The sequence below is a fragment of the Staurois parvus genome, unplaced genomic scaffold (genome assembly GCF_062004578.1).
Source record: "Staurois parvus isolate SC_StPar_1 unplaced genomic scaffold, SC_StPar_1.0 ptg000173l, whole genome shotgun sequence".
Taxonomy (NCBI): domain Eukaryota; kingdom Metazoa; phylum Chordata; class Amphibia; order Anura; family Ranidae; genus Staurois; species Staurois parvus.
In genome coordinates, this window is record NW_028317969.1 from 6,864,746 (window position 1) to 7,008,924 (window position 144,179).

Sequence of the window (144,179 nt, forward strand, 5' to 3'; positions counted from 1 at the left end):
GTAAAACAGTACATTTATTACCGGCTCCATCTAGTGGTCAAATTTGATATTGCAGGCAGGACAGACATAATATATTCTCCTGCTGGAGGCAAAACAAACACAGTGCTGAATAAAAAGGAAATGTCCTGGTTGTGAAGGAGGTAAAACCTTCTGGAGAGCAAGTGGCTAAAATAGAACAGCGTACACCTAGCCAGAACAATAAAAGGCATTTTTTTGTTGCTATAGATTATTGCACCTTGCTTTGTGTTTTTTTTTTTTGTTTTTTGTTTTTTTTTTTATTAAAAAAAAACAGGGTGGGTGAAACAAAAGGAAAGAACAGATAAGAAGGACATATAATCAATGTAAGATCGTACAGAAAACACAACGAATTGTTAGGCTATAGATGGCAGAAGGTTCAAGCCTACCAGCGATGCTGCCTGTAGGAGATGCAAAAAAAAAAGAAAATCTTCACCCAACATGTGCTCTGATAGCTGGCTCTTTCTCTCCCAGTCTCTAAGATGGAGTCTGAGCTCCCAAGATGCATCTCTTTCCTTTCAGAATTATGGGAATTTTTTTAATTACTCTTATCTAAACAGACTCTAGTTTCTGTAAAACAGTACATTTATTACCGGCTCCATCTAGTGGTCAAATTTGATATTGCAGGCAGGACAGACATAATATATTCTCCTGCTGGAGGCAAAACAAACACAGTGCTGAATAAAAAGGAAATGTCCTGGTTGTGAAGGAGGTAAAACCTTCTGGAGAGCAAGTGGCTAAAATAGAACAGCGTACACCTAGCCAGAACAATAAAAGGCATTTTTTTGTTGCTATAGATTATTGCACCTTGCTTTGTGTTTTTTTTTTTTGTTTTTTGTTTTTTTTTTTATTAAAAAAAAACAGGGTGGGTGAAACAAAAGGAAAGAACAGATAAGAAGGACATATAATCAATGTAAGATCGTACAGAAAACACAACGAATTGTTAGGCTATAGATGGCAGAAGGTTCAAGCCTACCAGCGATGCTGCCTGTAGGAGATGCAAAAAAAAAAGAAAATCTTCACCCAACATGTGCTCTGATAGCTGGCTCTTTCTCTCCCAGTCTCTAAGATGGAGTCTGAGCTCCCAAGATGCATCTCTTTCCTTTCAGAATTATGGGATTTTTTTTAATTACTCTTATCTAAACAGACTCTAGTTTCTATAAAACAGTACATTTATTACCGGCTCCATCTAGTGGTGAAATGTGATATTGCAGGCAGGACAGACATAATATATTCCCCTGCTGGAGGCAAAACAAACTCAATGCTGAATAAAAAGGAAATGTCCTGGTCGTGAAGGAGGTAAAACCTTCTGGAGAGCAAGTGGCTAAAATAGAACAGCGTACACCTAGCCAGAACAATAAAAGGCATTTTTTTGTTGCTATAGATTATTGCACCTTGCTTTGTGTTTTTTTTGTTTTGTTTTTTTTTTATTAAAAAAAAAAGGGTGGGTGAAACAAAAGGAAAGAACAGATAAGAAGGACATATAATCAATGTAAGATCATACAGAAAACGCAACGAATTGTTAGGGTATAGATGGCAGAAGGTTCAAGCCTACCAGCGATGCTGCCTGTAGGAGATGCAAAAAAAGAAGAAAATCTTCATCCAACATGTGCTCTGATAGCTGACTCCTTCTCTCCAAGTCTCTAAGATGGAGTCTGAGCTCCCAAGATGCATCTCTTTCCTTTCAGAATTATGGGAATTTTTTTATTAACTCCTATCTAAACAGACTCTAGTTTCTGTAAAACAGTACATTTATTACCGGCTCCATCTAGTGGTCAAATTTGATATTGCAGGCAGGACAGACATAATATATTCCCCTGCTGCAGGCAAAACAAATGCAGTGCTGAATAAAAAGAAAATGTCCTGGTCGTGAAGGAGGTAAAACCTTCTGGAGAGCAAGTGGCTAAAATGGAATAGCATACCCCTAGTCAGAACAATAAAAGGCATTTTTTGTTGCTATAGATTATTGCACCTTCATTTGTGTTTTTTTTTGTTTCGTTTTTTTTTTTGTTTTATGTTTTTTTTTTACTGGAAGCTGCCTACTTTTTTTACGTCCTTCTGCGCCTGATAAAAAATTGCACTAATCTGTGACATTTATTCAGGAATTGTCCTGCAGCGCCGTGTCATTGCGATGCAAATTCTGCATAATAACAAATGATAGAATGTCACTCCTTAGATATTCAATGTTTTCCTCCTGCCTTTCTCTCAAGAAATGCCGACTTGTACATCTGTACACAGATATCGCCGAGTGCTATAAAGCATTTTTCTCCGGCAGATTATGACATCTGTCTCCTGGGAACGCTTTTATCGTTGTTTGCAGAAGTTATTTATTGAAACTGCAAATCTAACATTACTGTCTACATGCTTGTCAATCTTCCGGCATTATGCGTTCTGACAGCCCAGAGCTATAGAACAGCTACATTGCTCAGCACATGTGTGGACATTGGTTGACACTTGCTTCATGTGCAGAAATAGCACCCTTCATTACCATCCTGAAGGATAATTCTAGGGACTGAGGGTTCATAGGCCTAGCCCCCTGTGTTCTGTCCTACTTCCATGTATTATTTTCTGTTGTAGTGACCTATATCTAAAATCAATCAATCAATATACATTGGATTATTATTGTTCTGTAGCATGCTGACACCTAGTGACTGTTTTGGGCTACTACAACCTGTTTACTATTTGTTTTGGTATTTTCCTCTGTCGCTCCCTCCTGTTTTATGTTAGTTAAAGTGTTACTAAGCAGTAAACTCTGTATACACAGTAAAACATGCTTGTTATACTCACTGTGGAACCTAAGGGGTCAATCCTCTGCATTGTGTAAAAAGGCTGTTTGATCCTTTATTATTTTTTATTTATTTATTTCAGGTACTTATATAGTTCCGTCAATTTATGCAGTGCTTTACACAAATATATATTGTACATTCACATTGGTCCCTAACCCTCAAGGGGCGTACAATCTAAGGTCCCTAACTTACATACACATACTAGGGACAATTTAGACAGGAGCCAATTTACCTACCAGCATGTCTTTGGAGTGTGGGAGGAAGCTGGAGTACCTGGGAGACCAGATATAGTGAATGCGGGGTCCTAGGAGACCAGATATTGTGAATGCGGGGTCCTAGGAGACCAGATATTGTGAATGCAGGCTCCCGGGAGACCAGATATAGTGAATGCAGGGTCCGGGGAGATCAGATATAGTGAATGCAGGGTCCTGGGAGACCAGATATAGAGAATGCGGGGTCCTGGGAGACCAGATATAAAAAATGCAGGGTCCGGGGAGACCAGATATAGTGAATGCGGGGTCTTGGGAGACCAGATATTGTGAATGCAGGGTCCGGGGAGACCAGATATAGTGAATGCAGGGTCCGGGGAAACCAGATATAGTGAATGAAGGGTCTTGGGAGACCGGATATAGTGAATGCAGGGTCCTGGGAGATCAAATATAGAGAATGCAGGGTCCGGGGAGACCAGATATAGTGAATGCAGGGTCCTGGGAGACCAGATATAGTGAATGCAGGGTCCTGGGAGATCAGATATAGTGAATGTAGGGTCCTGGGAGACCGGATATAGTGAATGCGGGGTCCTGGGAGACCAGATATAGTGAATGTAGGGTCCTAGGAGACCGGATATAGTGAATGCGGGGTCCGGGGAGACCAGATATAGTGAATGCAGGGTCCTGGGAGACCAGATATAGTGAATGCAGGGTCCGGGGAGACCAGATATAGTGAATGTAGGGTCCTGGGTTTAGGAACACTATAAAGTGAAGTGAAGTAGCATGATTTAAATGTCACATTTGGTATGAACCAGGGCTTAGGCCTCATGCATTTGTGCATATGAATAATTGCTTCACATATGCTATCAAATGCTATGCTGGCAAAAAAAATGCTCTAATGTTGCGGGATTTGTTTTACCCGTGTCTAAGGGCATATTTATGCACATATTGCATTTAGATGTGTATGAGCGAAAACTCATTCTATTGGCTAGATTTTTTAAGGGTGTCAAACTGGCGGCCCTCCAGCTGTTTCGAAACTACAAGTCCCATCATGCCTCTGCCTTTGGGAGTCATGCTTGTAACTGTCAGTCTTGCAATGCCTCATGGGACTTGTAGTTTGGCAACAGCTGGAGGGTCGCCAGTTTGACACCCATGGCTCAGAATATTAATTTATGCATGCAAATATTAACATATGCACGCATTTAGGTGCATTTAGATGCATTTACCCACATATGTGCTTAAATTATGCTGAAAAGCTCCTCTCTGAACTCGGGTTATGGAAATTTCTTTTACACACCTGAATACTGTTCTAAAATACATCTGTAAATGACAAAATGTGCCCACAGTATGCACATTAGATAACCTAGAGCTGCTTTCAGAGGCATGCAAAAAAAAAATCATACATGACTACCCTCCAGTGGGCAGCTTACCAAAGGAAAAAAAAAAACACACGCACCAATGGAAGGAACGCCAGACCAAAAGACAAGAGTCCAAATCAATTTATTGGTTTACACTAAAAAACAGCCATAATTTCAGGGATCAGAACCCCCCGCCCCTCCTTTCATCAGAGCTTCACTTAAAATAAGAACCTTGAATGGACTTTTGATTGGTCAGTAAATATACTAATAAAACAATTAGTCCATTCAAGGTTCTTATTTTAAGTGAAGCACTGATGAAGGGAGAGTTTTTGATCCCCGAAATGTGTTTCTTTTTAGTGTAAACTAATACAGTAATACCTCGGTTTAAGAATGCTTCGGTAATTTTCGGTTTACAAATGAAAATCCACTGAAAATAATGCCTCGGTTTACAAATTTTGTATGAATTTTTTTCGCAATACGAAGTGTATGTCAGTGCTGATTTTTAAATGCAATTGCTGGCTCTTTTTTTTTTCTTCACTATAGCTCACAGAATTAGCTGTCACTTTCCCCAAAGTTAACGGAAATGTTGTTTCTTTTAGGAAACTAAAAAGAAACATTGTTTGCCCCCCCCCCCCTTTCCTGACCTGCCAGGCTGCATGCTCTGAAAAGGGTCTGGTATGGATTTTGGGGAGGACCCCCACGCCATTTTGTTTAAAATTTTGGCGTGGAAGTTCCCCTCAAAATCCATACCAGACATGAAGGGCTTGGTATGAATGGGGGGAAGGGGGACCTTTTTAATTATTTTTTTAATTGCCGGAAATTCTTTTACATTCAGCTGTCAGTGGGGAACCCCGCTGACAGTGAAATATTAACACATGGTTGTCACTACTAAAATGCTGCATGACTTGATAAAATAACTCATGTGGTATTTGTTAGTGTTTACTTTTTTCTGATCTCCGGAACAGATTAATTGGTTTTCAACGCATTCCTATGGGAAATGGCGTTTCGGTTTAAGAATTTTTCGCTATAAGAAAAGTCCTGCAGAACAAATTAAATTCTTAAACCGAGGTATTACTGTATATTGCAGACATAGAACTAGAAATAGTGCAGCACTTACAACATATAATAATAATAATACACATAAAAAACAAATGAATAGAGTCCAGATATAAGAAGTCATATGTTAGATGCTAGATGGTGAAATAGCCATAGATTTTCATATAAATAGTACACTCTGTAGGTGAGGAGAAGTAAAATTAGAGCTGTGAAGGACCTATCCGGTGGTGTGCAGAAGGTTTAGCAGAAATGCAAACTCACCAGAAATATTATATGAATGCGCCTATAATAATATATCCAATTCGGAAGACTTCCATCAAATGAGGGGCCACTGGTCTGGTCAGGAGATGAAACGCTTCTTCCAGTTAGAAACAAGGATCCTCTCCAGGATAGTGAAAATGGTCTGGTCATGGAAAAAGTTCCATCCTCCAAAGTGGATGAAACTTGGGTCCTGAGGGTTAGGTGCTCATGATAGAGCCAAGAAAAAAGGGGGGTCTCATAGTGCAGTATGATATAAAGTACTTTAATAAAATTAAGATAGTGGTATAAATAATACACATACATGTAATAAAGATGATGATAGTACTTATCATCTAGTATAAAATGATCTGTGCTGGCAATGTTACTGACCAGTATGGTAGTTATAGTGGCCGCCGGACCTCCGTGATCCAGCGGCTTGGCGTCTCTGGGTGGTAGGGCTCCTCCTTAACGCGTTTCATATAAGTATATATCCTCAGAAGGGGTGATGCTTGACCCGCCGCTTGCCCAAAATCTCCTTAAATAATGTCAGATGACGCTCGCTCGTTAGCCGGCGCCATCTTGCCGATGATCAGATGCATTGGTGCTATTTAGGTTAGCGCTCGCTGGCAATATTTGTTTTGGTTCGTATTCTCTTTTATTACTGTATATTGATTTGGATTATTTTATTTTTTGGCCTGGTGCATCTTTTTTTTTTTTATTGAAGAATTAGGCTGCCCTTGAAGGGTGCTAACTCAGCAGGCAATGCACAATACAGCATTTGAAACAGAACATCCTGAATGGCTCAAGCGGTAATTAATAGAGGATCCATTTAGAATGACACTTCAATGCTCAAGTACAGTAGCTGTCAATACACCCTCACTGCAGCACACAAACTACCACAGTGAACCACATCAGAAAAACAGTGCTGGGATATCTTTACTGTGGTGGTCCACCTCCAATGCACAGGACATAAAAACAACCAATATGCACATATGTGGTATTGCTGCAACCTTCAGGAGCAGGAGAATTTATTTTGGGTTGTTTTTTGGTGGTAAGATATGGTAATTTCAAGAAATATACAGATAAATGTATTTATTTATTTATTTTTAACTAATTTGGGCTAGTTTTCATTTGATAAAAAAAAAGAAACCAGGCAGTATCTATTATCATTTACCACCAAAACAAATCCCTATCTGTCCTGAAAAAAAAACCCACTTGGATACACAAAGTGGTTGTGGTGTCAAAGTTGCTCATGCATGAACATTTATTTTTTCCCCTCAGTCACTAAGGGGCTAACACTTAGTTTGGAGAGATCTGTTATACAATTGAACCTGCTGCATATGCTCCATTCCATAACAGATCAAAATCTGAAAACATACCCATCCACATGCACATACACTATATTGCCGAAAGTATTGGTCCAGCCCTCCAAATCATGTGATTCAGGTGTTCCAATCACCTCCATGGCCACAGGTGTATAAAATCAAGCAAATGGAGAAACAGAAAAAGGGCGCACCGACCTAGTGCATTATCATTTAACATTTTTTTTGAAGAAACAAAGTAAGTATCATACTCACAATAGACATAAAGACAGGCATGTCAAACAGAACAATATGTATGATCCAAACAACATCTGAGTCCATATGATAGAACCCTGGATGACCAACTTGGTAACGCGCTTCGAGGACACAACCTCTTCCTCAGAAACGTGTTAGCCAGTTGGTCATCCAGGTTTCTATCATATGGACTCAGATATTTTTTTGGAAGATTTTTTTGGAAGATAAGGAACAAAATGAAAGTCATTTTGTTCCTTATCTTCCAAAAAAGAATATGATATTAAATCCTTGATTACATGCAATTCTACACATGTCATTTATGTTCTAGAATGCCCGTGCCATTTGAGATATATTGGGAGAACTGGGAGATGTTTAAAAACAAGAATAGGCGAGCATATAAGAAACATAGTAAAAGGATTTGATAAACATAGTGTATCCAAACATTTTAAATTGGTACATAATTGCGATCCAAGCTTACTTACCTTTTATGGGAATGAGATGGTAAAACCCCATTGGAGGGGCTCGGATTTGGTTAATGAGATTTCCAAGAAAGAGACGTTTTGGATTTATGAACTAAATTCGTTGCAACCATTTGGATTAAATGTCGATATAGATTTGAATTGTTTTCTCACAAATTTTTAATTATTTTAAATATATTTTTACATAGACAACTGTTTAAAGACGATATATGGGAGATTGTATGGTTTTTGTACAATTTCTGTATTATTTTTGTATTATTACTAGAGTTCCCCTTTATTTGTGTTTAATGTGATACTGGCCCTTTAAGTTCCCTTTCTGAGAGACAGTCTTAGAGGGTACTGGTTCGTTTATGTATTTATTTATTTAATTTATTTTATTTATTTATTTTTTTTATTGTTTCTCTTAAATTTCCTTTTTATTTTTGTAAAGTTTTTTGTTTGTGATGACAAATATATTATGTACATTGTATACCCTCTGTGGACTCCTGTCATCCATGGGGCGGCTTGTTTTGCGTGATTCCCCATTGATGCCAGCTGTTCATTTCCTGTGAAGTGAATATTTAATGAGGTTGAGACGTCTCACATCCATCCGCTCCGTGAGGACGTCGATGACGAAACGCGTAGGGCGGAGCTTGATTGATGTGACGTCATTACGTTTTTGGCTGCCAGCTACTGCGCATGTGCTGAGTAGCCAGGCTCTTTTATGTGATTGCTGTTATGCTGTTGATGCTGGTGTCGGCTGGGACACCTCTTGAGTAAGTGCAATGAGTACCTAATAAAGGAATTGGTTTTTATAATATTGCACCATGAAGTCTTTCTGTTTCTCCCGAGTGCTTGGCATTTCCCCCCATGGATACGATTGAAGGTGGTCTTTTCTTTTGGAGAAGTGGATTTCCAATTAAATTACAAAGTTTCTGATCCTGTTATTTGATCGATGAGGATCGGTGTGTTGCTGAGTTTTGGCTTCTGAAAATATATTTATGGATGATCTGCCATCATATTATCAAGGTTTTTGGTGAAATTCTTCAAGTTTAGACACTTTTTTTGCACAAAAAGTTTTTTTGCACTTAAAAGTTTTTTTGCACTTTTTTGTGGTATTGGCATATATATTTTTCTGGACTTATGATTTGATGATTTTTTTATATATATATTTTTTATATATTTATATACATTTACTTGCGCAAATTATTTACTAATTGGTACACTTTATATATGGTGGTTTTTTGCAGCTGGTACACTATAAGTAAGTCATATAATTTTGACCATAGGCGCTATTATTAATTTTTCTTAGATATTCAGCGTTGTCAGATTTCTCTTCCATAAACTGATATCCTAATAGCCTAATATCCTAACAAGTGTATGTCAGAATACTAGGCTATTCCTACTGTATAGTTCCTACTACTGTATTAGGATAATAGTTTAGGAAAGAGAAATTTGACAATACTTAATATAGTTTAGAAAACGCAATCGGCTCATTCATGACAGATCTATATACATGAATGTAAACTCTTAGATCCCTTTCATCCCGCTTTGCTCTGTTTACTGCCTGTTTGTTTACACCCAACTGTCCTCTGGTCCAATCCGTCTAGGAGAAGGGAGACTGATCCCCTTTCTTTTTTTTTCCAGATTGGACTGGAGGTAGATGGGTATAAATCGATAAATAAATGGAGCATATGCAGCAGGTGCATGACGATTGGTAATTAGGAGAGCAGATTTGAGTATGTAAGTGCTGCACCTGTGCCAAATAGACATGTGTTGTTCATTTTATTCCAGATCAAAATTTGGACAAAATTTTTGTCATTTGTCAATTCGAATGTATCCAAATTTCTATGTTACTATAGTAATGAATTTAAACATATCTAAAATAATTAAACAACATTTGAATCAAATCGTATTTGAATAGAATTGGCAAACAAATTTGAAAACGAAATCGAATTCGAACACAAATTTGAAATGTAAACATTCCGCTGGTTTTCTTCAAAGACTGTGGGGTAGATTTACTAAAACTGGTGCACTCAGAATCTGGTGCATCTGTGCATGGTAGCCAATCAGCTTCTAACTCCAGCTTGTTTCATTAAGCTTTGGCAAGAAAACCTGGAAGCTAGTTGGTTTGTATGCAGACCTGCACCAGACTTTGCACTCTCACGTTTTAGTAAATAACCCCCTGTGCGTATAGAGCATAGCCGTCTTGTGAAGTTCAAGTTTAAAATAGAATAGAATAAAACAGCACAGAATAGAATAAAATAGAAAACAAAACAATAGAATAGAACAAAATAGAAAGAATACAGTCATCTTCTGAAATTCGAATTTCGAAAGGAATAGAATAGAATAAAACAGAATAGAAAATAGAGAAAAAGAATATGAAAATTATTATTATTATTATACAGTATTTATAAAGCGCCAATAGTTCGCTCAGCGCTGTACATTACAAAGGGGGACAGAACATGTGACAGAACAATGCCAATATAATGCAAAACATGAGGGGATCGAGGGCCCTGCTCTTTCGAGCTTACAATCTAGGAGGGAGGGGATGGTGGCACAGGAGGAGATAGCTGTGGGGGATGGAGTGGTAGGAAGAGTGGAGGAGGTCGACAAGTTAGCAGGGGGTGGGGTAGGCTTCCCTGAAGAGATGGGTTTTCAGGGTGCGCCTAAAGGAGAGGAGAGTAGGTGATAATCTGATGGGTTGGGGCAGGGAGTTCCAGAGGATGGGTGACACCCTGGAGAAGTCCTGGAGGCGGGCATGGGAGGAGGAGACCAGGGAACTAGAGAGAAGGAGTTCTTGTGAGGAGCGGAGAGTGCGTGCTGGGCGGTACTTGGATATTAGGTCAGTGATGTAGTTCGGGGCAGTATGGTGGACAGCTTTGTACGTCAGCGTTAGGATTTTGAATTTGATCCGTTGCGCAGAATATCAAATAAATGAATAAATTAGTATAGAATAAAATAGAATATATTACAATAGAATAAAATAAAAAAACCTCAGTGTAGGAAAAGAAATCTGGTGGAGTGTGCAATCTTCAAGGCAAGGCAGCTGTTACAAACTAAATTGTGGGCAACGATGGGCAGCATTGTTGGGCACTGATGGGCACTTTTGGTGCTGCACTGATAATCAGGGCACTTCTAATCAGTGCCCTGATTATCAGTGTAGACGTCTGCTTTAAGTCCTCAGGCACCCGGGACATTTTGATAACGCTGGTAATATTAGCTGTGTAATGTCAGGTTAAAAACGTGAGTTTTTCAGCTTTTTTTTGTGTTTTTGCATTGGCGTTTAGCAGCGGTTTGCTGTGTTTAGCTGCGTTTTTCCACGTTTGCTGTTTTTAGCTGTTCTTTATAGCAAAAATATTTTTTTTGGTCAAAAAAGTCCAAAAATGCCGGTTTGTGGCGTTTTAGCATGTTTTGCTGCGTTTTTCAGAGTTAGAGCATTTTTACAGCTGAAAAAAACTCCTCTAGAAGCCCACTATTCCTGGGTTTTATTTCCAGCCAAAAAACATCCCAGCCAAACAACGCTGATTCCAGTCTCTGTGTGCATGGACACATAGGATAACATGCTGGGGGGGTTTACTGGCTGTAGAAAAAAAACATCAAAAGCCAAAAATAGCCGCTGTAAAAACGTCCCGTGTGCATGAGGACTAACAGTTTCCCGTTATCACAGTACTTTCCTCATGCTGTGACAGCGTGAGGAAAGTACTGCCAATAACCAACAAGTGTGTTTACATGGTGGTCAGCTGTGATTGGACACAGCTGATCACGTGGTAAAAGGCTGCTGTGATTGGCCCTTTAGTGTGTCATGTAATCAGCTGTGTCAAAAGGACACAGCAATCACAGAGAGCCCCAGTTGTCATATGATGCCCTCCCAGAACTGGATGACCACACATTCGTCTATAGCGCGGTCAAGAAATGGTTGAATGGATTTTAGTGAATTTCTGCAAAAAGCACAAAAAAATGTATAGGTGTGAACCAGACCTAAATATGAATTCCTTATGATGAAAAAACAAAGCAATATTCACACTTTCCTGAAAATGGTTGAAGTGTGAGTGGGTGCTGCAGCGACCACCGGCTGGAGACCAGAACAACTTTAAGGCAGGAAATATGTCACCAGCACTCCAAGGAGCTCCATAAAAGGGTCCAGCGCTTTATTGGATGATCACATCACAGCAAAAAATAGCAACATTTAGGAACCACGCAGGACCCCTTCATCGCAGGGGTCCTGCGTGTCTCTGAAACGTCACCATTATTTACTGTGATGTGATCATCCAATTAAGGGCTGGACCCTTCTATGGAGCTCTTTGGAGTGCTGGTGACATATTTCATGTCTTATGATTAAAAAAACGCATTTCAGCTGCTTTAAACACTTCCCCATCCCTCCCATGTATATAAACGGACGGATGGGAGCAGTGTAGGCACGGGTTGTCATTCATAAATGGCACCCGCCAATTTAGTCTGTGTGCGCTCCCTGGTAGCGTGCAGCACTGCGATCCGGTGCCCGCTGTGTCCAGAGACATTAGACCACCGATCGCTGTGCGGGACCTCTATGTGAGGTCCCGATCATGTGATCACTGACTGGCCAATCAGTGATCATATGAATAGTAGTAAGCAAGATGTCACTTCCTGACATCATTGCTTACTACTTGTGAAATTTGTGAATGATCACATTGGTCACATGGTACAATGCTATTCACAACAGCCTTGTACCATGTGACAAGCTGTGACCAATCACAGCTCTTACAGTAGTTCTCAATGGCTGCAAGAATGCAGCCAGAGAAAAAGATAAATGATTGCTTTTACAGCCTTTATGGGTGTAAAAGCAATCAGTGTAAAAAAAAAATAAATCTTCATCACCTCCCACAAGCAGTACAGTGTCACTATGGTGACACTTCACTGCTAGGGTGACAGTATGGAAAAAAAAACATAAATAATGATATAAAAAAATTAAATAAAAATGTAAAAAAAGTTTAGAAAAATTATAATTTTTGGTTATAAACTAATTTGGGTTATTATTTTTTTACTACAAAGATATATGAATACATTTTGGCCAAGATTTATGAAGAAAGATTATTTATTTGCAAAAAAAAATAAAAATCCCAGAGGTGAATAAATACCACCAAAATAACATTTTATCTGTCTCAAAAAAAATGCAAAAAAATTCATATGGGTACAGCGTTGCATGACCGCACAATTGTCATTCAAAGTGTGACAGTGCTGAAAGCTGAAAATTGGCCTGGGCAGGAAGAGGGTAAAAGTATCAAAACTTGAAGTGGTTAAAATGCCCATTTCACAGGAGGTAAAAGAATTTAAAAATGATAAAAATTTAAATATAGTGCCATGGTAAAAAGTCTAAGTATACACCAAAAAATGTAAATACGTTGATAACAAAAAAAAGGAATAAAGTTGATGCAGTGAGGGACTATCACTCTTAAAAATATAAAACTCATTAAGACTTGTATCAACTTGTGTGTTAGAATACAAAGCTGGTTAACATATGCAAACCTTCAACTAACTAAATTTAGCAAAATTGATCATATATTCCATATTAATTAATATGCGTTTTATGTACTGCGTAGTTGAAAAGCATCATTTGTACCGCCACATTATTTACATTACAATGGCCAGCTTCTAGTGTACATTGCAATTAACTGTAACAAACATATATAAAGTTATCTGAGCAGTTACTCCGCCTTGTATTTTACAAGTTGATGCACGTCGTAATGAAGTTCATGTTTTCCCCTGAGTTCAGATCCTTTATTTTTATTTATGTGAAAATGAGTTTTGCGCCTAGTTTATACATTTTTTAGACTTTTTTTACCATAGTACAAAATTTCAGTACTATCTTTATTTTTGTTTTTAGTGCTGATGAAGCAGATTCAAAGCATCCAAAATGCAATAGTAATATCATGAAAGGAACTAACTAGACCAGCAATGGGCAAACTACGGCCCGCGGGCCATATGCGGCCCGGCGGACCTTTTAATCCAGCCCGCAGCCAGGGCAGGCAAACATTGGCTGTCAGGATGTGTGTAGGCGGAGCAGCGTGACGAACATGAGGGGAGCTAGGCTCCTCTCACAGTCCGCCCTGAAGACCGGAACGGCGCGGGAACACGGCGAGAGGAACGCGCGGAGCAAAGGTAAGTGAATTGACACGGGGGACTTGGCTTACTACTTGGGGGGGAATAGTACTGTGGGGGATGAAATACTTTATGAGGGATGAATTAATATGGGGGATGAATTAATATGGGGGATGAATTAATATGGGGAATTAATTACTATAGGGGGGATGAATTACTATAGGGGGGATGAATTACTATATGGGGGATGAATTACTATATGGGGGATGAATTACTATGGGGGATGAATTACTATATGGGGGATGAATTACTATATGGGGGATGAATTACTATATGGGGGATGAATTACTATGGGGGATGAATTACTATATGGGGGATGAATTACTATGGGGATGAATTACTATATGGGGGATGAATTACTATGGGGGATGAATTACTATATGGGGGATGAATTACTATGGGGGGTGAATTACTATATGGGGGATTAATTACTATGCTTACTATGGGGGAATATTACTATACTTACTATGGATGACACATACACATCATTCATCTACTCTTGGTCCGGCCCCCGGGTCCAATATATGAACCCATTGCGGCCCTCAAGTCAAAAAGTTTGCCCACCCCTGAACTAGACTGATAACAAATGCTGTGGTGTGCTGTTGTTCTTTTGTTCCCTTTGCAGTTGCAGGCTGGGACACATTTTTTAAATGCATGTAGTGTAAGTAAATGAATTTGACCTGGTATCAGCCTATTTCAGTCCCTAAACAGCAGAGATGGAGTGTGAGAGGAAGAAACAATAAAGGATCATGTTGATTAGGAGGAAAGAGCTGAATGACAGAGAGATGAGCTCATCACTGTGCTACTTCTCCCTTCACTGTCCAGTTACAGGCTGGTGGTGGGTCCAGGGTGACCTTGACTTAAAGTGGATTGAATGTTACTGGCAGTTAAACTGATATCGCGCTCTCCTTGCAAGGGCCGCTGAGTTATCCCAGGTTCCTCTCTCTCTGTAGTGAAACGGCAGACAGGCACACAGCAGCAGTGAATAGTGGCTCAATGAATAGTCTAGGGCAATGGTCTCCAAACTGTGGCCTGGGAGCTGGATGCAGCCCTTTGCTCAACAAAAGTGGGGCATAGTTCCTGCCATTGGCACTGACAATGGGGCCCTATTCCTCCCTTGACATCAATGATGCTACACCATTCCTTCCACTGATACAAATGATGGTGCACTATTCCCCCCACTGATACCAATGATAGTGCACTATTCCCCCCACTGATACCAATGATGGGGTACTATTCCTCCCACTGATACCAATGATGGTGCACTATTCCCCCCACTGATACCAATGATGGGGTACTATTCCTCCCACTGATACCAATGATGGGGCGCTTTTCCCCCCACTGATACCAATGATGGGGTACTATTCCTCCCACTGATACCAATGATGGTGCACTATTCCCCCCACTGATACCAAAAATGGATACTATTCCTCTCACTGACACCAGCGAAGTGATACAATTCCTCCAGCTGACACCAATGATGAGGCACTATTCCTTTCCCTGACATTAAAGATGGGCCACAATTCTTCCCCCAATAGCAAAGAGAGGAAACTCTTTACTCCCACTGACACCAAGACATTTTCTACTTCTAATGGCCACAGTCCGGCCCTCCTAAAGTTTGAAGGACAGTAAGCTGGCCCATTGTTTAGAAAGTTTGGAGACCCCTGCTCTATGGGATGCCTTTTTTGTATTTATTGCTGAGTAATTTGGATAAGATAGGGAGCTGTGGGATGCTCCAGAATGCTGAACAGTAATAACAGGATGCCTTTCTCTCTGCAGCTACTTCTTGAAACAGTGCCCTCAATCATTTCTCATTGAATGGACAGCACTGAGGTTCCATAGACAATGCACCAGGCCAGGCAATGATGCACCAAGGGTTTAAATCCTCAAGAAGTTAGACGCCTCCCTCCTGCATTAGGCAGACATTTGAAAGTGGACTCTCCAGACTGATCCTTGGGTGTGGTACCCCTTCTTCTTTAGCCTCAGAGGTTTTTTTGAGTGGATAGTCACCCCACACAGCTTTGTGTTTGCTGGGACCTCGTTGATCTTCTTGGCAAGTGTCTGTTAGGTGGCCAGGGAGGGAAAAAGCCCTCCAGACTGGTTGCCTCTCCTCCTTGAACAGAATTCTGTCTGCTACAGCCTCAGACTATATATGTTCTCTCCAACCACCTTCTGGGCACACCTCCCCAAGCATTGCATAAATATTCAGACTGCTCCTTCCATCTGCTCCACTCCTATGTTCTGGAACTTTCCAGAAAGCAGAGAGATTAAAGATCCACTGATTACAAGAGCAGCACAAAAGAACAAAATTTGCCTGACAGCCTAGCTGTGGCGTGCTACATCAAGGACATCAAGTAGAAAAAAAAAATACAGTGGGGGATATCTCTAGACTGATCCTAAATATTGCAGAAAAAACTCTATTATGAAAATATCAACCACAACTTCCATGGTTGACTGTTGACCCCTTTCTCACCATCCTTTTGGTCAGTGAGGCCTCCTATTACATCTAATGGTGAATTGGAAGCTACTTGAGCATGTAAGCTCATAGCATCTAGATCAGTGGTTCCCAACTTCATTGAGATCAGGGCCTGGTAAAGGGGCTGAGGAGCACTGTGGGAGGTTGGAGGGCAAGACGGGACACTGTTGAAGTTTGGGGTTACTACGGTAGGCTGGGGGGGGCAATACAAGGGGTTGTAGGGCACTGTGGGGGCTGAAGGGCACTGAGGTCCACTATGGCAGGTTGAGGGACACTGTGGGAGGTTAGGGAACCTACAGTTAGCTGAAGGCCCGGTAGGAGGGATCGGTGGACCATGGTTAGGGGATTGAGAACCACCAATCTAGATAATAGCATTTGAGGAGGGCTACTAAGGATAGCACTGAAGGTGCTCTAAAGATAAATCAAGCACACCCCTTTGCACAAACTAGGGCATGCCGACTTGTATTGGGGAGAAGAGAAAAGTAATGTCTGGCCTGGTTTGTTGCATTACAAAATGCTCTTGGTCTAAAGCTGGCCATATACAGTATGTGACAACTTTCAGGCAACTCCAACCACTTTCATTTTACCTGGAATCAAACATACTGTAGGATACAAATTGGTTGCCTGTAAACAATCAACCTACCATAGACAAGTCTAATCAATGAACTTAACTCGACTGATCAAAATGGGCATATTTTATAAAAAAAAAATTGGAACCAAAGAACATCTTATATTTCTTCTCACATTGTAAGTTTGGAATAAAGTATTGAAGTTTGATCACTCTGAGCTAGAGTTGAATCATTGAGTAATTTATTTGTTTCCTTCTTAAATACTGTTGTGATTGATTTTTAGAAGACCCCCCCTCTCCCTCTCCCATTGATCATGCATGAGTGATTAGATAATTAAATAAGTTTACAATTGTGGCAATAAAAGGTCAGTTACCATTATGTGGTTTATTTAGAGAATAAAAATATTGGCATTTTATATAAACTTATTGACTGTCCACACTAAGCTTATGGCTTAACCTTTTCTTCTTCAAGAAAATGTTTACCTTTCTCCATTCAGAGGAAAACTCCAGAAAAATGCAATAAATAAAGTGAAAAAAATACATTGGTTTTGGTTGGACTTTTTAGTGAAAAATCTGTTTCATGTCTTTCTTCAGCCAGCGACGAGTTATACATTTTTTCCTGACAACTTTCTGCTTCTGGGGACATATTCATTAAAGTAGATGTAAGCCCTATCACTAAAATCCTTATATAAGGTTTAATATGTTAATCTACATTTTAAAAAATGTTATAGTTCTTTTTAAAGCTGAAGCTTTCAAAAATAGTTGTCCTGGCATGAAGGCCCTTGTTCTAGCACTTCCTGATATAGGGTGACAATACTGTACCTATGTCCCAACTGTACTCCTGTGTTGTCACCCTATCACATGGGCCTCTACTACAAACAACATTTTTATACACATTGCATAGGCATAGCCCATTGTTGTCACCATTGAGAAGTCCACCATAAGAACTTCCACGGAGCTATATCTGAAGTGCATGTAGACAGAAAATGACCACAAAGAGGTTACAGATGAGCAGCGCTGAGATTAAAAAAAAAAAGAAATATAGATTAAAACAGGTATTTTATTTTTTGAAAATGGTGATTGTTTATTATACATAGACTTATGAGGAAGTCAGGAAGTGATGAAACGTGTCAAGAGACGTGACGTCGGACGTTACACGTTGTCCGGGAGTAGCGGAGCGGCCATCTTAACTGAGGTGATATTGGTATTAGCATTCCCAGAAGCTGCTCGAGAGATGGTGTTATGGGAATATATGAGTTTTTAATATCATTTTATGTAAGCATATTTATTAAAGCCTGGATCTCATATCTACCCCACCAGGGATAGCACGGCCACCATCCCACCGGGGATCCCCTGCCCACCACCCCACCTGGGACTACCAGCCAGCCACCACACTAGGGACCGCTCGCCCAGCACCCTGCTTTCCGGCACGCTATTCCCTCTGGCGATGCCCCGGCGACTAATGGCCCACCACGACCCTTGAAGCCGCGGTCTCTCCTACCGGCCGCAACAGATCACGGTTGAGCACAAACCACGCAGGGCCGACGATCGGTACCGCAACGCCCCGCTCGACCCTGATGACGATCCTTCAACACCTTCAGCGCCTCACGACGCCGAGCCCTCAGCACCCGACGCCTGGCCTCAACAACCCCAGTCACCGAGCCGCCAGCATCACCAGTCGCCGTGCCTACCATCGCCCCCAGCCATCGCACCCTACGACCCCTCCACTAGCCGAACCACCGTACCCACTGAAGACATGCCACAGCACCCATGGTCGCCAGCTTACTGCACCCACAGACTGCTGCCAACCAGCTGCCGCCCTCCACCCTCACTCTACCCCTACAGAAGGACTCAAATGACTCTCCCACGGTAATACAGATTCTCCACACCACCTTGCCCTGACCTGTATCCCTTCACCTCCCCTGACCCAACTGTCACCCCACCCACCCCAACATGCCTCCTGCACTCCTCCTCCTCATTTTCCTCTCCACCATCCCAAAAATCACCTCCCTCTACCCGCCTACCCCCCCAAAACAGCTCTACATTGCCCCTTCACTTCTCCCCTCTCCCCACTACGGCACTCACCACCTCCTCCTGCTATTCCACTCCCCCGTCGACCCACGTGCCACCACTATCAGACCCACACGCTCCTACACTTCCCATTCCCATGCCACCTTCCTCACCCTTCTCCTTCTCCTATCTGCTGGGGACATCTCCCCGAACCCTGGCCCCTCGCCACCTCACCCCTCCTCTAGGGACCCCCCTGCTCCCGCCAGCTGCCGTAACCCCCTCAACCTCATATCTGTGCCCCTTTTCCCCGCATCCATCCCCCCTCTCTCGGTTGCACTCCTGAACGCCCGCTCAGTCTGCAACAAACTTACTGCCATCCATGACCTCTTTATCTCCCGCTCCCTTAACCTCCTACCCATCACCGAAACCTGGGTACAGGCCACTGTACTCCACCTCCCCTGCGGCACTCTCCTATGGAGGTCTCGTCTGGTCCCATTCACCAAGACTGAGCGGTCACAAAGGTGGTGGGGTCGGCCTGCTCCTATCACCGCTGAGCACCTTCCAGGTCCTCCCTAATCCTCCCTCCCTAACCTTCTCCTCCTTCGAGGCTCACTGTATCCGGCTCTTCACCCCCACCCCCCTAAGGATCGCAGTGATCTACAGGCCGCCCGGATCCATACCCCGCTTCCTGGATGACTTCGCTGCCTGGCTTCCCTTCTTCCTCTCCTCTGAGCTACCAACCATCATCCTCGGGGACTTCAATATCCCCATCAATGACAACAGCCTGGCTACTTCCCAACTCCTCCACCTAACCTCCTCCTTCGCGCTCACACAGCACACTCAATCCTCCACCCACATCATTGGGAACACCCTGGACCTCGTCTTCTCCCACCTCTGTACCCTCAACCAGTTCTCTAACACCCCCTTCCCTCTCTCCGACCACCACCTCCTCACGTTCTCCATCTCCCCTTCCGATAACTCCCCCCCCCCAGAGCGCCTAACCATCAACAGCCGCAACCTCCGCAACCTGAACCCGGCCCCCCTCCACTCAGCTGCCGACCGCCTACACGACAGCATCCTTCCACTGTCTTGTCCTGACCTAGCCACTAACACGTACAACGACTCACTATCAGCTACCCTAGACTCTCTGGCACCCCTAACCACACGCTACATCAAACCCAGACCGCTCCAACCCTGGCAGAATGACCACACTAAATGCCTCAAACGTCGCAGTCGCGCGCTAGAGAGACTATGGCGCAAAACCAGGTCCCCCCGTTCATTCTCCCTCTACAAATCTGCCTTCCTCACTTACACCTCCTCCCTCCACGCCGCCAAGCAGGCTTACTTCGTAAACCTGATTAACACCCTCTCCTCCTGCCCTCGCCGACTCTTCTCCACCTTCAACTCCCTGCTCTCCCCCCCCCCCCTCCTCCACTCAGTACCTCACTCACCGCCCACGAAATTGCCACTCATTTCCACAACAAAATTGATGCAATCCGTCAGGACATAGTCAACTCGCAATCTACCTCCCCACCTAGCCTCCCCCCCCCTATCTCCCCCTCATCTCTTCCCTCCTCTGACCTCGCAACCGCACTGCCCCCCTCCACACCCAAGACCCCGCTTACCATAACCCCACCAGCTCTGCACTCCTTCAGCCCTACTACCACTGAGGAAGTCACCAGGGTCTTCTCAGAAGCCCGCCTCACTACCTGCCCCCTGGACCCTATCCCCTCTCGACTCCTCCAGTCACCCCCCTCTTCCCTCATCTGCTCCCTCACCCACATCTTCAATCTCTCCCTCTCTACCGGCGTATTCCCCTCCCCCCTAAAGCATGCGCACATCACCCCCATACTCAAAAAGCCCTCCCTGGACCCCTCTGACCCAAACAACCTCAGACCCATCTCCCTGCTGCCACTCACTTCCAAACTCCTGGAGCGCTTAGTCTACAACCGCCTAAGCGCCCACCTAACTGACAACAACCTCCTTGATCCACTACAGTCCGGCTTCCGTCCCCTACACTCCACCGAAACCGCCCTCCTCAAAATCACCAACGACCTACTAACCGCCAAAGCCAAAGGCGACTACTCTGTCCTCCTCCTCCTGGACCTCTCCGCGGCCTTCGACACAGTTGACCACCCCCTCCTCCTTAATAAACTACTCTCCCTTGGCATCAGAGACACCGCTCTCTCCTGGTTCTCCTCGTACCTATCCCGACGCTCCTTCAGTGTCACCTACAATGGTGCCACCTCCCCCTCACTCCCCCTCTCTGTTGGGGTCCCCCAGGGCTCTGTCCTTGGACCCCTTCTCTTCTCCATCTACACCTCCTCCCTTGGCAAACTCATACACTCCCACGGCTTCAACTACCATCTCTATGCTGATGACACTCAAATTTACCTCTCCACCCCTCACCTCACCTCCACTTTCTCCGCCCGCATCACTCACCTCCTAAACGACATCTCTGACTGGATGTCGCTCCATTTCCTCAAACTCAACCTCTCCAAAACCGAGCTTCTCATCTTCCCTCCTGCCCGCGCCCCCCCCCCCCATCCTATCCATCACTACTAACATCACCACCATCAATCCCGCCCCGCAAGCCAAAGTCCTTGGAGTCATTCTGGACTCTAACCTCTCCTTCCAACCTCATGTCAAATCACTCACAAACACATGCAGAATCCACCTCCGCAATATCGCCAAAATACGCTCCTTCCTTACCCCAGACACCACTAAACTACTTGTGCACTCCCTGATTATCTCACGCCTTGACTACTGCAACTCCCTCCTCACCGGCCTACCCCAGTGCAGGCTCTCCCCGCTTCAGACCATCCTCAACTCAGCGGCTAGACTCATCCACCTCACCACCCGCTCCACCTCTGCCACCCCCCTCTGCCTCTCCCTCCACTGGCTCCCTATCGCCCAACGCATCAAATTCAAACTACTCACTCTGACCTACAAAGCCATTCACAACACTGCCCCTAACTACCTCACCAACCTGATTCCCAAGTATCACCCTACCCGTACCCTTCGCTCTTCACAGGACCTCCTTCTATCTTGCTCCCTGGTCTCCTCCTCACACGCACGTCTGCAAGACTTCTCCAGGTCCTCCCCCATCCTCTGGAACTCACTACCCCAATCCATCAGACTGTCACCTTCCCTCCTCACCTTCAGGCGCTCCCTGAAAACACACCTCTTCAGGGAAGCCTACCCCACCCTCACCTAACTGCTGCTCTTCTTCATTCCTCCTACCACTCCATCCCCCACAGCCACTTCCTCCTGTACCACTACCCCCTCCCTCCTAGATTGTAAGCTCGAAAGAGTAGGGCCCTATAACCCCTCGTGTGCTGTTTGTAGTTGCTGTAATGTTTCATGTCCCCCCCTCTATTGTACAGCGCTGAGCAAACCCTTTGGCGCTATATAAACTCAATGTAATGTAATGTAATGTAATTTTTTACTTGATATACTACACTATATGGTCCTCTCTTTCTTTATGAGTGATTGCCTATGGATGGCCCTGGGAAGTGTTGTTTCATTCTTGGAAATATGGGATAACCCGGCATCTTGTATAGCGTTTGTGGGATAATCTTGAGGATTGTTGGCTCATTGGATCATTCTCTTATAAGGCCTTTTGATCACGTATTTAGGGTAAGAGTATTTACTGTAGCCACATAGAAGTGTTCACGGAGAAGTGTTCATATAGAAGTGTACACGGAGTGCTTCACTATTTCACATGGTTTTCACAATTTTTCACATATTAGTGATTTATGTATATCTGGTTTTGATCACTGATTAATGGAGGATAATACACTATCTAGCTTTTATTTCATTTTTTGGAGGTATACGGTGGGAATGGATCATACTTTGGGATTATTACACTGAAGAATTACTTGGGAAGATTCACTGACACTAAAGAGAACTAATTATTTATATTTTTGGACTTTCAAGGGTAAAAGTGTGACTTTTAAGTGTCAAAATATAGGGTATCAATTAATTAATAGTCTTTATTGTTGATTTTTGGACACTGATTTTGTATTTGTTGTGTATTTTACAAAAACTACTGTCAGTTAGGGTTGTATATCTACTTTAAACACAATACAAATCAATTGTGAGTTATCACTGGATGTTTACCTTAGCCACTTGAGTACTAGTATTTATATACTTTTTCATGACCATACTATTTTTCACTTTGCAGTACAGTGATAGTTCAATTGGCAATTGCTGTACTTTTAATTAATTTTATATTACTTTTTTGGGACAGATAGAGCTTTCTTTTAAAGTACCGGTACTCTTTACTCTTAAGCCACTGAGCTCTATAAACAATTGACATTTGTCAATAGAATTAAATACTTGAGAAAAAAAATAAACACATTAGCCTTAAAGTGTATGTTACCCTAAATATTTCATTTTTCCATGTACGTGCTCATGTAGCACTACCCCCTTAGGAGTTGTTGAGTTTTGGGTCCCCCTATGGTCCTGCACAAACAGACAACACACATTTTCTTCAGATTTGCATTCCAACTTGCATACAGGAGACAGTAAAAGGTCCCTGAGCTTGGTTTTTAAGTTTTATTAGGGGTATTTTGACTTTGACAGGGAAAGGGGTATATGGGATTCCCAGTGAACAGTAACCTGAGGACAACTTCCTGGCAACTATGTACAAGTCTTTTTACAGCAAAAGATCTTTCTTGCATAGCTCTCCAGCTTCTCCTGGTTTACCACCCCAGACCCCAGATGAATCCTCTTCTTCATCCAGCTATCTGGAGGAAATACTGGGCAAGGAGATCCAGTGGCTGCCACTTTAAGTTGAAAGAGTCCCAGGTAAAGAGCTAGGTCAGGTTTCCCACCAGAATAATTTCCCCTTTACTGGCTCAGAGGGTATAGGATTACTTACTCTTCCTCTGCTGTGTGCTTGTTGAGTTGTTGGCTTCCTTCAGGCCTGGGCTGGTTCCTTCACTGATGCACAGGCGGTCCTCTCTCAGGGGACTCCTGAGGTAGAGTGATCCTCCTTTTCAGCACCTCTGCCTGGAGGTATGCCCTTTCCCACTGAGCCCCCTCCCAGGCCTCTGCATCTCAGCCTTCTCTACATCTTCCACACTCGGTCACTCTTAAGGGATGTCCTGACCCCATGCCAAGCTTCCTGCCTGCGGATTGGCCAAGATCTCTCAAGAGTGCAGACCAGCGTCTCCTCACTCCCACCCACTCAGTTCTAGAGACGTATCCAAGTTTCTAGATTAGGGGAAGGTGTTAGTGAGCTGAACTGCAGAGCGTCTCAGCCCTGACCTGGATTTGAATCCTTTGATTATCACCTAGGCTGCTACTCAGCCTTATAACAAAAAGATAATCAGCCAGCTGCCCCTAGCTAACTAGGAGGGTGCTGCACTTACATATGTGTTTTTTGTATAAATCATAATGTCTATCTTTTTCATGTGCTTTTTTCTATCTGAAGTACCTGGTTGATCCTGCTAGTCACCTAACTTCCTTGTTCTAAACTGACCACTCAAAGCACAGAAGCTGATCTGTGTGAGAGTGGTCAGTTTCACCCTTTGCTTGGCCATTCAGAGGTACAGACACACAACATGGGTGTATTTTATTTGGTAATTTATTCAGCCAGCACACCCTTGACCAATTACAGCCTATCTCTGGCAAACACTGTCACAATCATGCACACAGGGAGAGGTGCAGTTCTCCATTTTGCTCCAAATTTCTGCATTGTGGTATTTCTCTTAAACTCCTATGCAAACACCTGATGGTGTAGTATCGTGCATATAAGAGCCAGGCACAGGCTCTCGCTGTATTAAGAAGGTTTCATGTATCTCCTCATTCCCCTCCCTCAGGAATGTAAGCAGCATATGATGCTGAGCCCTGCCTAACAATTCTTTTGCCAAATAAGGTATTGGCTTGGCCGTGATAGGAAGATTCCAGTTGAGTTTGTCTTAGAAAAGAAGAGGTTTTTTTCTTTTGTGTTCAGTCAGACAAGTGAGGACATTGGCTCTGTGCCATCTAGCTGACCAAGAGTCTTGTTGGACCATCGCAACTAAGTGCAAGACCAAAAATCCTTTTTTTTAGCTCATCAGACTTGAAACTGCTTAACCCCAGACATTTATTTGGCAAGTACTTATTTACCTAAACTTCTTTCTGTTATCTGTTTGCTGTGCTGTTGTGCTCTGTATATATACAGTTGCAAGAAAAAGTATGTGAACCCCTTGGGATTACGTGGAGTTTTGCATGAATTGGGCATAAAATGTGCTCTGAACGTCATCTAAGTCACAACAATAGAAGAACACAGTCTGCTGAACATAATACAACACAAACATTAGATGTTGCCATGGTTTAATTGCACATAACATGTAAACATTCACAGTGCAGGGAGGAAAAAGTATGTGAACCTTTGGACTTAATAACTGGTTGACCCTCCTTTGGCAGCAATAACCTCAACCAAACGTTTCCTGTAGTTGCAGATCAGACCTGCACAATGATCTGGAGTCATTTTGGACCACTCCTCTTCACAAAACTGTTTCAGTGTAGCAATATTCTTGGGATGTCTGGTGTGAATTGCTCTCTTAAGGTCATGCCACAGCATTTCAATCGGGTTGAGGTCAGGACTCTGACTGGGCCACTCCAGAAGGCGTATTCTGTGCTGTTGCAGCCATTGTTTTGTTGAATTACTTGTATGCTTTGGGTCATTGTCCTGTTGCATCACCCATCCTCTGCGGAGCTTCAGTTGGAGGACAGATGGTCGTACGTTTTCCTGCAAAATGTCTTGATAAACTCTGCAATTCATTTTCCCATCAATGACAACAATCCTTCCAGGCCCTGAGGCAGCAAAGCAGCCCCAAACCATGATGCTCCCTCCGCCATGTTTTACAGTGGGGATGAGGTTTTGATGTTGGTGTGCTGTGCCTTTTTTTCTCCACACATAGTGTTGTGTGTTCTTCCCAAACAACTCAATCTTGGTTTCATCTGTCCACAGTATATTTTGCCAGTAGTGCTGTGGAACATCCAGGTGCTCTTTTGCAAACTTCAAACGTGCTGCAATATTCTTTTTGGACAGCAATGGCTTCCTCCGTGGTGTCCTCCCATTGTACTCCATTCTTGTTTAATGTTTTCCTTATTGTAGATGTGTCAACAAAAATGTTAGCATGTGCCAGAGATTTCTGTAGGTCTTTAGCTGACACTCTGGGATCCTTTTTTACCTCACACAGCATTCTGCGCTGTGCTCTTGCAGTCATTTCTATAGGATGACCACGCCTAGGGAGAGTAGCAACAGTGCTAAACTTTCTCCATTTGTAGACAGTCTGTCTTACCGTGGACACATGAACATCAAGGCTTTTGGAGATACTTTTGTAACCCTTTCCAGCTTCATGCAAGTCAACAATTCTTGATCGTAGGTCTTCTGAGAGCTCTTTTCTGCGAGGCATGGTTCACATCAGACAGTGCTTCTTGAAACCAGTAAACCCAAAACAGGTGTGTGTTTTTTAAGGGCAGGGCAGCTGTCAGCAACACATCCAATATCATCACACTGATTGGAGTCAAGGTTGGCTCACTCCTGGCTCCAATTAGCTCTGGGAGAAGTCATTAAGCTAGGGCTTCACATACTTTTTCCTCCCTGCACTGTGAATGTTTACATGTTATGTGCAATTAAACCATGGCAGCATCTAATGTTTGTGTAGTATTATGTTCAGCAGACTGTGTTCTTCTATTGTTGTGACTTAGATGACGTTCAGAGCACAATTTATGCCCAATTCATGCAAAACTCCACGTAATCCCAAGGGGTTCACATACTTTTTCTTGCAACTGTATATATATATATATATATATATATATATATATATATTGGTTACATCTTCTGTCTGTAAATATTCATACTGCACCCTTTTAACCTTTTGGTAATAAATCTTACTTTCTGAAAGTGTTGAATTGTTTCTATAGCTCCTAATTGCAATTTACGAATCCCTGCCTCTAAAAAGAACGCTATTCAAGCTGCCGGTACATTGATCTGTGGTCCATTAGCTGGAAAATCGTTGTGCAGGGTGCAGTTGGGTGTGGCATTGTTACGCACGTCACAGCGTGGTTTTAGATTGGCTAGTCCTTCGGTCACGAGTTTGGTGAGAAGGGCTGGGGTCTGATGCTGTGCCTGTCACAAACACCACTTCCCAATCCCTGTCTCTTGAACACACCCTCTGCTCAAGCACTGCCTGCATCTTGCTTGAGGCTGAACAGACTATGGAATACAAGCACACAGTGTGTCTGCACAGCGTCCTGTGACCGCACCCCCTCCCCCGCATTATCAGGAAGAAGTGCGTGGTCAAATGACAGAACCTTTTAACCTTGTACTTGTATTGGCTCAAAACCAAATTACTAAGATATTACCATGAAGTATTTTGTTTATTTGTCCATAGTCTTAGATTGTAAGCTCCCAGGATCAGGCCCTCCTAACCCTCTTGTATTGAACTGTATTGTCTCCCATTATATTGTAAAGTGCTGAGCAAAGCGTTAGCGCTATATAAATCCTGTATAATAATAATAATAATAATAGTCCTGATCATAATAAATAAAACAGGACTACAAAAAAACACATATCATTTTTAAGTAACTTTTACATGTTTGTAAACGTACTCTTCCTTATTTTTCTTGTATAAAATATAGATTTGCAGATTGACAAGAGCCCATAGCAGTGTATGCAAATTATTATTAATATTTTTTTTACACAGCCTTTTATCACTAATAAAAGAATCCGTTGATCCAGTTCCAGTTAGGTGCTTATTCTGCATATGAATGCTGTGCCTGTTCAGCTCTTCCCTACAGCGTTGTTGGCCCATGGCTTCCTAGTGTAGCATACTCTTTCTTTGCTTTCATTCATTTTTCTGTTTTAGACAGTAACACATCTGAGGAGTGATGAATAGTAAACATCAATGGACAACTTATTTTTTTTAGTAAAAAAGTTTTGCTTCCTGAAAAACATTTGTTGATTATGATAGATCCCTACAAAATGAAAAAATATATAATTTCAGAATGAAGCGGATGGCTGCACACTGAAGTGGGGAGATTCCAAAATCCAAAAATCTTTACTGAAGCAAAATCCACAAGAAAAACAGGATCTGAAGGAGATGTGTTAACGCGTTTCACACTAAGGAGCGCTTAGTTATAACACTATGGGGTTGATTTACTAAAGGCAAATAGAGGTATAGACTTCAGAGAGAGAGATATCATATTACCCCGGTACAAATCATTAGTAATACCTCATCTGGAATATGCAGTTCAGTTTTGGGCACCAATTCACAAAAAGAACATTGGGGAACTGGCGAAAGTACAGAGAAGGGCAACCAAACTGATAAGAGGCATGGAGGAGCTCAGCTATGAGGAAAGATTAGAGGAACTGAATTTATTCTCTCTTGAGAAGAGAAGATTAAGGGGGATATGATCTCCATGTATAATACATAAGGGGGGATATGATCTCCATGTATAATACATAAGGGGGGGATATGATCTCCATGTATAATACATAAGGGGGGATATGATCACCATGTATAATACATAAGGGGGAATATGATCTCCATGTATAATACATAAGGGGGGATATGATCTCCATGTATAATATATAATTGGGGATATGATCTCCATGTATAATACATAAGGGGGGATATGATCAACATGTATAATACATAAGGGGGGATATGATCTCCATGTATAATACATAAGGGGGGGAGATGATCAACATGTATAATACATAAGGGGGATATGATCTCCATGTATAATATATAAGGGGGGATATGATCTCCATGTATAATATATAAGGGGGGATATGATCTCCATGTATAATATATAAGGGGGGATATGATCTCCATGTATAATACATAAGGGGGGATATGATCTCCATGTATAATACATAAGGGGGATATGATGTCCATGTATAATACATAAGGGGGGATATGATCTCCATGTATATTACATAAGGGGGGATATGATCACCATGTATAATACATAAGGGGGGATATGATCTCCATGTATAATATATAAGGGGGGATATGATCTCCATGTATAATACATAAGGGGGGATATGATCTCCATGTATAATACATAAGGGGGGATATGATCACCATGTATAATACATAAGGGGGATATGATCACCATGTATAATACATAAGGGGGGATATGATCACCATGTATAATACATAAGGGGGGATATGATCTCCATGTATAATACATAAGGGGGATATGATCTCCATGTGGATGTCACTCCATTTCCTCAAGCTCAACCTCTCCAAAACCGAGCTTCTCGTCTTTCCCCCTTCCCGCGCCCCCCCCCCATCCTTTCCCTCACTACCAACAACACCACCATCAATCCCGCCCAGCAAGCCAAGGTCCTTGGCGTCATCCTGGACTCAAACCTTTCCTTTCAACCTCATGTCAAATCACTTACAAACACATGCAGGCTCCACCTCCGGAACATCGCCAAGATACGCTCCTTCCTTACCCCAGACTCCATAAAACTACTCGTACACTCCCTGATTATCTCACGTCTGGACTACTGCAACTCCCTCCTCACCGGCCTACCCCAGTGCAAACTCTCCCCGCTCCAGACCATCCTGAACTCAGCGGCCAGACTCATCCACCTCACCAGCCGCTCCACCTCTGCCACCCCCCTCTGCCTCTCCCTCCACTGGCTCCCCATTGCCCAACACATTAAATTCAAACTGCTCACTCTGACCTATAAGGCCATTCACAACACTGCCCCTAACTACCTCACCGACCTGATTCCCAGGTACCACCCTACCCGTACCCTTCGCTCTTCACAGGACCTCCTTCTATCTTGCTCCCTGGTCTCCTCCTCCCACGCACGACTGCAAGACTTCTCCAGGTCCTCCCCCATCCTCTGGAACTCACTACCCCAATCCATCAGACTGTCACCTTACCTCCTCACCTTCAGGCGCTCCCTGAAAACCCACCTCTTCAGGGAAGCCTACCCCACCCTCACCTAACAGCCGCTGCCCTTCCCTCCTCCTACCACTCCATCCCCCACAGCCATTTCCTCCTGTACCTCTACCCCCTCCCTCCTAGATTGCAAGCTCGAAAGAGTAGGGCCCTCTTACCCCTTGTGTGCTGTTTGTTGTTACTGTACTGTTTCATGTATTGTCCCCCCTCTATTGTACAGCGCTGAGCAAACCCTTTGGCGCTATATAAATTCGATAAAATAAAATAAAATAAATAAATAATGTATAATACATAAGGGGGGATATGATCACCATGTATAATACATAAAGGGGGATATGATCTCCATGTATAATACATAAAGGGGGATATGATCTCCATGTATAATACATAAGGGGGGATATGATCACCATGTATAATACATAAGGGGGATATGATCTCCATGTATAATACATAAGGGGGGATATGATCTCCATGTATAATACATAAGGGGGGATATGATCACCATGTATAATACATAAGGGGGATATGATCACCATGTATAATACATAAGGGGGGATATGATCACCATGTATAATACATAAGGGGGGATATGATCTCCATGTATAATACATAAGGGGGGATATGATCTCCATGTATAGTACATAAGGGGGATATGATCTCCATGTATAATATATAAGGGGGATATGATCTCCATGTATAATACATAAGGGGGGATATGATCTCCATGTATAATACATAAGGGGGATATGATCTCCATGTATAATACATAAGGGGGGATATGATCTCCATGTATAATACATAAGGGGGATATGATCTCCATGTATAATACATAAGGGGGATATTATCTCCATGTATAATACATAAGGGGGGATATGATCTCCATGTATAATACATAAGGGGGGTATGATCACCATGTATAATACATAAGGGGGGATATGATCTCCATGTATAATACATGAGGGGGGATATGATCTCCATGTATAATACATAAGGGGGGATATGATCTCCATGTATAATACATAAGGGGGGATATGATCTCCCTGTATAATACATAAGGGGGATATGATCTCCATGTATAATACATAAGGGGGGATATGATCTCCATGTATAATACACAAGGGGGGGATATGATCTCCCTGTATAATACATAAGGGGGATATGATATCCATGTATAATACATAAGGGGGGATATGATCTCCATGTATAATACATAAGGGGGGATATGATCTCCATGTATAATACATAAGGGGGGATATGATCTCCATGTATAATACATAAGGGGGATATGATCTCCATGTATAATACATAAGGGGGGATATGATCTCCATGTATAATACATAAAGGGGGATATGATCTCCATGTATAATACATAAGGGGGGATATGATCTCCATGTATAATACATAAGGGGGATATGATCTCCATGTATAAAACATACGGGGAAATATGATCTCCATGTATAATACATAAGGGGGATATGATCTCCATGTATAATACATAAGGGGGGATATGATCTCCATGTATAATACATAAGGGGGATATGATCTCCATGTATAATACATAAGGGGGGATATGATCTCCATGTATAATACATAAGGGGGGATATGATCACCATGTATAATACATAAGGGGGATATGATCACCATGTATAATACATAAGGGGGGATATGATCACCATGTATAATACATAAGGGGGATATGATCTCCATGTATAATACATAAGGGGGGATATGATCTCCATGTATAATACATAAGGGGGGATATGATCACCATGTATAATACATAAGGGGGGATATGATCTCCATGTATAAATACATCAGTGGTTCATATAGTGAACTCGGTGTAGAGTTATTCACCCTGAGGTCATCACAGAGGACAAGGGGGCACTCTTTACGTCTGGAGGAAAATAAATTTAATCTCCAAACATGGAAAGGTTTCTTCACAGTGAGAGTTGTGAAAATGTGGAATATACTCCCTCAAGAGTTGGTTCTGGCCAGCTCAGTGGATTGCTTCAAAAACGCCCCGCATTCTTTCTTAGATACACAGAATATAACTGGATACTAACATTTATAGGTAAAGTTGATCCAGGGAATATCCGATTGCCTCTCGGGGGATCAGGAAGGATTTTTTTTTTCCCAGCAGGAGCAAATTGGATCATGCTTTGCTGTTTTTTTTGCCTTCCTCTGGATCAACTGTGGGTATAGGATTATAACTTTTTTTTTTCTATAGTTGAACTTGATGGACTTCTGTCTTTTTTCAGTCGGACTAACCATATGTAACTATATGTAACTGTGCACCTTGCAAAGTGCAGTTGCACTCTGCAAGTGCAGTTGCTCCAGAGCTTAGTAAATGAACAGAAGCACTGCTGACTTCTATCATTCAATCGTGTGCAAGCATTAATGCTGTTTTTTAACTTGTAATTGCTACATGTACCTCACGTAAAACAAGCGCTGTAAACACCTTACTCAGAGCAGACAGCCATGAACCAGGATCACTATTAAAAGGCATTCCGGTAGGTCAGTCTCTGCGGGCACACAGGAACTGTACTGAGGATAATGAATTTAAAAGAGAAGCAGTTAAAAAGTATGACAGATTAAGAGAAAGTGGTTATTCACATAAAGTGATTAGAAGAGGTAAAAAGAATGCATTGTCAAAAAGAAGAGACAGTCTAATTAATCCACCTTCCTTCCCAGAAACAGGTGAGGATCCGAAGACCCCGGTTTGGATTATTACAAGATTTAGAGCACAATAGGGGGCAAGTTAGGGGTATTCTTACTAAGCATTGAAATGTACTTACTAAGTCCCCAGCTGTTGCTGAGATAATTGGCACATGCCCTCAGCTGGTAGCACGATGAGCTAAATATCTGTGGGACTCTTTAGTCCATTCAGAGTTTAGTATAAAAAAAAAACACAAATACCTGGCTCAGCAGTTTCCCCCTCCAAAGGGTATGCACGCATGTGGTCATTGCCCTATTTGTAAATATGTGGAAAAGACGGATGTGTTCACCAGTTGGGATCAATCAAGACATTATAAGTAGAGATGAGCGGATCGAACATGGCGAAGTGGAATTCGTTTCGAATATTGGGAAATATTCGATTCGCGACGAATCCGAAGATTAGCCAACTTCGGATGCACGAATCTAATTTTCCCAAAAATGGCGGCGACATGTGTGTCGACGGAGCGGGGATCTCTGGGAAGGCGCGCAGACAAGGCGCGCTGACCCATAATGCATTCATTCATGACATGTGATCGCATTAGCCAATCAGCAGCCAGCCAGCCAGCACTGTGTAATGGTGGAGCTATAAATCGCGGCCATCTTAGAATTCTCCATTAGCCTCCGGTCATTCAAGAGAGACAGACCTCTGTGTATTAGGGACAGAGTTAGGGCCAAAGAGACTTTAGGGCCACAGAATCGTTACTTAGGGACACAGAATCGTTACTTAGGGACACAGAATCGTTACTCAGGGACACAGAATTGTTACTCAGGGACACAGAATTGTTACTGAGGGACACAGAATCGTTACTCAGGGACACAGAATTGTTACTCAGGGACACAGAATCATTACTCAGGGACACAGAATTGTTACTCAGGGACACAGAATTGTTACTCAGGGACAGACACAGAATTGTTACTCAGGGACACAGAATTGTTACTCAGGGACACAGAATTGTTACTGAGGGACACAGAATCATTACTCAGGGACACAGAATTGTTACTCAGGGACACAGAATTGTTACTCAGGGACAGACACAGAATTGTTACTCAGGGACACAGAATTGTTACTCAGGGACACAGAATTGTAACTGAGGGACACAGAATCGTTACTCAGGGACACAGAATCGTTACTCAGGGACACAGAATCGTTACTCAGGGACACAGAATCGTTACTCAGGGACACAGAATTGTTACTCAGGGACAGACACAGAATTGTTACTCAGGGACACAGAATTGTTACTGAGGGACACAGAATCGTTACTCAGGGACACAGAATTGTTACTCAGGGACACAGAATTGTTACTCAGGGACACAGAATCGTTACTCAGGGACACAGAATTGTTACTCAGGGACACAGAATTGTTACTCAGGGACACAGAATCGTTACTGAGGGACACAGAATCGTTACTCAGGGACACAGAATCGTTACTCAGGGACACAGAATCGTTACTCAGGGACACAGAATTGTTACTCAGGGACACAGAATCGTTACTGAGGGACACAGAATCATTACTGAGGGACACAGAATTGTTACTCAGGGACACAGAATTGTTACTCAGGGACACAGAATCGTTACTGAGGGACACAGAATCGTTACTGAGGGACACAGAATTGTTACTCAGGGACACAGAATTGTTACTCAGGGACACAGAATTGTTACTCAGGGACAGACACAGAATTGTTACTCAGGGACACAGAATCGTTACTGAGGGACACAGAATCGTTACTGAGGGACACAGAATTGTTACTCAGGGACACAGAATTGTTACTGAGGGACACAGAATCGTTACTCAGGGACACAGAATCGTTACTCAGGGACACAGAATTGTTACTCAGGGACACAGAATCGTTACTGAGGGACACAGAATCGTTACTGAGGGACACAGAATTGTTACTCAGGGACACAGAATTGTTACTGAGGGACACAGAATTGTTACTCAGGGACACAGAATTGTTACTGAGGGACACAGAATTGTTACTCAGGGACACAGAATTGTTACTGAGGGACACAGAATCGTTACTGAGGGACACAGAATTGTTACTCAGGGACACAGAATTGTTACTCAGGGACACAGAATCGTTACTCAGGGACACAGAATTGTTACTCAGGGACACAGAATTGTTACGCAGGGACACAGAATCGTTACTCAGGGACACAGAATCGTTGAATTAAAGAGTATGTCAGACAACACGCAGAGGAGTGGCAGAGGAGGCAATGTTTCAGGAGCGAGCAGACGTGGCAGCAGAGGAAGGGGTCGAGGCAGCACTAGTCGCAGCCAGAGGCCAATGCTCCCGGTGTCATCCAGCGGTCGTGTCTCCACCGACAACCCTGCCGTCATCGATTGGTTGGCTCGGCCGTCTTCCTCTTCCCAGGTCACCTCTGACACCTACAGCCAACGGTCGGTGGGTACGTCAGACACAACCGTTAGTTGGCATGGCCCGGGAGCAAGCCCACTGAAATCACGTGTCCTCTACCTGCCGCTGTCCTTTGGTGTTCCCTCACCAAGCGAAGTATCGCATGCTGTGGGCTCAGCCCCACTGTACAGTGAGGAAGAGCTAACAGAGGGCGGTCAGGAACGGGGGGAGACATCCGCCTCTTCAGCAGCCAGGCGAAGAAGTACTGGCGAGGAGAGTGGCTCGGTAGCCGGTCTAGAGACAGGTCTGTCTCCTGACCCACACGCAGCCGAGGGGGCTAGTAGTGAGGCGGAGACCCTAATTGATGATGATGAGGCTGATCGCACTTGGCAGCCTCGTCGTCATCAGGCTATTGCTTCCGCATCATCAGGAGAAGAGGGTGCCAGCTTGGCAGCGAGCAAAACAGTCGGTGGGTTGCCCAGAAGGCAGCAGGGTCGCAGCAGTGTCAGTGGAGGCAAACGGCCACGGAGTAGAGCACCAGCTCCACTGCAGCCTACCACCACGGCCAGTAGTGGTGCCGGTGTGCACGGAGGAAGTAGCAGTCAGCCAGTGAGGAGTAGCGGGGGCAAAGTTTCCTACTCGGCGGTGTGGCAATTTTTCGTCAAGCCGCCCGAGGAAGTAAACGTAGCCGTATGTCGACTATGTGGCCAGAAAGTCAAGCGTGGCCAGGGGGCCCATGTTGGGACTACAGCGTTGCGTCAGCATATGCAGCGTCGCCATTCGGTGGCCTGGGAAAACCGTGATAAAGATACGGCGGTTCTGCCCGCCCCAGCCCCCGCTCCATCACCCGCTCCGTTACTTGCTCCGTCACCCGACGTCAATCGCCCTCTATCAGCCAGTCAAGGCTCCAACACCTCTGCTGAGGGGAGTTGTTGCTCGTTGGCATCTTCCGCTCGTTCAGATGCTCCTTCTCCTGCTACTCCTCTTCACAGATTCCGTCAGCAGTCTTTCTTGGAATCCGTTTCCAAGAGACAATAGTTTGCGAGCACGCACCCGACGGTGCAGAAGCTGAACGTCCTCCTGTCCAAGTTGCTGGTGCTGCAGTCCCTCCCTTTCCAAGTGGTGGACTCAGCACCTTTCCGAGAAATGATGGCTTGTGCCGAGCCGCGGTGGAGAGTGCCAAGCCGGCATTTCTTCGCCAAAAAGGCAGTGCCAGCCCTGCATTCACATGTAGAAGAGATGGTGGGCCAGTCTTTGAGCATGTCGGTCTCTGCCAAAGTGCACGGCAGCGCCGACGTGTGGAGCTGTAACTACGGTCAGGGACAGTACATGTCATTTACGGCCCACTGGGTGAACGTGGTGCCGCCACAGCCGCACCAGCAACTTGGACAGGTCACGCCGCTTTTGCCTCCACGTTTGCACGTCCTTGGTCCAGCAAAGATGTCCGCCTCTACCACCTCTTCTTCCGCCGTGTCCTCAGCCGCCACCCCCGTGCCAAGTCCCATTACCCGACCGGCATATCACATGTGCAGGGCGCAACGGTGTCACGCTGTGCTGCACCTAGTATGCCTTGGCGAACGTAGTCACACAGGGGAGGAACTTCTGAGTGTAATGAACAGAGAAATCGACAGATGGCTGTCTCCGCGCAAACTGAAAATCGGAACCATGTTGACCGACAACGGAAAGAACATGGTGTCTGCTCTGCATCAAGGAAGGTTGTGCCATGCGCCATGCATGGCTCACGTGTTCAATCTGGTTGTCAAGCGGTTCCTAAAATCCACCATCCCACTGCAAGACATCCTTAAAATGTCACGTAAACTTTGCATGCATTTCAGCCATTCCTACACCGCAAAGCACACCCTCCTTGAGCTGCAGCGGCAGAACGGAATTCCACAGCATCGCCTGATCTGCGACGTTGCAACAAGGTGGAATTCAACCCTACATATGTTAGAATGCCTTTATGAACAGCGAAAGGCCATCACCGATTTCCTGATGTTACAAGCGGATAAAGGTACTCCCCTGTGTAACTTAGATGTCAGCCATTGGCAGCTCATGCATGACACCTGCCGCTTGCTCAGGCCCTTTGAGGAGGCCACGCTATTCGTGAGTCGGCAGGACTATGGGATGAACGACGTCATTCCTCTGTTGCACGTCCTGGAACAAATGCTGTTAACAATGGCTGGTCAGGGTGCGGTAGACGTGGCGCACAGATCTCAACGCCACATGACCCCTGTGGGGGCAGGACAGGAAGAAGAGGAGGAGGTAGAGGAGGACATTGGTGCTCAGGAATTATTGAGTGAAATGGGTGGTTTTTCCACTCAGCAGACAGGAGTGGAGGAGCAGGAGCATCTGGTAGAGGAGGAGGAGGAGACAGAGGACCCAGACGCACCGTGGCAGTATGCTGTGGAGATGGAGGCAGGGAGTCCCTCGCATTTCTTGGCACAAATGGCCCATAGCATGCTCAGTTGCTTGCGTAGCGACAGCCGAATAATAACCATCAGACAGAGGGATGACTTTTGGCTGTCCACCTTGTTGGACCCTCGCTACCGTTCAAAAATGGTGGCCTTTTTCACACCTGCTGAGAGGGAGGCCAAAATAACGTACTATAAAAACCACCTATGTAGTCAGTTGGTCTCTGCCTTTGTGCGCCAACGTCCATCCTCAGACACTGTGGGCCCTGTGCGCTCGCGTTCCGCTGCCATGGCAGCAGGGGAGGGGTGGGGTGGTAGGAGCAGTGGCAGCTCCACCAGCAGCGACTGCCTCAGTCTGCAGTCGATGATGAGTAGCTTTCTTCACCAGCGCAGTGAGGAAACTACTAACCAGCCGCAGCAGCAGCAGCATCAGGTGGACCTGGAGCAGGACCTCAAACAACAGGCTTGGGCCTACTTGGACAGCACCCTGCCAACCGAGGTAGACAATCCCCTTGACTACTGGGCAACGAAACTTGACCTTTGGCCCCAACTAGCTGAATTTGCCCTTGAAAGGCTGTCATGCCCGGCCAGTAGCGTGGCATCGGAGCGCGTGTTTAGTGCGGCAGGAGGTATTGTAACACCGCGGAGGACACGACTGTCCACCCAAAGTGTGGAGAGACTCACGTTTGTGAAAATGAATCAGGCGTGGATTAGTCTGGATTTCAAACCACCAGTTCCTGACACAACTGACTAAATCCGCCATGAATCATGCCCCAAACATGTTATTATTTTTAACATAGGCCTCTGTATGGCCTTCAATTTAAGCTGCTTACGCTTCGCCACTCTGCCATGGGCCCCTGTACCGCCTCCTCTTGCCATGTGCCACTTTCAGGTCTCCTCACACTGCTGGTGGGTTCCATTTTGTCATAGGGTGCTGGCAGATTACGGGCCTCCCATTGCTGCTGCCAGGCCTGTAATCTGCCATGGGCCCCCGTACCGACTCCTCATGCTGCTGCCAGGCCCGTAATCTGTCATGGGCCCCTGTACCGCCTCCTCATGCTGCTGCCAGGTCCAGAGTGTGTCATGGGTCCCTGTACGGCCTCCCATTGCTGCTGCCAGGCCCGTAATCTGCCATGGGCCCCCGTACCGACTCCTCATGCTGCTGCCAGGCCCGTAATCTGTCATGGGCCCCTGTACCGCCTCCTCATGCTGCTGCCAGGTCCAGAGTGTGTCATGGGTCCCTGTACGGCCTCCCATTGCTGCTGTCTCCATCGCCACACTCTGCCATGTGCCACTTTCAGGTCTCCTCACACTGCTGGTGGGTTCCATTTTGTCATAGGGTGCTGTATGGCCTCCCATTGCTGCTGCCTCCACCGCCACACTGTGGCTCCACACTCTGGTTTTGGCCCCGTGACTGCCCAAATGAGTGAAGTGTGCGGTGATTCTAAGATCGACGGCACTCATCTGCATGTCATACTGACTGACAGTATTATTTCTCTTCCCCAGCAGACTCCAAGGGCATTTAAATTAAAGGTACAGTGTTCTGCACTAATATAAAGGCTCTCTGAAGCCTAGAAACACCCTTTTTATAAGTTAAATTCGCAGCGAATATATTCGACTCGAATCGAATTTATTCCGCGAATTCGGCGAATCAGCCGAATCGAATTTTTGAATACTTCGCTCATCTCTAATTATAAGATCAAGGAGTTTATTAATTGTTTTACAACGTGATTGATATATACAGTATCTCACACAAGTGTGTACACCCCTCACATTTTTGTAAATATTTGATTCTATCTTTTCATGTGACAACACTGAGGAAATGTCACTTTGCTACAATGTAAAGTAGTGAGTGTACAGCTTATATAACATGTAAATTTGCTGTCCCCTCAAAATAACTCAACACACAGCCATTAATGTCTAAACCGCTGGCAACAAAAGTGAGTACACCCCTAAGTGACAATGTCCAAATTGGGCCCAATTAGCCATTTTCCCTCCCTGGTGTCATGTGACTCATTAGTGTTACAAAGTCTCAGGTGTGAATGGGCAGCAGGTGTGTTAAATTTGATGTTATCGCTCTCACTCTCTTATACTGGTCACTGGAAGTTCAACATGGCACCTCATGGCAAAGAACTCTCTGAGGATCTGAAAAAAAGAATTGTTGCTCTACATAAAGATAGCCTAGGCTATAAGAAGATTGCCCAGACCTTGAAACTGAGTTGCAGCACGGTAGACAAGACCATACAGTGGTTGCTGAAGACAAGCAGACTAAGGACATGGATTACTGGAACCATGTCCTGTGGTCAGATGAGACCAAGATTTGGTTGAGATGGTGTCAAGCATGTGTGGCGGCAACCAGGTGAGGAGTACAAAGACAAGTGTGTCTTGCCTACAGTCAAGCATGGTGGTGGGAGTGTCATGGTCTGGGGCTGCATGAGTGCTGCCGGCACTGGGGAGCTACAGTTCATTGAGGGAATCATGAATGCCAATATGTACTGTGACATACTGAAACAGAGCATGATCCCCTCCCTTCAGGGACTGGTCAGTATTCCAACATGATAACGACCCCAAACACACCTCCAAGATGACCACTGCCTTGCTCAAGAAGCTGATGGTAAAGTTGATGGACTGGCCAAGCATGTCTCCAGACCTAAACCCTATTGAGCATCTGTGGGGCATCCTCAAATGGAAGATGGAAGAGCGCAAGGTCTCTAACATCCACCAGCTCCGTGATGTCATCATGGACGAGTGGAAGAGGACTCCAGTGGCAACCTGTGAAGCTCTGGAGAACTCCATGCCCAAGAGGGTTAAGGCAGTGCTGGAAAATAATGGTGGCCACACAAAATATTGACACTTTGGGCCCAATTTGGACATTTTTACTTAGGGGTGTACTCACTTTTGTTGCCATCGGTTTAGACATTAATGGCTGTGTGTTGAGTTATTTTGAGGGGACAGTAAATTTACACTGTTATACAAGCTGTACATTCACTACGTCACATTGTAGCAAAGTGTCATTTCTTCAGTGTTGTCACATGAAAAGATAGAATCAAATATTTACAAAAATGTGAGGTGTGGACTCACTCCTGGGAGATACTGTATGCTGGAATGCCCATGCAAAAAGTATTATATTGGAATGACCAAGCGACCGCTCTGAATACGCATTGGTGAACACATCTGCAGCATTAAAAATATAAAAAATAAAAAAATAGAGGAGGAAAGTCCCTCTGGCGACACATTTTGCAGCGTGCCATGATGGAAATCCAAATGGCTGAAATGTGAAGGGAATCTTTGTGCTTCATTTATCACAAAGACATGGGGCTTTAATACAATCCTCCTGCAGAAATAGAAGATGTGGATTTTCAAACTTGGTACCTTAGTCCCACAGGGCCTGAATGTAGAATTTAATCTACAGGTTTTCTCAGAACCTTAAATTCCTATGGAGTGCTAAGAAACTGGACTAATCCTCCTTAAAGGTAAATTTGTAGACTGTGGAAATTATCTCTATTTTATTTCTATCTCTTTCTTTTGTATATATCCTTCTTGGCTTTGGTTTTCAGTTATCATATTTTTTACCCCCAGCCAAAACATCTATTGCTTTACGAAATACATAGTCGTCCCTTTAACAGGAGATGTAAGATTATATATATTTTCTATTTATGAATCTCCAATAGATGATTTCAAATTGTGCAGCTCGGTTCTTACCTTGGCCCAATACACTGTGCAGTGACTAGTGTGAGAGTATGTGTGATTAGGCGGATGGGGGATATCTTGTGGTTAAGTGGGTTATTTACAGTCCACAGGGTATAAATACATTGGGTATACTGGTCCTGCCTATCCCTGAAGAAACCCAAGCTCATTGGGCGAAACATGTAGGATTCCACGTCCTCACGTATTTGACGTACATGACATCACCACGCACAGCGGCAGTTTTGCTTAGACCAGGGGTCTCCAAACTTTCTAAACAGAGGGCTAATTCACTGTCCTTCAAACTTTAGGAGGGCCAGAATGTGACCAGAGGGAGCAGAACATGGTATTAGTGGGGAATAGTTTCCCATTATTGGTATCAGTGGGAGGAATAGTGCCCCATCATTGGTGTCAGTGGGAGGAATAGAACCCCATTGTTGGTATCAGTGGGAGGAATAGTTTCCCATTATTGGTATCAGTGGGAGGAATAGTGCCCCATCATTGGTGTCAGTGGGATGAATAGAACCCCATTGTTGGTATCAGTGGGAGGAATAGTGCCTCATCATAGGCTGTGATGTTTTTATCATGGATTTAGCTTCAATAAACTTTTTGGGATTTTGAACTCTCCATACTTAGATGTGCCACCATCCACTTGATATATTGATGTTTCTCCAGTCAGCAACCGTATGTAATCATTTTGGTAACAGGTATTGTGTGGACCAACCTAGAGCGGTGCTTCACTTTTGCTCATTTCAGAAAGACTGCATCACGTAGGAATCTTGAGAATTATGAAATTAACTTTTAATCAGTATAACTTATTTAATCACATAATGCTTATGACACGTTTCATGAGATCAAAAGGGCCAAACGTGTTTGCTGCTGATTTTTTCACTCAGTGTCCACTGCATCTCACTGCAGTGCCCAACAATAGTCAGTCAGCATCAATCTGTGCATCTCAATGTCATGCACCTGCACACATTGTTTAAATTTTGGTTAAAGTGGTTCATTTTATTCTGCTATGAATCAATTTTATCATTAAATACCTTGAAACCTTGTACCTTTTTTGGCACTCTCATTGGACTAAATTCGGGAATTCCAAACTCTGGGTTCATTTTCTGTTTCTAAGGGCTGTCCTTGTTTTGTAGAGCAATGCAAAACTGGAGCCAGTGTGCCCAGTGAAAATTTCAGTGACCCTTAGAAAACCTGAATCCAGTGCCCCCTGTGTTCTTGGGTTTGAATTTCTTGTGGCATAACCTCCTAGCAGGAGTTGCATGTTGAGATGTACTGTATGTTTTCAGATGTTGGGAACCTGGGTCTCAATGTTCTGCATATGTGCAGCCTCAAAATCATGAGTCTGGGTTAATAGAAACTATAGGGAGTGTATAGTGAACCTGAGGAGTAGCTTTCCCAATTAATGCCAGGTTCAAGACTCAAATTTCTAAGCTGCAAATATTACCTACCTATTGAGATAAAGGATTATTTTGCACTTCAGTTATCCACAATCTGTTTGAAAAAGAGCCTGGAAGGTGGGAACAGTTCTCCATATGTGGTGGACCTGTCCTAAGATACTTCGCTTTTGGATAGGGGTCCACTCTCTTATACATTCAGTGACTATGGTCAATGTCCCCAAACATGCTTGGACAGCGTTATTGAATGCCCCAGTGGCTGATATCCCAAGACACTCACAGACTTTGATCCATTTTATGTTCCTAGCAGCTGAGATCACCATAGCGACAGCTTGAAAATGTCCAGTGACTGATCTGGCCTTGATGAAGCGTAAATTGACATGGATCATGCTTAATGAAAAAATTCTGTGTGTTCTCTGAGATAAACAAACTATCTTTGAAAAGGTGCGGAACCCTTGGCTCTCTTATCTACAGGTTCTGGACATCTAGGGGTGGCCCCAAGACCTGTTGCCATTGGATCCCAGGATGGATGTATCTTTACACTTCTCTTTTCTTTCTCTTTAACGACTTTTCTTTTTCTCCACTCCTTACTAATTTTTTCTATGTTTAAAGTATGTTGATTTCCGTTGTTGAGACTTTGGTCTCTTCTGCCCTTCACACATTCGTTCAACACAAGTGATACCTTTATGCCATGAGGTTGAGGTGATCCCATGATCTTATGCCAAGCAGCAAACAATTACCTGCAGAAACCTTCACAACTTGAACCCTGCTCCTTTCCACTCTGCAACTGACTAACTCTATGACAGAATCTCTCCCCTGTCCTGCCCTCACCTGGCCACTACTGTCTACAACAGTTTGCTTTCATACACACTAGACTCACTTGCTCCTCTAACACAAAGCATCAGGCCCCGACCATTACAATCTTGACAGACTGACGACACCAGAAATCTTAAACGACATAGTCGTTTTCTCCTTGGGCCCCTACTCTTCTCCATCTACACTCCCTTGGTCATTTGATAAACTCCCATGGCTTTAAGTACCATCTCTATGCTGATGACACACAAATCTATCTTTCTACCCCTCCCCTCACCCCTTCAGTCTCCTCTCGCATTACTAACCTAGTAAGCGACATATCGGCATGGATGTCACTCCACTTCCTCAAACTCAATCTTTCCAAAACTGAGCTCTTAGTATTCCCCCAGCCCGTGCCCCCTCCCCTGACTTCACCATCAAGATCAATAACACAATCATCAGTCCCTCCCCTCATGCCAGGGTACTAGGTGTAATCCTAGACTCCCACCTGTCCTTTCACCACCAAATCCAATCTCTGTCCAAATCTTGTAGACTTCACCTCTGCAACATCTCCAAGATACGCCCGTTCCTAACCTCGGAAACCACTAAGCAACTTATCCACTCCCTTGTTATATCTCGCCTTGACTATTGTAACTCCCTCCTCATTGGCCTACCTCATCACAGGCTATCTCCTCTTCAATCTGTCATGAATGCTGCTGCCAGACTCATCCACCTTACTAACCGTTCCGTCTGCCATCCCTCCCTGCCAATCCCTCCACTGGCTTCCCATTGCCCGAAGGATAAAATACAAAACATTAACAATAACAATAACATATAAAGCCATTTATAACTCTGCCCCAAATTACATCAGCAATCTTGTCTCCAAATATCACCCAAATTGTACTCTCCGTTCCTCACATGACCTCCTGCTCTCTAGCTCCCTTGTCTCCTCCTCCCATGCTCGTCTTCAGGACTTCTCCAGAGCTTCCCCCATCCTCTGTAACTCTCTACCCCAATTTATCAGACTATCGCCTACTCTGCTCACTTTTAGGTGAACTTTGAAAACCTATCTCTTCAGGGAAGCCTATCCTGCCCTCAGCTAATAATGGAATCTTCTACTCTTCCTACCAGTCCATCACCCACAGTTACTACCTTTTGTACCACTAGCCCCTCCCTCCTAGATTGTAAGCTCCAAGGAGCAGGGCCCTCCTATCCCTCTTGTATTGAACTGTATTGTTGCTGTATTGTCTCCCTTTATATTGTAAAGCGCTGAGCAAACTGTTGGTATTATCTATGTACGCCCATAGAGGCTAACCCAGGCTCACCTAATGGAGCTCAGAATTATACTCCTGGGTTGACCCGCTATGTTGCCTATGCTCATCCCATGGCTAATGCCCTGGGGTCCTTCTGGTAATGTTCTCAGCAACTGTAACTGCTGTTTATTTTTTTTGTATTGAATATACCGTAATACATATTCTATTAGTATGTATAATTTGTTTTTCAATGGTAAACCAACTTAAAAACCTTTGAAAAGAAAAAGAGCCTGGAACATGGACTCCCTAACCCATGAATCTCCAGTCCTTGAATCCATTTAGGTCAAGGTTCTTCAAACTATGGACTGCTACAATATGTTTTTCAGTTGGCTGCAAACCCAACTGGTTGGCAGGAGGTGGATGTGTTGGTCTGTGTATTCCAACATTGAGAGCAGTATATGCACTGTCAGCCTCAGTAGAGGATATTCCCACCCCCACTCTACCACCCCTGGTTGGTTGCTAGGGCCACCAGCATCCTAGCAACCAATTATGTGATTGTCCCACCCCCTGTATTTACATTAGGACCATTAGGACCAGACTTCCTCTGTCCAGACCTACTCTACCTCCCAGTTTCTGCCCTGCTGCTCTGCTACTGGAACGGTAAGGGATGACTCTGCTGGGTACTCTCAAGGGGAAAGAGGGGACTCTATTGGGAATTCTTGGATGTAAGCCTGCAGGGGACCTTCAGGGCAATACTGGGTGTAGGAAGGGCCTCTGATGGGCAGTCGTAGATGTAAGGAGGGAATCTGCTGGGCAGTCCTGTATGTAAGGGAAATTTCTGCTGGGCACTCCTGAGTATAGGAAAGGACTCTGTTGGGAAATCCTAGATGTAAGAGGGACATTTGCTGGGCAGTCCTGGGTGTAAGAAGGGACTCTGCTGAGCACTTCTAAATGGAAGGGGAGACCCTGCATTAATTTTTTATAAAACTGGTCTTTTTCGACCTGCGAAAATTTGTAAAATGTATGACGTGGCCCTTTGGAGACCCCTGATTTGGGTAAAGGTGTTGATCTTCCTCCAGTTCACTACCACTGAGTATACAAATAAAGTAGTTAGTATAGTGTTAAGGCTTAGTTTATGGCCAAACCCTTTTATATATAAGGGCTGGTATTATGTATTTGAGTTGTCACTAGGCATTAGGAGTTGGTTAAAGTCCAACTCTGGGCTCAGTTCCCCTGCCAATGGATCATGGATTTTTAATAATTACCTTTTTATGAAATCTACAGGCTAGCCCAGGGTTGTCTTTCTCTTTTGCTTTCTCCTGGGAATGGGCACTAATATCATGCTAATTACACAAATTAAGTACTTACACCTACAGGACTTGTCCCTCCCCCAGCCGGCAAAAGGACAGCAGATAGAGAAGCAGAAGACTGATTAGCTTATCTTTCTTTCTCTCTGCTCTCTCCTCCTATTGGCATGTTCTTGTGAGCACATGAGCTTAACAGATTGGTCGCCTGTTCTGCTTCTCCCTCTCCCAGGCTAAACTGTTCTCTGCAAGGGATTGCAGGAGGCTGTTAAAGTTGAGCTCCACTCAAAAGCGGAAGTTCCGCTTTAAGGACTGCTCCCCCACTCCCCATTAAGGATTGGCACCTTTGGGGGGCGGGGGGAGCGGGTACCCGAATTTGACAGATACTGGCTCCCAATTGCGGTCAGACCGCCTAGGCGTTTGGAAACGGAAGGTGTCCTCCCTCCTTCCCTCCCCGTAGTCTTCTGGAACACGTGACAGGTCCCAGAAGACTACAGGACCATTCAGGAAGCGCAGTGCTACTCACGCATGCTCAGTGGGCACCCGGCTGTGAAGCCTCAAGCAGTCACAGCCGGGAGCCCACACTGAGGATGCCGGCCTCCAGGAATCCAGGATGGCTGGTGAAACGGGCTGCGGGGGACACACCGCGGGACCGAGGGACAGGTAAGTGGCTGTTCTTTAAAAGTCAACAGCTACAGTTTTTGTAGATGCTAACTTTTATTTTTTGACAGGATGAGTGGAACTCCGCTTTAACTGTCAAAGCTTGGGTATTAAAGAACCTTTACAACATATGGATGGGATATTAACTTGTTTTCAGAGATGAAAAAATACCAGCACCAAGCTGTAATAGCCTAAATTTGCTGTACTTCCTGAATGCCACTACAGGTGAAACTCAAAAAATTAGAATATTGTGCAAAAGTTCATTTATTTCAGTAATGCAACTTAAAAGGTGAAACTAATATATGAGACTCATTACATGCAAAGCAAGATAGTTCAAGCCGTGATTTGTCATCATTGTGATGATTATGGCTTACAGCTCATGAAAACCCCAATCCACAATCTCAGAAAATGAGAATATTACATGCAATCAATAAAACAAGGATTGTACATAGAACAATATAGGACCTCTGAAAAGTATAAGCATGCATATGTACTCAGTACTTGGTTTGGGCCCCTTTTGCAGCAATTACTTCCTCAATGCGGCGTGGCATGGAAGCTATCAGCCTGTGGCACTGCTGAGGTGTTATGGAAGACCAGGATGCTTCAATAGCGGCCTTCAGCTCTTCTGCATTGTTCGGTCTCATGTCTCTCATCTTTCTCTTGGCAATGCCCCATAGATTCTCTATGGGGTTCAGGTCAGGCGAGTTTGCTGGCCAATCAAGCACAGTAATCCCACGGTCATTGAACCAGGTTTTGGTGCTTTTGGCAGTGTGGGCAGGTGCCAAGTCCTGCTGGAAAATGAAGTCAGCATCCCCATAAAGCTCGTCTGTGAAAGGAAGCATGAAGTGCTCCAAAATCACCTGGTAGACCGCTGCGTTGACCCTGGACTTAATGAAGCACAGCGGACCAACACCAGCAGATGACTTGGCTCCCCAAATCAACACAGACTGTGGAATCTTTACACTGGACTTCAAGCATCTTGCAGTGTGTGCCTCTCCATTCTTCCTCCATATTCTGGGTCCTTGGTTTCCAAATGAGATGCAAAAACTGCTCTCATCACAAAAGAGGAGTTTGGACCACTGAGCAACAGACCAGGTCTGTTTTTCTTTAGCCCAGGTAAGACGTTTTTGACGTTGTTTGTTGTTCAGGAGCGGCTTGACAAGAGGAATACGACATTTGAAGCCCATGTCCAGGATCCATCTGTGTGTGATGGCTCTTGATGCACTGACTCCAACCTATGTCCACTCCTTGTGAAAGTCCCCAACACTTTTGAATGGCCTTTTCCTGACAATTCTCTCCAGGCTGCGGTCATCCCTGCTGCTTGTGCGCCTTTTTCTTCCACATTTTTCCCTTCCACATAACTTTTTATTAATGTGCTTTGATACAGCACTTTGGGAACATCCAGCTTCTTTTGCAATTACCTTTTGAGGCTTTCCCTCCTTACGGAGGGTGTCAGTGATGGTTTTCTGCACAACTGTCAGGTCAGCAGTCTTTCCCATGATTCTGATTCCTACTGAACCAGACTGAGAGACCATTTAAAGACTCTGGAACAATTTGCAGGTGATATGGCTTAATTAGCTGATTAGAGTGGGACACTTTGAGCCAAGAATATTGCACCTTTTCACAATATTCTCATTTTCTGAGATTGTGGATTTGGGGTTTTCATGAGCTGTAAGCCATAATCATCACAATTATGACAAATCATGGCTTGAACTATCTTGCTTTGCATGTAATGAGTTTATCTCATATATTAGTTTCACCTTTTAAGTTGCATTACTGAAATAAATGAACTTTTGCATGATATTCTAATTTTTTGAGTTTCACCTGTAAATAGCATTTGGCTGGGATCAATATAGCAAATCAATTCAGCCACTGAATTTGCAACCTTCCCTTATAATAGGTATGCCAGTTTATATACCTGGTGTGCTACCTGGCTCTGCTCTTACTGACTTGCATTTGATCAGCTTCCTGTAGATTTTGCATTCCCGAAGACCTGGAGGGAATGCAAAACTTGCCTAATGGAAACCCCCCACCTTAAAGTAGACCTTCACCCAGGGGCGGACTGACCATTTGGACACTTGGGCACTGCCCGAGGGCCTGGGGTCAGTAGGGGGCCCCATGAGATGCCCCTGGTACCTTTTTCATAGGCTTTTTTGAGTTTGGGCAAGGACACAGGGGCCCCATGATCCCCTATTGCCCGGGGGCCCCATGAGTTGTCAGTCCACCCCTGCCTTCACCTATGCATAGCACTTTCTTTCTTCTACCTTCTCCCCCTTCCCTCTTAAGCATGATGAGGGATTATGACGCCATTTGCATTTTTATTCTGCCCAGCAAAAAAAAAAATTACACTTTAAAAAAAAAAGAGCTGAAGAAAATGCAAAATGGGGTAAAACGTGTGTAGAAAATGGCAAAACAAACTGCGAAAAGCACTGCAAAACGGACAAAAAGCAAACTGCATAGGTGTGAACGGAGCTTAAGAAATTTTAAACATTCTTGGGACAAACATAGATCTATGCTTATCCAAAACAGTAAAGAAAAAAAAAGTTAAAAGGGGCAAACTTAATGGACCACTTAGTCTTTTTTCTTATATCACTTTTCTATGCGTGTATTTTTTATTTACCTTTTAGTATTTCCCTGGCATTAGACATAAGCTGAGAAGAAAACAGATGTTTTAATCTTTCTCCTAAAACCACTCACCTACCCATTTACAGCTCTTTTGCATTCTTTCATTATGCAGAAAAAAAAAATATATATATATATATATATGTATATATATATATATATATATATATATATATATATATATATATATATTAGGAGAATTTTGATAAAAGGGAAAAAAATTTAATTAAATTTCGTTTCCCCCTGGTAATATGTCTCACAAGAATTGGATTAAATACCATACATTGTAAACAACATCACTGCTTAGTTAAATAAAAGAAAGCCTTAAAAATTCATATTAGCGGTATTACATTGTAACAGAATGCAGTTACTGTGGGCAGAGCAGGAACTAGTGAAGTGATTTTGGCCCACATGTTTCTGTTGCAAATTTTGTTAAAGGTTGATCATTCTTTTTAGTGGATGTTTTGGGATAGGCAATATACATACATTTTATATATATATATATATATATATATATATATATATAATTGTGTGTGTGTGTGTATATATATATATTTTTTTTTATTTGTTTTTTTGTATATATATATATATATATATATATATATTTGTGTGTGTGAGAGAGAGAGAGAGAGAGAGAGAGAGAGAGAGAGAGAGAGAGAGAGAGAGAGAGAGAGAGAGAGAGAGAGAGAGAGAGAGAGAGAGAGAGAGAGAGAGAGAGAGAGAGAGTAGAAATTAGTGAAGTGATTTTGGCCAAAACTTTTCTGTTGCATATTTAGCAGTTTTGCCATTTTGTTAAAGTTTGTTAATTTTTTTTAGTGGATGTTTTGGGATAGGCAATATGTATATATGTACATATGTGTGTGCGTATATATATATATATATATATATTTAGCAGTTTTGCCATTTGCAAAATTTTGTTAACTTTTTTGTTCATTTTTTGTGTGGATGTTTTGGGATAGGCAATATATTTACAGCTTTTTTACATTCTTTCATTATGCAGAAAAAAAAAAAAAATAAATAAATATATATATATATATATATATATATATATATATTTTTTTTTTTTAGGAAATTTTGATAAAAGGGAAAAAATTTAATTACATTTATTTGTTCCCCCTAGTATATTTATTTATTTATGTGTGTGTATATATATATATATATATATATATATATATATATATATATATACAAAATTTTGTTAAAGTTTGGTCTTTTTTTTTTTAGTGGATGTTTTGGGATAGGTAATATATATATATATATATATATATATATATATATATATATATATATATATATATATATTTGTGTGTGTGTAATTTTTTTTTTTAACATGCTTGAAAAGAACAAAAAGAAATGTAAAAATTGGCAACCGTACACACAACATCTTCTTAATTGCCTTATTTTCCTATTTGACAAGCATTTACTGTACTTTTAATACATATTTCAATGGCATTAAGAATAAGCTGAGATCAAAACAAAAATTTTAAATCATTCTCTAAAAAACACTCACCTACCCATCTACAGCTTTCTTACATTCTTTCATTATGAAAAAAAAAAAAAAACGATATATTTTTTTCCGATAGCAGCATTTTGATAAAAGGGAAAAATGTAATTAAGTTTCTTTGTTCCCCCCTGGTAATATGTCTCACAAGAATTGGATTAAATAGCATACATTGTCAACAACATCACTGCTTAGCTAAATAAAAGAACCCATAAAATTGTACATTAGAGATTTTATATTGTAGGAGATTGCAGTTACTTTGAGCTGCGTAGAGATCCGTGGGCTGATTTCGGCCCAATTTATATTGTCTCAAATGTATCAATTTTGCCCTTTTGCAAAATTTTGCTGAAAGAGAAATCCTGTCTCACCCATTGAGCTCGTTGAGAAAATTATTTTTTTTTTAAATTTTTTTTAGAGTTTGTAACGCTGGCCATATATGGATTGAATTTGGCTGGTTCAGCAGGGTCCCCTCGAATTTCAATCCACGTGTGGCCACTGTGCTTGAACAGAAGTCGATCTACTGATTGATTTCTGTTCAACTACCCTGTCAGATTTTAACCAACTCGATCTACGCTGCAGGATATAGTCTGCACTACCGATCTGTGCATTCTGGTGACAGTGAGATCTTCCACTGTAAGAATACAAAGACACAGAAGGGAGAATTTCCCCCTTACACCTCAAATGTGTGGATGGGGGAATTGGCAAGTGCAGTACAGCCAGGAGTTGTGCGGTGAAGTAAGAGATAATCAAAGGCAAACATGTTTGAACACTTTGGCTAAACTCTTAGCTTGGCTTGTATGTGCCCCCCATTGAATCACCCCTCAACCTAACGTGCATACGTAACATTTGTCATGGGCAGGGACGGACTGACCATTCGGGTACCTAAGCACTGCCCAAGGTCAGTAGGGGGCCCCATGAGATGCCCCTGGTACCTTTCATAGGCTTTTTTGGGTGTGGTTTGAGTGTGGGCGAGGACACAGAGGCCCCATGATCCCCTATTGCCCGGGGGCCCCATGAGTTGTCAGTCCACCCCTGGTCATGGGTCTACAGTCCAGTTGTGTGCCTTCACAGGTCCTATTCATCAACTTCGTGGAATGGATTCTGAGTGTTGCAGAGAGTGGCTCCAAGTAATAACTTGCCACTACTCTATGTTGGATTTTCACATGAGTGCAGGGTTTGGGGGGCAGGTTCTTGATGTCCTGGTTCAGGCTTTTTTTTTTTTTTTAAATGCTGAGAATTGATTTTTTCCCAAAACTAGACTTGGAGGAGGAAACAGTAGAGGCCTGGTCTGCAGAGCCTTCCAGCCCAATCTTAAGCTGAACCCACAGCAATTACCCAGGCTCACATGACTACTGGGAGCAGGGGCGGACTGACCATTTGGAAACTTGGGCACTGCTCAAGGGCCAGGGGTCAGTAGGGGGCCCCATGAGATGCCCCTGGTACCTTTTTCATAGGCTTTTTTTAGTTTGGGCATGGACACAGGGGCCCCATCATCCCCTTTTGCCCGGGGGCCCCATGAGTTGCCAGTCCGCCCCTGCTACTGGGAGTCAACATAAATTTAACTAACCGTACACTATAGCGTGCAACTATAGATGGCAACCTGGCAAGACGGGTGAGATGGAGACCATACCAATGACTGGTTACTTTGGTTTCATTACTAAGTATCAAAGTGGCTTGTTGCCTACTGCCTAAGAGACTTACATAGTTACATAGTTAGTCTGGCTGAAAAAAGACAAAGTCTATCCAGTTCAACCATTAAAAAAAAAAAAGTTATAATCCTACACCCACAGTTGATCCAGAGGAAGGCAAAAAACCCAGCAAAGCATGATCCAATTTGCTCCTGCAGGGGAAGAAATTCCTTCCTGATCCCCCGAGAGGCAATCAGATATTCCCTGGATCAAATTTACCTATAAATGTTATATCCAGTTATACTCTGTGTATCCAAGAAAGAATCCAGGACTTTTTTAAAGCAATCCACTGAGCTGGCCAGAACCAACTCTTAACCTCCCTGGCGGTTTTCCAGAGTGTAGCTCGGGGTAAAATTTCTATACCAAAAGCGGTAACCCTGAGCTACACTCGGGCTTACCTTGCGGCGCTGCATAGGGAGTCCCTGCAGCACTTACCTTTGTCCTTCGTTCCCACGATGTGTCCCCTGCAGCTTCCCCGGCCATCTCCTCCGGCCGATGCCGGCATCCGGTTTCTGTGTTCCAGTCCCCGTGACGTCGGGACGTACGGGCGCCGGAGGCGGCGGGAAATTTAAAAAATTTTAAAAATTTCATTTTTTTTTTTTCAATTTTAAATAGTAAAACATTGCTGTTTCATCCCATTTCACATACATTTTGTCCCGAGTGCTTTGTCCTGTGCCCTGCCTGCATTTTTACTGTTCTTTCTGCCTGGAAACTGAGAAACGTCCATGGCGTCCAAAAAGCGTCCCTTTACGTCAAAAGCGGTTTTAGACCGGCTAGAGAACAGCGATAGTAAATCAGAACCACTTGCAGAATTGAGTGATAATGATTTGTGGGGAAATTTTCCTAAAAATTACAGCCTACAATAAAAAACTATTTCCATACGAAAAAATGGTACCGCTTTCAGCACAAAAAATCGGAAGGAATCATACCGCTAGGGAGGTTAAGGTGGTTCTGGCCAGCTCAGTGGATTACTTTAAAACAGGAGGACTTGGAGGAGTGTGGAGAAGGCTTCGGGAGGTCTACCACACAGGTCCCTCAGGAAGTTGTCTGGGGAAGTGACAAGCTCCCTAGCACATTGATGGCACTTTAGGGGGCCAGCATTATTTTTTTTTATGCCCCCTGTAGGCAGGTGCCTACTGTTGGGGTGTATACTACCTCCTGTTCCTGGTTTGCACTGTGTTGTAATACATCCTATGTTAGTGAGTTTTTATGTGATAGGCTGCCCAGGAAGTTAGGAAAGGGTTACGTCTAGCTCATTCCCAGGTGTTCACGGCTCTTCCCCCTTGTGGAGGGATATAAATACAAGGGGAGCAGTCTCTCAGGGCTCTCCCCCTTCCACATGGGAAAAGACAGGAAGGAATGCCATGGAATTGTAAACCTGTGGCCTCTCTTTTGAAATTTGAGTTTTTGAAGATGTTTATACTTTTTCTATTTTATTCTATTTGATTGCTTTTGCCATTCTATTCTATTATTTTTTATTCTGTTTCTTTATTTTTCTATTCTATTCTGTTCTTTTCTATTCCATTTTTTCTATTCTATTATTTTCTATTCTATTCTAATCTATTCTTTTCTATTCTGTTCCTTTATTTTCTATTGTATTCGATTCTTTTCTATTCTCTTTTTTTCTATTTTATTATTTTTTATCATATTCTAATCTATTCTATTCTTTTCTATTCTATTTCTTTTTTCTATTCTTTTCTATTCTGTTCCTTTATTTTCTATTCTATTCTTTTTTATTCTATTATTTTCTATTCTCTTTTTTCTATCCTATTATTTTCTATACTATTCTAAGCTATTCTATTCTTTTCTATTTCTTTTTTTCTATTCTTTTCTATTCTGTTCATTTCTTTCCTCTTTTTTTCTATTCTATTTTCTATCCTATTCTAATCTAGTCTATTCTTTTCTATTCTACTCTGTTCTTTCCTATTCTCTTTTTTCTATTCTATTATTTTCTATTCTATTCTAATCTATTCTTTTCTATTCTGTTCCTTTATTTTCTATTGTATTTGATTCTTTTCTATTCTCTTTTTTTTCTATTTTATTATTTTTTATCATATTCTAATCTATTCTATTCTTTTCTATTCTATTTCTTTTTTCTATTCTTTTCTATTCTGTTCCTTTATTTTCTATTCTATTCTTTTTTATTCTATTATTTTCTATTCTCTTTTTTCTATCCTATTATTTTCTATACTATTCTAAGCTATTCTATTCTTTTCTATTTCTTTTTTTTCTATTCTTTTCTATTCTGTTCATTTCTTTCCTCTTTTTTTCTATTCTATTTTCTATCCTATTCTAATCTAGTCTATTCTTTTCTATTCTACTCTGTTCTTTCCTATTCTCTTTTTTCTATTCTATTATTTTCTATCCTATTCTAATCTATTCTATTCTTTTCTATTCTATTTCGTATTTTCGGTTGTTTTCTATTCTATTCTGTTAGTTTCTATTCTATTCTTTTCTATCCTATTATCAATTTTATTCTTTTTTATTCTATTTCTTTATATTCTATTCTTTTCTATTCTATTCTGTTCTTTTCTAACCTTTTTTTCTGTTCTATTATTTTCTATTCTATTTTTTTCTAAATTCGAATTTTGAAAGACAACAATATTCTTTTTTTTTATTGAAGGAATTATTGTTTTACATTCAACAAAACTTAACAAACCAATCCAAAGCACACAAAAAAGAAAAGAAAAATTAAATAAATACAGAAAAAGCCATAAAGTCTAATATATACTGTAACTTCTCAAATAGTAGTCTTACTCCTACAATCAGGGGCGGACTGGCCATTTGGGAACTCGGGCACTGCTCGAGGGCCCAGAATCAGTAGGGGGCCCCATGAGATGCCCCTGGTACCTTTCATTGGCTTTTTCATAGGCTTTTTTGGGTGTGGGCAAGGACACAGGGGCCCCATGATCCCCTATTGCCCGGGGGTCCCATGAGTTGTCAGTCCACCCCTGCCTACAATAACATAGTGAAGTCAAATTCACTGAATGGTATCAGTTAAGCTGAAATTGATCACTAAAAGCCATTCTTACTGAAAACAGCCAATAGAACGGTGAGGTATAACAAGTGTATGTCAATTGGTCAACCCACAAGAATACAGACTGGGAGCCAGCCCTCTGCTGTGCCCAGGGGCGGACTGACCATTTGGAAACTCGGGCATTGCCCGAGGGCCCAGGGTCAGTAGGGGGCTCCATGAGATGCCCCTGGTACCATTTTCATAGGCTTTTTTGAGTTTGGGCAAGGACACAGGGGCCCCATGATCTCCTATTGCCCGGGGGCCCCATGAGTTGTCAGTCCGCCTCTGGCTGTGCCTGCAGGTAAGGGCCAGTGTCACCCGCAATGATGACCTGTCTACCATTTAGCTTGGTATTTAATCTGTCATCACAGTGGCACATTCCTCATCTAAGCCCGGGTTCACATACGTGCAGCTCCATATATCGCATGTGATTCGCACAGGAACCGCACCGCTAGGGGCGGACTGACAACTCATGGGGTCCCCGGGCAATAGGGGATCATGGGGCCCCTGTGTCCTTGCCCAAACTCAAAAAAGCCTATGAAAAAGGTACCAGGGGCATCTCATGGGGCCCCCTACTGACCCCGGGCCCTCGGGCAGTGCCTGAGTTTCCAAATGGTCAGTCCGCCCCTGCGCACCGCATTCATGTGCAAATTACATACGATTTGTGTACGGTGTGATTGGAGCCGTCCATTATGTATTCATTATGCCTCTATTCTCACCGCACCCGCACCACAAACGTGCAGGACCCTTTTTTTGGTCCACACTGGAATCAGATCACATGTGTATTCACACCTATGCAATCTGATTCTGCACATCGCACCGCGTTTTGCAGAGCGCTTTCAGGGTGTTGTTAACATAACACAAACACCCGCAGCGGTTCGCATGAACGGGGTGCGGTTCTGATGCGGTGTGGAATTCGCACTGAAAACGCTGTAAATTCTGTACCACATCAGTGTGAACCAGGGCTAAAGCTAGTTAGCGTCTGATCTGTTTCGGCAGTTCTTTTTGTGGTGCGTTTTGGTTTTTTTTGCGCAAGCGTTTTTGCCTAGTTTTGCAGTTTTTTCCAACTTGTTGCTAGGCAGATTAAAAGGCAAAAAGCATCAAAAATCCACTATATGCATTTCTGCAGCGTCTCCATTAAAGTCTATTGAACCAAAACGCAATGTTTTGTGTTTAAGGCTAGGTTCATACCTATGCACTTTGCAGTTGATCCGTTTCTGCAGTGCTTTTTGCGGCGCGTTTTACGTTTTTGCACATGCATTTTTTGCGCTTCTTTTCAATTTGTTGCTGGCCAGAATAAAACGCAAAACGCATCAAAAACGCTCTACATGCTTTTCTGCGTGCATCTTCATTGAAGTCTATAGAACCAAAAACACAACATTTTGCGTTTAGAAAAGTCGCCGACGCTTTCCAAAAAACACACCGAGTGAAAACGCAGAGATGTGAACCTGTCCCATAGGAAATCATATCAAATGGACTGTAGTGAAGTTCTGCAAAACGCAAAATGGGATTGGAAGAAGCTGCATGAAGGGATACCAAATTCAGATCTTAAAAGGATTTTAATTGGTCATTATTATACAGCTGGTAAAGATAATGGACGCCTCTAGATTTCCATCCAGCGAAGCCCTGCAATTTACCTAGTTCTTCCAACTGATCCGCCTCCCAAATGGGGTGATACCCTGGAATCCCTTCATATCTCATGATTCGCTTCACGGCTGTATTCTACCACTAATACGCACATGTTGTATACATGTTCAAACCTGAATTTTGGACAAGATCTATTCTATTTTTTTCCTATTCTATTCTTTTATTTTCTATTCTGTTTTACTATATTTTATTTCATTTAGTTTTAGTCTATTCTATCCCTTTGTTTTCTAATCAATGTTAGTCTATTCTATTCTGTTCTTTTCCATTCTTTTTTATTCTATTCTATTCTTTTCAAAATTCTAATTTTAGAAGGCAGTTATATTATTTCTATTTTATTGTAGTATACTGTATTCTGTTCAATTCTATTCTTTTCAAAATTCAAATTTTAGAAGGCAGCTATATTCTTTCTATTTTATTGTAGTATACTGTATTCTGTTCAATTCTATTCTTTTATTTTCTATTCTATTGTTTTCTATTCCTTTGTTTTCTAATTTGTTTTATTATATTGTTTTTTGCTATTCTGTTCTATTGTTTTCTATTCTATGCTATTCTTTTTTATTCTATTTTAATTTATTCTATTATTTTCTGTTCTATTCTAGTCGTTTCTATTCTATTCTTTTCTATTCTATTCTTTTTTATTCTATTCAATTCAGTTTTATTCTTTTCTTTGCTTTTCGAAATTCAAAAGTCGGAAGACAGCTATATTCTAACACTAATACACACATGTTGTGTACAAATTTGAATTTCGGACAAAATCTTTTCTATTTTTTTCTTATTCTATTCTTTTATTTTGCATTTTATTCTGTTCTGTTTTACTCTATTCTATTCTCTTATTTAATTTTCTATTATATTCTATTATTTTGTATCCCTTTATTTTCTATTCTATTTTATTCTATTCTAATACTTTGATTTCTAATCTATTTTATTCTATTCTATTCTGTTCTTTTCTATTCTGTTTTATTCTATTACATTCTTTTCAAAATTCGAATTTTGAAAAACAGCTGCGTATTTTTCTATTTTATTGCTTTTTATTCTAAAGAATTCTGTTCTATTTTTTTCTATTTTATTCCTTTATTGTCTATTCTATTTTATTCTATGCCTTTTTTTCTATTCTATTCTTTTCTATTCTATTCTGCTTTGTTATATTCTATTCTTTTTGAAATTAGAATTTCAGAAGACGGCTTTGTTCTAACTCTAATACACACAGGCACTGAAGGAAATCAGTAATATTCAAATTTGTTTTCAAATTTGAATTTGTTTTTGAATTCATATCCAAATTGAAATTTTGTTTCATTATTTCAGATTCAGTTCAGAGATTCGGATACATCCGAATCTCCGCATAACGAAAAATTAGTTTGAATTTTGATTAAGAACGAAATGACCCACACATACTGTATCTAGTCCCGTCCACACCCTGGTTAAGCATTGTTTATATGGACTGGGCCAGGTGGTACCATTACTACAGTGACATTGGCCTGCAGGAAGCCCTGTGCAAGCTCCAGCTTCATCTAGTCAGAGCTTACATAGGACGATGGACCCTACTTCAGGTCCCCAGGTGACAGCAATCAGGCCTGACCATTGGAGGCTGAGGCACCCAGGGCAGCATCATGAGATGAAGGGTATTAAGTCAAATGCCCCCCCCCCACCCATATCCAGAAGTATTATATGGACTGGGCCAGGTGGTACCACTACTACAGTGACATTGGCCTGCAGGAAGCCCTTTGCAAGCTCCAACTTCATCTAGTCAGAGCTTACATAGAACAATGGACCCTACTTCAGGTCCCGAAGTGACAGCAATCAGGCCTGACCATTGAAGGCTCAGGCACCCAGGGCAGCATCATGAGATGAAGGGTAGTAAGTCAAATGCGCCCCCCCCATATCCAGAAGTATTATATGGACTAGGCCAGGTGGTACCACTACTACAGTGACATTTGCCTGCAGGAAGCCCTTTGCAAGCTCCAACTTGATCTAGTCAGAGCTTACATAGGACAATGGACCCTACTTCAGGTCCCGAAGTGACAGCAATCAGGCCTGACCATTGGAGGCTGAGGCACCCAAGGCAGCATGATGAGATGAAGGGTAGTAAGTCAAATGCCCCCCAAATCCAGATGTAGCAGGTATGTCCTGGCACCTACACAGAGCAGCAGAAGAGTAACTAGAGCTATATTCGAGAATAGGCAAACAAGGATAGAGGGAGGGGTAGGGACAACCGTTAGGTGCATCTGTTGCTTTGCCCTTCATGGATAATAGCAAGGATAATAAAGACATTACTATTAATTTTGAAGATCAATGACCTCCATAAAGGTGCCCATTCCAAGGCCTTGTCCCCGTTCTACGGTCACTGAGCATCTTGATGAATCTTGACATCCAATTTACAGCGGGGGGTACATTGTCCCATCTACACTCCCGCTGAATCAAACATGTTTTGTTCCTGCGTCCACAAACCGAACCCGGCGCATGCCATCACGATTTCCGTGTTTTATTTCTGTAATATGATGTTGTTTTCCTTCAATTTGCAGAAAACAGAGAACATCATTTTGCCAGGCTCTGTTTAATGTCAGCTTGGTGGCCCTTGATGGAAAGTGCAAGTGCACTGGATGACAGGCTGGAATTATGATCTATATAAATATTATATATCTAAATATTAGCTATGCACATTGGCGTGTGATACTCACTTACAGTCACTTTCCGGGATTTATCGGCATTGTGGCCGGTTCAGGAACATTAGTGATGTTCAGCTGCAGTACAAAACACTTCCAGCAACCATTCTTTAGGTGTTTTATATCTGGAGATTGCCGGCGGCCTTATTTCATTATACTGAATGCTCAAAAAGCATTTTTAAACCTGAAGTGTAACTAATCTTTTTTTTTTTCTTTTTTTTTGCATTAAAAGGAAAAATTCATAGTGATATAAAAAATGGGGGCTGACATAACTGACCTTCCTGCTGAAATGCCATCATGCGATCCTTCGACTGATTTTCTAAGGCTGGTACAAACCAATGCACATTTCTCCTGATGGATTTTTTCCATTGAAATGAATGAAAGTGCATTCAAACGCATGCTAATGTGCATTGACATGCATTGTTGTGTGTTTTTATTACGCATTTCAATGCATATTGTATTGTCAAAGCCTATCATAGCACACATCAATGCATATTAACCCCTTCACACCTACCAACAAATATGTGGCCCCACTGGACTGGGTTTTTTTTCCATGTATACCAGTCTTGGGTTTCAAACGCATGCTAATGCACATTGACATGCATTGTGTGTTTTTATTACACAGTGCAGTGCATATTGTATTGTCAACACTTATCATAGCACACATCAATGCATATTAACTCCTTCACACCTACCAACAAATATGTGGCCCCACTGGAATGGTTTTTTTTTCCATACATACCAGTCTTGGGTTTCAAACGCATGCTAATGCACATTGACATGCATTGTTGTGTGTTTTTATTACGCATTTCAATGCATATTGTATTGTCAAAGCCTATCATAGCACACATCAATGCATATTAACTCCTTCACACCTACCAACAAATATGTGGCCCCACTGGACTGGGGTTTTTTTCTGTGCCTACCAGTCTTGGGTTTCAAACGCATGCGAATTCGCATTGACATGCATTGTTGTGTGTCTTTATTACGCACTTCAGTGCATATTGTACTGTCAACGCATATCATCAATCAGGGGTGGACTGACAAGTCATGGGGCCCCCGGGCAATAGGGGATCATGGGGCCCCTGAAGGGGCGGACTGACAACTCATGGGGCCCCCGGGCAATAGGGGACCATGGGGCCCCTGTGTCCTCGCCCACACTCAAACCACACCCAAAAAAGCCTATGAAAGGTACCAGGGGCATCTCATGGGGCCCCCTACTGACCCCGGGCCCTCAGGCAGTACCCGAGTTCCCAAATGGTCAGTCCGCCCCTGGGCCCCTGTGTCCTTGCCCAAACTCAAACAATCCTAAGAAAAAGGTACCAGGGGCATCTCATGGGGCCCCCTACTGACCCCGGGCCCTCGGGTAGTGCCCGAGTTTCGAAATGGTCAGTCCGCCCCTGTCATCAATGCATATTAACCCCTTCACACTGACCGACAAACATGTGGCCCCACTGGACTGGGTTTTTTTTTCCGTGCTTACCAGTCTTGGGTTTCAATGAATGCCCTGGGTGCCATTCTAACGATCGGAACCCAGAAATCCTGATTCCGATGTCACCTGATTGTTGTGACAGCCTCTGGTGGCTATCACAATGATCAATCACTGTAAAGCCCAAAACCGTGTTTTCTCTCTCTGAATGGAGGAGAGAGATACATTGTATTTCTCTCTGTCCTTTTAGCCCCCGGTCACATCGGGTGCGATCTGGCATGCAATTTGTATGCCATGCGACCTGCTAATCGTATGCCAAGCCGCACCCTATTGTTCGCTACTAGAGCGATCCTATCGGCGCGGTTCCGACTTGGTTGGAGACGCACCGATTTCTAAAGTAGTACATGCACTACTTTTGGTTTCGATTTGCATAGACATCTGTATCAGATGTCTTGCAAATCGCACCTGAAATCGGCGGGTCCCCCGACTTTGAAATCGTGCTACTTCACTGTAAGTCGCAGCATTTCAAAGTCGGGCTTGATGTGAATGGCGGGTTAGAGAGAAAAAAAAAAGAAGTGTGTGTAAAAAATAAATAAATATAATAATTAAAAAAATAATAAAAAATATTGAAATAATACCTAGATCAAGGTTTGATCTAGGGCAGTGCCAGCGTTAGTGTTCGGGTCAAGGTCAGGGTCAAGGTCAGGGTCAAGGTCAGGGTCAGTTTATTTTTTAATCAGAATTTTTTTAAAATTTTTAAATTAGTATCAGTGTCAGTTAGTGGCAGAAAAAGCAAAATGCGCACTATTATTTCTGGGTCGTACTACGGGTACAAACAACAACTAACATACACACATGAGGTATCACTGCGATCGTCAAGAGCAGGAGAAATTATTTTTGGTTGTTCTTTGGTGGTAGGTTATGTAGTAGCACGTAATATACAGATACATTTTTTTTTAATTATTTTTTTTAACTATTTTGGGCCAGTTTTCCTTTGATAATAAAAAAAAATCAGGAGATGTCCGTTACCATTTACCACCAAATGAAAGCCCAATTTGTCTTGGAAAAAACAGATATAATTCACCTGGATGCATAAAATAGTTGAGATGATATGTGCGGTTATGCTAACACATGTCAAAGTTGTAAAATTGTGCTTAGGCGTTAAGATTTGTTTTACCCTTAGACAAGAAGGGGTTGAAGTGCATCATGGTGCATCTACATGACTTAGGATGCATCAACATTCTTCATGGCGCATGCTGATGCTCATCTTAAAACAGCTTTCAATAGCCACTTGAAGACCAGGCCTTTTCTGCCTCTTTTTTATATTATTATTATGCAGGGTTTATATAGTGCCAACAGTTTGCGCGGCGCTTTACAAATTGAAGGTAGACATTACAGTTACAATACAATTTGGTACAAGAGGAAACAGAGGGCCCGGCTCATTAGAGCTTACAATCTAGGAGGAAGGGTTGAGTGATACAAAAGGTAATAGCTGTGGGGGGATGATCTGATGGAGGAAATAAATGGTAGTTTACTAGGTAGAAGCAGAATAGGCTTCTTTAAAGAGAAAGGTTTTCAGGGATCATCTAAAGGTGAATAGATTAGGAGATAGTCGGACAGATTGGGGTAGGGAGTTCCTTAGCATGGGAGAAGCTCGGGAGAAGTCCTGGAGGCGAGCATGGGAGGAGGTGACACGGGAACTAGAGAGCAGAAGGTCTTGGGAGGATCGAAGAGAGCCTTCAGCTGCTGCAGAGAGAGCCATACAGGGGATCGGTTCCAGTAGTTGCCCCCACCCGTGTCAATCACCCTCCTTGCCCATATCTGATTCACCCAGCTGCCTAGGCCCCCTTGCTGGCCTGGGTCCTGTACAGGAGGACTGGTGGTACCCTCTTATCCACGGCCCTCAAGGTGATATATTAAAGACCCAGAGATATAAACCGCCAGTGTTAAAAGGAAAGATTAAAAGACAATTAAACCAGCTATCCTTTACTTATTCTCCCACCCCCTGAGTGCTTCCTGTCTTGGAAAATACCTTACCTCCCTCCCCTTTGTAGTGTCCCTCACTGTGTGGTCATGGTCGTCACCAAACAGACCTTGCTTGGTCCCCTTCTTACTATGTATGCACATCATGGCCCCATTCATTCATATAGATGAACCATACTCTGCTGGACCTCTAGAGGCCACCGATACAGTTCCTTTAAATGCTAATAGTAAAAAATAGAAAATGCACCTACATTGATTAAACAAAAATGTGCATTTATTTATTTTTTTTCCTTTGGTGCACGAAAAGCAATGCACAGGCTCCTACAGACTCAACCTCAGATCCATGCCAAGGTACAGACCTTCCATTATTAATGGACTATGTCACTGCACTTGTGTTCCACTGAGATCTACAAGTCCTTCTGCCACACTGGCAGATTGGATTTATAGCCTCTACATTTGCAGATTTAAATTTTAAAATATTCCAGAAGTCTTTGGGGAGAAGAACCCCAGTAAGCATGTAGGTGGGGTGCAGCATAGTATGATGGCAGTAATCAACACAGACAGGGGCAATAGAAAACTTGTACTGTAGTAATGAAGCCCCAGTTCACAACAACCTGAAGGGATGCCTGCCAACTGGGTACAAGCATGTTTTCTAATAAAGTGAAGATGACAGGTATCAGCCAGGTTGACAACGTCTGTTAAGAGACAAAATGTAGCCTTGCCATCTAGTGCCCAGATAGAAAGATGTCCAAAGAAGCTGCATCTCTATGCTTTCACTCCTGCCAGGAACCTTTCCCTACTGCTAGTACTGTTTCCCTACACTGCTGACTCGCAAAAGGCATGCCAACCCTAGGAGCCAGGGCCTTAAACAGGCTCTGTCTGACCCCAAGATGGCCACCGGAGTCACATAAGGCAAAAAGAAAAGCTAGGATAAGGCAACTAAAAAAGTTAGGATAAGGTGCAACAGGTATGACTCCTAATGGATGTTCATATAAATAAAGTCCATTGGAAGAGAGAGAGCACCAGAATGTAGTGAGCATTTGTAGCACCTAGGGCAAGCCTCTGATAGGAGTGGAAGCAGTTTCCAGATAGTAGTACGTAGTTAGGTAGCTATTCCACGTAGTAGCAACATCTACTTCCGGTGACGTCATCACACCTTGAGCCGCGTCTCATGTGCATTCTGGCCCTCCACCTGGCTTCTCTGCCATACACCGGCCAGCTTCCTGGAGACAGATGAGGGAATCCCTGTACAGTGGAGGACACGGTAATTAGCGGTGAAGACTTTTTACCATCCCTCCCAAGAGTAACACTCAGAGCTTGTCGTTCTTTTATGAATGTGAGTTGCTATTTTACCTTTTTTGTAATTAAACTTTTATCTACAAGTCTACATTTGGAGGCGCCTTTATCACTCTTCTGTTCATATAAGGCAACAGCATCCACTTGGTTGCTTTCCCAGTGACCCAAGAAACCATAGAGGAACTGTGTTCCTCCTGGCTTCCTCACCAGCTGCATACTGCTGAGAAGGAGCACCACCTGCAGCGGAGAAAGTAGATTGCATCTGCCTACAAGCGGGGATGGTGGATGGTTGAAGGGTTGGGGGCTATGGACTGTGACTGTGTTTTTATATTACATCTTAAATATGGGTATAACATAAAACATGGTCAAAAAGGCGGACTGTTTTTGTACTGGTCAAGCCCGCCTTTGCCTCCTCCAACTATTCAAGTCTCCTTATTGGTCTTCAGTGTAATAGGTGACCACATTGACCAACAGGAAGCCATTGAGGGTGGAAGGAGAAAGGCGATGCAAAACATTTAGGTGAAAACTCAAGATTCACGACTGATCATTATGACATGTAGTTTATACTTAAGATGACAAGTGCTTATTCCGTTTTTTAAATCCCCTTCCCAGTTTGATTTGCCCAGATCTGCGATAGGTTCACTTTAAATAAAATGGCCAGTGAGGGGACTTCAGATTCTGCTCAGGAAAAAAAAAATCAGCTAAACTTGCAAATTGCTGAGCAGGTTGTTATTACACAGCTTTGCAGGCTGGTTAGTTCATCAGGAAATAAAAGAAAGCAGCGTACTCGTGACATTACACGGAAAATCAATGCCGTATTAGAACATTTACTGGTGTTATTTTGTATTTATTTTTGTCTCAGGAAATCCGCGAGAGCCGTTTTCACTCGGAAGGCCAGGGACCCACGCATGGAGAGCCCAGCACCTGGTGATTGCATCAGGTTCTGGGAAATAAAATGAAATGACCTGGGGCAGTAGAGAGAAAAGCTAATAAAATATCAATTTCCAAACTAAAATAGTTTTATTGGATATCAGAGTTTTCTATTTTCCTGCTGTTATTTTGTTACTACACCTAATGCTGCTTACTTTGAGGTTCCTCTAAAGCGAGTGTATTATTTTAACACATATCAAGCTAATAAAACATAAAGGGAGGAAGTAAAATTTTATAAAATATTCGTTGACAGGATATAGTATGCATGCTTGTAAGAAATAATAGTGAAAGCCATACAGCTCCTGTAGCTTAAATAATTGTTAAAATATTTTTCTTCAAAATATAGTACAGTATGAGTGCTTGTAAAAGTAAAAGTGAAAAGGTATATAGCTCCTGAAAGTAAATTATTAAAATATTTATTTACAGAATATAGTAGAGTATGGGTGCTTGGAAAAAAATAAAAATTATTAAAAAGAAATAAAGAGCTATATACATTGCCTTAAAAAGGTATTCACACCCCTTGAAATTTTCCACATTTTGTCAGGTTACAACCAAAAACGTAAATGTATTTTACTGGGATTTGATGTGATAGACCAACACAAAGTGGCACATAATTGTGAAGTGGAAGGAAAATGAGAAATGGTTTTCAAAATGTTTTACAAATAAATATCTGAAAAGTGTGGGGTGCATTTGTATTCAGTCCCCCGGAGTCAATACTTTGTAGAACCACCTTTCGCTGTAATTCCAGCTGCAAGTCTTTTTGGGGATGTCTCTGCCAGCTTTGCACATCTAGAGAGGGACATTTTGCCCATTTTTCTTTGCAGAATCGCTCAAGCTCTGTCAGATTGGATGAAGAGCATCTGTGAACAGCAATTTTCAAGTCTTGCCCCAGATTCTCAATTGGATTGAAGTCTGAACTTTGGACAAACACAAAGTGGCACATAATTGTGAAGTGGAAGGAAAATGAGAAATGGTTTTCAAAATGTTTTACAAATAAATATCTGAAAAGTGTGGGGTGCATTTGTATTCAGTCCCCTGGAGTCAATACTTTGTAGAACCACCTTTCACTGCAATTCCAGCTGCAAGTCTTTTTTGGGGATGTCTCTGCCAGCTTTAAACATCTAGAGAGGGACATTTTGCCCATTTTTCTTTGAAGAATCGCTCGAGCTCTGTCAGATTGGATGGAGAGCATCTGTGAATAGCAATTTTCAAGTCTTGCCCCAGATTCTCAATTGGATTGAAGTCTGGACTTTGACTGGACCATTCTAACACATGAATATGCTTTGATCTAAACCAGGGGTCTCCAAACTTTCTAAACAAATGGCCAGTTCTTTGTCTTTCATACTTTAGGGGGGCTGGACTGCGGCCAGCGGGAGTGGAAATTTAGCTGGCATGGAAGTAAACATCACATTTTGTATTAGGTTGAGGAATAGTGCATCATTGTTTGTATCATTTGAAGAAATGGTACCCCATAGGTGGTGCCAACGGGAGAAATGGTGACCCATTGTTGGTGTCAGTTGACAGAATAGTGTATTGTTTCAGTGGGAGGAATAGGGCTGGATAAAGGAAAGCAAAGGCCCGCATTCGCCCCCAGGCCACAGTTTGGAGACCACTGGTCTAAACCATTTCATTGTAGCTCTTGTTGTATGTTTTGGGTTGTTGTACTACTGGAAGGTGAACCTCTGCCCCGGTCTCAAGTCTTTTGCAGAATCTAACAGGTTTTCTTCTAAGATTGCCCTGTATTTGGTTCCATCCATCTTCCCATCAACTCTGACCAGCTTCCCTGTCCCTGCTGAAGAAAAGCATCACCACAACATGATGCTGCCACCACCATGTTTCACAATCGGGATGGTGTGTTCAGGGTGATGTGCAGTGTTAGTTCTCCATCACACATAGCGTTTTGCTTTTAGGCCAAAAAGTTCAATTTTTGGTCTCATCTGACCAGAGCCCCTTCTTCCACATGTTTGCTGTGTCCCCCACATGGCTTCTCGCAAACTGCAAACGGGACTTCTTAAGACTTTTTTTCAATAAACAATATTTTTTACCTTTTGCTTTTAAACATGTCCAGTAAAAAAATAGAAAAAATCAAATTTTGTCATAAATTTAGGCCCAGATGTATTCTGCTACATGTTTTTGCTAAAAAAAAATCCCAATACATGTAAATTAATTGGTTTACGTGAAAGTTATAGCGTCTACAAATAGCTGTATATATACTGAAATTATTTATTTATTACTAGTAATGGCGGCGATCAACGACTTATAGCGGGACTGCAGGACTGCAGTGGGCATTCTGACACTGAGCAGAACTGATTTGGTGTCACTGACATCCCCAGTGACACCAATACAGTGATCAGTGCTAATAAAAAGCACTGACACTGTACTAATGGCACTGGGCAGGAAGGGGTTATTAACATGTGGGACGATCAAAGGGTTAACTATGTGCTGTTTTACTAAGTGTGCTGTGTGTCTGTTTCACTGCAAGCACACTACTATGCATGGCTCTGCTATGCAAAGCCATGCATAGCAGTGTGCAGGAGCAGACAGGGGAGAGAACTGTTTTGTTTATTTACAGTTCTCTCCCTCCGTGTCGGTAATCCTGCTCGATCACCAGGTGCCAGCGAGTATTGATCGAGCGGGACCAGGTGATTGACAGCCGCAAATAGCCTACCCGGAACCCCTGCCAACCTGTAGCAGTATATCTGCTATAGGGCGACGGGAAAGCAGTTAATAAAACAACAAACACAAGCTCAAGGATTGTTTACTGATTCCAGTGAGCAAGATCTGAAGAAAATGTATGTTGCCTGGTTGTGCAGGACTATAGGGGGACCCAAAACTCAGCAACTCCAAAGGGTGTCGTGCTACATAAATTTTGCTAAAGCTTTTAAGTTCAGTCATTGAATCACTTTAGGAGAAACTTGCCAACATTTAAGTATTCACTCCTATTTAGAGGCTTTGGAGTAATTTTGGGTGGGGGTGCTTTATGGTACTTTAGTGTCCTTTGTATTTATGTTTCCTGACAGACTCTATGGTGGACCTAGTGTGGACCTAGTGCAAGTCTTACATGGTTCCCACATACAAGATGGTCCGCGACCAAGGCCTGGTGAGCCTCTCCGGGACATGTGAGGTGACACGTCGCTTGTCAGTTTCACGGGTCCTCAGCTAAAGATGGAGTTTTGGACATGGCCGATGGACGCGGTGTTCGGAGTGACGGAGCAGGCGTCATCAATTCGAGCATTCCCCAGCTAATAGCGGGGTGGAAATGGGCGAGCAGGAGTCTGTACCTGGAAGAGCTCAGGTCTGCCAATGGCGGGCGAGCGGCAACTTGGGCCGGATAGCCTACTAACAGTGGGTGGCCATGTAGCGCCCTGAAAAGACGAGGCGGTCTCCAAGGCAGGCGGTCGTGGGTGTGTGGGGTTGGTAAGCTGTGTTCTGTGCCCATTTGAGTCTTGCTCCTTATTTCTTTTTTTTCATGTTTCCCTGGTGCTAGTGAGTGTCTGGAGTGCAATGCTGCACTCCATACCGCTGCTTCCTGGCCTCCATGCACTGCGTAGTGTAATTTTCCTTTCCTGATGGTCTCCATGGCAGCAGGAATACCCTCCCAATGCCATGAGTTGGCTAGTTATAGAACATGGTCTCTAGCGAGGAGCAAAAATGAGGGGAGAGGGCAGGTCTAACCCATATGTATGCTGCCATGGAGTCCATCAGGAACAGAAAACTACAGTAAGTATTTGAAAGGAAATGTTCCATTCTCTATGTTTTTTGCCATTATTTGTATACCGTTGCGTTCGGGTTTTTTTTTATAACTTTTTTGCACTAATAGTGGTGTATTAATTTGTTTTTATATTTATTTTATTCATTGATTATGCTGTTATGGTGGATTATTATTTATTTATATTATATTAGTGATTGCTTGGTGAGATGCATGCATTATTTAATTCAATATAGCATGTTTGCAGCTATATGAATTTTTCACACACGATTTTTCCGGAGCTGCACTTTTTGTTTATATTTATACATTTTGGTTGGTAAACCTTTTAGTGCTAGCAGCTTATCTCTAAAGCGCTCGCTGTTCTTTTTGTTTTTTTGGAAGTGGTGCAATCAGATAATCAGGACTTGTCATCTGTATGCAGGGCTATGTTCAGCGTAATGCCAGTAGGCCAATATCTAGGGTTGTGGAGTCAAAAAAAATTACAAATTGTTGGACCCTTTTCTTTACTTTGTTTTTCTCCTTTATCCACCATCGGACATGGGTGGCTAAATTGAACCAGAAGACTGTGAGGGATGAAGGGGATGTTGAGAGGAAAGCAAAGTCCAAGTGAATAAAAAGCCTTTGGTGGGAAAGAGAAAGTGAGCATTTAAAATAGAAGCAATTTTTCTCTCCATAAATTATTTTGTGATATTTTTTTTTTCACCTGTAATGTGCCCTTGAACTGGCTAGAAAATGTGATACTCCAAGAAGAGTCAATTCATTAGCACAGCCCCCTCCATCCTATGCAGATGCTACTCTTTTAATTAGTTTGCTGCTAGGTACAACTCACCACATGTGACAACATTGTCAGACCAGACACTTCCTTTGTTGAAGGACAGGAGAAGCATGTGCATGTGTCCCCCTCTCAATGGAGGTGGTGCATCATGGGTTGGGGTTGGTGAGAAGCAAATAAAGGCACTGCATGGGCCGTCTACATAAAGGGGGGGTGGGTTGTTTTTTATACAGGTATTCTTTAAAGTAAATGTGAACCTAATCATTAAAATCTCATATAAGATTTACCAAAATTTTGCAATCATGGCTTTTTTTCAGACAGAACTTACCACCGCCGGCACTGCCCTGCCCTCTTTGTCTGGTCACTGGTAAACACAGAAGCCGATAGAGGAAGATTTCTGCACTATTCACTTCCTCTGCTGGCTTCTGTTTATGCTACTGTGGGTTGGACGCTATACTGCGTGGAGGGGTTCCATACTGTTGGGGGCTCTATAATGTGTAGGGAAAGGGCCAGTGCTAGACTATTTTGCACCCTAGGCAAGACCAGCTACTTGCACCCCCCCCCCCAAAATAAATAAATAGACATTTTTAAAAACAGTAGAAAATATTAAATCAACAAAACATCAAATTGCTAAATTTCTGACATACGATGCCACCAGCAGCAATATTAAAGAGAAAATCAGTGTCAAGGACAGACTGTATTTGTGGCTGGCAGTGGCAGGGTGACAGTTGCAGTGAGTGGAGGATGATGGATCCACACTCCGACAGATCCCAGGATAGAATTCCCCAGGCAATGGAGGGAGAGAAAACACTGTGACAGCAGGCAGCCCAGCCCACAAACCAGAGAGAACACCTGAACTGAGCGATCCCACACAGTGACAGATCTGAAAAAACACACCAACACTAACACAGATCAGCAGGCACCTTAAGAGCAGGCTATGGGATTGTAATGATGTCATCACTCACTGCCACATTGCACATGTGATGGATGGCCAGCTGGCCGCGTCACACTCAGACAGACATCAGAGTCAGACATTACCTTCCTCCGCAGCCGCAGTTCTACCTCCATAGATAAATGGGAAGAGAAGGGCCAGAACTCCACAGCAATCACTGATGACTGAGTCTGAGAGGAACACTGGAAGGAGCTGCAGATCAGCTGCTACACTGGCCCCAGACACCCAGCATCTTCCTCTGTCCTTTCTTTCTCCCTTCTGCCACCCCTCCCCTCAGTTGAAGGACCATTCATAACGTGGCGGCGTCCCACACCAAGAGAGTGCCAGTCTGGGCTGTGCCCAGGCACCCCTAGGTTTCTGCCTAGTTTGCCTAGTGGAAGCACCAACCCTGTGTAGGGAGGCTCTGTACTGTGTGGGGTGGGCTCTGTACTGTGTGTGAGGGGCTCTGAACTATGAGGGGGATCTGTACTGTACTGTGTGGAGGGGCTCTGTACTGTTGGGGGCTCTATAATGTGTAAGGAGGCTCTATACTATGTGTGGGGGTTCTGTACTGTGAGGGGGATTCTATACTGTACTGTTGGGGTTACATACTTTGTAAAGGGGCTCTGTACTGTGGGGGAATTTGTACTGTGTGGAAGGGCTCTGTACTCTGGGGGGCTCTGTACTGTGATTGGAATCTGTACCCTGTGATGGGGGCTCTGTACTGAGTGGAGGGGCTCTGTACTGTGAGATGGGCTCTATAGTGTGTAGAGGGGGCTCTGTACTGTGATTGAAATCTGTACCCTGTGAGAGGGGCTCTGTACTGTGTGGAGGGGCTCTGTATTGTGAGGGGGTCTCTATAGTGTGTAGAGGGGGCTCTGTATTATGATTGGAATCTGTACCCTGTGGACGGGGCTCTGTACTGAGTGGAGGGGCTCTGTACTGTGAGGGGGGCTCTATAGTGTGTAGAGGGGCTCTGTACTGTGAGCAGAATCTGTAACCTGGGAGAGGGAAGTTCTGTGCTCTTTGGGGGCTCTATACTGTCAGGGGGTCTCTATAGTGTGTAGAGGGGGCTCTGTATTGTAATTGGAATCTGTACCCTGTGAAGGGGGCTCTGTACTGAGTGGAGGGGCTCTGTACTGTGAAGGGGCTCTATAGTGTGTAGAGGGGCTCTGTACTGTGAGCAGAATCTGTAACCTGGGAGAGGGAAGTTCTGTACTCTTTGGGGGCTCTGTACTGTGGGAGGGTTGAGTTGGTGGCAGGGGAATAATGTGAGTACCTGCACCTATTCTCTGAGAAGAAAAGCCTTTCAATATAAGTATAAAAAGTCCTTGTTCAGCCACTCACTGTTATAGGGTGACAACCAGGGGCGGACTGACCATTTGGAAACTCGGGCACTGCCCGAGGGCCCGGGGTCAGTAGGGGGCCTCATGAGATGCCCTTGGTACCTTTTTCACAGGCTTTTTTGAGTTTGGGCAAGGACACAGGGGCCCCATGATCCACTATTACCCAGGGGCCCCATGAGTTGTCAGTCCGCTCCTGGTGACAACGCTCTGTCCCTCTCTCCCAACGGTTCACTTGCATTGTCACCTTGCTAAATGGGCTTCAAGCGGCTACTACACACATTATGTAGTTACCGTGCACCGTTGTCCCCAACCGGAAACCCTTCCCGAAGCAAGGCCATGGAGCCATCGTAGTAGTGTGTATAGACAGCGGCTGCAGAAAGCCTGAAGAAGATCACTATGACACAAGAATAGGAAAACAAAACATTGGAAAAAAGATTTTTATTTTTTTAAATCTATTTAGGATAGACTGCTCTTCAGCAGAATACATGCCATTCAGTTTTGGGTTTACATCTACTTTAAGGCAATTGGGAACTTTGGCATACAATGGAATGCTAATGTCTCTGCATATTCTGAATACTTATCGCTAGTTATACATATTTAGGAATCCATTTACTTCTCGTATCGAATTGGTTTTGCGTTACAAAACAATACGCTTCTCTTTGATCTGAATATATTACAAAATAAAATCAAAATATACATACATGGCTCCATTCTTTTCTTCTGCTGATAAGTATATTCCCCGTGATTTAAGCTCTCACTCACACATTTGTTTTGATCCAGCAGAGAATAATACTTTGTTGTATATCTACCTGTGTAAGTGCAGATTATTACTATTTGTTAAACCTCTTATCGCATGGAGCCAGGCGACACTCTCTCTGCACAAGCTTCGTAGGCTCCTTCCGCATTGCATCACTTGATAAAACACAAAATGAATCCTTGAAAACGGAACTGAGAAAATATTCCGCCGGCTACAGCCAAGGCCTCTGTTCTCGCCGGTTTCAGTAGCAGCGACTAAAAACAATCGAAATTTCCTCTTCAATTCTTAATTATATCAGTAGTAAAACAAAACATTTGAGCTGCTGTAGTTTCACATTAATTGCAGAAAAAGCTAACGGCATCAAGTGACTTGCGTGCATCAAAGCAAAAGTCCATCCAAAAATAACAAGACGAAAACGAACAGCCAATTAAAAGATGAAATAGCAAAAACAGACTTGGCTGCAATAGTCATGTTGTCTATTATTTGTCAATCCTTCGCCTAAAAAATAGGCTTCCAAGTTTCTGTGATAGTAAGCCCTTGTAGATCGCTAACTTGGGCTTCAAAGGGCACAGACTCTAAGGCCCCATTCACACCTGAGCGTTTTGTAGCTCGAAGCTCAAAGCTACCTTTGAGCTTGAGCATCCTGCTCAGAAATGTAAAAAAAAAAAAAATAGTAATAATATATGAATAAATAAATGTAAAATAAAAATACAAAAATAAATAAAAAAAATCATGATACATAAATAAATAAATAAATAATTAACCCCAAACCTTCACCCCTTAAAAAAATTTAATAAATTATGAGGAGTATTATTATTATTGTTAAGTAATAATAATAATCACCCGAACCTGAACAAAAATAAATTATTATTATGAGTATTATTATTAATCATAATAATAATCATAATAATAACACGTTGTAGTTCTTATCCTTTTATTACTTTTTTCAGGCTTAGGGGCTTTGGGTTAGGGGTTAATTATTATTTATTTATTATCACATAGTATTTATTTGTGATTATTTTTATTTATTCTTATTCATAATATTATAAACACCCTAACAAAAAAAACCCAAACCCTAACCCCTAATCCTAACCATAACCTAACCCTAACTCTAACCCTTTACCCTAACAAAAAACAAAATAATAATAATAAATGAATATTAATAATAATGAAATAAAAGCTGATAGAAAAGCTAAAAAAGCAGAGAAACCTAGCAACAAATGATGCAACAGATAATATTTTTCTTTATTGGCTAATAAAAAAACGCCAAAGCCCATAAACACCTAAAAAACGCTGTATGAAAACACCCAAAACACGCAAATTCGGGGTAAAATATGCACTAAAAATCGTGCAAAAAATGCTCAAATTCGCTACGCTCAGGTGTGAATGCAGCCTAAATGACAGCCTGCTTCTTGACCAGGGTCCCTGATGGTGGGGATGGATTTGCAGCAAGCTTAAACCAGGTCGCAGCCCCCAAGTACGCCCAGCTGAGGATGCGGAGAGACCACTTGCAGGTGCAGAGCACAAACGGCAGGAGGAAATCCAGGAGAAATGTCAGGGCAGGCAGCAGTCAAGCACAGATAGTAGATAGAGCTGGGGTCGGTACATGGGAAGTCAGACACTGAATATATGTAATAGTAGGCAAACTGGAGCTCAGAGGCCTGGGAAGTTGCTCAGGCAATGCGGGCTGCACTGAAAGTGTCTTATATAGGGAAGAAAACTGGCATGCGAGCCAGGGATTGACAGAAGGGAAAGGAAATATAAATTCACAAAATAGAAGGTAACACTCATAGGTGACCACAGAAGCCAAACAACACATGTAAAGGAATCACAGGTCCAGGAGAAGCACTGCAGCAACGAGGCAAGAATACTGCAGGCTAAATTGCAACATAGTCATTACTAATTTCTAAAATTTAGCTCTTATTGATTTCAATGAGGTTCAGATTCAGCATCTGAAATTCAGTAAATTTCACCAAATGTCTCCTGAACTGAACCTATGTACATTTGATGTATTACTAGTTGCTTTATGTTGAATTTTTGGGCAATGCTCAGGTTGATGGTACTAAATTTATCTTGGCATCTGTGGTTCAACAAATTATTGGACTATATACTGTATATGTTTGTGGACACCTGACCTTCACATCTATATAAGCTTTTTGGTCATTCCTTTCTAAAACCGTGGCCATTATTACAGAGTAATACTCAGACTTTTCACAAGACTTTCACAAGTTCCCAGACTTTCACAAGATTTTGGAGTGTGTCTGGGAAAATGTGTTACCATTTTACCTTCAAGTCACCGGCGTCCTAGCAACCAATGACATCAGTTGATAAGGAAGATGTTGGAGAAAAACTGAGGGAGAGGAGAAACATTGGAATACTAATCAGTACCCCTGTGCAAAAGTGTATTTGCTTTGGAAGAGTAAATCACCTCCAATGTTGAGTGTCCTACGTGTGTGGATGTTGTTGCGTTATATAAAACTATTAGAATAGTTTTTTACATTTTAGAATGGGGTGCCTCGAGACTGTCCATAATTTTAAAGGGTGCCTTGAAACTGTCTATAATTTTGGATGGTGCCTTGACTGAAAAAAGGTTGAGAAACACTGTTCTAATTCATCCCAAAGGTGTTCAGTAGAGTTGAGGTCAGGACTCTGTGCTAGACACTTGAGTTCCTCCACACCAAACTCATCAAACCATGTCTTTATGGAGCTGGTTGTGTACACAAGAGTACAGTCATGCTGGAACAGAAAAGGACCTTCACCAAACTGTTACAAAGTTGAAAGCCCACAATTGTTTAAAATGTCTTTCCATGCTGTAGACTTAACAGTACCCTTTATTGGAATAACTGAACTCAAAACCATGAAAGGTCTCCTCGTATATTCTCTCCTGAAAATCGAATGAAATGCATAGAGGAGGGTCTAATAAAGTCCCCATGCCACCCAAATGTCCGCTCCTGGTGGTGGAGTTTTCTGAGGGATATAAATGATTATTCTCTATATATCGGTAGATATATACCGATTATATAATGTATATAATATAATGTATGTAACTAAACTTGTGAATGACCAATTGGAATTGCATTTAACAGAAAGTGATTTTGGTTCAATAAGTGGTGCATGACAATTCGCTGGAGGTGGAAAAAGCAGAAGATGGAATTGGATCCCTGGTGAAGATTTAAAAATATCTTTTTGACCTTACTTATCAAAGAAGGGGTTAAACGAGGTCGGGTGAGTGAACCTTTCTATAAGAGGTGCCCGGAGGTGTTTTCCAACACGGCAAATAGGAATTATATTGAGAGCTCAGGAGGACTTTAATTAAATAAGTGAAAGTGGAAGTGGATTTTTTTTTCAGAGAAGTCTATATTCTTTCCATTTTTTTGTTATATGGTTTGTTTATAGGGCACAAATGAATTCTGGCAATGTTTTGAGGTATGTAATATGTATGTCCACAAGTTGCACGTACAATACACAAATCTGCTCACATACTCATTGATTTTATTTATTTAGTTCGTTTTATTTGATCTTTTTTTTCATTTTACAATTACGGTAAGTGCTGGACACCTTGTGCACACATACAATAATAATAATAATATGAGCTCTCTCTCAATATATATATATATATATATATATATATATACTCTTAGATTGTAAGCTCCAAGGAGCAGGGCCCTCCTAACCCTCTTGAATTGAACAGTATTGTTGCTGTATTGTCTCCCGATATATTGTACAGCGCTGAGCAAACTGTTGGCGCTATATAAGTCTTGTGTAATAATAATATAAATATATATACACTATATTGCCAAAAGTATTGGGATACCTCTCCAGATCATTGGATTCAGGTGTTCCAATCACCTCCATGGCCACAGGTGTATAAAATCAAGCACCTAGGCATGCAGACTGCTTCTACAAACATTTTTGAAAGAATGGTTCGCTCGCAGGAGCTCAGAGAATTCAAGTGTGGCCCCGTGATAGGGTGCAATAAGTCCATCCGGGACATTTCCTTGCTACTAAATATTCCACGCCAGGGGCGGACTGACCATTTGGGCACTCGGGCACTGCCCGAGGACCCAGGGACAGTAGGGGGCCCCATGAGATGCCCCTAGTATCTTTCATAGGCTTTTTTGGGTGTGGTTTGAGTGTGGGTGAGGATGCAAGGGCCCCATGATCCCCTATTGCCTGGGGGCCCCATGAGTTGTCAGTCTGCCCCTGTTCCGCGCTCAACTGTTAGTGGTATTATAACAAAGTGGGAACAACAGCAACTCAGCCACCAAGTGGTAGGCCACGTAAAATGACAGAGCGGGGTCAGCGCATGCTGAAGCTCACAGTGCGCAGAAGTCGCCAACGGCCTGCAGAGTCAATAGCTAAAGACCTCCAAACTTGGTGTGACCTTCAGATTAGCACAACTACAGTGCATAGAGAACTTCATGGAATGGGTTTCCATGGCCGAGCAGCTGCATCCAAGCCTTACATCACCAAGTGCAATGCAATGCGTTGGATGCTGTGGTGTAAAGCACATTGCCAGTGTTCTCTGGAGTGACCAATCAAGCTTATCTGTCTGGCAATCCAATGGATGTGTCTGGGTTTGGCGGTTGCCAGAAGAACGGTACTTGCCTGGCTGCATTGTGCCAAGTGTAAAGTTTGGTGGAGGGGGGGTTATGGTGTGGGGTTGTTTTTCAGGGGTTGGGCTTGGCCCCTTAGTTCCAGTGAAGGGAAGCCTTAAGGCATCAATTTCATACTGTCAACTTTGTAGGAACAGTTTGAGGATGGCCCCTTCCTGTTCCAACATGACTGCATACCAGTGTACAAAGCAAGGTCCATAAAGACATGGATGAGCGAGTTTGGGGTGGAGGAACTTGACTGGCCTGCACAGAGTCCTGACCTCAACCCGATAGAACACTTTTGGGATGACTTAGAGCAGAGACTGCGATCCAGGCCTTCTCAGCCGACATCAGTGCCTGACCTTACAAATGTGCTTCTGGAAGAATGGTCCAACCTTCCCATAGACACCCTCCTAAACCTTGTGGACGCCTTCCCAGAAGAGTTGAAGCTGTTATAGCTGCAGAGGGTGGGCCAACTCAATATTGAACCCTACGGACTAAGACTGGGATGCCATTAAAGTTCATGTGCGTGTAAAGGCAGGCAGGCCAATACTTTTGGCAACATAGTGTATATACAGTGTGTGTGTATATATATATATATATATATATATATATATATATATATATATACACACACACAACTCTCTTTCACTCACTCTCTCTTTAAAAAAATTAAAACTTTATATATATACACACACACAGGCACACACACCAGTCATCCACTTTTTCACCAGAAGCCTACAATTTTCTTAGTCATTGGTAATCTCTATAATATCTAAGGTTGCGGGTTCATCTCTTTAATTATAAATAGTTATTTGCAATTGATCTTTGTAAACATTATAGATTTAATATTTTACTGAACATTATAGGTGTTTTACGCCTAATTAGATTCAGCCATTTTCTTTACCTTTATTTAATCAACCCCAGAACCTGTATACATTCTTATGTTTCTGCAATTAAATGCATGATTGGTCATCTTTGCTTCTCTCCTAAAATGTGAGGTCATAATGTGGTATTTGACATCATAATAACCCCCAAAGGGTTTGGATTTGTTTAGGTAAATAGTGCAGAACAGATAATAATGATGCTGAAGCACCACCTACTGATCATCATTAATATTGCATGCCCCTCTGCTGTGTAGTTCATCACTCAGAGATGCAACCAAGCACAAATATATGTTGTGTATATATATATATATATATATATATTAAAGAAAAAAGAAAAACATTTTCAAAAAAGATGTTTTTAGTCTGCCATTCCTTAACCTGGAGGTGGCACTGTTGCTTTCTCTGAAACACATTTTATATGTCATGGGATTTGTCAATGATAGACCCACAGCTTGCATAAAGGTTATGCTTTGTACGTCATGCAAATAAGGTTTTACAGATGTCAGGTGGTACTAGTGTGCATGCGTAGCCAGCAATCACCTTGACTAGGTAACACCTACCAACATGTCTTGGAGTGAGGGAGAAAACCAGTTCCCCAGATAAGAAGTTTCCCCCTACCTGTCCTTCAGGGGAAGCCATTGGTGGCACCTAAGCCATGCTGCCAGTAGCTCCTGGGCACCAGGGGTAATGAAAATCCCAATGCTTTGGAAGGAGTAACCCCCTCCCCCCCTTTGAGGTACCCCTCTTAAAGCTTCTACCAATCCTAAAGAATGCTCAATGCTCACTTGCCTTTGCCCCTGGTTTCCTCCCTCTTATGTTTGATTAAATGAACATTTTCTATGGACACATTCACCACTCACATAAACAGACAATGTCACAGACTTTCATAAAATAATAGAGTACTACACACATTTACATTTATACTCACATTGCGAAATAACATAGAAAGATTCTATTTATAAGCATGTATTTACTGTGGGAAACCAAACCCAGCAGTTATATACTGTATCTGTTATCCCTTTCCTGCTTCACAAATAAAATGATAGGCAGTTTACCTTAGGCCTTAGATCACAGCTTTCTCAAGCAGGGATCTGTTGAACCCTAGGGTTCCTAAAGAGGTTTCAAGGGGTTCCTTGAGGAATGGGCAATTTGTGTCTCTCAAAGTAAAAGTGTAGCACACACTTAACTCCAGGAGACATGGTGCCACCTTCAGAGACGGGGTGCACCATCATTTCACACCCAGAGTCCATTTCTAACATGGGGGATTGAAAGAACATTGAGTGCCAGTCACTTTCCATTTTTTTTAGATGTTTTATTGGTCATCACACCACAAGGATGGTAGGGTGAGGGATCCCAGATACCCACTTACAGACTTCTCTACATTTATACCCAGCTTCACAGTGTCAGAACGTTTAAGCCAACCTGGAAACACTGTGGGCAGTACCCTAGCTGATTCATAGACTTCTCTCTCCTAGGTTTCCAAGCATTCTAAAAGGACCTTGCAAGAAACCAGCCTTCATCCTGGCTTTCTCTAGCAAGATCCTCCTCCTGAGTCTTGATCTTGGCACAGCTTCCCTCATTGACACTTCAGGAATATTTCCACATCCAAAGCACACCAGATTGGGTAACAGATCAGATCAATCCAGCAGCACTTCCTCAAGTTTTAGCCTGCCCAAATATTTATATCCTCTCCCATTATGCACCAGTAGTCATGAACCTCCTACTCTCTTTGCTAGAGGAAACATAAATATTCATAACTCGGTCTTGCTGTGTAATCTCATACTATTGCCAGTGGTACCAGTGACACCTACTGGCAGTAGTGAGAAACCGCCGCTATACTGAGTTTAGGGAAAGACCAAGTGAGGAAACTCACTACAAATCAGTTTTGGCTGACTACCACCCAGCACAACTAAATATAGTTAGTAGTCCTTGTTTAAGACAGTGCGCTAAATAAGCACTGTCACCAATGATCTGTTTAGCTAGCTAGGAAATTCTTCCCACTGACCACCAATGTAAGAGGAGTTTTTCACACTGATCTTCAATGTAAGGGGCATTCTTCCCACTGGCCATCAATGTAAAGGACATTCTTCCCACTGACCATGAATGTAAGGGGCAATTTTCCAACAGACCAGATATAAGGCATTCTTCCTGCCGACCACCAATGTAAGGGGCATTTTTCCTACTGATCACCAATTTAATGAGCAGTCTTCCCACTGACCACCAATGTAAGGGACATTCTTCTCACTGATCACCAATGTAAGGAGCATTCTTCTCACTGATCACCAATGAAAGGGGCATTCTTCGCACTGATCACCAATGTAAGGAACATTCATCCCACTGACCACCAATGTAAGGGACATTCTTCCCACTGATCACCAATGTAAGGAACATTCTTCCCACTGATCACCAATGTAAGGGGCATTCTTCCCACTGATCACCAATGTAAGGGGCATTCTTCCCACTGATCACCAATGTAAGGAGCATTCTTTCCACTGATCACCAATGTAAGGCGCATTCTTCCCACTGATCACCAATGTAAGGAGCATTCTTCCCACTGATCACCAATGTAAGGAGCATTCTTCCCACTGATCTCCAATGTAAAGGACATTCTTCCCACTGATCACCAATGTAAGGGCCCACTGATTACCAATGTAAGGGACATTCTTCCCACTGATCACCAATGTAAGGAACATTCTTCCCACTGATCACCAATGTAAGGAGCATTCTTCCCACTGATCACCAATGTAAGGAGCATTCTTCCCACTGATCACCAATGTAAGGGCATTCTTCTCACTAATCACCAATTTAAGGAACATTCTTCTCTTCTCACTGGCAACCTATGTAAGGGGCATTCTTCCCACCTGACCACAGTAAGGGACATGCTTCCAACTGATCATCAATGTAGGAAGCATTATTCCCACTGACAATCAATGTAAAGGGCAGCCTTCCCACTAACCACCAACTTAAGGGACATTCTTCCCACTGATCACCAGTGTAAGAAGTACTTACTGCACTCCTGCACTGCAGAGCATGCCAAAATGACCCGGCAGAAACTATATATAGCCTCTCTGGTTTCAATATGGCTGGCCAAATTTTGGGAGAGCTCTGTAACCAGTCACACACAGGCTCCCCCAAAATCACCACAGGAAGCTCAATGCAGAGGACAAGTTAGGGGTCCCCCTATCACCACAGATAAGCAGCAATCACTGTGTTTACATCTAATGTTAGATTGCTGCTCCATTCCTTGCTCTGCCACCCTCTTGAGCAGGGACTCTGCCAAACGCAGTGGCAGCGCGGCTGCTCATAGCAACACCCTCCTGAAAGCTGAACTTAAAGTGTTTGTAAAGACTGAAGGTTTTTTTTACCTCCATGCATTCTATGCATGAAGGTAAAAAACCTTCTGTGTGTAGCAGCCCCCCCCCCCCCCAATACTCACCTGAGACCCCTCTCAATCCAGAGATGTGCATGAGAGCCTCGGCTGTCCTAGGGAGCCTACCTACGGAACTCTCAGTAAGAGCGCAGGCTGCCTTCAGTACATAAGCACTTAATTTAGTCCATTAATTTATAGGGCAGGGTCCCTACAGTTATAATATTAAACAGTAGAAATATGTTATGGTATTTAACTGATTTTCGATTGGAAAGACTTTAATATCCTTTTTTAACCTATCTGCACTTATACTCCAGTTCTCTGAAATAGATGAATAATGGCCACACCCCTCATCCTGACTGTCTGCATGTTGGTGGGGCCAGATCTTTGGTGGAGTACACAGAGATAAAAGAATGTGGCATGATATATTCAACAAGTATAGGCAGCAAATGACACTTGGTAGGTAGCGGCAAATAGCTCTCCTCATAGTTCCAACAAGGTGGCAACAAGGCTTAAATATCACGGACAACTCAAGTACAGAAGTTCTTCACAATTGGTTTTATTGGAACGCAATGCCTATGCTGGAGAAGACATTGGGCAGGCTTACAATACTGAGCAGCATCTGACGAAGAAGATGGCTGGTAGGTAGAATGGGGCAAGAACACCCGAGAGGCTGATGGAGTATTGCAGCTTAAATCCCATAGAGCAAACTGGTTAGGAGAAGCATGGGGTCCCTATTCTGTCCCTCTTAAAACTGAAACTTTCCCTACACTAATCAAACTGTCCCTCACCAATGGCTCCTGTCCCCACTCTAGTCACTTTGCAAATGCACACCAGCTGCTGTGGGAGAGCGGTATTTATTAGCATTGCCCTCACTAAAGATGGCCAAGGAGTTCATTCAGTACAGCAGTGTCCGTCTGCTCCCCTGATGACACTTAAGGAGGCCTCAGAGGAACAAAAGCCCCTCTCAACCTTCGTTCCCTCTGGAACAGCACCACCTACAGAGTAGAGGCTTAACCTACACCTGCCTACATTCACACTGATGTGGAGAAAGAGAAGGGGAGTGTCTGACCAGGTCAGTCAGACTGCAGGGTGCTCTGTGCAGTGTGGTCAGACTATGGTGCCCATAGGATAGCACTGTCAGATTAAAACACACTAGGCAAAGTGCAGGTAAGACTATAAAAATGGAGGTTGCTGGTTAAATCTTTATCTGACTAAATATCTATTTCTGAGACTTCAGATGAACTTTACCATTTTTGTACCAGGGAAATATTAAAATTTTTTGTGCACATGGCAACATTTACATGTTTTGTTGGAAATTACTTTAAAGTAGAACTGTAGGCAAAACCTTTCTTTTCATTTTGGATAGAGCAAGGGAGGGTTATAGCCCCTTTCAGATTTTTTGTTTTTCCGCCGTCCCTGTCTCATTGCTAAGATTTCCCTTCACTTTTTGTCCCATAGCCAAACAGGAATTGAGAGGAAATCCCTGCAAATTAAAGTAATCCTTTTGGAAGCCTCAGGTCAACAGAACTAGTGTACCCATTGAAAGATTTCCTAGGCAACCCAGAGGAACAGGAAAACCCAGGATCCACCATTGGCAGTAGAAGCCTGGGAACCACCACTGGCACTGCTGGGGGGGGGGTTAATTGATTTCAGGGAGGATCAGGGAATATATTTTCCCTGATCACCTCCTGCTCTGAAAGCTCTAGCAATTTACCATGGTCACAGGCTTCTCTTAGGAACAGGAAACCCAGGAACCAACACTGGCACCACTGGCAGTTGGAGCCTGGGAACCACCACCAGGCACTGCCTGGGGGGTTCATTGATCTCAGGGGGATCTCTTCTTAAAGCTATGGCAGTTTATCATGTTTCCCAGATCCCCGGAGGAACAGGAAAGCCCAGGAACCATCCACTGGCACTGTTGCAAGTGGCAGCCTGAGAGCCACCACCGGTACTGCTGGGGGATCATTGATCACAAGGGAGACTAGGAAATACGTCTTCCCTGATCAACTCTTGTTGTCAAAGCTCCAGTAGTTTACTGTGGTCCCAGCCATTCTGAAGGAACAGGAAGGACCAGGAATCACCACAGGCAATAGGAGCTCAAGAACCATCACAGATCGCAAGGTGGTGAATCAGGGAATACAATCCCTGATCACCTCCTGCTCCCAACTCCCTGGCAGTTTACCATGGTCTTGGGCTCCCTGGAGGAACAGAAAAGCCTAGGAACAACCACTGGCACTGCTGGCGGTGGGGTGCACCTTCAGAGCCCTATAGAGCTGCCCGGATCACTTTTACCTAACAGCTCTTCATCGGCTCTAAAAGTCAATACCAAGCTCACAACTGAAGCAGTGAGCTTGTGTTAACCTTGTGAATACCAGGATGTTTATAAACCTACCTTGGTAGATCAGTGGGTAGATCACCTGACATTTTCTCTTGAAGGCTTCAGTGATGGGATCTATGGGTCTGCTGTAGCCCACTGTTCCTCTGGGATTTTGGAGGAAACTTATACAAAAAGGAGAAGTTACAGCGACTGCCTTTGTAAGTCTTTATTATATTTTATAGTAGGAAGAATGCAACTAAAGGAGCTGGACCACCCAAAACTTGGTGGGAACACCCAACTTCCAAGGTTAGTAGGAACAGAAAAAATGGCCCATGGCTGGAGTTCACAAAAGCAACAAAAAGCCCATAGATAAAATGAACCATCAGATTCTACCTAAAATACGACTTTGGACTTTTACCTGAAATACCTGGTTATCTGCTCCTACACTGACATTAACACATTGATATGTTATGCTCAAAAAAAGGCTCTGCAGTCTTAAATAATTTCCGCAGGCCTAGAACTCCTGTGACAATTATTACTGTAAAGTGTTTGAGTAATGACAGGAACAGCGTGATTAAATGTCTTATTTTTTACTTCAGTGACTTTTATGTATACTGTTCTAAAACTGATTCATTAAAAAAAAGAAAAGGTTCGGCCTCAGCTTTCTGTGATCTTGCAGCAGAATAAAGAAAGTAAAATTGTCATGTACATATTTGATGTCATGTATAAAAATTTGCAGAGATGGAAAAGAAGATTGTAGTTCATTGCAACCAATCATATTATCTTTTGCTTTCTATGCTATAGCAGGAAAAGAAAAGGTGAAAATGATTGGCTGGTTTGGGCAGCATTCCCTCTCCTATGTTCCATTAGTATAATTTAAACAAAATAGACTTTTTTTTTAAATTTTGGCGTGGGGCTTCCCCTCAAAATCCATACCAGACCGGAAGGGCTTGTTATGGATGGGAGGGGGGACCCCACGCCATTTTTTTGAAATTATTTTTTAATTGCCAACAATTCTTTTACATTCAGCTATCAGAAGGAACCCCACTGACAGCTGAAACATTAATTCATGTTTTTCACTACTAAAATACTGCATGACTTGATAAAATAACTCATGCAGTATTTTAGTAGCCTTTTTAGTGAATTTACTATTTGTAAAAAAATGGTAGAACGTGCCGCATTATGCTCATGTTGGGATCCATAGTGAATACAACCAGAAAAGACAGGTCATCTCAACACATACTGCTCTCTCTGCTTCTGCTCTCTCTATTTCTCTCAACATGTCTGAAATAGTTAATTATTTAGTATTTTTCAGTGCATTCTGGGCATTTGGGAGGGTCTCCTGAGGTTATCTTTTAAAAACGCTTCTAAACACAAACGTGCGTATGCAAAGGTGGCTAAACTGGCGTTTTTTAACCTACATTTTCCAGCAGTCAGTTTTCATTGCTCAGAAGAGTTTTCCAATAGCCCCGTGTACATGAACCCTTATGGTGGATTCTATTTAAAGCAGTTCTGAACTATAAAGAAGTAAAGATTCGCTATGTTATAAAAAAACATCTAGGTGCCTAACTAGTATACTAAATATGTACATTTTGTCTTGAATTCCTCCTAAATTCCTGTGTGCCTAGGCACTCCTGTTCAGTGTACTTCCTATGTGCCTAGGCCAGCCTTTCTCAACTAGGGTTCCTCCAGAGGTTGCTAGGGGTTCCTTGAGCAATAAGCAATTTTTGCCTCTCAGTTAGGTTCCCTCTGATACCATTGATCTTTTTAGATATCTGTAATGGGCTAATTCCTCCTAATGACCACAAGTGTGAGGAGCATTCTTCCCACTGACCATAACACTAATGTATCATGAGTTGTAGATATAGTCACTTTTAGCAGGAGTTCCCTGAGACTGGAAAGTTATTTCAAGGGTTCCTCTGTTCTGAAAGGGTTGAGAAAGGCTGGCATAGGCACTCTGTTCAATAGCGTCATAGCTTTATATCTGCTGCGCGAGATCATCTAAGGCACTGCTGTCTCTGATGGCTAATCTCATGAGATTTGTAGTGACATCTGTTGATGTCACACCTGTGCTCCTCTCCGTTCTCCTTGCTGTAAAGCAAGCTGTACCTGAGGACTGGCCATTCAAGAATCTCCCTGCATCTGCTTCATCTGTCCTGTGGATCTGTGCTGCCTCCACCTGTCCTGCTGCTTCTCAAATATTACTCCACCAGTTCTCAGATCATCAGTCATTAGGGGGAAAGCTCTGATTTGAGGAAAAAAAGCTCTGCTTCTACCAAGATGGCCACCTTCAAAATAAGACACAAACATGCATTCTGTTTTAAAGTGCTAATAAACCCACAACAGTAAAATCAGTCTGTACATGCAATGAAGCATGCTTGTTAAACTCACTGTGGAACATAAGGGGTTAATCCTCTGCATTGTGTAAAAAGGCTGTTTGATCCTGTCTTCTCTGATCCTCCCCTTCTTTTACGGTCCCCAGTCCATCTGCTATAATACAGAGCAGCAGTGGCAGGTCTTCACATGCTCTATTTGGTGTGTAATGCTAGAGAGTATTTTGGGGTTTTTTTGGTGGGGAGGGTGCATTTGATTGACAGGGCAAATCAGCTCTGTCCAGACGGAGGGTCAGGGGTCATACAGCCTCACAGGACAGTCAGAGGAGGATGAAAACTCCTCCTACAAGATTGACCAGAGCTCGGCCTGACACTGATAGAAGTCATAAGACTGCTATATACTTCTGACGAGAAAAGGTATTTGGCGGTTTATGTTTACTAAAATAATTGCATTTCCATGTTCTGTGTACTGTGGAAGACCAGATATATTGAATGTAGAGTCATAGGTTTAGTAACAATTTAAAAATATTTTACTTTAACCACCTTCCACCCGCCATATAGTACAATGGTTGGTTCTCTCGTTCTGATAGGACGTCATATGACGTCCTTCCATTCTCACCGCGCATGCGCGGCTCAGGGAGCGTGCAGTGCGGCGATCGCAAGTGCACTGTGTCCTTCGGACACAGCGGATCACGGAAAGAGCCGAAGATGTCGGCTCGGTCATGTGATCAGCTGTGTCCAATCACAGCTGATCACATGTAAACACGGAAATGCCGGTTATCGGCATTTCTCTCCTCTCGAGCTGTCACGCTGACAGCTCGAGAGGAGAGGAGAGCCAGTAACCGGCATTCCGCGGAGGGGACATGTACACTGATCATCAGGGCACTGATGACCAGTGTGCCCTGATGATCAGTGTGCCCCCAGAAGTGCTACCTGTCAGTGTCCATCAGTGCCAGCAGTCAGTGCTCATCAGTGCCACGTGCCAGTGCAGACCAGTGCACATCAATGCCACATATTAGTGCCCATCTGAGCTGCCTTTCAATGCCACCCATCAGTGCCAGTCAGTGCCACCTAGCAATGCCAATCAGTGCCACCTATCAGTGCTGCCAAGCAGTGCCACATATCAGTGCCAGTCAGTGCCGCCTATCAGTGCCAGTCAGTGCCACCTATCAGTGCCGCCTAACAGTGCCAGTCAATGGCGCCTAACAGTGCCAGTCAATGGCGCCTAACAGTGCCATATATCAGTGTTATGTATCAGTGCTGCCTTTCAGTGCCCATCAGTGATGCCTGTCAATGCCCATCAGTGCAACTTACCAGTGACTCCTCATCAGTGCCCATCAGTGCCACCTATCAGTGTCCATCAGTGCAGTCTATCAGTACCCATCACTGCAGCCTCATTTGCACACATCAGTGATGGAGAAAAATCACTTATTTACAAAATTGAATAACAAAAACTAAGAAAAAACTTTTTTTTTTCAAAATTTTCAGTGGTTTTTGATTTAAGAAAAAATTAAAATCCCAGAGGTGATAAAATACCACCAAAAGAAAGCTCTATCTGTCTCAAAAAAATTAAAAAAAAATTCATATGGATACAGTGTTGCATGACCACGCAATTGTCATTCAAAGTGTGATAGCGCTGAAAGCTGGAAATTGGCCTGGGCAAGTCAAAGTGAACCTTTGATTTGGTATCAACCAGCAGTCCCTATGTACAGCAGAGCTCAGTCTGGGAGAGGGTGAGGTAGTACAAGGAACCAATCCATTGTGCTGCAGTGAAAGGGAACATACTGATAGGAGGAGAGTGACAGGAAGATGGGTTCATCAGTCTTCTGCTTCTCCTTTCACTGTCCAGTCACAGGCTGAAGGTGGGACATGACCTGTAAGTGTTACTTAAGGATGAATTCCAAATATGGAGATCCAGCTTGGACCAATGTGATCCAGCTTGGACCAATGTAACTACAGTATGTATATACCATACCTGGCCAATGCCCCTGGAAGCTGGAAATCACTGTAGTAGGCACCACTACTCCAGTGATCTCCACTTACTTCCAGGTCCCGTGCTGCGGGGCTACTCTGCTGCAGAACACAGTTGGTTGGCCATGAGCACCATTCAGAGAATTATTTGCATTTTTTCAGTGAATGCAAAGCAGTCTGTGATTGGATGAGGTGGAGGATGTGACATCACTGTCCCGCCTCTCAGTGGAGATCACTGTAGGAGCAGTGTCTACTACTAGTAGTAATAATTTCCAGCTTCCAGTGGCATCGGACAGGTACATATGTAGGTATATATGTAGCACCCTCTTAGCATAGGGTGCTAGTGTAGCACCCTCTAGTGTGCTACTAGAGTAGTGTACTGTATTACAGGCAAAATCATTGTATGTGATTCATGGTTGTTGGGTGAGTCATTATTGCCGGTCAGCTGGATGACTCAACAGGTTCTGGCTCTATCGCCTCCTCCAGACCCTGGAGGATCGATCATAGAACCTTCCAGAAGTCTTTATGTAGGAAGGGGTGGAGGCCTAATCTGCATATTTATGGGATGTCCAGCCGATACCAGGTTTGGTGGCCCTGGTAGAGTGGTGGTCTGGCCTATAAATATAGGAGGGTCTGGCAGACAGAGGAGTTGGGTGGAAGATGGAGTGCTGAAGAGACTGTCATTGCCTAGGAGGGGTCCCCTAGGTCTGGGGGGGACGCCTCTAGGCTGGGCTCGGGCTGGCTCAAGAGGATACATTCTGTGGAGAGGCACAGATGGGATCAAGGCCTGGAGCAGCAGGGAGCAAGGAGGACAATGTGAGTACAGCAGTATTCTCTGGAGAAAGACTGCCACACATTACAGGCTTTCTAACTACAGCATTGGGCTCAGTCCTTAATCCTTTTCCCGGGAGATCCTCTGAGAAGCCAGGAGGGCTGGCAGTGCTTGAAGGCTGTGGAGCTGGAAGCAGCTCTATAGGGGGAGAGAAGAAATGCCTGCATGTAGCTACAAGAAGTAAAGTGATTTTTGAGTAGCTGCTAGTTCCTGGCCTATAAAGGGCAGCAGCTACTGATCCACAACGACTGACCGCTTTCAGGAAAAGAACAGACTAGGATCTGCCTTTGTACATAGGTAGGAAGTGTCCCCATTCCATTGAATCAAGCCAAACTGGGCATCCCATAATTCCTATTTCCCTATCCAAGTTAATTTCCCCTAATAAAACAACAAAACCAAACCCATGGACTGGTCATTGTCTTTAGATGCACGTTTGTATGAAAAATACCTCTTGCCTGGGGTTTCCACTACGCAGCAGCCCTCACGAATGTAGCGCTTCACTAGGTACATTTAATTCTTGGCTCCTTCTGTAATCAAGGGAGCAAAAATTGTTTGGCCTGGTCAGCTCAGGGTCTCCCAGGCTGGGAGTTTGATTTCCTTCCCCTGCCTCTGAAAGAAGTGCCTGAATCTAGGGTGGGAGATTCAAAACAACCAGCCTGAATATTTATCAGGTTCCTGTCCTATCCATTGGAGAACAGTGTCCAGTATGGAGCTGGAATGAAGATCAATGGCATGAGACACTGGAGAGCAGGGTTCCTTCTACCCAGGAGGGTTCCAGAGCCGGACGGGCTGATGCCCTCAGACTCTCCACAAACAACACCTGCTCTTGAGGACTCAGGAGTGCCAGAGCTGGACATTGTTTGGAGATGATTGCAGAACTGCACCACAGGGGATCTGGTCCTGAAAGGTGCTGTCTCACTCACCGGACCATATCCAGAGGAAGCTAGAAGGTAGCAACTGTCCTGAGGACTTGCGAGTAATGACCTTAAACTGATCCCTGTGACTGGAGTGTTGGATAGGCAGAGGCAGGGGTGTGCTTTACAATCCTAAGCCATAGCTCTGTGTTTTTCTATTGATGCACACAGTGAAGGAAGACACAATTCTAGTTCCTGCATGCAATCCAGTTTAGTCGCTGCATGCTACCAGTTTAAACTGGTGCCATGATGACTACCCCAGGTTTCCTGTTTCAAGGTGGCTCCTTTCTCTTGCAGTGTTCTATGGAGCCACCCGGAAATAGGAAGCCTGGGGCAAGGGTCATAACACCAGCTTAAACTGGAGCATAGGCAAGAATTAAAACATAAAGAAGAAGCATACTCAGTAAGTGAATAAAAACCCGCTGAAAATGCTTAAAACTGAGGGTTTGAATTATAACTAAAGATACAACTTTTTTTTGTTTTGGATATAGTGGCGAGGGATTAGAAACAGGGACGTATTTACCGCAAGGCAAACAAGGGCATTTTTCAGGGGGCGGCACCACCCCCTGAAAGAAGGGACACACGTGAAGATGGAGACATGTTGGGCTCAGTGTATCAGTGTGGTGAGCCTTCCCAGTGTACCGGCCGACGCCGAGAAGAAGGAGGAAGAAGGACATCCAGGGTACAGTCCTGCGGACATGGCGCGGCTGCTGGAGCGATGGGAAGTCAGCAGCAGGGGCAGACTGACAACTCATGGGGCCCCCGGGCAATAGGGGATCATGGAGCCCCTGTGTCCTTGCTCAAACTCAAAAAAGCCTATGAAAAAGGTACCAGGGGCATCTCATGGGGCCCCCTACTGACCCCGGGCCCTTGGGCTGAGTTTCAAATGGTCAGTCCGCCCCTGGTCAGCAGGTGAGATGAGGATGGAGACATGCTGGGCTCAGTGTGTCAGTGCGGTGAGCCTTCCCAGTGTACCGGCTGCCGCCGAGGAGAAGAAGGAGATCCGGAGTACAGTCCTGCGTTTGCTGGAGTGGTGGGAGGTCAGAAGGTAAGGTGAGGAATTCTGAGAAAGTAAACACAAGAGACGAGGCTGAAAATGTACGATGATCACTGTCATACTCTGTGTTGTTGGTGTTCCTGTCAGCCGGAATTTAGAAGTCCCAGGAAGTGTGTGTGTGTGGTCTGTGTTTGGTGGGGAATCAGTGTATATGGGGCTAGTCTGTGCTTGCGGGGGGGGGAATCAGTGTATATGGGGCTAGTCCAGGGGCAGACTGACCATTTCGAAACTCAGGCACTGCCCAAGGGCCCGGGGTCAGTAGGGGGCCCCATGATGTACCTTTTTCATAGGCTTTTTTGGGTTTGGGCAAGGACACAGGGGCCCCATGAGTTGTCAGTCCGCCCCTGGGCTAGTCTGTGCTTGGGGGGGGGGGGGAATCAGTGTATATGGGGCTAGTCTGTGCTTGGGGGGGAGAATCAGTGTATATGGGGCTAGTCTGTGCTTGGGGGGGGATCAGTGTATATGGGGCTAGTCTGTGCTTGGGGGGGGAATCAGTGTATATGGGGCTAGTCTGTGCTTGGGGGGATCAGTGTATATGGAGGCAGTCTGTAAGGGGGGGGGGGGGGGATCAGTGTATATGGGGCAGTCTATGTGGAGGAAAGGAGATCACTCTGGGGGGTTCAGTCTGTGAGTCGGAGGGAATTTACATCCCACCTTACCCTGCATACACCCATACACTCCCTGCAGAGACCTGACATCACCCAACACTCCCCATTACACTCATCACACCCCAACATATCCTGCCAGCAAATCTCATAGATCCCACCCTACTATACTCTGCATACACCATTCACATAAACCCTCCTGCACCTCTCACCACCCATCACACCCCACTATTCCTGCTTATACCCATCACACCCTTCGTACAGCTATTGCTCCCCCATCACCCCCCATAATACACTGTATACACCCCTTCTTTGTCACCACCTTTTACATCCTAGTTGCTACTGTCACCATGCAAGCTCTCTCTCACTGGGAAAGGGGCGGGGGGGCGCACAGTTTTTGAGTTGCCTAGGGCTGCACAAAAACTAAATACACCACTGATTAGAAACCCTGTCAGGTTTTATCACTGTTTGTGCCCCCATTAGCGAGATTCACTCTCTCAATTCCTCCTGTTTACCATTATAATTGAAAGTGAAAGTAAAAGAAAATCCCAAATTTTAGGTTGTCCCCAGAAAAGTAATAGAGGGGCATCTTTCAGTGGAGACACTAGTGCTGTGACCTGAGGGCCCCCAAGAGATTCTCTTAATTTGCAGGGATTTCATTGCTCTTCCTGTTTTGGCTATGGGACAGGAAGTGAAGGTAAATTTTCCCAATGGGACACAGATGGCAAAAAAAAAGAAAAATAGGGGTTATAACTCTCCCTTACTCTAGCCAAATTGGAAAAAAAATGTTTTGCTTATAGTTCTACTTTAATACCATGTTAAGCTGCCTGTTGATTCTGCCAAGTCAGCAAGTATCCCACCGACTGGGTCTCACAATGTGTGTCATTGCATAAATCAGCAACTGAAACAGAACACTCACTCACTGTACTGTACCTATGTAGGAACAGCATTGTGACTCTAGGTCACAGACATGTTAGGACTACTGATCTATTTCCTCCCTTATTATTGCCATAACATAGGTGACATATGTTCTTTAACTCTAGCTAGGAACAATGTAATAATTAAGAGTACAGTGCAGGAAGCTAACAAGCTTTGTGGCAGGATCAACATGGGTGTACCTTTGGAACAAGTATATTTAAGAGACTTAACAAAGACCCAATAGGAGGAGTTCATTGTTAAACGTTATGTAGCACCCTCCTAGTTAGCTAGGGGGAGCTAGCTGATTATTTTTTCAGTTAAGAAGGCTGAGTAGCAGCCTGGCCAATAGTCAGCTGGGTCAAATTTGGGTTAGGGCTGAAAGGCTCTGCAGATCAGTTCCTTGATACCTCCCCCTGCTTTAGAATCTTAGAGAAAATTCTAGAAGCGGTGGGCGGGGTAATGAGGGGCTGGTCTGCACTCTTAGGGGATCCTGACCAAGCCCCAAGCAGGAGGCTTGGCATGGGGTCAGGACAGCCCTTAAAAGTGGTTGAGCCTGCTCAGTAGCAGCAGAGCATGAGATGCAGGAGCCTGGGAGCGGGCCCAGTGGGAAGGGGCATACCTGCAGGCAGGGAGCTGGAAAGGAGGATCGCTCAGCCTCACTGGCCCCCAGAGCAAAGACCACCTGTAGAGCTAGGAAAGGAGCCAGCCCACCAGAAGGCCTGAAGGCAGCCACCTACCTATATCTGCTAGCAGGACTGAGACTGAGTGAGTAGTCCTACACCCCCTGGGCCAGCTAAGTGAAAAAAAGCACTATGGTGGGAAACCCGACTATCTCTTTACCCGGGACTGTTTCATTTAAGTTGGCAGGCACTGGATTTCCTTGCCCAGGGATTCCCTCAGGCAGCTGAGTAGAGTAACTGGGGCCTTAGGTGGTACACCAGGAGAGGCTGGAGAGCTCTCCAAGAAGACTTGTACATAGTTGCTATGGAGTTTGTCCTCGGTTTGCAGTTCCATATGGCATCCCATACCCCTCTTACCTCATCTAAGTTTAACACCCCATAATAAAACAAAAAAACCCAAGCTCAAGGACTGTTTACTGACTCTTAATGTAAGTTCATGCAAGATGCGTGTTTCCTGGCTGTGCAGGACTATAGAGGGACCAAAATCTTCAGCAGCTCCTACGGGGGTAGTACTACATTTACATACCCTTTAAGTCAGGGGTCAGCAATATTCCCAGGCAACTAGCATTTTCAAAAGGAGTTCAGCAATAGCGATGATGTTTCCTTTTCCTGTAAAGCAAGTAGCTGTAAATATTTGCATTGATATATTTCTGATTATTTTAATAACAACAATAGATTTGCTAAAAAACAAAACAAAACTAAGACGAAAAGAAAAGAGTGACAAAGCCCCTTTAAAATGAATTGCCCACCACAACACGTGTGCAGGTGCGGGGTGAGGACTTTCAGCTTTTTTCATGTTAAACTCAGTTTTCTCATCATGTAAGGAAGGAGCTTTCTGGAGCATTCTGCCACTTTGACAAGGATTTTATTTTTCACTTGTATGTACAGTTGGTGAAAAGTCCCAGGGGACTTCTAGATGTTATTGTGAGACAATCTTATCAGCGGTGTCCTGCCGGGTAACGGTGGCACTGCGAGGCTGTACCATACTGAAATGCCGCATTATGTCTTGGAAAAAAATAAAAAGAAAACAACGTAGCTACAGTATGTGAAAATGATGCTATATACTTGCATAGCAATGGCATATGTATGCTGGCAATTAGATCAGGTTTAAATTGCGTTTGCATTTTATTTGCATTACTCTTACATCTGAGTGTGCTTGCTGAAAGTAACCTAACTTCTTCTATAAATGTGTGACAGGTAATATAATCGGACAAATGATCGGAGGGTATCTGTAAATTGCAATTTACTAAACAGGTACAAAGTAGAATCAATAGTGCAAAACAGGGTCAGAATGGCAAGGAGCATGCCTACACTGCAGAATAGCCCACATGGAAGAAAAATATATTTGAAATATATTGTAAAAATATTCTTCCCAAACATATTGACATATATTTGAAATACTACAATTCTGGCCATATTCAATATATTTAAAAATATATTTCAATTTAAAAAAAAAAATGATATATATACAGTCTATATATATATATATATATATATATATATATATACACACTGTATGTTGAAATGCGTTTTTATTGCAAAATATATGAAAAATATTTTTAAAAATACATTTTGAAATATACTGGATGTCTTTAAAAATACAAATCTACATTTTTGGAATGCATTTACAAATATATGTAAAAATATATGTTAAAATTACTTTTTTATATGTTAAAAAAAATCTGAAGAATATATTTTAAAAAAGATATATTTTTAAAAATATATTTTTTTAAAATATATTCTTCAGATAATTTTAAACCACGTGTGTGTGAATAGGATAATCCTAAAAACGAATCCTGTCCTGAACCTGATGTAAACCTAAAATGAACAGTTTAACAATTACTGTATCAATTAGCTGTGAAACCTGAGCTTCAATCCACACTGCACATGTGTTAATCAGCTCTCACACTCAAGTGTGAACAGGGTTTAAAGAGGAATTTCACCCAAATTCTGCTTTTCTTTATTCCCCCCTCCTCTGGCATATTTGGATTTTTTTTTATTGTTTTGGGGAGCAGGTATCTAGTTTTGAGAGGTATCTGCTTCCACTTCCACTCTGACTGCCTAAGCCAGGGGTGGGCAAACTTTTTGACTTGAGGGCCGCAATGGGTTCATATATTGGACCCGGGGGCCGGACCAAGAGTAGATGAATGATGTGTATGTGTCATCCATAGTAAGTATAGTAATATTCCCCCATAGTAAGCATAGTAATTCATCCCCCATATAGTAATTCATCCCCCATAGTAATTCATCCGCCATATAGTAATTCATCCCCCATAGTAATTCATCCCCCATAGTAATTCATCCCCCATATAGTAATTCATCCCCCATAGTAATTCATCCCCCATATAGTAATTCATCCCCCATAGTAATTCATCCCCCATAGTAATTCATCCCCCATAGTAATTCATCCCCCATATAGTAATTCATCCCCCATAGTAATTCATCCCCCATAGTAATTCATCCCCCATATAGTAATTCATCCCCCATAGTAATTCATCCCCCATAGTAATTCATCCCCCATAGTAATTCATCCCCCATATAGTAATTCATCCCACATAGTAATTCATCCCCCATAGTAATTCATCCTCCATATAGTAATTCATCCCCCATAGTAATTCATCCCCCATAGTAATTCATCCCCCCTATAGTAATTCATCCCCCATATAGTAATTCATCCCCCATAGTAATTAATCCCCCATATAGTAATTCATCCCCCATAGTAATTCATCCCCCATATAGTAATTCATCCCCCATAGTAATTCATCCCCCATATAGTAATTCATCCCCCATATAGTAATTCATCTCCCATAGTAATTCATCCCCCATATAGTAATTCATCCCCCATAGTAATTCATCCCCCATAGTAATTCATCCCCAATATAGTAATTCATCCCCCATAGTAATTCATCCCCAATATAGTAATACATCCCCCATAGTAATTCATCCCCCATATAGTAATTCATCCCCCCTATAGTAATTAATCCCCCATAGTAATTCATCCCCCATATAGTAATTCATCCCCCCTATAGTAATTCATCCCCCATATAGTAATTCATCCCCCATAGTAATTCATCCCCCATATAGTAATTCATCCCCCCTATAGTAAATCATCCCCCATAGTAATTCATCCCTACTATAGTAATTCATTCCCCATATTGTGTCAATCCACTTACCTTTGCTCCGCGCGTTCCTCTCGCCGTGTTCCCGCGCCGTTCCGGTCTTCAGGGCGGACTGTGAGAGGAGCCTAGCTCCCCTGCTGCCCCGCCTCACGCTGCCCTGCTCCTCACGCTGCGCCGCCTACACACATCCTGACAGGCAATGTTTGCCACGCTCCGCGGGCCGGATTAAAAGGTCCGCCGGGCCGTAGTTTGCCCATTGCTGGCCTAAGCCATATGTGTCAAACATTGGGTTGCCACCTCATCCATTTAAAACGGAAACAACATATTAATTAAACAGGTTCTGTGGCTGATTAAATTAAACTCACTTAGTGCCTTATCTGAATTTAATCAGCCCCAGAACCTGTGTAATTAATATGTTGTTTCCGTTTTAAATGGATGAGGTGGCAACCTTAATCAAACACAAAACAAGTCCTGTTGGCTGAATCCGGCCCACCAGGCAATTGTATGTGACCCTCACACCTCTTCTGCAGTTGTGACACCCCCCCTTGTCTCCACCCTCACCTTGTCTCTGCAGTTGGCATCAGAGAAGAGGACAGAACTCCTCTGCCAGATCCTGTGCTTCTCCGTGCAGCTTCAGAGAGGCTGTTGTAGATGATATTTCTTTTGTTTGGCAAAACCAAAAAGTTTGAAGCTTGAAAACACTTGAAATACACTCAGTGCCGGTTCACATATATGCGGATTGGATGCGGTCTGAACGGCATCCAATCCGCATGACATGTGAAAAAACATTGCTTCCTAAGGTGCCTGTTCACATATGTGGCGGTGCGGATTCAGTGCGTTTGAAAAAGAGTCATGTACGATTTCTGAACAGTGCGGTCAGGTGCAGATTACAAAATATTGACTTCTGTGGGAACTGTTTCTAAACCACATATGTGTGAACAGGATTCTGCAGTTGTGACACCCCCCTCGTCTCCACCCTCACCTTGTCTCAGCAGTTGGCAACAGAGAAGAGGACATAACTCCTCTGCCAGATCCTGTGCTTCTCCATGCAGCCTCAGAGAGGCTCATCTCTGCCCTCCCCATCTCAGCAGAACTCCTACGACAGATCCTTCACCTCTCTGTGCAGCACCCCCACCTCCCCTGCTCTCAGCACTCAGCAGATTCCAGCAGCTGACTCCAGCCCTCCTCTGGTCCTCCTCCAGACTCTGCACTCTCTGCTTTCTAACCCCCCACCCCAGCTTTATCCTGGCAGCAGCACAAGGTAAGGGGTGCAAAGTTATGTAAGGGAGGATGGGAGATTCTTTTCTTCTGATTTTGGGGGGCTCTTGAGGTCTGATGTAGGGGGGATGGGGTGCTCTGTACATCTACTCTTACAGATACAATTGGCCTTTTTACCATAACCCTGATGTGGCCCATGATGAAATTGAGTTTGACATCCTAGGCCTAGGCAATGAGAGCGGCAGTTCTCCCCCTCTCCCACCCACAACCTTCTTGGCCATATCACAGGAACCAGGGGGCTGCAGGCCCATTCACAAAGCACAGTGCGGCTCGTGCATGCGCAGTGGGGAGCTGGCTGTGAAGCCGCAAGGAGTCACAGTCGGCTGCCCACAGTTAGCAGGACAGTGCAAGAAACCAAAAGACCAATGAAGAACTAGCCCGGGTGAGGACCACGCTGGATCTCTGGACAGGTGAGCATCCGTTAATTAAAAGTCTGCAGCTACATCTTTGTAGCTGCTGACTTTTAATTTTTGGAAACCTGGCTTAGGCCTCATGTACACATTAACTCACTGAGTCGTTAAACTCTCCTGGCAGCAGAAAACCACTAAACGCAGCAAAAACCTATGTAAACGCGGTACCGCATTTAGCCGCGTTTACCCGCGTTTAGTTCTGTTTAGTGCTTGGACGTTTATTCATTTAATTGGCCAGAGTATTTTCCATTGACATGGATAAACGCCCAAGCGCTAAACGCAGCTAGTGTTTAGCCGCGTTTACCCACGTTTACAAGCATTTTTTTGCATTTAGTGTTTTTGCCCAAAACGTTCCTCTCCTGAATGTGATTATTCTGCGTTCAGAAGAGGAACATTCAACTGCCCTTAAACTCTGCTGCTCCTAAACTCTGGTAAAATCTTTTGTGTACATGGACACAATGGGGGTTATTTACCAAAACTGCATGGTGCAATATCTGGTGCAGCTTTGCATAGAAACCAATCAGCTTCCAGGTTTTATTGTCAAAGCTTAAGACCCCGGTCACATTGGGTGCGACTTGGTATGCAATTTGCATGCCATGCGACTTGCAAATAGCATGCCAAGCTGTACCCTATTGTCTGCAATTACAGCGGTCATATCGGTGCGGTTCTGACTTGGTCAGAGCTGCACCGTTTTTCAAAGTAGTGCATGCACTACTTTTGGTGTGATTTGCATAGACATTTGTGTCAGATGTCTTGCAAATCTCACCTCAAATTGCAATGACATCCCCATTTTGAAATCGTGCGACTTACAGGGAAGTCACACGATTTCAAAGTCTGGATCAATGTGACCTGGGTGTTACTGAACAAGCTGAAGTCAGAAGCTGATTGACTACCATGCACAGCTGCACCAGATTCTGAGACCGAAAAGTTTTAGGAAATCTCCCCCCTATAGTTTTTTATTGAGTTGCGTTCAGAGGTTTTTGCAAAAAAAACGCCAAATGTTTTTAAACTCACATTTAGGAGAAGCAGTGTACATGAGGCCTTAAGCTCCTCTTTAAAGGGGCCCTTGACTACTAATAGCAAGACGGGTTATTCTTCGGAAATGGGTCTCCAACTGTCTTCCATCCCTGGCGGACATTAAGCAAGAGCTCAACTTCCTTCTACATCATGACAAACTCAATTTAATAATTTCTCAGACTATTTCAAAAGAGTCTCAATACTTTAGTAAATGGACTCCCTATATCACAGGATCTCTATCCGTGCACGAACAGGCATTCTTTCTTCAAGATCCATGTCTATTGAATCGTCCAACGTATCCTTCTGTAAACCCGGCGGCATAGGGACATTCATCTTTTTGACTAGTTGATATTGGTTTACGCTGCTAACCTGTCCATGGTACAATGTTTTTCTCCACTGATTTCCTCCTCTTTTTCCATAGACCTACATGAGGTACCTGGAATGAGACTTCTTCTAGACACTACTCATGACGGAACCCACAAATCCTGATTTCCGCCTCCACTTCCCTTTCTTTCGTTTTCTCTACTATTTTCTCTTTTCTCTCTGGTCGGATAGGTCCCCGGGCAACACTCCCCTTTCCCCTTTATTCCTCTACCCCAGCACTCACATTCACCTATCATCAATCCATAACAGCTTCCATAAATACCATCCATTCTGATTGATTTCTCTGCTCACGATCCTCCCCTCTTCATACTCCTTTCTTCTTACTCCAGCTTTTCCTATTCTCTTACATACTTTCAACCCTTACACCCTCGGATATTTCTTTCCTCCTTACCCTTCCTCGACATGATAATGGTGGGTAGCTGATGACATCTATGCGCATCCTATTCTTCTAACTTTCACTACTGGCTCATCTCTACAGCATCTCACTCCTCGAAAGTATAAGTTCACTTGGCTAGCATCTCCTCTGTTTTTACATAAGCTACTCCTTCACCACTTTCACGCATTCTTCTTTTGTTACTTACTTACGCAAGCTCTATACTCTAGCAGTCCTCAACTGTTTCTTACACCTGCTTCTGTTCCACTGAGAATGTCTTATTTGCCATAATATAACCTCTCTGACTTGTCAAGATTTGATGTAATATTTGTGTCATAACTGCCTCACCATTTTGACTTGTCCTACCTTGTCCTATCTTGTTAAATCCCAATAAATATTCTTGAAAAAAAAAAAGGGGCCCTTAAACTTGACAAAAGTCCTAAACCTTCTCAACAGAAAAAGGGCTTCAGCCTTTCTCTGCTCTATTAAAAATAATATTGTTACTCTTCGTAACCCTATAACATCTCATATTTCTCTCTGGGCCAGACTAAAATCCCACTATTCATACTATCCTCTACTTTCCTATCTTTGGAACTGTCAAGGTCCTACCTTTTCCCAGAGGTTATGTTACTCCATGTGCTGGCATCCATCTTGGATTTCTGCTGAGCATGGTGGGAAGCTTTTATGCCTTCAGGTCTCTGAGGTCCATCCCCCAGAGGGGTGTGGCTGAGTACATATAAGCCTGTGATCCGCACATGCTCTTTGCACTTGTGTCTTGTGTCTTTGTCTTGCTACAGCTCTGTGTATACGCTCGTGACTCTTCTGGTATTCTGACTTGGCTTGTGACTAAGACCATTCTCTGTGTTTTCCTTTGATCTGACCTTCCGTTGCTGAACCCGGCCCGTGACCTGTGATTCTCTGTCTACTGTTCTGTACTGTTTTGTCCTGTTGTTGTCGACTCGGCTTGCCTGACTACGCTATTGTCATTCTCACCAGCTACACGCCATTGGCGGCGGCCATTACCGCAGCCGGGGTGTCTCGGGGGCCGCGACCTGGTTCCTGGCTGCGTCAAGTCCATCCCCACCATCAGGGGCCCTGGTGAAGGGCAGCCTGGGACTTAGACTCTGCGCCCTGAGGGACTTCGGTCTGTTGGTGGTGGTTGTCGTCAGCCAGTGCCTTACCCTGCCACTAGGCCTACCTGTCCGTTTCACAGCCCTGCCCTGACATTACACAAGTGCCATGAATCCTGACGGTGCAGGTACGCCTTCGCTTCCAATGTTGGTCGCCAGACTGGATCAACAGGATCTCCTGTTGGATCAGTTCGCTCAGGCGTTGCAAACTCTGCTGGCACGCACCGCGCACCTTACTCCTGGTGTTATTAGGCCGGTTGTCACTCCGGTGGTTGCTCCCGCTGCTGTTGCGCCTACCGCCGCGACTGCAGCGGCACCCGCGGCGCCCAGAGGTATGATTGGTTCAGCCCCTCTTCCACATCGCTTTGGGGGTGAGCCGAGTCAGTGTCGTGGGTTCCTCAACCAGGTGGGGATTTACTTCGAATTAATACCCCACGCTTTTCCGACTGAGAGGTCAAAGGTGGGTTTCCTAATATCGCTACTCTCAGACAAGGCCTTGGCCTGGGCGAATCCCTTTTGGGAGAGGAATGACCCAGTGATTCACGAGTTTTCCGGTTTTGTCGATGCCTTCCGTAGGGTATTCGACGTACCGGCTCGCTCCGCCTCGGCTGCCAAGCTGCTCATGTCTATGCATCAGGGTTCACGGACCATTGCCGAGTACGCCATAGAGTTTCGTACCCTGGCAGCAGAGGTGGGTTGGAACAATGAGGCTCTGGTGGCTGCGTTTTCTCAGGGTCTTTCTGATGCATTGAAGGACGAGATCGCAGCCAAGGAATTGCCTGTGGAGCTGGAAGCACTAATTTCCTTCCTGATCCTGATTGATACCAGGCTCAGGGAGAGGCCTTCACTCAAGGAACGCCTGCGGAGGCCTTCCAATCGACTGGCACCTGCGTTTTCTGTCCCACCCATTCCTCCCTCTCCTCCCACACCTCCTGGGGATAGATTGTCTGGTGGTGAGCCCATGCAGCTGGGGTTTGCTCACCTTTCCGAGGGAGAGCGGGCCGCTCGGCGTCGGGAGGGTCGCTGCCTGTACTGTGGTCTTGGTGGGCACTTTCGGCAGTCCTCTCCAGTCCGTCCGGGAAACGCTCGCACCTGAGATCCTGTCGGGGACAGATCTTGGGTGGAGTCTCCTCGTCCCCGGCGTTCCGCAGAGATAAGCCACTGATCACCGTTGTCCTCTCTTGGGCGGAGGGCTCAGTGAAGGCCCAGGCGTTGGTAGATTCTGGGGCTGGCGGGTTGTTTATGGACAGCTCGTTTGCTGCCCAGCACTCCATTCCCCTGCAGGCTCGAGTTACCCCATTGGTTCTCGAGGCAATAGATGGCAGGCCCCTGCAACCACCGCAGGTTACCCACGAGACTATGCCAGTTGAAGTAGCTATTGGGGCTGTTCACAGGGAGTTGGCCTGTTTCCAGGTGATTTCTTCTCCACACTATTCGGTGGTTTTGGGGTATCCCTGGCTCCAGATGCACAATCCAACCTTCAATTGGCAAACTGCTGAGATTCTCTCGTGGTCTCCACAGTGTGGTCCTGGGTGCATCCGTGGGCCGGTTATGGTGTTGTGTGCCTCCTCGGACTCTGCGTTGCCCACTGATTATGGGGAGTACCAGGACGTGTTTGATAAGGTACGCGCTGGTGCCTTACCTGCTCATCGTCCTTACGACTGTGCCATATCCTTGCAACCCGGTGCCACTCCTCCACGTGGCAGGGTATTCCACTCAGGAAATTACCAACAGCGCAAGAACTGGCCACGGTCTTTTCCAGGGAGATTTTTCGCCTGCATGGGTTGCCCAAGGTGATTGTCTCGGACCGCGGGAGTCAGTTCGTGTCCAGATTCTGGCGCGCCTTCTGCTCCCAGTTGGGTATTAGTCTCTCCTTTTCTTCAGCCTACCACCCGCAGTCAAATGGGGCTGCGGAGCGTTCCAATCAGGCCTTAGAACTATTCCTTCGGTGTTATGTCTCGGACCATCAGGACGATTGGGCCGATCTCCTGCCTTGGGCAGAGTTTGCCAGGAACTCAGCGGTCAACTCCTCCTCCGGGATGTCTCCCTTCATGGCCAACTATGGGTACCAACCCGTGGTATTACCTGAGAGGTTCTCACCACAGGACATTCCGGCTGTGGAGAACCATCTTGCTGCCCTGCGTTCTTCATGGGGGCAGATCCAGAGGGCTTTGAGGGACTCGGCTCAGCGTCAGAAGTTCCAGGCTGATCGCAGACGGTTGCCCGCTCCTTCATACCAGGTCGGCGATCGGGTGTGGTTGTCTACTCATAACCTCAATCTTCGGGTGCCCACACCCAAACTAGCTCCCCGTTTTGTCGGTCCTTTTCGCATTCTCCGCAAGGTGAATCCGGTGGCCTATGCCCTTGCCCTTCCACCTGGGATGCGGATCTCCAATACCTTTCATGTATCACTGTTGAAACCTCTGATCTGCAATCGCTTCACTACCTCTCTGCCTCGGCCCCATCCCATTCGGGTTGACGGTCATGAGGAGTATGAGGTGAGCCGGATCCTGGACTCTCGATTGGTGCGCGGTCGATTACAGTTCCTGGTTCATTGGCGCGGTTATGGTCCCGAGGAGCGTTCCTGGGTTCCTTCCGCGGATGTCCATGCTCCTGCCCTCCTCCGCACTTTTCATACCCGTTTTCCTCAGAAACGTTTTGTTGAGCCGCGGAGGGGGAGGGGCCCTTGAGGAGGAGGTACTGTCAAGGTCCTACCTTTTCCCAGAGGTTATGTTACTCCATGTGCTGGCATCCATCTTGGATTTCTGCTGAGCATGGTGGGAAGCTTTTATGCCTTCAGGTCTCTGAGGTCCACCCCCCAGAGGGGTGTGGCTGATGACATATAAGCCTGTGATCCGCACATGCTCTTTGCACTTGTGTCTTTGTCTTGCTACAGCTCTGTGTATATGCTCGTGACTCTTCTGGTATTCTGACTCGGCTTGTGACTAAGACCATTCTCTGTGTTTTCTTTCGATCTGACCTTCCGTTGCTGAACCCCGCCCGTGACCTGTGATTCTCTGTCTACTGTTCTGTACTGTTTTGTCCTGTTGTTGTCGACTCGGCTTGCCTGACTACGCTATTGTCATTCTCACCAGCTACACGCCATTGGCGGCGGCCATTACCACAGCCGGGGTGTCTCGGGGGCCGCGACCTGGTTCCTGGCTGCGTCAAGTCCATCCCCACCATCAGGGGCCCTGGTGAAGGGCAGCCTGGGACTTAGACTCCGCGCCCTGAGGGACTTCGGTCTGTTGGTGGTGGTTGTCGTCAGCCAGTGCCTTACCCTGCCACTAGGCCTACCTGTCCGTTCCACAGCCCTGCCCTGACAGGAACCCAGCCTTCCCCCCCAGCCTGGTCCTCCTGGAGATCCTTCAAACACTGGTCCTCGGCTAACCTGCTCCGTACCCACCATTTTCTGACCAATAGAGAATTCAAATCCTTCCCTCGACGAGTCGCACTCTATACCGACGTCAGAAATCTTTAGAAACCTTCAGTTGCAGCATTTCTATGCTCCGCATTCCATCCAATCCCACTCAGCTCACTCAATGTCCCTCTTTGAACAATCTTGTGATAGAGACCCACATAGACGGGGCCTTATCTCTGATATCTACAACCTTCTCTCTACGTCTGAGCCCTCTGCAACCCCTACTTATTTCGAAAGGTGGGAGACAGATCTAGGTCACCAGTTGGACCCTGCAGATTGGGACCACATCTGGTCTGCTACCAAGTCTTCTTCACAGAACATAGTAGCTTTAGAGACCAAATATAAAGTTTTGACACAGTGGTACTTGGTCCTGGCGAGGATTGCTAAATATACCTCCAACTATTCTTCTGAATGTTTTAAGAGTTGTGGTAGGAACTTATTTTCATGTCTAGTGGAACTGCCCTGTAGCCCAAGCTTTTTGGGCCTAAGTTTTTAATATGTTATCCCTGCTCTTTACAAAGTCAATACCGCCAGACCCAATTGTAGCCCTCTTAAATCCGCACCCTCCCTCCATCTCCAAATCCCAAGTTAAACTCTTCTCGCAAGTCACCGCTGCAGCTAAACAGATTGTGACCAAATCGTGGAAGTCTCCATCTCTGTGTATTCTGGCAGTCAGGAACAAGGTTACACAAGCTATGTTTCATGTCTAAGTGGAAGCCACCATCCTAGATTCTGTTCCTAATTTCTGGACCCCATGGGTGGAACGTTTCCTCCCACCGAACTTTGATGATTCATTGCTTCTTCCATGACATCCCCTAATCCCATATTGTGGCAATCCTATATGCCAAGTTATATACTGAATGGTCCCGAGATTATGTATTCCCTTCTGGAAGTCACACGTCCTTTCTTTCTCTCCTCTATTCCTTCTTTCAGTCTCTTCTATTTTCCCCCCCCCTTTTCTATTCACTTCTGTCTCTCTCTTTGCCTTACGTGGAAACATCATATGGTTTCTGGGAGCAGTGCTCCGGGTCTGTTGCATACTCAGATCCAACCTTCCCCTTTACCCTTTGTTTCCCTTCATGTTTTTCTATGGTTCCTTGTAACATGTTTTTATCTGATACTCCCCCTTTCCTGTAGGACATTTCCTGTAATAATATAAGCCTGTATATGTACCTGGATTGTTCTAAGATTGTTTTCTTTATTTTGTCTCTGAAAATTAATAAAATGTTTGAACAAGAAAAATAATATTGTTACTCATGTCTGTATTGCTATTAAAGATTTACCTACATTTCCTGTCTTGTGTCACCAAGAACAGAACCAGAAAAATCCAATAGGAGTTATATTCCTTCACCTCTCTATCCAAAACCTTAAAAAAAAAAGGTTTTTGTTGCCCCTTTAAATGTCCTCCGCTATCAAATCTGATCTCCCATGTTTAGAGCTTCCAGAAAGCAAATTAAATTTGAATATATTCCTCTAGGGCACAATGGATATGTCAAGACTCTCTCCTAGGGCACCAAATCAATGCAGGTAATATTTCTTTAAATATTTAATTTTCTCCCTCCTCTGCTTTACAGCATATCATTTGTGAGAAAACACTGCTGCATTTTAATTTAACAAAAAAAACATTACATGTTTATCAAGTAAGTGTATGAAATGATATTCATTTAGAATAGGAAAAAAAATCTGCAAGAGATACCGCGAATCTGAAGCACGCAACTGAAGTCACTGTCACCAATGAATTTTAGAGCAGGCAATGCTGGCACTTGCCTATGGGCACTCGCAGCAGAGCGAGCACATGTTACACAAATGGAAAGCGACATATCACTGGGATGTCGTTCTTGCCACCACAAGACAGGTCCAACAGGCACAGCCAGCATGTCTATGCTCCAGGTTAGCATTCAGAAGTGAGAAGTCTTATTATACAGGAAAGCTAGCCACCCAAAAGCTTACGGCTTAGGATCTTTTACATCTTTCTGGCACATCTCAGAAACAAAAGCTGATTTTTCTTGAATGTCCATTGCTATAAATATTATTATATTTGTGTTCTTTTTCAAGGAGCGCAAGATTTTTTTTTTTTTTCTCACTAGATCTGCCATATGACACTTGTAGCCTTGAATATCCAATATGTAGGTTTATTCTATTGAAGAATATATGACAATGGGTGCTGTTAATGCTATGGGCCCCCTTTCCACTTATTAATCTAGAACCAGCTCCACTACCATACCTTCTCCCAAAGATGGGGTGACACCTTGGGGCTTGGCAGAAATGCACTGAAATCAATGGAAAGGGCAAAATTAAAGTGTTACTAAACCCAGAACAGCAAAATCAGTCTGTAGATGCAGTAAAGCATGCTTGTTATACTCACTGTGGAACCTAAGAGGTTAATCCTTCACATTGTGTAAAAAGACTGTTTGATCCTGTCTTCAGGGCCGTCTTAATAGCCTCATGGGCCCCTGGAAAAAGTAATGCACTGGGGCCCCTACAAGCCTGCCTCAATTTACACACCTACTAGAGGAATTCAACATTCAAGTATACATAGTTGATAGAAGCTGATGACGTTGGCTCTGTCATGTGATCAGCTGTGTCCAATCACAGCTGATCGCATGTAAATGGAAATGACGGTTATCAGCTCTCCTCTCCTCATGCTGACAGCTTGTGAAGAGAGGAGAGCCGGTAATCGGCATTCCTCAGAGGGGACATCTACACTGATCATCAGGGCACTGAAGATCAGTGTAGCCCCATCAGTGCCACCTGTCAGTGTCCATCAATGCCACCTACCAGTGTCCATCAGTGCCTCATCAATGCCACATATCAGTGCCTACCAGTGCACATCAATGCCACATATCAGTGCTTATCTGAGCTGCCTATCAGTGCCACCTATCAGTGCCAGTCAGTGCCACCTATCAATGCCAGTCAGTGCCAGTCAGTGGTGCCTATCAGTGCCAGCCAGTGTTGCCTATCAGTGCGCATCAGTGCCGCCTATCAGTGCTGCCTATCAGTGCCACCTAACAGTGCCAGTCAGTGCCACCTAACAGTGCCAGTCAGTGCCGCCTATCAGTGCCATATATGAGTGCTGCCTTTCAGTGCCCATCAGTGATGCCTGTCAATGCCCATCAGTGCCACCTACCAGTGCCTAATCAGTGCCCATCAGTGCCACCTATCAGTGCTCATCACTGCAGCCTCATTAGTGCACATCAGTAAAGGAGAAAAATCACTTATTTACAAAATTTTAAAACAAAAACTAAGAAAAAATGTTTTTTTTTTTCAAAATGTTCAGTGGTTTTTGGTTCGTTTAGCAAAAAAAAAAAAACCCAGAGGTGATTAAATACCACCAAAAGAAAGCTTTGTCTCAAAAAATGATAACAATTTCATATAGGTACAGTGTTGCATGACCGCACAATTGTCATTCAAAGTGCGACAGAGCTGAAAGCTGAAAATTGGCCTGGGCAGGAAGTGTCCTGTTGGCAAGGGGTTAAAGTGGTTGTAAAAACATTACATATACCTAGTGAAATGACATACATAAGTTGTGCCTGTCTATCTGCAGTCTTCTCTGCTCTACATCTGTTCAGAGTCAAGATCAAAATTTATACAGCTTATCTGAGAGTTCAGAAAAAAGGGGGTGGAGAGAACTGCAATTACACACTGCAACGCTCAGTGACACGAGCTCTGAGAGCTGATTGGAGGCAAGAGACACAACCCTTCACACAGCTCACAGAAATAGAGCTGAGGCTGTCAATCACAAGCTGTGTGCTGGAACTCCTTCCCCTGTCACCATTTTTCTCTTGTTGTCAGGAAAACTTGTAAGAATTGATTCATGCTGAGAGCAGAGGAATGAGGCTTCAGATAGAAATAACACTTAGTTCTCCTAATTGAGTGCACAATATAGAGGGATATGCTTTGTTCATATTTTATGTCTGAGGTTTACAACCACTTAAGTGGGTTAAGATTTAAAAGGCTCATGGGGATTAAAGAGTCTCCTCTAAAGCCCAAATCTGAGCTGGTTACAAAAAAATTAAATGTAAGTGCCTTCCACCACCCCCTGTATATGCAGAATGTGTTGCTTATTTAATCTAGGGGGGATCAAAAACAGTTACTGTGTTGCCATAGCTGCATGTTCATTTGCAACATTCTTTGTATTGCAATCCTTTGTGTTGCACCTATCTAAAGTAAAACTATATTGGATTTAACATCTGTGTCTTATTGAAGAGTTAAGCTGCCTGTGGATTCTGCCAAATCAGCAAGTGCCATACTTTTTGCATATACTGGATCTAAGGATAAAGGTATGTCATTGTATATATTGGCACTGGAAGCAGAACAATTTCTTAGGGTCTGTGTTGATGGGCTTTGGGCTTGGGTTAATGGACCTGCAGTTGACCACCTTCAGACCAACATTTCACCTGCTTCAAGCTGATTTTGCATTGCCATGAACTGAAGCCACTCATCTTCTCTGGTTGTGTCTCCTCCCCTTTTGTTATGTACAATGCAGGACAAGTGACTGTACATGATGACATCAAAGGCTCACCTATGTTCCCGGGCTGGAGAGAAGAAGACAAGAAGGAAAGATTTCATAAATTTCATTGTAGGCTGTAGGCCTCCATTCCAATCCATCCTTCTTGAACGATAAACTGAAATTTGAGGGAAACACCGTGATATCATTGACCAAATATGGTCATGTCCATATATGGTCAACAATGTTACCCCTTTGTTTACATTGCAACTACAGGTTTGGGCCTGTTGGGGGGGGTGGCAGTGTTTTTTCTTTCGGTGGGCATTGTCCATCACATTTTAATTTATATCGCTGGACGACATGATTGATGGTGGGTTTGCATAACGGGACTTTGTGAAAAATGAGTGTGCGGTGAATGAGTAGGGTTATGTAACCCTTATTCATCTACACTGCTCAAAAAAATTAAAGGAAGACTTTTTAATCAGAGTCTAGCATCAAGTCTATGAAACTCCTGGGATATTGATCTGGTCAGGTAAGTAGCAGAGGGGGTTATTAATCAATTTCAGCTGCTTTGGTATTAATGAAATTAACAACAGGTGCACTAGATGGGCAACAATGAGATGACCCCCAAAAACAGGAATGGTTTTACAGGTGGAGGCCACTGACATTTTTTTCCCTACTCATCTTTTCTGACTGTTTTTCAATAGTTTTGCATTTGGCTAGGGTCATTGTCACTACTGGTAGCATGAGGTGATACCTGGACCCTACAGAGGTTTGCTGTGTCTCCCAGCACAGTCTCAAGAGCATGGAGGAGATTCCAGGAAACAGGAAGCTACTCTAGGAGAGCTGGACAGGACCGTTTATCATTATCGTTATCGGGATGAAATCCTTGGACCCATTGTCAGACCCTACACTGGTGCAGTGGGTCCTGGGTTCCTCCTGGTGCACAACAATGCCCGGCCTCATGTGGCGAGAGTATGCAGGCAGTTCCTGGAGGATGAAGGAATTGATACCATTGAATGGCCCCCCACGCTCACCTGACCTAAATCCAATAGAACACATCTGGGATGTCATGTTTCTGTCCATCTGAAGCCGCCAGGTTGCACCTCAGTCTGTCCATGAGCTCAGTGATGCCCTGGTCCAGATCTGGGAGGAGATACCCCAGGACACCATCCGTCGTCTCATTAGGAGCCTCCCCCGACGTTGTCAGGCATGCATACAAGCACGTGGGGGACATACAAACTACTGAGGACCATTCTGAGTTGCTGCAATGAAATTTCAGCAAAATGGATTAGCCTGCTGCATAATTTTTTCACTTCGATTTTTGGGGTGTCTTTGAATTCAGTCCAATGTAGGTTGATAATTTTCATTTCCATCAAACGATGGGGCGTCCTTATGTTCCTAACATAACCCCGTCCTATCAGTATAGATATCCAGCAGGAGATGTTCCCCATTGAGATCTGATGTGTGTTCAAAGTGTTCCTTTCATTTTTTTGGAGCAGTGTATATAGGTGGAGGGGGGTGGGACCTTTTTCTTTTAAAGGGGGCTTCCAGGAGTCTCTATACAACTTGTACATAGCGAAGAGGTCTCCCTCATATTATTTCCTCTTCTGCTCGAATTTTCTTTGCCTATATCCTTAGGCTGCTTTCACACTGATCTGTTTTTTGGGAAATCACATTATAATGGATTCTAATCATCCCATCACAGTGTGGTTTTTAAAAGGTTCCTAGTGGACTTCAGTGTGATTTCAGCCCTATAGACTTCTATGTTATCTCACAGAAGGCGCATCCGCATAGATAACAAGCATTCCTATACATCTTTGATGGATTCAGTGGTTTTTTTAACCCACACCTCTCCTCCCTGGTCAACCTACATTCATGGATTTTATTATAGCTATGATATTGGAGCCTTTCTTTGATCGATTGATCTTTCCTTCCTTGGATCAATCCATCCTTCGTTCAGTCTTTCCTTCGACTGATATTTCCTTCAATCAATCAACTTTATCTTCATAGATCCTTCCTTCAATCAATCGATCCTTCCATCAGTACATCAATAAATCGATCTTTCCTTTGATCGATCTTTCCTTCAGTAGATTGACCCTTCCTTCGATTAACTGACCCTTCTCTTTATTAATCAAGCTTTCCTTTGATCTTTCCTTGGATTGATCAATACCTGCTTCAGCTGATTGACCCTTCCTTTGACCTACCCTTTCTTTGATCGATCAATCCTTCGATTGATATATCAAAGGAAGGATCGAACGAAGGAAGGTTCAATCAATCGAAGCAAGGATGGATAGATCGATCGATGAAAGGACCAATGGAAGGATAGGTTTAAGGAAGGATTGATCTAAGGATCGATCAAAGGAAGGATTAAAAGGATTTTTCAGCAAGGATGAGGGAGGAGAGGTGAGGGTTAACAAAAAAAAACACTGATACATAAAAGTAGCAAAGGAATGTTTCTTATCTATGCTGATGCGACTTCTGTGAGATAACATAGAAGTCTATGGGTCTGAAATTGCACTGAAGTCGGAATATAATGCTATTTCCCTTGTCATGCAATTTTGTGAACCCAGGCTTGAGAACTTCTAAAGTCGCACTGAAGTCTCATCAAAGTCTCATAAATCGCATGAAAATTGCATTTGAATAGAGGGAAGTGCTATGGAGAAAACACAACACAAGCAAAAATGCATTAAAAAATGAGAGCCCGCACGAGTGCCCCTGTAGCAAGCAGCTTGCTACGGGGGCACTCAGCAGGGGGGAGGAGCCCAAAGCATCAGCGGGGAACTCAACAGGAGGAGAATCGGGGCTGCTCTGTGCAAAACCATTGTGAAGATCAAGTGAGTATAACATGTTTGTTATTTAAGGAGGATCCTGCACGCCATGACGTCACGCCGCCGGATCACGGAGGTCCGGCGGCCATTATAACTACCCAGCTGGTCAGTGCTTTCAGCAGCTTTATGCTGCATGTGATTATTTATTTTCCATATAAGGATTTTCTATTTCAGTGCCAATGTATGAATATACTGAACTTACTTTTAATATTGATTTACCTCTTTAATAAAACATATTCAAAGTTACTACACTATGGGCATTTCCCTTCCAGCTCTGCACTGAGCGTTTAATTCCCCCAGAACTCCCCCGGGTGACCATCCCAGTGCCTGGAAGAGGCTGTACCCATCACGCCACATCTTTAAAAGGGAACTCCGGTTTCACCACCATCTTTTAACCCTGATGAGATCCACCTTTCTTGGGCTGCATCTGGTACCACCTTAAGAGGGATTCCTGGCAGACCTCCTCCTAATATATTACACTGAGCAATACCTATGCGCATCTGGTGAGTGCGCATTTTATATGTTTCCTGCACCTAATCGGACTTCTTGAATTATGCACAACTGGGAATAATCAAGTCACCTGGGCCTTGGCCACATTCATTTACATGTGGATTTGATCTATTTATATGTGGAGTTAATTCATATATGGATTTGATTTATCTATACATTTGAACTTTTACCCCTTTGTTCTCCCATACACCAGGACAATATTTATCGCACAATTGATATCTTCTAGCACTGCACAACTATTTTATACAGGTGAGTATAACATGATTATTATTATTATTATACAGGATTTATGTGGCACCAACAGTTTGCTCAGCGCTTTACAATATAAAGGGAGACAATACAGCAACAATATAGTTCAATACAAGAGGGATACGAGGGCCCTGCTCCTTGGAGCTTACAATCTAGGAGGGAGGGGCTAGTGGTACAAGAGGTAATAACTGTGGGGGATGGACTGGTAGGAGGAGTAAAAGATTCCATTATTAGCTGAGGGCAGGATAGGCTTCCCTGAAGAGATAGGTTTTCAGAGATCACCTAAAGGTGAGCAGAGTAGGCGATAGTCTGATAAATTGGGGTAGAGAGTTTCAGAGGATGGGGGAAGCTCTGGAGAAGTTCTGAAGATGAGCTATGGCCATTGTTATTTTAACCGCTTGCCGACCCGCTGCAAAGCATTTACTGTGTCAGGTTGGTTCCTACAACCACAATCAAGTACCTGTACATCGCGGCTTTTTGTGCTGTCATTCGTTGTAGTACAAGCCAATTAGCGTGTCCCGGCCAATGATTTATGGCTGAGACCTGCTGATCTGCTCAGCGAATGACAGAAGAGAGCTCTGTGTTGGTAAACAACACAGGGCTGTCTACAGACTACAGCGATGTGCCGTAGGGAGTAAAATCCCGCACATTGCTTAGTGACAGCACACAGTACACACACTAAACATTGGCAAGCACATATTTAACCCCTTGATTGCTGTAGATGTTAACCTCTTCTCAGCCAGGGTTATTGGTAGAGTGAAAGTGTATATATTTTAGCACTGACCACTGTATTAGTGTCACTGGTTCCCACAAAGTGTCAGCATAAAAATGTCCACTAGTACAAAAAATCCAGTATACAGTATACCTCATAGTTTGTAGACGCTGTAACTGTCAGTAGCATTTGGTCAGTTCCACCCAGCGTCAGATTGCCTGCAGCACTACCGTAGTCCCACTAAAAGTCGCTGATAAATAAAAATTCCAGTATGTATACCATAGTTTGTAGACGCTATAACATTCACACAAACCAAACAATATACACTTATTGGGATTTTTTATGCTTAAAGACATGCAGCAGAATACATTTTGGTCAAAATGTATGAAGAAATTTGATTTGTTTTATTGGTTATGTTTTATAGCAGAAATTATCATAATCATAATCTATAACAATACACAGCAACAGAATCTTTTTTTCAGAAAATATTCACCATTGTTGTCATTTTGCTTCAGTCCAGTGACTTTGCCTAGGCTGGGATGATGCCATCAGTCTGCTGCAGGCAAAAGGAAGCATTTTCTCAGTCTCCTCTTAACCAATGATCAGACTGCAACATTGTAACTTTGCAGCAAATCAGTGGGTGACTGGCTTCAGCAGGCGCTGATCTGTGTCAGACATTTGCAAACACAGCCAAGAATTTTGTCCATCTCAGGCCAGGAAGTAGACAGTGACCCTGGATACTGTGTAAACCATAATAGCACTGCCCAGGGAGAAAGGCAGATAAACACGTCATGTTGTCATGGGGAACACTCTGATCTATGTGAGAGGTAACAATTGCATGCAAGTAACATGAAAAATTATGTCTGATGATAGACCCACTTTAAAGAGACCCTGTCACCATAATGTGAATTTTATCAAAATTATTCCTATAAGATTTTAGGTGCATTTGATGGACTTTATGTATGGTAATTACCTGTAAAAGCCCTAATTGTAAAGACATCCAAAAGCCCTGCCACTGCTGTTGATTGCTGCCATCTTGGATGGGATATCAGCAGACTTAGAACTGTCCTTTAGGTGACACTCTATAGCAATGGTTCTCAAATGCAGGTCATGGCATCCCTCCTCCTGGGCTTCCAGCCAACTTCAGATCACCTAACCTCCCACAGTGTCTACCTTCCCATAGTGGCCTGCAATCCCCCTCTACTTTCCACAGTGCTCCCAGGAGCCCTAAGAGCCTTCAGCCCCAAACAGTCCCCCAACCTCACACAGTTCCCCAACCTCCCATAGTGGCCTGCAGTGCCCCTAATACTCCCCTATTGCCCCCAGGACCTGTGAGATCCCTCAGTCACCAAAGTGCCCCCCAACCTCCCACAGTTCCACCCAATCTTCCATACTGGCCTGCAATTCACCTCAACTTCCCGCAGTGCCCCCAGGACCCCTGAGAGCACTCATCCCCCAAACTTCCCCCCAACCTCGCACAGTGCCACCCTATCTCCCATAGTGGCTTGCAGTGCCCTCAACCTCGCACAGTGCACCCAGGACCCCTGAGAGCCCTCATCCCCCAAACTTCCCCCCAACCTCACACAGTGCCACCCTATCTCCCATAGTGGCCTGCAGTGCCCTCAACCTCGCACAGTGCACCCAGGACCTCTGAGAGCCCTCAGTCCCCACAGTGCCCCCAGGACCCTTAAGAGCCCTCAGCCCCCAAAGTGCCCCCCAACCTCCCACAGTGCCACCAAATCTTCCATAGAGTCCCCTCAACCCCTTCAAAATCCCCATTCCTCTAAAGAGACACCCAGTCCCATCCACAGCCTTCCAGAACATACATATTTTGTACTTCATACTTTTATTGTATAAACTTGCTGGGGATAAGAGCATTTTGGAAGAATTTTCAGGTCTCAATACGATTGCAAACCACTGACCATAGCTGCCAACTGTCCCTGATTTCAAGGGACTCTCCCTGATTTGGGACAAAGTCTCTCTGTCCCTCATCACTGTCCCTCATTTTGGTCTGATCTATATAGTTGTATATAAAATGCACGATTTATCTTTGAAAAAGTGTTTCCCAGTGCTAGACCTTTCATTCAGTTTCTAAATTGTTGCATTTGCACATTTCAAAAGCCAGTGTAAAGGAATAGTAGTGGTTAAAAAAAGCACTTGTGGGTTTAACTAAAATAATACTTCTTTAAGGGGGCAGGGCAGGGGGTATGTCCAATGCCTACATACTTTTGCTAATAGGTGTCCCCAGGGGCAGACTGACAACTCATGGGGCCCTTGGGCAATAGGGGATCATGGGGCCCCTGTGTCCTTGCCCAAACTCAAAAAAGCCTATGAAAAAGGTACCAGGGGCATCTCATGGGGCCCCCTACTGGCCCCGGGCCCTCGGTCAGTGCCCGAGTTTCCAAATGGTCAGTCCGCCCTTGGGTGTCCCTCATTCCCATCTCAAAAAGTTGGGAGGTATGCTGTTCTATGGTATTCCCCTTAACTCCTACCAAAGCTGCTACATAAAATGTTATGTTGGCAGGTGAAGGGAGAGGTGGGGGAGCTGGGCCAGCACAGACAGTTTGACATTCCCAGAAAATGAGAGGACTATGATGTGCAAGAAGGTAATAGGCTATGCTAAGGACTTGAGTCTTCTGGAGTAGTGAGAGGTGCATTGCAAGTGAATAAAAAATAATTTTTGGAAAGGAAAAACTCTGCAAGTAAGTATTTACAATACTTATTTTTTCTGTGTTTCACCTGGAATTTTTTGTAAATTGGTGACAGGGTCTCTTGAGGCCTGAGAGTAACATTTTCATTTCCTAATATCCTAGGACATGTTCCTCTGATTGTCCAGCAGAGGGCTTCTGAGAAATGGTATCAGCCATCTGATTAAATGACGGAACCGAGAGCAGAATCTAACCGTTCCTCAATGTGAAACATAATGCATCACACAAGCCCCTGGAGCATCACACTCCATAATCAGTATTTTGCATTCACACAGAAGCCTAAACTGCTTGTGTTTTTGAAATGATATATTAAATGGATGTAATGTCGGATAACTGGGAAATATAATACGTTATTCCGGCACAGAACTCCACACTAGGGGGTCTTTAGGAAATGTTTACTAACAGTGCAGTAAAAACCCAGGCTTGGCTTTCTCCTGCTGCATAGCGGAGAATCAGAAAAGCAAATAATTAAAGAACCAATAGACGTGAAATGATTGTCGCCTGGATGATTTTGGCTTAATTGGGTGATGATCCTCCTGTCTACGGATACCACCAGACTGCACTAGCCACCCTGGTTGGCTGTTCTTGGGGGAAATTCCGGAGAGCCTGGCCTGTATATTAACAGGCATCTATGTTGTCTGGTTGCATTCTACCCATCTGCATTAACATGAGTATGCACAAAGCATACACGTCTTTCTCCATCAGGGTATTCTTTATTAAGACACAGTAGCGGTTAACACTCATGCCTTGCAGCAATGAGGTCCTTGCTCTAAATCTTGGCAAGGACACTATCTGCATGGAGATTTCACACTCCAAAGACATGCTGGTAGGTTTATTGGCCCTGGTATGTGTGTGTACAAATTGGCTATGCACATGCCTTGTCATATTCTTCATAATACTCCCAAGCTGAGGAGTTGAGGAAGGACATGGTTACCAGAGGTGAGCTTGGGTTTGGGTTGAACCCAGAAGGATGCTTTCAGTTCTGTCTCAGCCAGCTGTGGCAAGGCCATTCCCTTCTCTGGAGTTGCACATAGAAAAAGTTGCTTGTGACATCACTGACCTAATTTGGCCACATGGCCATATTAGGTGAGTGTTGTTGGCCTAATGGGACCATTATCGGGTCAATAATACCACAAGAATCTCCATAATTTTGTGCACATGCAATGGAGGGGAAGATGATTGGGCTGGCACTGACAGCTTTCATTTGGGTTCAGACAAACATTGGTGAACCATCAATGCTGGCCCAATCAGCTGTACTCAGGTCATTCCCTTCCCTGGAGCTGCACATAGAAAAATTTGCAGGGATACTTGAGACATCATTGACCTAATTTGGCCACATGGCCATATTAGGTCAGTGTCATTGGTCTAACGTGACCATATTAGGTCAATAATGTCACGAGAATCTCCATAGCTTTGTGCACATGCAACGAAGGGGCAGAAGATTGGGCTGGTACTGACAACTTCAGACAAGCATTGGTGGACTATCAGTACTGGCCCAATCATAGAACAAAATTGCAGGGATACCTGCAACATCATTGATCTAATTTGGCCTCATGGCCATATTAGGTTAATTTCATTGGCCTAATGTAGTCATTATAAGTTGCTAATGTCAGGAGGATCCCTGCAACTTTATGTACTTACAATGGAGTGGCAGATGATTATGCCAGCATTGACAGCTAATTTTTGGGGCTTAGGATCTGAACTAACCCCAATTCATCCTTGCTGGTGACTTACATCATAAAATATTGCCAAGAAAATTCTGTGCAAAAGGATCTCATGTTTATTAGATATGGTGCTTGCCGAAAGTTGGATACAACTGAACAAATATATACATACAAACTTTACAAAGGAAGAATTCTTTGAGCTTTTGAGGTTGCATACAATGCATTAAAACAAACATATAAACAACAGGTACAAAGGAAGACAGTATGGCCTGCAGTGTAGGAAAAGTAAGGGATCACGGCCTATGATCTACTTGTTAGAGAAGCAATTGAGGTAGACTTCCAACTCAACCTTGAAGTGCGGTACATAGTGAATGCACTGTACAATATAGTTACTTGAATAAAAATGCATTAACAGTGCTATTGCATGTAAGATATACTGTAAATAATGGATTATATTATTCTTGAAGGTTAAGTATGGTCTATGTGAACACTATTGACTTGAAGGTAATTATATTTGCAATACATAATGTGTGTCAAATGGGTGCATAACAACCATCTTTCTTATGACTATAGTGTCCCAAGAACTAATGTAAGAAATACAAGAGAAGGGTCCCTCAACCACGCACCCGAAATCTCCTTACATTTTTAAGGGTTACCTCTACATGCATAGATTAGGCTTTCCAAAAGCAGACTAGAACTTCTATCGAGAGTCTGGTGGTGGGGGCCTTAGGAGATAGCCAGTGTTGTGCAATAGTTTCCTGGTCAGATATGGAATTCTGGTGACTGCCATCTCTAGATATGCCATGCATACATTTTTATTTGTGTATGTGAGTCATAAGCAGTCCAAATAAGCTTGCGAACAAAGCATTCTTTCAAGCACGTTCTCCCAAAAATTTACTAAGTTTTTGGTAAAGGTTGGAAAATATGTCTACACTCAAAACCAAAAATGTAATATATTGCAGCTTACAAGTCCTTAGATGTGGTGGCTGTATTATGGCTCATTCACACAAACCCTGTAGCCCATACAGTGTGAATGAGCACCTTGTGTATATGGATTTAGCCATCTAGAGCTGCTGGTAGGCAACCCATGGTCACCCAGGCTACAGCTGCAAGTCATAATTTGACAGAGCTGCAGGGGCAGGTTGCGGCCTGAAAGCTGACAGTGTTGGGCCCAATTGGCCTTGTGAGTTAGTCATGGACTCTGTTACATTAAGGAAGGGAAGAAGACTTTAACCCTGAGTAACACCGCCATGGACTGACATATATAGCTTATACAAGGATTAGAATCAGGGCTCCTACATAGAGGGGGGGCAGGGAGTGAGGTCTGCATAAGGAAGGTATCAGGTGGTCAGGCAAGGGAACCTATACTTTGCCCCGATCGGGCTTGTTGTTTGTTATTGATTAAAAGTCCAACCGCCAGGCTCCCCCCACAGAGAATCCCTTTTTTCCAGTGAGCTTAATCCCCCCACCATGAGTGGTATATTCAGGTTTTCTTTAACATTTTTCCAGTGTTTTCTGACCAGTGCCTTGAAGCTCTGGGTCTTCTTCTTTTGTTGGCAGGTGGATCTAATGATACAGAGATTGGTGCTGACATGAGGTCATCAGTTCCACTCTGAGCATAAATATAATGTGAGTGAAGGGGTGGCCAGACCATATTACCCTGCACAAGGGCTTTTTTCCTCAGAGAATAGGTGCAGGAGCTCTCCCTTTCCAAGTCACCCCTTGTCTCCGTCCTGCACCATCCCTTGGTTCTACTCTTTACCTACCTTCCAGTACCGCCCTTTTAGAGTATACAGAACCAAGTATCAATTTGTATGGAATCTGTTAATGACAATAAGAAAAACAGTAAATTAGATCCTTTGCAGCCAGGAACCCCCCCCCCCAACAAAAATGGACCACCTGCAACAAAATTTCCCCCCCCAGCAACAATAGACCCCTGACAACAACATATCTCTCCAACAGCCAGCATCAATAGATCTTCCAGCAGCTAGTAATGATAGACCCCTCCTTCAATAGAAGATCCCTCCCAGGAACAATTGACCACACAGCAACATAAGACCCACCCCCAACAACAATAGATCCCCCACCATCAACAGTAGACATCCCCAGCATCAATAGATCTCCCCTACTACAAAAACAGATCCCCTCCAGCAGCAATAAAGTTGTATTGAAGAGAAACCCCCCTGGCTGGGACTTTAAAGGCATCGATAAATGAATAAACGTTATATCAATCTTTATTGAACATAGATATGTTAAAAATGATCAGCCATAAAATATTAAACAGGCAGTAATTGGAATGTAAGTACAATGACACCATACAAAGATATATCAACATTACACAGTTCCTTGATAGCACCCAACGCGTTTCAGAGTAAGTCTATTCCTTCTTCAGGGACGAGACTCTGTGCATAGATAGTATAGCCTCTGGAAGCTGAAACATACATATTGAGATCAAACAGCAATTATATACAACGTCATTGTGTAAACATCACAACTACAATACTCTCAGCATATTACAGTATGGTTTAAAAAGAGAAAAAAGGATTTCCGTCACATCAAAAGCATTTGGTGTATAGCCATGTTTGCATATCCTCCCCAGACCACATCCGGGCAGGCACCAATCAGGCCTCCAAAGAGGCACTGAGGCTGCACTGGCAGTCACAGAGGCGAGCTACATACAAAAATTAATAACAATAACTACCATGTGAACAGAAAAAAGGATATCATGTGGTTTTTTATATAAAAAATATAATAACCAGTAGGTCTGACAAGATACTCACATTACTGATGTGGGTACAGGTTCTATTGTAGTCAATAATTTCAGGAGACTAATGGAAAAACCCAGCTCCATACATAGTAGAGTCCTCCAATTATACAGACAAAATTGATCCAGGAAGACCTGGAAAAAAAATCAAAACAAAGACAAAACCACGTTTAAATAGCAGGAAGGCCTATATAAATATGGTCACTTATTCAACCCCGTTGGGGAGCAGTGAAACAGGGTAAAAAGGAAAATGAAACTGAAGCCAGCTTACCTAGATGGAAGGATAATTACAGGGCCACACAGTGATGTGTCAGGCTTGTTGCCCAAGTATAGGGAAGAGGAAGTAAGATCAAATAGGTAATCTATTTATATCTCCAAAAGTATGCGTGTCAAATGGGTCACCACCCCCCAGTCCAAAAATTGCGCAGAACACCAGAGCACTTCTGCGCCTCCACTTCTGGGCATCAGGCTCCGTCCCCTGATACATCAGTGCATGGGATCACGTCACACATCGATGGACCGCCCAAGATGGGAAGAGGATGAAGCGTAGTCTCCTAAAAAGGAGACATCCCAGGCTCAGGGGCCATAACAACAGGCCGCGCCCACCACAGAAGTGGTGGCACAGCCTGTGTGTGCCAGGCGCCACCTGAAAGGAAACCCACAGTAAGCTCAGTTCAATCCCAGCCACCAAATGGGGCAAAAGAGCAGCAAAACAAGGCCCACACCAATGCATAATACAGTGTACAAAAAAAGCATCAACAACTCTACAATGTGAGGTCTATTTATGGAAAAGAGCACCTATGGGAGAAAATTTGCACAGTATCTATATTGTGGACAGGATGATGATATCATTATAATACAAACATAAAACCCACCTCTATACTTCCAAGAAGTCACCAAATGGATTTCACATTGTTTAAAATATCTATTAGAGATACATCAGTATCATGTCTTATGTTCCCTCCAGCAACAATAGATCCCCCAGCAGCCAGCATCAGTGGATGATGCAGTACACCCCACCACCCCTTGAAATTACATACATTTAGTGCTGGAGGTGCCAGAACTGCGTTCCCCCATGTTCCCGTTAGAAAAAAGCCCTGCCCTGCACTCCCAGTAATTCCTAATTCTATTGGATCGAGTGACACTGGGTGTCATAAACAATGGAAGACTGAGGACATCTTGCGGTGAAAAAGAGGTACTGTGGAATCAAAGGTGAGCATCCAGTTTTTTTCCCTTTTAAAAAGAGGACAGGGGACATTTTAAAAACTTTTTCCCAGAGTTGGGCTTTAAAGCAAAGCTAAACTTTCATATTAGCCAGGGAAAGTGCCAAGGAAAACGTCAAACCCATATTAGATGCATGTTCTGTGCAAAAAGCGCTCAAAATTAGAGGGTTTTTTGTTTGCCAGGAGCACTAGCTTTTTTTTAAGCTAGTGTGCATGGAGCCTCAAGGTCCTTGGTCCAAGGTCAAACTGCTTTTCAGAGTGGGTAGGAATCCTACTTAAAGCTGGAGTGTCCCTAATCCAATGGCATTGTTTGCAGCTAGGATGTAGCCAGCCTGAGTATTGTATATGTTATCGGAGTTTGTTGTTTTTTTCCCAAAGCCCAAGAACATTGTTTGCATCAATATCATTGCTTCTGTGGAGTGTTCTCCAATAGATAGAATGAAAAGATATGATGTATTGGGTTTTGAATATTTATTCTGCACTGAGGAATTTATGGCAGTGATGTGGGCCCAGGGAAAAGGACAACTACCTGGAAAGAGCTTCTAGAAAGGTCCTTGCCTTCCAGACTCTGATAAGAGAGGGTGTGAATTTAGCAGGGCCCAGTCCTCACTTCCCAGGCTTTGCTTGGGGCCTGCAGCTCTTCAAGGTTTTGGTGGCTGTCTGAATAAGGCCACCAAAAAGAAAAGAATGTCCAAGTGAGGTTAGGGGAAGCTGCTGATGGATGGAAAATTCATGAAGACCCCAATACTCCTGCTGCTACTACAGTATTTGGGGCTGCCATTAGGGGTAGTTAAAGGATCCATTGTCATTGGGAGGTTGCTGCTGAAGAATCTATGGTCACCAATAAGTTACTTTAGGAGGAAGTTTTTGCTTGGTGCCCAGGCCTAAGGAGTCTGAGATGGCATGTGCTAGGCAAGAAGGTGACTACCTGCACACCTTAAGAGGAGTTTGTTATGTGAAAGAATGTCCAATTGAGGTTAGGGGAAGCTGCTGATTAGAGATGAGCGAAGAAATGAAAAATTCGATTCGACTGATTCGGCGAATTCGTGGACAATATTCGATTCGAGTCGAATAAATTCGCTGTGAATTTAACTTAAAAAAGGGTGTTTCTAGGCTTCAGAGAGACTTAATATTAGTGCAGAACACTGTACCTTTAATTTAAATGCCCTTGGAGTCTGCTGGGGAAGAGAAATAATACTGTCAGTCAGTATGACATGCAGATGAGTGCCGTCGATCTTAGAATCACCGCACACTTCACTCATTTGGGCAGTCACGGGGCCAAAACCAGAGTGTGGAGCCACAGTGTGGCGGTGGAGGCAGCAGCAATGGGAGGCCATACAGCACCCTATGACAAAAATGGAAACCACCAGCAGTGTGAGGAGACCTGAAAGTGGCACATGGCAGAGTGTGGCGATAGAGACAGCAGCAATGGGAGGCCGTACAGGGACCCATGACACACTCTGGACCTGGCAGCAGCATGAGGAGGCGGTACAGGGGCCCATGACAGATTACGGGCCTGGCAGCAGCATGAGGAGTCGGTACAGGGGCCCATGGCAGATTACGGGCCTGGCAGCAGCAATGGGAGGCCGTACAGGGACCCATGACACACTCTGGACCTGGCAGCAGCATGGGGAGGCGGTACAGGGGCCCATGACAGATTACGGGCCTGGCAGCAGCATGAGGAGTCGGTACGGGGGCCCATGACACACTCTGGACCTGGCAGCAGCATGAGGAGGCGGTACAGGGGCGCATGACAGATTACGAGCCTGGCAGCAGCAACTTGGACAGGAGGACGTTCAGCTTCTGCACCGTCGGGTGCGTGCTCGCAAACTGTTGTCTCTTGGAAACGGATTCCAAGAAAGACTGCTGACGGAATCCGTGAAGAGGAGTAGCAGGAGAAGGAGCATCTGAACGAGCGGAATATGCCAACAAGCGACAACAGTGGCCCATGACAGATTACGGGCCTGGCAGCAGCATGAGGAGTCGGTACGGGGGCCCATGGCAGATTACGGGCCTGGCAGCAGCTATGGGAGGCCCGTAATCTGCCAGCACCCTATGACAAAAAATGGAACCCACCAGCAGTGTGAGGAGACCTGAAAGTGGCACATGGCAGAGTGTGGCGATGGAGACAGCAGCAATGGGAGGCCGTACAGGGACCCATGAGAGACTCTGGACCTGGCAGCAGCATGAGGAGGCGGTATATGGGCCCATGGCAGATTAGGGGCCTGGCAGCAGCTATGGGAGGCCCGTAATCTGCCAGCACCCTATGACAAAAAATGGAACACACCAGCAGTGTGAGGAGACCTGAAAGTGGCACATGGCAGAGTGTGGCGATGGAGGCAGCAGCAATGGGAGGCCGTACAGGGACCCATGAGAGACTCTGGACTTGGCAGCAGCATGAGGAGGCGGTATAGGGGCCCATGGCAGATTAGGGGCCTGGCAGCAGCTATGGGAGGCCCGTAATCTGCCAGCACCCTATGACAAAAAATGGAACACACCAGCAGTGTGAGGAGACCTGAAAGTGGCACATGTTTGGGGCATGATTCATGGCGGATTTAGTCAGTTGTGTCAGGAACTGGTGGTTTGAAATCCAGACTAATCCACGCCTGATTCATTTTCACAAACGTGAGTCTCTCCACACTTTGGGTGGACAGTCGTGTCCTCCGCGGAGTTGCAATACCTCCTGCCGCACTAAACACGCGCTCCGATGCCACGCTACTGGCCGGGCATGACAGCCTTTCAAGGGCAAATTCAGCTAGTTGGGGCCAAAGGTCAAGTTTCGTTGCCCAGTAGTCAAGGGGATTGTCTACCTCGGTTGGCAGGGTGCTGTCCAAGTAGGCCTAAGCCTGTTGTTTGAGGTCCTGCTCCAGGTCCACCTGATGCTGCTGCTGCTGCTGCGGCTGGTTAGTAGTTTCCTCACTGCGCTGGTGAAGAAAGCTACTCATCATCGACTGCAGACTGAGGCAGCCGCTGCTGGTGGAGCTGCCACTGCTCCTACCACCCCACCCCTCCCCTGCTGCCATGGCAGCGGAACACGAGCGCACAGGGCCCACAGTGTCTGAGGATGGACGTTGGCGCAGACAGGCAGAGACCAGCTGACTACATAGGTGTTTTTTATAGTACGTTATTTTGGCCTCCCTCTCAGCAGGTGTGAAAAAGGCCACCATTTTTGAACGGTAGCGAGGGTCCAACAAGGTGGACAGCCAAAAGTCATCCCTCTGTCTGATGGTTATTATTCGGCTGTCGCTACGCAAGCAACCGAGCATGCTATGGGCCATTTGTGCCAAGGAATGCGAGGGACTCCCTGCCTCCATCTCCACAGCATACTGCCACGGTGCGTCTAGGTCCTCTGTCTCCTCTTCCTCCTCCTCTACCAGATGCTCCTGCTCCTCCACTCCTGTCCGCTGAGTGGAAAAACCACCCATTTCACTCAATAATTCCTGAGCACCAATGTCCTCCTCTACCTCCTCCTCTTCTTCCAGTCCTGCCCCCACAGGGGCCATGTGGCGTTGAGATCTGTGCGCCACGTCTACCGCACCCTGACCAGCCATTGTTAACAGCATTTGTTCCAGGACGTGCAACAGAGGAATGACGTCGTTCATCCCATAGTCCTGCCGACTCACGAATAGCGTGGCCTCCTCAAAGGGCCTGAGCAAGCGCAGGTGTCACGCATGAGCTGCCAATGGCTGACATCTAAGTTACACAGGGAGTACCTTTATCTGCTTTTAACATCAGGAAATCTGTGATGGCCTTTTGCTGTTCGTAAAGGCGGTCTAACATATGTAGGGTTGAATTCCACCTTGTTGCAACGTCACAGCATGAGGAGTCGGTATAGGGGCCCATGGCAGATTAGGGGCCTGGCAGCAGTTATGGGAGGCCCATAATCTGCCAGCACCCTATGACAAAAAATGGAACACACCAGCAGTGTGAGGAGACCTGAAAGTGGCACATGGCAGAGTGTGGCGATGGAGACAGCAGCAATGGGAGGCCGTACAGGGACCCATGAGAGACTCTGGACCTGGCAGCAGCATGAGGAGGCGGTATATAGGGGCCTACGGCAGATTAGGGGCCTGGCAGCAGCTATAGGAGGCCCGTAATCTGCCAGCACCCTATGTCAAAAAATTCAACACACCAGCAGTGTGTGAGGAGACCTGAAAGTGGCACATGGCAGAGTGTGGCGATGGAGACAGCAGCAATGGGAGGCCGTACAGGGACCCATGACAGACTCTGGACTTGGCAGCAGCATGAGGAGGCGGTATATAGGGGCTTATGGCAGATTAGGGGCCTGGCAGCAGCTATAGGAGGCCCGTAATCTGCCAGCACCCTATGTCAAAAAATTCAACACACCAGCAGTGTGAGGAGACCTGAAAGTGGCACATGGCAGAGTGTGGCGATGGAGACAGCAGCAATGGGAGGCCGTACAGGGACCCATGACAGACTCTGAACTTGGCAGCAGCATGAGGAGGCGGTATATAGGGGCCCATGGCAGATTAGGGGCCTGGCAGCAGCTATAGGAGGCCCGTAATCTGCCAGCACCCTATGTCAAAAAATTCAACACACCAGCAGTGTGAGGAGACCTGAAAGTGGCACATGGCAGAGTGTGGCGATGGAGACAGCAGCAATGGGAGGCCGTACAGGGACCCATGACAGACTCTGGACTTGGCAGCAGCATGAGGAGGCGGTATATAGGGGCCCATGGCAGATTAGGGGCCTGGCAGCAGCTATGGGAGGCCCGTAATCTGCCTGCACCCTATGTCAAAAAATTTAACACACCAGCAGTGTGAAGAGACCTGAAAGTGGCACATGGCAGCAGAGTGTGGCGATGGAGACAGCAGCAATGGGAGGCCGTACAGGGACCATGACAGACTCTGGACTTGGCAGCAGCATGAGGAGGCGGTATATAGGGGCCCATGGCAGATTAGGGGCCTGGCAGCAGCTATGTGAGGCCCGTAATCTGCCTGCACCCTATGTCAAAAAATTTAACACACCAGCAGTGTGAAGAGACCTGAAAGTGGCACATGGCAGCAGAGTGTGGCGATGGAGACAGCAGCAATGGGAGGCCGTACAGGGACCATGACAGACTCTGGACTTGGCAGCAGCATGAGGAGGCGGTATATAGGGGCCCATGGCAGATTAGGGGCCTGGCAGCAGCTATGTGAGGCCCGTAATCTGCCTGCACCCTATGTCAAAAAATTTAACACACCAGCAGTGTGAAGAGACCTGAAAGTGGCACATGGCAGCAGAGTGTGGCGATGGAGACAGCAGCAATGGGAGGCCGTACAGGGACCATGACAGACTCTGGACTTGGCAGCAGCATGAGGAGGCGGTATATAGGGGCCCATGGCAGATTAGGGGCCTGGCAGCAGCTATGTGAGGCCCGTAATCTGCCTGCACCCTATGTCAAAAAATTTAACACACCAGCAGTGTGAAGAGACCTGAAAGTGGCACATGGCAGCAGAGTGTGGCGATGGAGACAGCAGCAATGGGAGGCCGTACAGGGACCCATGAGAGACTCTAGACTTGGCAGCAGCATGAGGAGGCGGTATATAGGGGCCCATGGCAGATTAGGGGCCTGGCAGCAGCTATGTGAGGCCCGTAATCTGCCTGCACCCTATGTCAAAAAATTAAACACACCAGCAGTGTGAAGAGACCTGAAAGTGGCACATGGCAGCAGAGTGTGGCGATGGAGACAGCAGCAATGGGAGGCCGTACAGGGACCCATGAGAGACTCTAGACTTGGCAGCAGCATGAGGAGGCGGTATATAGGGGCCCATGGCAGATTAGGGGCCTGGCAGCAGCTATGTGAGGCCCGTAATCTGCCTGCACCCTATGTCAAAAAATTAAACACACCAGCAGTGTGAAGAGACCTGAAAGTGGCACATGGCAGCAGAGTGTGGCGATGGAGACAGCAGCAATGGGAGGCCGTACAGGGACCATGACAGACTCTGGACTTGGCAGCAGCATGAGGAGGCGGTATATAGGGGCCCATGGCAGATTAGGGGCCTGGCAGCAGCTATGTGAGGCCCGTAATCTGCCTGCACCCTATGTCAAAAAATTTAACACACCAGCAGTGTGAAGAGACCTGAAAGTGGCACATGGCAGCAGAGTGTGGCGATGGAGACAGCAGCAATGGGAGGCCGTACAGGGACCATGACAGACTCTGGACTTGGCAGCAGCATGAGGAGGCGGTATATAGGGGCCCATGGCAGATTAGGGGCCTGGCAGCAGCTATGGGAGGCCCGTAATCTGCCTGCACCCTATGTCAAAAAATTTAACACACCAGCAGTGTGAAGAGACCTGAAAGTGGCACATGGCAGCAGAGTGTGGCGATGGAGACAGCAGCAATGGGAGGCCGTACAGGGACCCATGAGAGACTCTAGACTTGGCAGCAGCATGAGGAGGCGGTATATAGGGGCCCATGGCAGATTAGGGGCCTGGCAGCAGCTATGTGAGGCCCGTAATCTGCCTGCACCCTATGTCAAAAAATTAAACACACCAGCAGTGTGAAGAGACCTGAAAGTGGCACATGGCAGCAGAGTGTGGCGATGGAGACAGCAGCAATGGGAGGCCGTACAGGGACCATGACAGACTCTGGACTTGGCAGCAGCATGAGGAGGCGGTATATAGGGGCCCATGGCAGATTAGGGGCCTGGCAGCAGCTATGTGAGGCCCGTAATCTGCCTGCACCCTATGTCAAAAAATTTAACACACCAGCAGTGTGAAGAGACCTGAAAGTGGCACATGGCAGCAGAGTGTGGCGATGGAGACAGCAGCAATGGGAGGCCGTACAGGGACCCATGAGAGACTCTGGACCTGGCAGCAGCAGGAGGAGGTGGTATATAGGGGCCTATGGCAGATTAGGGGCCTGGCAGCAGCTATAGGAGGCCCGTAATCTGCCAGCACCCTATGTCAAAAAATTCAACACACCAGCAGTGTGAGGAGACCTGAAAGTGGCACATGTTTGAGGCATGATTCATGGCGGATTTAGTCAGTTGTGTCAGGAACTGGTGGTTTGAAATCCAGACTAATCCACGCCTGATTCATTTTCACAAACGTGAGTCTCTCCACACTTTGGGTGGACAGTCGTGTCCTCCGCGGAGTTACAATACCTCCTGCCGCACTAAACACGCGCTCCGATGCCACGCTACTGGCCGGGCATGACAGCCTTTCAAGGGCAAATTCAGCTAGTTGGGGCCAAAGGTCAAGTTTCGTTGCCCAGTAGTCAAGGGGATTGTCTACCTCGGTTGGCAGGGTGCTGTCCAAGTAGGCCCAAGCCTGTTGTTTGAGCTCCTGCTCCAGGTCCACCTGATGCTGCTGCTGCTGCTGCGGCTGGTTAGTAGTTTCCTCACTGCGCTGGTGAAGAAAGCTACTCATCATCGACTGCAGACTGAGGCAGCCGCTGCTGGTGGAGCTGCCACTGCTCCTACCACCCCACCCCTCCCCTGCTGCCATGCCAGCGGAACGCGAGCGCACAGGGCCCACAGTGTCTGAGGATGGACGATGGCGCACAAAGGCAGAGACCAACTGACTACATAGGTGGTTTTTATAGTACGTAATTTTGGCCTCCCTCTCAGCAGGTGTGAAAAAGGCCACCATTTTGGACCGGTAGCGAGGGTCCAACAAGGTGGACAGCCAAAAGTCATCCCTCTGTCTGATGGTTATTATTCGGCTGTCGCTACGCAAGCAACCGAGCATGCTATGGGCCATTTGTGCCAAGGAATGCGAGGGACTCCCTGCCTCCATCTCCACAGCATACTGCCACGGTGCGTCTGGGTCCTCTGTCTCCTCCTCCTCCTCCTCTACCAGATGCTCCTGCTCCTCCACTCCTGTCCGCTGAGTGGAAAAACCACCCATTTCACTCAATAATTCCTGAGCACAAATGTCCTCCTCTACCTCCTCCTCTTCTTCCTGTCCTGCCCCCACAGGGGTCATGTGGCGTTGAGATCTGTGCGCCACGTCTACCGCACCCTGACCAGCCATTGTTAACAGCATTTGTTCCAGGACGTGCAACAGAGGAATGACGTCGTTCATCCCATAGTCCTGCCGACTCACGAATAGCGTGGCCTCCTCAAAGGGCCTGAGCAAGCGGCAGGTGTCACGCATGAGCTGCCAATGGCTGACATCTAAGTTACACAGGGGAGTACCTTTATCCGCTTGTAACATCAGGAAATCGGTGATGGCCTTTCGCTGCTCGTAAAGGCGGTCTAACATGTGTAGGGTTGAATTCCACCTTGTTGCAACGTCGCAGATCAGGCGATGCTGTGGAATTCCGTTCTGCCGCTGCAGCTCAATGAGGGTGTTCTTTGCGGTGTAGGAATGGCTGAAATGCATGCACAGTTTACGTGACATTTTAAGGATGTCTTGCAGTGGGATGGTGGATTTTAGGAACCGCTTGACAACCAGATTGAACACGTGAGCCATGCATGGCGCATGGCACAACCTTCCTTGACGCAGAGCAGACACCATGTTCTTTCCGTTGTCAGTCAACATGGTTCCGATTTTTAGTTTGCGCGGAGACAGCCATCTGTCGATTTCTCTGTTCATTACACTCAGCAGTTCCTCCCCTGTGTGACTACGTTCGCCAAGGCATACCAGGTGCAGCACAGCGTGACACCGTTGCGCCCTGCACATGTGATATGCCGGTCGGGTAATGGGACTTGGCACGGGGGTGGCGGCTGAGGACACGGCGGAAAAAGAGGTGGTAGAGGCGGACATGCTTGCTGGACCAAGGACGTGCAAACGTGGAGGCAAAAGCGTCGTGACCTGTCCAAGTTGCTGGTGCGGCTGTGCCGGCACCACGTTCACCCAGTGGGCCGTAAATGACATGTACTGTCCCTGACCGTAGTTACAGCTCCACACGTCGGCGCTGCCGTGCACTTTGGCAGAGACCGACATGCTCAAAGACTGGCCCACCATCTCTTCTACATGTGAATGCAGGGCTGGCACTGCCTTTTGGGCAAAGAAATGACGGCTTGGCACTCTCCACCGCGGCGCGGCACAAGCCATCATTTCTCGGAAAGGTGCTGAGTCCACCAGTTGGAAAGGGAGGGACTGCAGCACCAGCAACTTGGACAGGAGGACGTTCAGCTTTTGCACCGTCGGGTGCGTGCTCGCAAACTGTTGTCTCTTGGATACGGATTCCAAGAAAGACTGTTGACGGAATCCGAGAAGAGGAGTAGCAGGAGAAGGAGCATCTGAACGAGCGGAAGATGCCAATGAGCGACAACTCCCCTCAGCAGAGGTGTTGGAGCCTTGACTGGCTGATAGAGGGCGATTGACGACGTCGGGTGACGGAGCAAGTAACGGAGCGGGTGATGGAGCGGGGGCTGGGGCAGGCAGAACCGCCGTATGTTTATCACGGTTTTCCCAGGCCACCGAATGGTGACGCTGCATATGCTGACGCAACGCTGTAGTCCCAACATGGGCCCCCTGGCCACGCTTGCATTTCTGGCCACATAGTCGACATACGGCTACGTTTACTTCCTCGGGCGGCTTGAGGAAAAATTGCCACACCACCGAGTAGGAAACTTTGCCCCCGCTACTCTTCACTGGCTGACTGCTACTTCCTCCGTGCGCACCGGCACCACTACTGGCCGTGGTGGTAGGCTGCAGTGGAGCTGGTGCTCTACTCCGTGGACGTTTGGCTCCACTGACACTGATGCGACCCTGCTGCTGTCTCCTGGGCAACCCACCGACTGTTTTGCTCGCTGCCAAGCTGCCACCCTCTTCTCCTGATGATGCGGAAGAAATTGCCTGATGACGACGAGGCTGCCAAGTGCGATCAACCTCCTCATCATCAAGTAGGGTCTCCGCCTCACTACTAGCCCCCTCGGCTGCGTCTGGGTCAGGAGACAGACCTGTCTCTAGACCGGCTACCGAGCCACTCTCCTCGCCAGTACTTGTTCGCTTGGCTGCTGAAAAGGCCGATGTCTCCCCCCGTTCCTGACCGCCCTCTGTTAGCTCTTCCTCACTGTACAGTGGGGCTGAGCCCACAGCATGCGATACTTCGCTTGGTGAGGGAACAGCAAAGGACAGGGGCAGGTAGAGGACACGTGATTTCAGTGGGCTTGGTCCCGGGCCATGCCAACTAACGGTTGTGTCTGACGTACCCACCGACCGTTGGCTGTAGGTGTCAGAGGTGACCTGGGAAGAGGAAGACGACCGAGCCAACCAATCAATGACGGCAGGGTTGTCGGTGGAGACACGACCGCTGGATGACACCGGGAGCACTGGCCTCTGGCTGCGAATACTGCTGCCTCGACCCCTTCCTCTGCTGCCACGTCTGCTCGCTCCTAAAACATTGCCTCCTCTGCCACTCCTCTGCATGTTGTCTGACATACTATTTAATTCAACGATTAGGTGTCCCTGAGTAACAATTCTCTGGCACTCAGTAACAATTCTGTCTGTCCCTGAGTATGAATTCTGTGGCCCTGAGTAACAATTCTGTGTCTGTGCGAGTAACAATTCTGTGTCTGTGCGAGTAACAATTCTGTGTCTGTGCAAGTAACAATTTTGTGTCTGTGCGAGTAACAATTCTCTGGCACTCAGTAACAATTCTGTCTGTCCCTGAGTAACAATTCTCTGGCACTCAGTAACAATTCTGTCTGTCCCTGAGTAACAATTCTCTGGCACTCAGTAACAATTCTGTCTGTCCCTGAGTAACAATTCTCTGGCACTCAGTAACAATTCTGTCTGTCCCTGAGTAACAATTCTCTGGCACTCAGTAACAATTCTGTCTGTCCCTGAGTAACAATTCTCTGGCACTCAGTAACAATTCTGTCTGTCCCTGAGTAACAATTCTCTGGCACTCAGTAACAATTCTGTCTGTCCCTGAGTATGAATTCTGTGGCCCTGAGTAACAATTCTGTGTCTGCGCGAGTAACAATTCTGTGTCTGTGCAAGTAACAATTTTGTGTCTGTGCGAGTAACAATTCTCTGGCACTCAGTAACAATTCTGTCTGTCCCTGAGTATGAATTCTGTGGCCCTGAGTAACAATTCTGTCTCTGTGCGAGTAACAATTCTGTGTCTGTGCAAGTAACAATTTTGTGTCTGTGAGAGTAACAATTCTCTGGCACTCAGTAACAATTCTGTCTGTCCCTGAGTAACAATTCTCTGGCACTCAGTAACAATTCTGTCTGTCCCTGAGTATGAATTCTGTGGCCCTGAGTAACAATTGTGTGTCTGTGCAAGTAACAATTCTGTGTCTGTGCAAGTAACAATTTTGTGTCTGTGAGAGTAACAATTCTCTGGCACTCAGTAACAATTCTGTCTGTCCCTGAGTAACAATTCTCTGGCACTCAGTAACAATTCTGTCTGTCCCTGAGTAACAATTCTGTCTGTCCCTGAGTATGAATTCTGTGGCCCTGAGTAAGAATTCTCTGGCACTCAGTAACAATTCTGTCTGTCCCTGAGTATGAATTCTGTGGCCCTGAGTAACAATTGTGTGTCTGTGCAAGTAACAATTCTGTGTCTGTGCAAGTAACAATTTTGTGTCTGTGAGAGTAACAATTCTCTGGCACTCAGTAACAATTCTGTCTGTCCCTGAGTAACAATTCTCTGGCACTCAGTAACAATTCTGTCTGTCCCTGAGTATGAATTCTGTGGCCCTGAGTAACAATTCTGTCTCTGTGCGAGTAACAATTCTGTGTCTGTGCAAGTAACAATTTTGTGTCTGTGAGAGTAACAATTCTCTGGCACTCAGTAACAATTCTGTCTGTCCCTGAGTAAGAATTCTCTGGCACTCAGTAACAATTCTGTCTGTCCCTGAGTAACAATTCTCTGGCACTCAGTAACAATTCTGTCTGTCCCTGAGTAACAATTCTGTCTGTCCCTGAGTATGAATTCTGTGGCCCTGAGTAAGAATTCTCTGGCACTCAGTAACAATTCTGTCTGTCCCTGAGTATGAATTCTGTGGCCCTGAGTAACAATTGTGTGTCTGTGCAAGTAACAATTCTGTGTCTGTGCAAGTAACAATTTTGTGTCTGTGAGAGTAACAATTCTCTGGCACTCAGTAACAATTCTGTCTGTCCCTGAGTAACAATTCTCTGGCACTCAGTAACAATTCTGTCTGTCCCTGAGTATGAATTCTGTGGCCCTGAGTAACAATTCTGTCTCTGTGCGAGTAACAATTCTGTGTCTGTGCAAGTAACAATTTTGTGTCTGTGAGAGTAACAATTCTCTGGCACTCAGTAACAATTCTGTCTGTCCCTGAGTAAGAATTCTCTGGCACTCAGTAACAATTCTGTCTGTCCCTGAGTAACAATTCTCTGGCACTCAGTAACAATTCTGTCTGTCCCTGAGTAACAATTCTGTCTGTCCCTGAGTATGAATTCTGTGGCCCTGAGTAAGAATTCTCTGGCACTCAGTAACAATTCTGTCTGTCCCTGAGTATGAATTCTGTGGCCCTGAGTAACAATTGTGTGTCTGTGCAAGTAACAATTCTGTGTCTGTGCAAGTAACAATTTTGTGTCTGTGAGAGTAACAATTCTCTGGCACTCAGTAACAATTCTGTCTGTCCCTGAGTAACAATTCTCTGGCACTCAGTAACAATTCTGTCTGTCCCTGAGTATGAATTCTGTGGCCCTGAGTAACAATTCTGTCTCTGTGCGAGTAACAATTCTGTGTCTGTGCAAGTAACAATTTTGTGTCTGTGAGAGTAACAATTCTCTGGCACTCAGTAACAATTCTGTCTGTCCCTGAGTAAGAATTCTCTGGCACTCAGTAACAATTCTGTCTGTCCCTGAGTAACAATTCTCTGGCACTCAGTAACAATTCTGTCTGTCCCTGAGTATGAATTCTGTGGCCCTGAGTAACAATTCTGTGTCTGTGCGAGTAACAATTCTGTGTCTGTGCAAGTAACAATTTTGTGTCTGTGCGAGTAACAATTCTCTGGCACTCAGTAACAATTCTGTCTGTCCCTGAGTAACAATTCTCTGGCACTCAGTAACAATTCTGTCTGTCCCTGAGTATGAATTCTGTGGCCCTGAGTAACAATTCTGTGTCTGTGCGAGTAACAATTCTGTGTCTGTGCAAGTAACAATTTTGTGTCTGTGCGAGTAACAATTCTCTGGCACTCAGTAACAATTCTGTCTGTCCCTGAGTAACAATTCTCTGGCACTCAGTAACAATTCTGTCTGTCCCTGAGTAACAATTCTCTGGCACTCAGTAACAATTCTGTCTGTCCCTGAGTAACAATTCTCTGGCGCTCAGTAACAATTCTGTCTGTCCCTGAGTATGAATTCTGTGGCCCTGAGTAACAATTCTGTGTCTGTGCGAGTAACAATTCTGTGTCTGTGCAAGTAACAATTTTGTGTCTGTGCGAGTAACAATTCTCTGGCACTCAGTAACAATTCTGTCTGTCCCTGAGTAACAATTCTCTGGCACTCAGTAACAATTCTGTCTGTCCCTGAGTATGAATTCTGTGGCCCTGAGTAACAATTCTGTCTCTGTGCGAGTAACAATTCTGTGTCTGTGCAAGTAACAATTTTGTGTCTGTGAGAGTAACAATTCTCTGGCACTCAGTAACAATTCTGTCTGTCCCTGAGTAAGAATTCTCTGGCACTCAGTAACAATTCTGTCTGTCCCTGAGTAACAATTCTCTGGCACTCAGTAACAATTCTGTCTGTCCCTGAGTAACAATTCTGTCTGTCCCTGAGTATGAATTCTGTGGCCCTGAGTAAGAATTCTCTGGCACTCAGTAACAATTCTGTCTGTCCCTGAGTATGAATTCTGTGGCCCTGAGTAACAATTGTGTGTCTGTGCAAGTAACAATTCTGTGTCTGTGCAAGTAACAATTTTGTGTCTGTGAGAGTAACAATTCTCTGGCACTCAGTAACAATTCTGTCTGTCCCTGAGTAACAATTCTCTGGCACTCAGTAACAATTCTGTCTGTCCCTGAGTATGAATTCTGTGGCCCTGAGTAACAATTCTGTCTCTGTGCGAGTAACAATTCTGTGTCTGTGCAAGTAACAATTTTGTGTCTGTGAGAGTAACAATTCTCTGGCACTCAGTAACAATTCTGTCTGTCCCTGAGTAAGAATTCTCTGGCACTCAGTAACAATTCTGTCTGTCCCTGAGTAACAATTCTCTGGCACTCAGTAACAATTCTGTCTGTCCCTGAGTAACAATTCTGTCTGTCCCTGAGTATGAATTCTGTGGCCCTGAGTAAGAATTCTCTGGCACTCAGTAACAATTCTGTCTGTCCCTGAGTATGAATTCTGTGGCCCTGAGTAACAATTGTGTGTCTGTGCAAGTAACAATTCTGTGTCTGTGCAAGTAACAATTTTGTGTCTGTGAGAGTAACAATTCTCTGGCACTCAGTAACAATTCTGTCTGTCCCTGAGTAACAATTCTCTGGCACTCAGTAACAATTCTGTCTGTCCCTGAGTATGAATTCTGTGGCCCTGAGTAACAATTCTGTCTCTGTGCGAGTAACAATTCTGTGTCTGTGCAAGTAACAATTTTGTGTCTGTGAGAGTAACAATTCTCTGGCACTCAGTAACAATTCTGTCTGTCCCTGAGTAAGAATTCTCTGGCACTCAGTAACAATTCTGTCTGTCCCTGAGTAACAATTCTCTGGCACTCAGTAACAATTCTGTCTGTCCCTGAGTATGAATTCTGTGGCCCTGAGTAACAATTCTGTGTCTGTGCGAGTAACAATTCTGTGTCTGTGCAAGTAACAATTTTGTGTCTGTGCGAGTAACAATTCTCTGGCACTCAGTAACAATTCTGTCTGTCCCTGAGTAACAATTCTCTGGCACTCAGTAACAATTCTGTCTGTCCCTGAGTATGAATTCTGTGGCCCTGAGTAACAATTCTGTGTCTGTGCGAGTAACAATTCTGTGTCTGTGCAAGTAACAATTTTGTGTCTGTGCGAGTAACAATTCTCTGGCACTCAGTAACAATTCTGTCTGTCCCTGAGTAACAATTCTCTGGCACTCAGTAACAATTCTGTCTGTCCCTGAGTAACAATTCTCTGGCACTCAGTAACAATTCTGTCTGTCCCTGAGTAACAATTCTCTGGCGCTCAGTAACAATTCTGTCTGTCCCTGAGTATGAATTCTGTGGCCCTGAGTAACAATTCTGTGTCTGTGCGAGTAACAATTCTGTGTCTGTGCAAGTAACAATTTTGTGTCTGTGCGAGTAACAATTCTCTGGCACTCAGTAACAATTCTGTCTGTCCCTGAGTAACAATTCTCTGGCACTCAGTAACAATTCTGTCTGTCCCTGAGTAACAATTCTCTGGCACTCAGTAACAATTCTGTCTGTCCCTGAGTATGAATTCTGTGGCCCTGAGTAACAATTCTGTGTCTGCGCGAGTAACAATTCTGTGTCTGTGCAAGTAACAATTTTGTGTCTGTGCGAGTAACAATTCTCTGGCACTCAGTAACAATTCTGTCTGTCCCTGAGTAACAATTCTCTGGCACTCAGTAACAATTCTGTCTGTCCCTGAGTAACAATTCTCTGGCACTCAGTAACAATTCTGTCTGTCCCTGAGTAACAATTCTCTGGCACTCAGTAACAATTCTGTCTGTCCCTGAGTAACAATTCTCTGGCACTCAGTAACAATTCTGTCTGTCCCTGAGTAACAATTCTCTGGCACTCAGTAACAATTCTGTCTGTCCCTGAGTAACAATTCTCTGGCACTCAGTAACAATTCTGTCTGTCCCTGAGTAACAATTCTGTCTGTCCCTGAGAATGAATTCTGTGGCCCTGAGTAAGAATTCTCTGGCACTCAGTAACAATTCTGTCTGTCCCTGAGTAACAATTCTCTGGCACTCAGTAACAATTCTGTCTGTCCCTGAGTAAAAATTCTGTGGCCCTAATAACGTTTCTGTGGCCCTAAGTAACAATTCTCTGGCACTGAGTAACAATTCTGTCTGTCCCTGAGTATGAATTCTGTGGCCCTAACTAGCGTTTCTTTGTCCCTAAATAACGATTCTGTGGCCCTCATTAACAAGTCTGTGTCCCTGAGTAATGGTTCTCTGTCCCTAAGTAACTTCTCTCTGTCCCCAATTCTCGTTTCTGTGGCCCTAACTCTGTCCCTGTCCCTAGTACAGAGCGGTCTGCCTCTGTTCAATGACTGCAGGCAAATGAAGATTTCCAAAATGGCCGCTATATATACCTCGACCATTACACAGTGCTGGCTGGCTGGCTGCTGATTGGCTGATGCGATCACATGTCGTTGAGGAATGCATTATGGGGCAGCGCGCCTTGTCTGCGCGCCTTCCCCGACATCCCCGCTCCGTCGCCGCACATGTCAGCCGCCATTTTCTGAAAAATTTCGATTCGCGCGTCCGAATTAGGCTGTTTTTCGGATTCGGCACGAATCGAAATTTTTCCGATATTCGACTCGAATTCCACTTCGGATACTTCGATTCGCTCATCTCTACTGCTGATGGATATACATTTCATGGATACCTCATTGCTCCTGCCTGCACAGGACCTGAAGACCATTTCTTGTTGGGAAGCTGCTACTGCAATATTTGGGGGTACCAATAGAGGTAAAGGATCCATTGTCATTGGGAGGTTGCTACTGAGGAATTGATGTCCACCAATTATTTGCTCTGTGAGAAAGTCTCTGCTTGGGGCCCAGGCCTAAGGAATTGGTTCTGGCCTATGCCAGGCTTGATTGTAGCTACCAGTGCATCCTCAGAGGTGTCTGCTATGTGGAAGAATGTTCAGATGAGTTTAGGGGAAGCTGCTGATGGATGGAAATTGCATGAATTCTTCATTACTCAGCACTGCAAGGTATTGATGACTGCCTGTACAGGATTTGAAGACCATTTCTTATTGGAAAGCTGCTACTGCAGTATTTAGGACTACCAATAGAGGTAATTAAAGGATCCATTGTCATTGGGAAGTTACTGCTGAGGAATCTATGGCCACCAATTATTTGCTCTGTGAGGAAGTATTTGCTTGAGGCCCAGACCTAAGAAATCTGAGCTGGCCTGTGCTAATTAAGATGGTGGCTATCAGTGCATCTTCAGAGGAGTCTGCTATGTGGAAGAATGTCCAGGTGAGTTTAGGGGAAACTGCTGATGAATGAGCATTGCATGAAGACCTCATTACTCAGCTCTGCAATGTATTGGTGACTGCTTGCATGGGCCTGAAGACCAGTTCCTATATAAATACAGTTGTGACCAAAATTATTCAACCCCCACTGAAATTGAGTGTTTTGGCCAGTTTGACATTGCTTTTGATCATTCAGTCATCTTGCTTACATTTACATTAAAGAGGCACTTGTAGGTCAGACAAATATAACATAACAGTTATAATGAAATAACCACAAATGTCTTTTCTGTGCTCACAGCATTATCAGTTTTATTCAACCCCCAAGTGACATTCAATCTTAGTACTTAGTACAGCATCCTTTTACAGTTATAACAGCTTTTAAACGTGAAGCATAGCTTGACACAAGTGTCTTGCAGCGATCTACGGGTATCTTCGCCCATTCTTCATGGGCAAAGGCCTCCAGTTCAGTCACATTCTTAGGCTTGCGCACTGCAACTGCTTTCTTTAAGTCCCACCAGAGGTTCTCAATCGGATTTAAGTCTGGTGACTGCGATGGCCACTCCAAAATGTTCCAGCCTTTCCTCTGCAACCATGCTCTAGTGGACTTGGAGGTATGCTTGGGATCATTGTCCTGTTGAAAGGTCCAACGTCTCCCAAGCCTCAGGTGTGTGACGGACTGCATCACGTTTCCATCCAATATCTCCTGGTACTGAAGAGAATTCATGGTACCTTGCACACGCTGAAGCTTCCCTGTACCTGCAGAAGCAAAACAGCCCCAAAGCATGATTGACCCTCCACCATGCTTCACAGTAGGCAAGGTGTTCTTTTCATCATAGGCCTTGTTCTTCCTCCTCCAAACATAGCGTTGATCCATGGGCCCAAACAGTTCTAATTTTGTTTCATCAGTCCACAGAACACTATCCCACAACTTTTGTGGTTTGTCCACATGGCTTTTGGCATACTGCAGTCGACTCTTCTTATTCTTTGGAGACAGCAAGGGGGTACGCCTGGGAGTTCTGGCACGGAGGCCTTCATTACGCAGTGTGCGTCTTATTGTCTGGGCTGAAACTTCTGTACCCACATCTGACAAATCTTTTCTCAGTTCCTCAGCAGTCACACGGGGACTTCTCTCCACTCTACGCTTCAGGTAGCGCACAGCAGTCGAAGTCAGCATCTTCTTTCTGCCACGACCAGGTAGCGTTTCAACAGTGCCCTTTGCCTTGAATTTGCGAATGATGCTTCCTAAGGTGTCTCTTGGTATGTTTAACATCTTTGCAATCTTCTTATAGCCATTGCCCTTCCTGTGAAGAGAAATCACCTCTTCTCTTGTCTTCCTGGACCATTCTCTTGCCTTCACCATGTTTGTAACCACACCAGTAAATGTCTAGAAGGAGCTGAGTATCACAGTCATTTTAAAGCTGCCTAATTGGTGCTTATTATGCTTGATTGCTGCTCGGTGACATCCACAGGTGTTTTCAATACCTGATGGAAAGCACCTGTATGAACCTCTGTTCTTCAGAGTGGTAGTCTTTAAGGGGTTGAATAATTGTGGCAATGAAGAAACCACATAAGAACCATTTACTACTGTATTACATAAACAATTGATGTCATTTTAGTTGCATTTGGGTAGTTACAACGTCCTTGTAGGATTTGATTCTGAATACAATTCCAAATGTACACTATAGTCCCTAAACCCCTTTACAGCATTGGGGGTTGAATAATTTTGGTCACAACTGTATATATGTAGCACCCTCCTAGATAGCTAGGGGAATGTAGATGATTATTTTTTTTTTTTTTAGTTTGAAGTCTGAGTAGCAGGGAGAAATAGTCAGAGGGTCAAATTTGGGTCAGGGCTGAGAGGCTCTGCACATCAGCTCACTGATACGTCCCCCTGATCTAGTGACTTGGAGAAATCTCTAAAACTCAGTGGGTAGGGTGAGGAGGAGCTGGTCTGCACTCTTAAGGGCTTCTGACCAATCCCCAAGCAAGAGGCTTGGCATGGGGTTAGTACAGCCCTTTAAGAGTGACTGAGCCTGCTCAGCAGCAGGAGAGTTTGGGTGAAAGATGTGAGAGCAGGAGCTGGAGTGTGGAGCCTGGGAGGGGGCTCAGGGAAGAATTTGAAAAAGGGAAAGCTGGACCTCACCGGCCCCCTGAAAAGAACCATCTATGGAGCTTAGGAAGGAGCCAGCCCAGTAGAATGCCTGAAGGCAGCTACCAACCTGCAACTTGCAGAAGAGGGACAGTGAGTACTTCTACACCCCCTTGATTGGAGTAGGGGAGAGGACAACTGTAAACAAACAAACAAACAGAGAGTGCACCAACCTTGTGCATTATCCAAGGATCAATTTATTTAAAACTGGATAAAATTATACTCACAAACATTTCCGTGAAAGGTCACAAAACAAATGTCACCACATGATGTAAATTCTCTGAGACTCAATGAACACTGTGACACCTGAAAGGAGCCCTTTAGGACCAGGGCAAGGCTGAAATGTTTTGAGAGAATCCCTCTTCCTCAGAGCCCTCTTAACAAGATTGGAAATGACTATTGAGATGAGATTAAGCAGTTGAAGTTTACATGAGATTTTTAGTGATTGGGTTTACATCTAGGAGGTGGTATCCAGGGGCGGACTGACAACTCATGGGGCCCCCGGGCAGTAGGGGATCATGGGGCCCCTGTGTCCTTGCCCACACTCAAAGAACACCCAAAAAAGCCTATACAAAAAGGTACCAGGGGCATTTCATGGGGCCCCCTACTGACCCCGGGCCCTCGGGCAGTGCCCGAATGCTCGAATGGTCAGCCTGCCCCTGGTGGTATCAAAAAGTTTCAAAACAATTTTGTAACAAGCCAACAGATAGCAACACAAGGTTGCACACACAGTCACAGGGAGCACAGACCTTCATAAGTCAGTGTGCCAAAAGACTTCATCCTGTGTACATATGGAGCTGTGCAACTGGTGATATTCTGACCACATGCATTACAATGTCTGCTGTTTCATCATGGACAGCAAGTTTGAACAAAGAGCAAACATGAAATTCTGCTTGAAACTGGGCAAATCTGCCACAGAGACATTTGAGATGATTCGGCAAGTTTACAACAATGCTGCAATGAGTTGATAAAGGTGTTTTGAGTGGTACACGTGCTTTAAGAGCAGAAGAACATCACTGGAAGAAGACGACAGATCAGGAGGGCCTTCAAAGAGCTCAACCCCTGAAAATGCCCTCTTTCCAGAAGATAATGGTCCAGCTCAAAGGTCACCATTTTGAAAACATTGAGGAGATCCAATGGTTTACCCAATTTTACACAGAATTTCACATTTGCTCTTTGTTCAAATTTGCTGTTCATGTTGAAATAGCGATGTGGTAATTCACATGGTCAGAATAGCCCCATTTGCACAGCTCTTGATGTACACAGAATGATATCTTTTGGCACACTAACTTATGAAGGTGGGTGCTCCCTGTGACTGTGAGTGCAGCCTTGTGCTGCCATCTGTTGGTGTATTACAAAACTAGTCTCAGAACTTTTTGATACCGTGCCTCGTACTTTAATAATCAATCTATTCCTAAGGAGATAGATAATAGATAGATAGATAGATAGATAGATAGATAGATAGATAGATAGATAGATAGATAGATAGATAGATACAGTAGTTGGATAGCAAGACAAACAGACACATATATTAGTTGGATAGATGGACAGGCACAGTGTTTAGATAGATAGACAGACAGACAGACAGACAGAGTGATTGGATAGGTAGACAGACAGAGTAATTGGCCACATACAGACAGACAGAAATATATAGTAGTTGAATAATCAGTCAGACATGTAAATAGATAGAGAGACAGACAAATAGACAGAGTAGTTGGATAGCAGGACCAACAGACACACACTAATTGGAGAGATAGACAAAAATATATTTTTCTCATACTCCAGGATGACTAGCACTATAATCACCAACCCCTGAAAAAAACTAGCTATGCAGTTGAGGTGACAAGCTCCCCACACACGCTACAATCTGGTTGTAAGATTTGCCTTTACAATAATATATATATTCTTACTTTTAAAACTTTCTTACTTTTTAATCTAAAGTTTAGCTGAAGGCATTGTACGAAGCAGTGTTTTTGATCACGTACAATCGGTATTTCTGATCAGATCTAATGACAAATCTGATCAGATCAGGCTGAACATTTATGCTCCTATGCTACTGAATTGGGGGCTCAGTTCACTAAGTTAAATACCACGAGTGTTAGTGGTAACCATTACTCATGGGGTATTTATCTCAAAAACTGTCAATTCACAACCCCCCCCCGCACATTAAATAACAAATGCGTTCTTTTTCGGTATTTAACGTGTTTTTTTTCCACCTTATTTTACCACAGACCGGCCCTCCGGCTGCAGCTGGATCATGTGTGATGTTTCGGTACAAACATGCATGTACGCACCAAATGATATTTCATTGACAGTGTAGGGAATAAAAACATTGGGTAACTCCCTGTCACTTTTTGCCCATTAAAAAACAAAAAAAAATATAAGACATCTGCTTACCCAAATACCATCAAATAGCTAAACCTTTGCGGTGAGCGTTCGGCTTCAATCGGTCATGCATACAAATATGTTAAAGTAATAGTGCAGCGCTATGAATGCATGTTATCATAAATGCATGTAAAGTCAACAAAGTACAAATAAATGCAATAATGATGTAAACTGGTAAATGGTGCTAAAAAAAGTTCATATAATCATTCCTGAATAATGGAATGTCCTTTGTGTGAGAGTACCAACTCAGAGTGCCTATGAATGGCACGTGTGGTTTATCCGTGACGGACAGTAGTGCATGAACTCGTGAAAGGTAATCCACCCTTGGGACGGGTTTACACTCACCAGAACAAAAGTATTAATGCGCATGGGTTATACACATCACACATCTGGGGGTGCAGCGGTATGCTGGCAGCTATGGGTTAGTGATCCAGCTCCATCCATCAGGGTGGGTGTCAAAATGGTCCCGGGTTGGAATTAGCTCAGCCACAGGAGCAAGAAAGGTGCTTAATAGTGTAGTACTTTATTATAATGGTTACGAGTAACAATTTAAAATATTCACGTGGAGTAATAAAAATAATAGCAACGTGAGTACCAAGATGGTCGCCGCTCCTCAATGGTGACGGCGTGGCGTGAGCAATAGGGCTCCACCCAACGCGTTTCGTGTACCAACATGTCCTCAGGAACAAACCCAAATCCATTCTGTGCAGTAAGTGAATCTCTTTTATGGGGGTATTCCCTTTGCATTTTTCCCCATTTTTTTAATGAAGTAGACATCTGCATATCCAAATATGATTAAATTAATAATAAAACAACAATGTCCACGTTTGTGGCAAGCACTCAGTGTCAGACCCTTTTATAGGGTTTCTTTCCTGATTTAAAAAAAAAAAATATGTACACATCTGCATATTCAAAAACCATCAAATAGCTAAAAAAAAAAAAAAAAAAGCAACAACAGCCACGTTTGCGGTGAGCGTTCAGAGTCAATCGGTTATGCAGGTGAAGTTCATTCTGCGCAGTATACGGAACCCTTTTTTATATGGTTAACTCCCTTTCTTTTTTCCCCATTTATTAAAAATGAAATAGACATCTGCATATCCAAATATCATCAAAAAGTTAAAAAATCAACAATGGTCATGTTTGCACCGAGTGTTCAGCGTCAATTGGGCATGAATGCAAAGTTCGTTCTGTGCAGTAAGTGAACCCCTTTCTTTATTTTCCCTTTTTTTTTCAATAAAGTAGACATTTG